We start from the raw sequence: 144,179 nt of genomic DNA, 5'->3' as shown, positions 1-144,179 counted from the left end.
ACACTATATTGTATAAAGCGGGGTATCTGCAATTGATTTAACCTATCTAAATTGCGTGGAAATTTATTTGATATGAAAAATCGCTATTTCCGAGATTTAGATTTAAATCTAAATAAAATGAAAATAAATTCCATACACCTAAGAAAGCAAGAATACTTGGTATTAAAATGTCGTAATAGAGCAGGAGAATCGAATGATATTAACAATAATTGCAGAAATAGCCAATACGAGTTTTAATTAATTTTTATGCTCAGCAATAACTAAATTTCAGACAGAAAAAAAAATGCAGATTTTGCCGATATTCACTATAATTTCAAAATACTTTAGAGACTCACCTTCAAACTCTCAGGACACTTTCTTTCAGGTCTATTCTTGCTTTTATTACGAATCTTATGCCGATATTTCGTTTCGTTTGACTTGTAGACATTTTCTCTAAGTTGGTGTTGATTTTCTTTTCAAAAGGGGGGGGGGGGGGTGTTTATTTTTTAAGCATTAGTTAGAGTGATGGTTGTAAATACCTCCACGACCTTTAGCTTGATTGTGACCTTTGGGTCAATGGGGTCAAAGGTCAAGGTCATTTTTCAAGGTCAAAGGTCAAGGTCATGAAAAGAGAGAGAGGTAAACTTGAGATTAACACTTGAAGCGGAATCTAGATAAAGGTAATGAATATTTCTTTATGACCTTTTGAGTAAGGGTCAAGGTCAGAGGTCAAGGTCAAAATCAATTTTCAAGGTCAAAGGTCAAGGTCATTTGAATTTTAAGCTTAAATTGACAATTTCTCTACTTTTCCAATGACCTTGACCTTTGACCTTGACCTATTTTCAAGGTCAACGGTCATAAGATCTCATGCACTTGGTCCTATATCTTTACCACTTGTCATTTAAAAGTTTTTAATTTTTCTTGTAAGCTTTAAAACTTTCAGGGGCAATAACTCATTGAAGGAGTCACCGTATACTTTTGCAATGAATAGATTCCAGGGTCCTCTCAATTAGTCGAAGACATTGGTGAAGCTTTCATACCTCTACGGTTTACGGTTTCAAAGGAGTAGCGATAACAAGCATTTCTTGCGAAAGGGGCAATAACTTTGAAAGGGGTCAAAGTTCAAACATGGGGGGTCGTTTTTCGGAATAACTTTTAATATCCAATATCATGAACTACAAAGTTTTTCGATAAGTCTTGCGGTTTCAAAAGTCCGGGAAGAAAAATAATAATAATAATAATAAACATAAGCATTTCAAGAGGTCTTTCCACAGAAAGGTGGAAAGCCCTAATAAGGAATGACCTTGACCTTTGACCTTGATCTAAATTTGAAGATCAACGTTTTTAAAGTAGTAGAAGACATTGTTTAAGGTTTCGCATCTCTACGATCAATGGTTTCGAAGGCATAGCGATACTCAAGTTTCAGGGGCCATGTATAGTCTACTTTTTGTTTAACACTAGGAGACTAATTGTTCTCTGAACAATTAACGGCTTTCCACCTTTTTTAAGTTTTCATGTCATTTGAATTAAAAAAAAAAAAAAAAAAAAAAAAACAAAAAAAAAAAAAAGTTTCTCCAGCTGGACTTGAACCTACAACCCTCAGTTTGTAAGTCGGACACGCTAACCATTGAGCCATCAAGTTGTACACAAGTAAGGGTATTTTGTAAACTAATTTATTTTTTGAAGGTGGAAGAGGATACCTGTAGTTTCGTAGGAAAGTACCGGTCAAATTTCTTAAAAAACTGAGATCTTGCCGGTTTGATGTGATATTGTATGAAGGAAAATGATTAGAATAATTATGGGACACATTTGCAGTGAAGCAATGACACGTAGCATATATAGAGTCGTAAAAGCGAAAGTAATACACGTGATCAGTTGCAGAGGAAATTCAAAATCCCGGAAAAAACAGTGAGTGAAACATGGACATTTTTTCTACACTATATTGTATAAAGCGGGGTATCTGCAATTGATTTAACCTATCTAAATTGCGTGGAAATTTATTTGATATGAAAAATCGCTATTTCCGAGATTTAGATTTAAATCTAAATAAAATGAAAATAAATTCCATACACCTAAGAAAGCAAGAATACTTGGTATTAAAATGTCGTAATAGAGCAGGAGAATCGAATGATATTAACAATAATTGCAGAAATAGCCAATACGAGTTTTAATTAATTTTTATGCTCAGCAATAACTAAATTTCAGACAGAAAAAAAAATGCAGATTTTGCCGATATTCACTATAATTTCAAAATACTTTAGAGACTCACCTTCAAACTCTCAGGACACTTTCTTTCAGGTCTATTCTTGCTTTTATTACGAATCTTATGCCGATATTTCGTTTCGTTTGACTTGTAGACATTTTCTCTAAGTTGGTGTTGATTTTCTTTTCAAAAGGGGGGGGGGGTGTTTATTTTTTAAGCATTAGTTAGAGTGATGGTTGTAAATACCTCCACGACCTTTAGCTTGATTGTGACCTTTGGGTCAATGGGGTCAAAGGTCAAGGTCATTTTTCAAGGTCAAAGGTCAAGGTCATGAAAAGAGAGAGAGGTAAACTTGAGATTAACACTTGAAGCGGAATCTAGATAAAGGTAATGAATATTTCTTTATGACCTTTTGAGTAAGGGTCAAGGTCAGAGGTCAAGGTCAAAATCAATTTTCAAGGTCAAAGGTCAAGGTCATTTGAATTTTAAGCTTAAATTGACAATTTCTCTACTTTTCCAATGACCTTGACCTTTGACCTTGACCTATTTTCAAGGTCAACGGTCATAAGATCTCATGCACTTGGTCCTATATCTTTACCACTTGTCATTTAAAAGTTTTTAATTTTTCTTGTAAGCTTTAAAACTTTCAGGGGCAATAACTCATTGAAGGAGTCACCGTATACTTTTGCAATGAATAGATTCCAGGGTCCTCTCAATTAGTCGAAGACATTGGTGAAGCTTTCATACCTCTACGGTTTACGGTTTCAAAGGAGTAGCGATAACAAGCATTTCTTGCGAAAGGGGCAATAACTTTGAAAGGGGTCAAAGTTCAAACATGGGGGGTCGTTTTTCGGAATAACTTTTAATATCCAATATCATGAACTACAAAGTTTTTCGATAAGTCTTGCGGTTTCAAAAGTCCGGGAAGAAAAATAATAATAATAATAATAAACATAAGCATTTCAAGAGGTCTTTCCACAGAAAGGTGGAAAGACGTAATAAACACTAGTAAACTAATTGTTCAGAGAACAATAAGACGTCTTTCCACCTTTTTAAGTGTTTCAATATCATTTGGGCTGAAAAAAGTAGGAAAAAAGCAAGAAAATAAATAAAACAGCAAAATTCTCATTTCTCTACTAGGAATTTAGATCGGGCTCGCAGTTGGTATAATTTTACCCTAAACAGACTTCCTAGATTGTTGTAGTCGACTCGACTCGGGGATAAGCACCAATTCATTGATCAGGCAAAGAGAGCACAGAAAAAACATTGTAACACGCTCCTAGGTGTATATATGAGCTTGAATGAAATTGTTTTCGTGTTAAGATGTAAGGGGTAAAGTCTGATTAAAATTATGATAAACCTATTAATATGAATAACATGTATTTGATCTGCGCATCAAGACGGAAGCGTAAGTGAAAACGTTGTGAAATGTCCCAATATGTACCTGCATCATATTTGCATTATACATGTATTAAAGAGATGTTTTAAAATATCCGATTTGAGTTGTTTTGTGTTTGAAATGGATGGCGATAAATTATTTAAGAGCATGTGAGAAACATAGCGAGAGATTCAAGGCAGTTTGTAATTATGGAAAAGGAATACAGAGAATCGGGTTCGGGTTTTAACATTCCTGACCGAAATAGGCATGAAATGCAATGTAAGTAGCATAAATAAAATTCAAAACATGAAATTCTAGATGGGAAACACAGGGAAGAAACGTGTAATTCTTTTTACTATGCTGAAAGTCGCTATTTCTTGGGATTGTGTTATTCTAGGGAGGGGGGGGGGGGAAATCAAATTTCAGATGAAATCAAGATTCATTCCATTAATATTAAATCCAAATAAAATTGAAATAAATTCCATACACTAAAGAACGCAAGAATACTTGGCATTAAAATGTCGTAATAGAGCAGGAGAATCGAATGATATTAACAACAGTTGCAGAAATAGCCAATACGGGCTTTAATTAATTTTTATGCTCAGCAATTAACTAAATTTCAGACAGAAAAAAAATGCAGATTTTGCCGATTTTCACTAGAATTTCATTATATTTTAGAGACTCACCTTAAAACTCTCAGGACACTTTCTTTAAGGTCTCTTCTTGCTTTTACTCCGAATCTTATGTCGATATATCGTGACTTTTGACTTGTAGACATTTTCTCTATGCTGCTTCTGTTTTTTTTTTTTTTTAAGGAAAGGGGGGGGGGGAGGTATAAGCATTTGTTAGAGTAAGAGTTGCAAATACCTCAACGACCTTAAGCTTGATTGAGACCTTTGGGTCAATAGGGGTCAAAGGTCAAGGTCATTTATCAAGGTCAAGGTCATCAAAAAAAAAAAACAACTTATGAACTTGAGTTTAAAACTTGAAGCTGAATCTAGGTAAAGGTAGTGAATATATCATTTAACTTTTGGGTCAAGGTCAAAGGTCAAGGTCAGATATGAAAGTCAAATGTCAAGGTCAAATTCCCACCAAAGCATATATAAGCAATTTTTAACATTTTTCCAATGACCTTGACCTTTGACCTTGACCTAATCTTCAAGGTCAAAGGTCAAAATATCTCATGCATTGTCCAAATGTCTTTACGGCTTGTCGTTGAAAAGTTTTCAGTTCTTCGTAAACATCAGAATCTGTAAGGGGCAATAACTACTTAAAATGGTTGACGAATCCTTTCGCAATGAATAGATTCAAGAGTGTACTAAATTAGTCGTAGACATTGCTGAAGGTTTTGTATCTCTGAGGTTTCCGGTTTCGGAGGAGTAGCGATAACAAGGGTTTACACTGGAAGGGGCACTAACTTTTAGAGGGGTCAATCTTAGGGGACAAGCATGAAATCCCTGAAATGGTTTTAAGAGTACATATTGAAGATGCAAAGATATTTAAAATTTGGTGAAGAACAAAAGAGCTATAAAAAATGCTTAATTTTACATATTTTGAATGACCTTGACCTTTGACCTTGACCTAAATTTCAAGGTCAAAGGTCAATGAATCTTTTGCAGTTGGCCCCATGTCTCTACGCCTTGTCGTTTGAGAAAAGATCTTGATAATCGTAAACATCGCAAACATTCAGGGGCAATAATTCATTGTAGGGGTTTACGAATCCTTTTGCAATGAATAGATTCAAGAGTCTCCTAAAGTAGTCGTAGACATTGTTGAAGGTTTTGTATCTCTACGGTTTATGGTTTCGGAGGAGTAGCGATAACAAGCTTTTATTGCGAAAGGGGTCGTAACTCCGAAAGGGGTCATAGGTCGTGCGCCTTGGGTAGTTTTTCGAAATAACTTTTGTTTTCCAGTGTCATGAAGCAAAAAGTTTTTCGATAAGTCTTTCAGTTCAAAAGTCGATAACGGAAAAATAATAATAACTAGGAGACTAATTGTTCTCTGAACAATTAACGGCTTTCCACCTTTTTTAAGTTTTCATGTCATTTGAATTAAAAAAAAAAAAAAAAAAAAAAAAAAGTTTCTTCAGCTGGGCTTGAACCTACAACCCTCAGTTTGTAAGTCGGACACGCTAACCATTGAACCATCAAGTTCTACACAAGTAAGCGTATTTTGTAAACTAATTTATTTTTTGATGGTGGAAGAGGATACCTGTAGTTTCGTAGGAAAGTACCGGTCAAATTTCTTTAAAAACTGAGATCTTGCCGGTTTGATGTGATATTGTATGTAGGAAAATGATTAGAATAATTATGGGACACATTTTCAGTGAAGCAATGACACTTAGCATATATAGAGTCGTAAAAGCGAAAGTAATACACGTGGTCAGTTGCAGAGGAAATTCAAAATCCCGGAAAAACAGTGAGTGGGTCATGGACATTTTTTCTACACTATATTGTATAAAGCGGGGTATCTGCAATTGATTTAACCTATCTAAATTGCGTGGAAATTTATTTGATATGAAAAATCGCTATTTCCGAGATTTAGATTTAAATCTGAATAAAATTAAAATAAATTCCATACACCTAAGAAAGCAAGAATACTTGGTATTAAAATGTCGTAATAGAGCAGGAGAATCGAATGATATTAACAATAATTGCAGAAATGGCCAATACGAGTTTTAATTAATTTTTATACTCAGCAATAACTAAATTTCAGACAGAAAAAAAATGCAGATTTTGCCGATATTCACTATAATTTCAAAATACTTTAGAGACTCACCTTCAAACTCTCAGGACACTTTCTTTCAGGTCTATTCTTGCTTTTATTACGAATCTTATGCCGATATTTCGTTTCGTTTGACTTGTAGACATTTTCTCTAAGTTGGTGTTGATTTTCTTTTTAAAGGGGGGGGGGGGTGTTAATTAGGTCTTTCCACCTTTCTGTGGAAAGACCTATTGATTTCCTTCTGTTTCTTTTTTTCCTTTTTCTTATTATTTTTTATTATTTTTCCGCCGTGTGATTTTGAGTTTCAAGATTTATCGAAAAGATTTTAAGTTCATAAGAATGTACTCCGTAAAAGATTTTCGCAGTTGACCCTGCGTATATGAACTATGACCCCTTTCGGAGTTATTACCCCTTTTGCAAAAAAGCTTGTTATCGCTACTCCTCCGAAACCGTAAACAGTAGAGAAATGAAACCTTCACTAATGTCTTCGACTACTTTAGTAGACACTTCATTGATTCATTGCGAAAGTATTCATTGACCCCTTCAGTGAGTTATTGCCCCTGAAACTTTTTGAATTTTACAAATAATTAAAAATTTTCAAAACAAGAAGTTGTAGAGACATGGAACTAACTGCATAAGATTTATTGACCTTTGACCTTAAAATTCATGTAAAGGTCAAAGGTCAAGGTCATTCCAAAAATGAGAAAATTAGCTCTTTTTGTATCTCTTTTTTCTTTCAACATATACTTAATGTCTATGCATCAGTGATATGTACTCTTAAAACTATTTCAAAGATTTCATTCTTGTCCCCTAAGATTAAACCTTTTAAAAGTTATTGCCCCTTGTGCGAAAAACCTTGTTATCGCTACTCCTCCGAAACTGTAGACCCTACAGACACCAAACCTTCACTAATGTCTTAAGGGTCTTTAGACCTAACTTCATTGTATAAGTGCAAAAGAATCTGATGACCCCTTATATGAGTTATTGCCCTTTAACTTCTTTGTACTTACTATTAAACCTTATAACTTGAAAACTATAAGTGGTAGAAGCATGGGGTCAATTGCATTGTGACCCTTGACCTTTGACCTTGAATATTTTTTCAAGGTCAAAGGTGAAGGTCATTCTTTTTTTTTTTTTAATTTTCATTTTTTCTATGCTTTAAGAGAGTTTTGGTTTCTTTCTCATGGAATTTAATTTTTAGGAGTCAGATATAAAACAGAGTTCAAAGAAGGTGGAAAGACCTTATTGTTCTGTGAACAATAAGTCTCCTAGTTTTATAAGCATTTGTTAGAGTGATGGTTGTAAATACCTCCACGACCTTTAGCTTGATTGTGACCTTTGGGTCAATGGGGTCAAAGGTCAAGGTCATTTATCAAGGTCAAAGGTCAAGGTCATGAAAAGAGAGAGAGAGAGAGAGAGAGAGAGAGAGAGAGAGAGAGAGAGAGAGAGAGAGAGAGGTAAACTTGAGATTAACACTTGAAGCTGAATCTAGATAAAGGTAATGAATATTTCTTTATGACCTTTTGAGTAAGGGTCAAGGTCAGAGGTCAAGGTCAAAATCAAATTTCAAGGTCAAAGGTCAAGGTCATTTGAATTTTAAGCTTAAATTGACAATTTCTCTACTTTTCCAATGACCTTGACCTTTGACCTTGACCTATTTTCAAGGTCAACGGTCATAAGATCTCATGCACTTGGTCCTATATCTTTACCACTTGTCATTTAAAAGTTTTTAATTTTTCTTGTAATCTTTAAAACATTCAGGGGCAATAACTCATTGAAGTAGTCACCGAATACTTTTGCAATGAATAGATTCCAGAGTCCTCTCTATTAGTTGAAGACATTGGTGAAGGTTTCATACCGCTACGGTTTACGGTTTCAAAGGAGTAGCGATAACAGGCATTTCTTGCCAAAGGGGCAATAACTTTGAAAGGGGTCAAAGTTCAAACATGGGGGGTCGTTTTTCGGAATAACTTTTAATATCCAATATCATGAACTACAAAGTTTTTCGATAAGTCTTGCGGTTTCAAAAGTCCGGGAAGAAAAATAATAATAATAATAATAATAATAAACATAAGCATTTCAAGAGGTCTTTCCACAGAAAGGTGGAAAGCCCTAATAAGAAACATAAGCATTTCAAGAAGTCTTTCCACAGAAAGGTGGAAAGACTTAATAAACAGAACAATTTCAATAGGTCTTTCCACAGAAAGGTGGAAAGACCTAATAATAAGAAACAGAGTAAAAACAATATGTTCCCAAACTCCGTTTGGGGAACATAATTACTAGTATGTAAGCTATGTCTAGCAAATTCAATTTTGTTTAATTCCAACATTATAGAAGAAAAATAAAATAATTGTATCATGAGTCTGGACCAGACCGCAAAGAAGCTCAGTAAAACAGTGCTGTTTCTTTACTTCTCATAGATTATTATTAGCAGTGAAAGAAAAATTTCAGCAATCCAAATAAATAGTGATATTAATCATATGTGGATTCATTATAACCTCTAAAGAACTTTTATAAAAAAAATTAAATAAAAAAAATTAAGCTAAAAAAATCAAAAACAAAGCAAAACAAAAAAAACACATGACTTTTCAACTCTCAAGTCTACATGTGGAATACATTACGTGGTTTTAATTTCACTATGTTCACGATTTAAGAATTTTCCGCGAACTTTAAACCATCGTTATTATTATTTCACTTTATTTCTACCTAAAAACAGACATAATACCGTGAAAGGTAACTTTCTATCAAACCTTGAAATTTTAGACACATGAAATTAAAGACGTCTACCGGATCTCAGTTGATTAGATACGCAAGAGCATGCTCTGCCTATGAACAATTTCTACAACGAGGTAAATTATTGAGTTTCAGCAGGCTCGTTTAAAGTCATCATTTCGTAAGTTCTATGGTCGATACAATGACCTTGTCAGCAAATACAATTTATCATTTGCTGACTGACGTTCTTCATACTAATTGTTAGTCCATTGTTTATACAGTGAATTGACGTCGGATTTTTCCGTTATTTCCCGATCATGACAAGGAGCACACGGCGGTTGTGACCGCTCGGCAGGGGATGCTCACTCCTACATGGCACCTGATCCCACCTCTGAAGTTTGGAGGTCTTTGTTTGCTCTGCTCCTATTTTGTATTGTTTTATGGACTTTTGAACTGGAGTACTGTTCATTATCTCCATATTTTTGATACACTTATCCCTGATTATAAATGCAATTGAAATATATGGAGATCACGGTTAGTTTTCAGGTTTAAAAGTCCAATTAAAAACAATAAAAAGAAAAGGGCAGACACAGACGTCTTATGCATCAGGTTATGTGCCATTGAGAAGCGAAATCCACCTGCCGACCGTTAAACCCGCTTTGCGCTTTTTAAGCTTTTCATGATCGGGAAAAATTATTGTGAAAATCCATCGAAAATTCAATGTGTAAATAGTGTATTAGCAATTAGTATAAAAAAATCAGTCATCATTTATTTTATTGGATGACAAAGCCATTGTATCGACCATAATGGTGACTTTGAACGAGACGGTCGACATTCAAGTTTCATCAATTTCTTTGTCACTGACTTTCCTTGTTTCAAAAATTGTTTATACGTAAAGCATGCTTTTGCATATCGCATCAACTGAGAGATATAAACTCCGTACGTGGGGATTGGTTTATACAGAGTTAAAAAGTCGTAAGTTTGGATGTTATTGACTTTGGCAATATTTGTAATTTCATATTTTCCAAAAGTCCATTGGAATTTTTATGAATCCACTTCTGATTTACACCACTTCTAAAATGTATTCATTTGTTGCACAGTTTTCTTGAAGTTTCTCCTTCACTGCTGTTAATATTTTAGTGAGGAGTAAAGAAAAAAGCGTGGTAGAACATTTACTGAGAAGTTTTTGAAAATTATGAAAGCCATGACATGTACCTCGGGTCATTCTGTTCGGATGAGAAAAACGTTTTATCTGCTTCTGGACTTCTGGGAGGCATACAGAGTACAAAGTTAAAATTAGCAAGAGAGATTATACCAGTTTTGGTGTAATATTTGACCAGTGGGTCAGGTGTTCAATTGTTGATCAGGGTTTTGTTGGTCAAGTAGAAAAATGTATGCTGTACCTTTGATAAACACATAGTAGTTAAATAGAATGATAAAAAATACCTTACATTTGTACATTAAATGTTTTTTAACGTTATCAATGGATAGGTCAAACTTTTGTATCACAACTCAGGTGAACTGTTATGGCCCTTGGGATTTTGGTTAAGTTAAATTCTAGTCATCCTAGAAATACATTCTTTTGTAAAAATACATATTCACACCATGATATATTTTGACCATTTTGCTGAATTAAAGATATCCTGTAAGTTGTTACTCAGTGATTTCCTTTATTTGGGCCAGTTCAGCTCCAAGTAAGAGTGTATTCATTTAGGGATCTTCTCGCTGTCAGAACACTAAACATGTTGACGATCCCTGCGATTGCTTCCCGGTGTTAGATCTCTCTACAAATAAACCTCTATCTCCCAGGACAAAACGATTGTTACTCGGATGATACAGATAAACCTCTATCACCCAGAACGAAGTGGTTGTTACTTGGCTGATATTGGCGAAATATTAGCAGGCATTAGTGGCAAACAGACGCAATGGTGCTTTATCATGAAGTCGATACATAATTCTACCCTACAGTGTTTCTATTTCATAAGAAAGCATTGGAAAATCCAAGATAGAAAAGCTAACATGCAATTGCTTTTGCAATGCAGGTTGTTAAGTTGAATAAAGTATATAGGATAAGCTAACGATTACGTGATATCAAAGGCTTTGAATGAATGACGAAGTTTTCATCCCTGTTTTTAAGGTGTGTAGAAAAGTAATAGTGTCTTCCTTTCATTATGTATAAACTCCTTACTTTTCAACCAGCCTTGTTGACTGAAGATGAAATTCAATTTACATTTAGTCATTGCCTTTGAGTTTTCGTGCCATTCAACATGTACACTGTTGTATTAGACACTACAGATAGAATGAGGTGATCAATCAAGAACTCGAAAAAAAAAAATTTGAATGGAATTTTGAAACTTTTAATTTCTCCTTATCTTGTGTACAGATATTTTTCATACTTTCACTGATTGAAATATTTAAAAAAAAATTGCACAATATAGAACAAGAACAATGGAAATTCAACGTCCATCAACTAATGTTATGCCGATAAGGTTGTATATAGGTTAAAAGATATTCTTTTAAATATTTGAAAGAATAGAATGTAATAGTTATCTGGGAACAAGGCTATGACCTACTCTTCGTTAAAATATGTTTTGATTAATAAGTAAGTTAGTATGTTTGTAAGCCGTAAGGTACAGAAAAAAGCCCGATCAATGTCCCGTCTCCTCCGATAAGCTTTCGATTGACAAAAATATCACAGACTGTGCGTACATGCAACAGGCAACGTTACATAACTCACGTCGACACACGACGAATGCGCAATACATAAATAAGAGGATACGAAAATGGCCATTACCAATTTAACTGGAAGCTAACTTTAGTGCATTTCTGTTGCAATTCACTCCGCAATTAATGCCACCCATCTTATGAAACCCTTAATTTTCTTGCACAGGTATTTCCCAAATTCACGTTCATTTATCGTTCATTTATCAAAAATAACATTGAACACTTGTTCATTGTAGTTTATTGAAATCTGTGGCATGAGCATATCCATGAGTTTTCAACATTGCATGTGGTCACTGCAAGGTGATTGTGCGTGTTTCATGTCACGTATCAGGGTTACATCATATCAAAGTCCCGAAGACTTCCGATTTAGATTAAGCACCAATCACAGACCACGATAGGACAAACCGGGAATATTAAGGCCAGATCCAAAGTTAAAGAGTGTGTAAAATTCCTGAATCCGAGGACGAATCTTTGTTTTAATCGTGAGTAATTTTTATTTTACAAAAGTACGCCTTTGCCTTAAGAAACTTCATTAACGTTATTAAATAGAAGCAGATAGAAGTAGAGAAGATAATTCCTTTGGAACTTTTCAAGTAAGAGCATTTACTTAAACTGCAGTTGTACATATTGTTTTGTGTGTTTGTTTGAATTTCTTCTTTTTGTTCCAACAACTGTGTTCAACTGGTTGTCCTTGATTGAAATAAATATCTAACTAAAATTATTAATCTTTGGTACATTTTTGTATGTCTTCTGTACCCTTACCAATAAATGACGTGAATTGTATCCTTTTAATTCAATTAAGTTAAGAATAATTTATGTTACAAATATATATATACCGTCAACATTCTGAGGCTCAGCATCTATGCGAGAAATGATCTGGTACAGCAACGCTTTACGAAAAATGCTTATTCACACAGACTCGTCTAAGGTAATAGAGCATCAGCTTGCAATGCATGCCACTTGCAGTTTTTGGAGGATAAATTTCGTTTCCTTACCATATCCGAATACTAGTATAAAAAAAATAAATATATTTGCAATTAATTCTTTTCGAAAGTCAAACAACCTTGGCACGTGGATCAATGACAAGCACGTGAATCAATGACAACTTAAGGGTTTCCCAATCCTATTAGTGTCAATTTATATTTATTTTGTAAACGTTGAATTGGAATAACTTCAGTCCTCCAAGTTTCTCTAAACACTGAAATCTTTACAGTGGCGTCAGCTTACACAATGAAAGTATTGTAGGAATAAAACCTAGAAAATGTGGAGTCAACAGATGTTTTAATTTATTTTTTTGCAGTAAATGCAACTTGGTAGATAAGTTGCATTCATTGAAAGATTAAACAACTTTGCACAAGAGGCATTGCCAATATTTACCTCTATTTTCTTATTTGATAGCAACTTCTTACAATTTATTTTGAATTGTAATAATATAATGATTTAATAAACTTCATGAGAATATTTTTTGCAATAAAAATGACTAGAAATATTTTCATAATTCAAGAATACAAGACATACAAATAATATTTAAGACTTTTATATTAACATCGCCTAATGTTAATCATCTGAATTCGCTTGTAGAGTCTACATCTTCGACCTGTACTCTAGCGTACGCACAATGCATTCACAGAATTATGTGGATGATTTCAAAGGCAACATGTGCATAACGTTAGTCTTTTTTTTGCAGAGAAAAAATGCAGCTGTATCGGAACACACATATTAACAAGTGATTTGTTATCCCCATAACTCAGACTTTATAATCCTCAAAACTGGTTCCTAATGGTCCGTTTAAAAGATTTACGCTTTTTATGAATGGTTTTTGTAATAAAATCTTTGTAATTTACTTTGAGGTATGAGAATTTCATTGATGGGGATTGCGATTCTATCTATTTTAAGTTTTTTTGGTCAATATGATAGGACTTGAAATAATTACTTATATGCATTTCTTAAAATTGAAACCATGCAAATTCGAATTCATTGCATTTTTTGTCTTTACATACTATGTATATACAGCTTGTTTAATAGTATTTGATTCAGTGCTGCTATGACTCATTGCTGATGCTAAATTAAACGTACGAATCTTGTATTTAAACTTTAATATCAATAATTATATTATATCAATCTTGATTCTTGAATATATTAAGTTATCTGAAACTAATAAATGTCAAATAAACAATTTTCAAGACAAAAAAAGAATCCCAGAAATAAATTTCAAAGCATTTCTTACTTACCAAAATGTCAATTCATTGAGTTCAATATACATCGTATGTATACACAAAATATTTGAAATATCTTTACCTAAATTACTTCCTGATATGACAAAAAACAATTTTGCCTCTTCATCACAAAAAAAAAAAAAAAAAGAAAAGAAAAAGAAAACGTTATTGATAAAAAAAAAAAAAAGCAAAGAAAAGTAATGTTTGCTTCTGAAAGAAAAGTAAACTTCATAAAAACAATTTTCTGTCTATGCAAAGTCATATATCTTTTTTAATGATTAAATGGATGTAGCATAGATGTTTGTTTCAAATGTTTGTTGTTTCTGCATGAATGTATGAGCTTTAATAAATCTTAAGGTTTTTTTAATTCAACTTCCCCACTTCGAAAGATTCTTGACTGACAGGTAGGATGCTTTTTTTTATATTAAAATGCGAAATATTTGTATAGATTCATTAGAGAAAAAAAAATTCTTTTCTAAAATTTGATAACCATGAAAAATGGAGAAAAACACATCGAGTGTCAACTACTTTTTATCAAAATAAAATAGACGTAAATACATGTTCGTTTTCAAGTTATTGTATACAAAATTATTGTCCTTTAACTTTTTTAATTCAATTTTTATATGACAATTTCTGACCTTGATCTGTCTTGACCTTCTGTCCTCTATCAAAGGTGGCTTTATTATATTTTCACACATTGTTATTTTGTCTGAATGATCTGGTGGCATTTTTTACAAGCACAAATATTATAAGGTCACAAATCTACTCATCAGCAATTCTATAATTACAATATCATATTTCAGTTGAAAACATATACTTTTGTATAACCTTTTGTTTTCCTTTTTCTGGTTCTTCAGTAGAAAGCTAGATTTCATTATTGCGTGTTTTCGTGGATACAGAATGAGGACTCAAAAGTAAAATCTGTTCTTTTTATAACCTAACATTTTGTTCGATCGTCTTTCCTACAATATAATCCTGAATATCCCTTTTTTCTTCATGATTGTGAAAATCTTCCAGGGCCGTAACTACCATTGAGGCAACGGAGGCAATTGCCTCCTCTAGATTTTCATTTTTTTTTTTTTTTTTTTTTTGGAAATAAGAAACACAACACAAGCAGGTGGATCAAGATTGATCATTTATTTGCTTGATTATAGCCACCTGAGCAATTTTTCAGCTATCCAGTGAGTGTCACCATTACCTATGCTCGGCGTTCAGGGCCTTTGAGCAGAGAGGGATCTTGATCGTGCCACAGCTTTGACACGGGGCTTCGGTTAACTTTATGCGGTCTCATCCGAAGGACCAGTCCCCATGTTCCATAGCGAAACTCCAACTACGGCGATCGATCATTTTAGAACTGCATTTAGTACAGTGAAAACTACCGGTATTCAGAATGAATCGACGGGTACGATCTTCCCAGATATCCCTATTGACTTAAATAATTTTAGCTTTTTCTTGGGAAAAGTCAGTTTCGTATTTAAGCTAGACGATCACCGTTAAGCCTTCAGACAATATTGAAAATGTGAATTACGATTGAAATTTATTTGATCATATCTATCCAAAATAGTACATAAATAGGTAATATAATAAAGTGGTAAGCTTTCTCAAAATTATGGAAATGGTCCAAAATTGAGCCGTTTGAAGCAATTTTTTTGCTTCTCACCCCCCGATCTTTGGGGGGCCTCAATCGGCGGCCTCCAAACCCCTGCCTCCTCTATCTTTTACCCCTAGTTACGGCCCTGTCTTCATAACTTATCGAACGTCTGATGGACAAACTGTTTTTATGATTTTAATCAGTGCTCAACATTTCATCAAAATTTGGAAATGTTAGTCATCAACTGAAAAGACTATTTAAAGGTGTCTTGAAATCTTATTCTTTTCTACAGGACATCTAGTTAGCACATTTACAAAATTTGTAGAATTAATTCCGTAGTCCCAGCGTTCAAGGCCCAGGTGGGTGAATTTTGTTATACAATGAACATAAATGACACCTGTAGCAATCTTTATTAATTCAATTTAATTGACATATATCAGACAACATGCAAAAAGCTATAGAATGAGGAGTACATCAGGGAATTTTTTGGCTTTGAGCAGTTTTATAAAACAAGAAGCCAATTTAAATGGTTTTAAATTGATTACTCAGCCCTTTAACAAAAGTGTGAATTTTTTTATACGGACCGAGGTTTAGGCTCAAGAATATGGCTAAGTTAAGTCATATATAATTTACTTTAGTGTTTACTTAATTATATTGAGTATTTACCATATTTATAAGATTGTTTCCTGTTGATAGGACTCGTAGGTTGTATATTAAAAATATGTTAAAAATTTCATTGAAATATAATTTACTTTATTGACTTCTTGCAGAAAAAATATATAACTGATCACAATACACAGATGCGTCCCAAAAAATTTAAATTCCTTCCCCATTGTTCATGTCCAAAGGTTGGTCTGTGTTGGACATAAACTTAAAGGAAACCATTTCTTTAATAAAGATCTTCATTACTAATGGACTTGTCGCAGGCAAATTGATTGCATGACTATTATGAACAGTAAGTCATTTACAAAAATTATAAAACTCATATTCCAAGGTTCAAATGGTGCGGCTTAACATATATTAAAATTCACGAAACAATGTGCATTATCTTCTTTCCTTATACATTTTTAAGAAATAAACTTTATGAATATGATATTGATTATTCAGTTTAAACAAAATGTAATTTCAAAACGGTTCAGGGTTGCTCCAAAGTGGTCGTAGCCATAGTCTGAAAAAATTCTGATGCTTAAAAGACCGCCTCGGCCTAGATCACGACAGTAAAAATATAAGAAGCCATGACGGGTGTTTTCATTAATGTAATGTTTTTGAAGAAAACGGTGAAGTTTTCCAGAATGAGGTGTAATGAGCAATTTGTTTATCGGCTATATTCTTTAAGTTTAACAAAAACAAAAAAATTATGCAATTTTCGTGTTTGGAAAGGAAAACATCAAAATAGATATCCAATTGAAAACGGAAATTAGAAATTATCTATTGAAATTAAAACAAATGAAAATAAACAGAAGAACATAGGCGGAAAAATAGCGGGACATAATTTAGTCTGATACTCAGACGAATACCATCCTTAGAGTGTTCTACAATTCTTAAGACACCCTGCTCCGTTTCATCGATAATCCCGATTTCTGAATTGTTTCTGTGGCAAAGTGAGTCAAACAATTATTGATAGTAGTCATCAAAACGCTGGTAGCGAAAGGGAGGACTCGTGGATGGGCAAAACCCACTGATAATAACACACTTCTTATCATTACAAAGTAGATGATTATTTCTCATTCATATCTTAAGAGAAAACTATATCTTTTTCCCCCAAAAAAAGTTTGAACAAAAGTTCAATGTATCATTTTTTTCTTCAGACAGCAGATTATATCCGTCTGGCTGAATTCTTTTCACCTCGCCCTAGTGTGTGGTCCACCACATGCAGTCACGGGTGGAAATACCGTTAGATATTCTTGCGTGCTAAAATAACTTATTTATTTGAACAGGATAGTAAAGAGAAATAAATTTGGTTAACGTTTTCATCGAGATTTATTTCGAGATTGTGTTTGCTCAAGTGAAATACATTAGTTTCTAAATGAACATAAATTGCCTTATCGTGCCCAGTGATAATACGAGGAGGTTGTCAATTTCAATCATTGGATCTCAAAGTAATACACGAAATCCCTAGAAAAATGATATGTGTAAAAAATCATATAAAGGTTATCGCATGCCGATTTAATGCTTTGTTATACATCTTTGGTTTTTTGACTTGTATGTTGCAGTGGTAGATTTTGCAATTTTATTTACTGAGTTTGGTAAATCGGATGTAATTTATTTCACCAAGGTGTCGTGTAGCGTAACATTTGATACCGTTACCAGGTAAAAGTTTCGCGTAAATCACTGCTTTTTACCAAAATAAACATTGTCTAAATATAATGTTTACGATTTGTTAAAGATACAGATGAATATGAATCGCTATAACGTTATTGTCCATACTTTGTTTAACAAAATATGCACAAAAGATAAGAAAAGATTACTTATCAGATATGCGGGGCTGTGCACAATATGAATTGTTGTACCTGTTATCAAGGTGAACTGCAACAGAACTATGAAATAGTGAAAGTTAAGAAAAAAGAATAATGCCATTTCCGGGGATTGGTCTAGAAGTTCACAGTGTTGCCTAGTTTCCATTCCACGTCCTTTTTTGGTCAATTAGTCTCATCCTTTTTAGCAATTGCATACACCTAAACTGCTAGAAAGATACGTCTTTTTGACACGTTTTTGGTATGTCTTATCTTTGTCACTTTATTTATTTCCTAGTACTATTTAAAGAACCTATCTAATGCAAACGGCTATTTTAATGAAATAACATTTTAATTATTCATTTATCTAAAGTTATATAATGCAAAACAGGAGTGTCATATTCCTTTTTCATTAAATGATGGGACTTTGAATGGAACTAGTCTATTTGAAAACAATTTTTTACTTAGCTTTCGTCTTCAATTCAATTTTTCAAAAAATAAAAAAAAATTCGATTAAAAAAATTGGAATTGAAGACGAAAGTTTGAAAGTAATCTAATTATTAACCAATCGACCTTCCTCAAAGGATAACCCAATCACTTGAGTGTTTAGTGGGCGAAGCTGTGCAGCGTTTCTACAGCGTAATAACGAAAGTCCAACATATATAAAGGTGGAGAGATATGATATGAAGTATTCTAATATTGAAAGCGGTGCACCATGTATATATGATCATATTCTTTTCATACTAGCCTAGGAGGATTTTTGTAATGGACTTAAGAAATATTATCTTAGGACATTTCGACTATTTTTTCCGTGACATTACGTATAATCTTTTAATTTGGTAATCATGGAAACCACTGGGTGCATCCAAAGTCTTAAGTTATATAGTATTGAGGATTAAATTGATTGTGTCACTCGTCGAATTAATAACGCTCTCTTAACCCGTGGTCTGTCTGTCAATGTCTGAATGCAACAAAAGGTGTCAGAATTTGAACCAAAGTGATAGACAGAAATGCACTTATTAGTAATATATTATGCAAATGATTTTTATCTCCCTTTAAGTACTTGTATGAAAATATTAAATCTGACATTTTGCGGTTTACTTTTCTTGTAGATCACTTGAAAATCTATAAACGATACAAGTACAAACGGAAGACATTAACTTTATTGGATTTGGTTTTACAAGTGAACACGTTAAGTGGAATTAACGACGTCTAAGAGCCAGAAAGTTGAAAAATAAATTTCTAAGGTAAAAAAGAAACACAAATTCTGGATATTTTAGCATTTGACATTGGCCTTTCGAGAGAGATTTGAAGATCACCTGTCATTGACAGTTGTGAAGTGTTTTATCGAGATACCAGGTTATTTCTCAGTGATTTTGGAGTACCTATATCATCGTCATGTAAAGCGATAACGTGTAACTCACCTTCAGTTTAAATAACTTGGACTAATACTGGGATAATTTAGAAGTTGGTGATGACATATTTCACACACTTTATGTAATGATGGATTGTTCAGAGGAGAATAGAAATAGGCCTTTACCCAACAAGTGGTCGCAAGCATCCCAACACCTTTATAGGTAAGTCTGTTTTTACTTCAAAGCAATAAAAGAGAAGAGACCGAAAATAATTTCCTGTATATCAAAAACTTAAATCGGCTTCTTTATTTACTTTAAAAAATACAAAAATTATGTCAATTATTACCAATTTCAAGTTAAAGTACTTTTGTTTTAATCATAGGATTAATGTGGCATGCATGAGATTGATATTTGAAAAAAAAGAAGAAAAATCAGCAGATTCCTTTTAAAGAATTTTCGTTACAAATCTGTAAAAAGTAAAGTTGGCCACTGTAACCAGTGACCGGATTGTGGTTACACTGCTATGTCTGTTTTCCGAAGTAATGCTATAACTTCCGTTTCCTTCAACTTATTTTTTCCTGTCTTATGGTATATCTACATACCAAGAAAATTACGGGGGACACTTTTTGTGTTTTTTTTAGGTATATTCGAGCATTATTGTTTAAAGTAAGAGTTTTAAGGTAAATTAAAGCAATATTGTCCAGAATGATGGTTCGGGGAAAAATCTTCACAAAACTTTTTCTAATGTTGAGGTCTGCAAGAAATATGTCTCGTTACTTTCAGTGACATATAGTTATACGATGTTTAAGCTTTAAAAGATTTGAAAGAGAGTAAGTATCTGAATATCTTAACAGAGGATGAACTAGAGGCAATTCTTTCTCAATCACTTGTTCATATCAATCATAGGATCATAGGATGGGGCTCCACCACTCAGTCAAATGAATGTTCACTGAAAGGTTTAGAAAGGTCACTGAATAGAAAGAGTCTGCAATTCATTGACCTTTTAGTAAAATTTCGGACAGCTTCTAGTTGATTGAATGGTACAGTTTCATCCGATGAATGTTACACTAAGCCGTATTTGAATCAAGGGTTAGAAAATACATTCATATCTAATCAAAGCTCAAAAGAGGTGTTCAAGACATCCCCGTCCCATTTTCGTAGCTTTACGTGTTTTCAATGATCAGCACCGTTTACTATCGCTTTAAAAAACGTCAAAGTTCATAAAATATTTTGACACACCAGTTAGATTATTCAATAGAAAAGGTAAAAGGTATTTTTTTGTTAATCTATTTGTGCACGTATATTTTAGTTTCTCAAAAATTATGGATTTAATCCATTTTGGTGGTTCAAATAGTTATTAATCTTTGAAGAAAAATCGACTGATAAAAATTCATACTGTGACAACATAAAAAGTGCTGTCTTTCTGCTTTGGTCTATATTTGTAGATAAACTCGGCTATTTAAAGAAGGAATTCGAAATAATAATGCAAGTGCTTATCATTTTAGCTTTAAATTGCTGAACAAGCTGGAATATGTATTTTGCTCTCATGCATTTCAGATTAATTAGACATCGCTTTCAATCAACTTATCTGCATCACTATCAACGGGGATGTAGACCTACATTTGTCGTTTAAACAAACCTTGCGCCCTAGACACTATTATGGTCCATCCATATCTTGACATTATAAGTCATATCAGTAAAATTACCTTAATGAGGTAAAAACTCAAGTGATATTATCTGAATTACATAATACCAGCACATTTTATAGATGACCTTCGTCGCCATACTAAATGTACACTCGAATTGACACAACGCAGGGGATTAAACAATGCTTCATTACCCCCTGCTGTTCTCGAGTGTCGTGTTGAGCAATAATTTCTACCCCTTTTCCTAAACGCATTTTGATACACCTTAGAACAGATATACCTTTATAAAATGTTTCTCAAGGATCTTTCGCTTCATTTGACCTCACCTAGTTTTACTCTAGTAAATCATGGCACATGTTCTGGCACACTATTGACTTCTTCATTATATTCTTTGTTCAATTTAAAGCTTTATATGCTTTGAATTTTTTCTCTGTTTTGCATTTATTATTTTTAAACTTTATAATTAAGATGAAACTTTGCCTATTGTGATGATATTATTTCGTCCCTTTTAGTAAATTCATTTGCTTTAATTGTCGTATCGGAGATGTTGTCTAACACGGCATATTAGCGGTGTACGGGTTAGACCAATTTCACACTGATTGAACAATATGTACTTTTTTAAAGTACATTGAATGCGCAAAGTTTCTTTGAGGTTTTTTAATGTGATAAATTTTGTTGATCAAATTTGATTCTAAGTTTTTCAGTTTTGGCTTTCTGATATACATTTTATCAGAAAGCACGTCAACAAATAAATGTATTACATATATTTGTACATGTATACATTCTGTTGGATTAATTGGTGTTTGATTTATGATAACATATGTAGTGAGAAAATGTGTATTAGGTTTGTACATTATGAACCAGACAAACAAATTTTCACACAATGATACTTGACAAGAAAAGTAGGGCCACTAAAACTGGCAACTTTTGCCCTCAGGTGTGCATTCCACCTTGCATCGAAAATGCTATCACATCATATATCTCTAGATTGTAGAGAGGATAGAATTAAATATCGCATTTGACACTTTCAACAGCTGCAGATATGCAAAATGTGTAATCAAATATTTTTCTTGAAGCTACAAAACAACTCAAGGCTGAAGACTATAATTTTAAAAACGAAGTGTTAACGTTGTGTACTTTTTTTCTCAAATAACGCTTTGACAGGATATTTCTGCCTGTTTTTATGGGTTTTTTTTACGCTTGAAAATGCATGTAAAATTATATTGCTTACATTGCAAGATTACATTTTTATCGGTTTCTAAAATTGTTACAAATATGATTCAAACTTGATGTGTAAAAATCATTTTGTATATCATTCTGTCATATTTGAATCATTTCAAATTGTGTGTAAAATGTAGCGTTTCCTTATTTTCATATTCGTTTTATTATTATATTATCCAGCTTACGAAACTTTCTTTTATCTTTGATAACATATATTGCAATGTGCTTAAATAGGACAAAAACCTTAATCGGAGAAAAGCATTAATTTTATTTCTATTTTAAATGACATATTCAAAATTAATGTATGATCAAGGCGAACAGTTTTAAATATCAAGGAAGTAACATATTCCTGACTCAATGATATCCCTGTAACATCAATATTTCATTGTCAATCAAGTTAAATGACATGGAAAAAATCTACGATACCTACAACATATCGATAAATGTAATTTGAAGGTCACCAATCATATGGTAATGCAACTAGTTCTCTCGTTCTTTGTATGTGGTAAAATTCTATCGTTGAAGTTTTCTATAATGATTATATCTTTACCTGTTAATGGTTTTGGATTAAATCAATAAAAGGGAAAATTCTTTCAAATAAAAAATCATTCTTCGGTGCTAAGGGTTAATAATGAGTTTATCTTTACACTGTTCTCATTCCAACGCACAATCACCCTGGCCGTAACTAGTTTTCTCCCAGACGGGGCAAGGGTAATGATGTCAGTGATGGGGGTTTCACGGGGGAGGGGGATTCTGAAACCTGGATATTAGAGAACAAAAGATTTAATCTTAGAAAGTATTTTGTCGCCCGCGTGGAACAGTGGTTATAGCGTATGCTGTAGAGTCGCATTTGAAATCGCGGATTCGATCCCACTACAGGATGTGGAAAATTCTTTTGTATGTCAAATAAAAAAAAGTTCTCTCATCTTCAATCATCTTCAATGCTAAGGGTTAATATGATGAGTGTTATCAAGCAATTTACAAAAACAAACGTTTCGAATTATATTTTACATGCGTTCTATGAACAATCAAATCAGAGAAATTGAAACAAAAGTTGAAAATATTTATTCATTATGAAGATACATAATTTTATGTTTCATATTAGTTCAATGAAAAACTTTTTCACTGTTTAGAAAACTGTAGAATTTTAGTGAGGCATTTGCCTCACTTGCCTCAACGGTAGTTACGGCCTTGAAAACGTTTCTAGTAACGAAGCGAGAGAAATGCATTATCTCTGCTCGTATTTGTTCTTTCTTCGAAAAGAACAAATACGAGCTTCGAAATGTGTTTACTTATACGCAGACCCGTATAATCCTTGCAAACCTCTTAACACCTGTACTAGGTACAGAGCATGTTATCCATGGCACAACATTATACAGTTTATGTTAGACCCGAACACAACAAATACAGGTGTCAAGTAATGAAGACCAAGATAAAAGGTATTTACATGTCTCACAGCTACAAAGAAGAGGAAAGTTATTACATTTCAATAATTCACAAAAAATATTGAGATCACAAACACATTGGTATAGTGTTTGTCTATAAATACAAAATGAGGAGAAAAGTGAGGTAATATAAGCCAATCCACAACCATTCCAAATATTTGCAATGGCATTGACAGAACAAACTGACATTACTTTGCAAAAAGAAAAAAAATATGCATGTCGGTCTTGAGACCTGTTGTGTAAATATGTTATTTTTAAAACATTCTGAATTCCATGCGTTTAATACCATTCCAAAATCAGAAAATTCTTTTAAACCTTTAAGGTTTCACAATGTAAACAATGTATGTCGTGTGAACATTTTTTGATATTCGTGTAAAAAACATATTATATCATATCACACTTACTGTAATTAAAGGGGCAAAAGAAAATGATAAATTTCTGTAAAATGTGCCAAAGAAAAGTATGCATTGTTCACATACAAAAAAGTTTATCTAGTCTCGTGTCAATAGACATTATTAAAATGCACCATAAGCTAGACGTAACTGTTCTTAGGTGATGTAGTTCTTGAGCCACCATATAATGGATCATTGAGTTCCCCTATCCGTACAGACTAAAAAATGAGATGTACCTTTTCCACACCAGATTATCTGGTGAGTTCCTATATCAGTCGTATAAGAGTACTTGTACGACTATATCACGGATAGTTGTCTACAACTGTTTTTTTATCAGAGATATGTTATACGCATCCAATTTTTCTACATTATTAACTTTAAGTGTGATAAGTATTGGTATTAATAGAAGAGTGTTGCTTCTTTTTTAAGCCGTTTGTATTTTTTGAAGAGGAGAGTAATATGCTGGTCGAAGGAAACCAAAAATCTAAGCTTGTGAATTAATGTTTGCAAATGTTATTTTACTCTGAAAAAAACTATAGTCTATATAAGTAACAAAATATGTCTACAAATATAATGGATCTGGCTTTTGTCGTTGAATTTCAATATTGATATAGTGTATGCTCAATGGAATTGTCTGCATATTATGGCATTTAGTCAATAATAAATTCTGTACATGATTCATTTGTATTTTTTCCTACTTGCCATAAAGAGCTGGAAAATCTTATGCATACATGTTGAGAAGGTTCAGACGATTTATGGACTTGGAAGGAGTAGAGTTTAACAGTTGTCACCAATAAATAATGCAGGAAATTTAGTCCAAATACAGAATACAGGTTAGTAAAGTAGGCTAAATTATCTCTTGTTCTCTGTCACCCTTGTTTCTTCTTCTTGAAGAAGTTTTTTTTTTTAAAAAGCATTGAAAAAAAAAGAAAGAGAGAAAATGAAAGAAAACAATTATAACAATACCAGTTCCATTTGGCGACATTTCGTGTAGCTAGGTGTCCTCCTCTTTACGGTTAATTTGGGTTGCGAGAGACCGTGATTTAACGTAATACGATTTGATCATGAACCTATGATTTTCTGACGTATTTGGTTGGAGCTGTCGAGATGTGACAGTTCCCTATTGCCATCGCTGGCTTGCACAGTTACCCCAGGTAAGCTCTTGATAACAACAGTACTATAGATCTCTTTAGTTCAGTTGCTTAGGCTGTTTGTTTTCCAAAGTTTTTGGTATTGAAACAACCAGTAAATGTCAAAAATTAGTTTCTTAATTTTTGATTTAAAATGTAAGCTTTAAAATTTTACGTGTATTAGATAACGAAGTTTAAAATACTTTAAAGGAAAAATAGTTTAGAGAAGTTCAATTTCGCTTTCTAGTTTGTAGACACTTTAAGAAAATGGTACCGTTTTTAATACTATTAGTTTTCATTATTTTTTTTCCTTTTTATAAATTTGAAGTTAATTAAAAAAAAAAAACGTTCGGAAAGTCCCGTTCATGTATGCGTTAAGTCCATCTGCAGTCAACTTAGCGCTCTATAGTAATCAACACACATGCAGCGTTGGCGCACTTAAGCCTTAGATAGTGTTGCTGGGATAAAGAGTTTCACACAATCTTGCTTTAAAAAGTACATTTATTTGTTTAGTAAACTATATTCAAACAACATTGCCTGGTGACCAATAACTATAATCATACATTATCCATAGTTTTGGGGAATTATGGTTGCTGTCTGATATCCGTTACTTGGAGTGCTACCTGCCTCGTAGTTTGATGCCTGCACCACCAAGTCAGAGAGATACGTGACAATGTACTGACGCGACAGTGAATTAGTACCAAATGATCTATTAAAAGCCGTGAAAAATTTTAACTACATTGACCTGTCTGCTGTCTAACATTATTTTTTTTATAAGTAGAAAATTTCATAGTGAATGAACTCTAAACACACAGTTACTATTTGATCTTTTAATAAGTAGTAAATAAACACTTCAGAAGTTGGGTGTGAAATAAATAATTGAAAGAACGTTTGAAGTAATCAAAAACGTCACTTTGTGTGTTAGTTTTGTTTGTCAAAACATCACCCACAACGCAATCTTTACATAATCTGACTGAATTATTAAGTGTCTGACCACAAGAAACACCCAAAAATCAATGAAGCTGTTTTAAAGAGGCGTTTCATGCACGTGCAGTTATGCATATCGAGTTTTATGTAATTTTTACTCTCAATTATGTAATCAAATCTCCAGAGTTTGAGATGAGGATATCAGAGCTTCATTCATATCTTTGATTTGTGAATAAGTAAACCATCTGTTGTCATACATATATCATTGATGGTTGATTAAAATCATAAAGAGGCCCTCAAAGATCACATATGATCAGGCCATGTACCAGAGATTATGGTTCTATCGTCTGCTCGTATCAGAAGAAAGCAGACGTGATCGAACGATATCGGGAATTATCATACGTGATGGAATTAGACTCAAATTCTATCGTAAAAATGGTTTGTGAAGCATGATAATTCGTCAACTGTTGCCCTCTCTTTGAAATAAAAAAAGTCTCTTGGAGAAATTATTTCATTTCTTTGATAGTTAGATAAAAGGTTCCTTTAAATTACTAAAATTTGAGACCTAATTCAGAAGTAGCATTCCTTCTCATTTATAATTAATGGACCTTTCAGAATTGTATGTCTTGCTCTCACTTGTACTTAATGAACTACGAAACATATTCTATGTGACATACAGCATATGAATGTAAGGGTTTTTTGCACTTTTTTGGTATATACTCTTTCCATGATAAATGTAGTTTTCAGGTTTTGTGACATTTTTCACAAACTGAATAGTACTGGATGAGTGGACATACTCTTTACGCATGCACATATATTTTTAGCTTTGTTCAGACAAATTGTATCTGCAGGACAAAGGAAGTGCATAAAATGAAAGTGTAATTAATCATTGATACAAATTTAATTTTCTTTCGCTGATTAAGTATCTTTTTTGGCGACAATTTGTGGTTATATAATGTCCGAGGACTTCCGGAAGGCTGATTCACTGAAATAACTTGAAATTATCCCATACTACGCATTGCTTGTAGACACGGTGATTCGCAAATTGCCTAGTTTTAGTTTGATGTAAATTAATTTATTCATGTTGTGAACGGAAATCATCGTTGTAAGGTTTTGCTACTTGGATGTTGCGGTTTAACTCAGTGTTGGTTAGTTGTTCATCATTATGGTATTAGGAAAATTCTTGAAAATATTTTTCTACAAAACTCTGAAATGTATAGATTAAATGTGGCTTAATTATTGTTTTGATATTGATATTGAAACATCCTCTTTATGTGAATAACTGCTTTGTTGTATTTCTTTTGTGGTTTGGTAACATGATAGCTGATGATACTTCATACTGAACAAGGACTTTAAATAACCCTGAATTCCTGTGTAAGATAATAATGTTTACAACATAAAACAGAATTTGATATTATTGTAAAATGAATGCAATGATCGGATATTTTTCAATTTAATTTGGTCAAATTAGGTCATTTGCATTTGACTTTTGTGCTCTAGACAAGTATATTTTCTGATGACCGTCACGATATATGTACTTTTAAATTTTCCCACGTCAAGAGCTGAACGCATTACACAGTTCAAGTAATCCATAAACAGGAACTATCCTTATAAATACTAACTATTACCTATAAGTTCCCTCATAGGTATGAGGTCAACTATATATGTTTACAAACATTTTGTATTACATAGATCTGACCTCATTTAATATTCCCGCCTTCCGTGTTTGATTCAGCTGATGTCTCTCTTCAGCTTATCTAATCTCAAATCTTTTATCACCATTCTTCCTCCATAGAACCCTGTAATTGTGGTGACGGCACGCCATTCTGTAGACAACCTTATCGATCTAAGGAATTTCTTTTTGTCCTTCCTGGTCTGTGTAATATGCAAAGATGATGCAACATCAGATTGCTTAATCTTATTCTCTAAGAGTACTTCCGCTCTCGTGCATGACCCTGACTCCAGGTTTCAACGTGCCATTCTTTCGACGGACACATTTTTTTAAACATACTTTTCCTGACCTTCAGGTTGATAAGACATCCATCAAATGTTTGCAATTATTAGTAGACCGAGTTTTTGGTCGTAATCTCATCTTGATACACAGTACATGTAGGTGGTTCAAGGTCAGTACAATTACGTCATCAGCGGAGATTAAAAATGCAATGTCCGGAAATGCAAATCGTCGTTTGTTGCCATTTACCACTTGGTGGTCCGAGATCCGAACCATCTGGATTTTGACTTTTTTCAACTGTTTTTATAACTTGCTTCTTTTTAATCAAGTAGCTGTGTTAGATATGATAAACTTCAGGGGTCGACATTTGTCGTCTGTTTCTTCCGCTATCTGTCTGAAGATTGTATATATTGTGGATATTATCCCTATAGGTTTTTTGATAGGCGAAAGAAAGTAAATCGGCATTCTTTATCATTTTTTGCAAGAATATGTTTTTAAACCAATGTTTATATTTTTTCCGTTGGCCTTGATCATATGTTGAACTATAAGCATGAAAATATTCATAACAGATATTACTTTTTCCCATCAAATAATAACTGCGAAAAAGAACTTTCATATATGAAACGTGAAAATACACGTACAGTTTACGAACAGTTTACTAGTATCAATAATTCATTTAAACACTACAAATCACGAGCAGAGCAAATAAAGGCTTTTTGAAAACAGAGGTTGAATCAGGTGTCAAGAAGGAATAACCATACCCTGTCGACCGATCTGATTCGTGATTCTTTTCATAACCGGGTAAATGGAAAAAGTCAATGACAATTCAGTGTGTAACAATGGCCTAACAATTTATATGAAAGAAATTAACGACAGAATGTATATTTGCACACGAGGTCATTGTTTATAGCCTACAGATTGCAAAATGATGAATTTACTTTAAGCATTAAAGATTATTGATATTCTTTTGTAATAAACTTGTTTTGGTTTCACTTTCTACTTTGTTGGGTATGTCAGGGCATCAACGATAGCCGTTATGCATAAATTATTGCACGTTTTCATCTATCGTTGAAGTCCCTAGCATACCTTAAACTAGACAGTGATTCCTTATAATTACATGTACTTTAATTGTGAAATAAAAATGGTAAAATATAGATTTTAATGATGTCTAATAGATTTAAATTACACGAGGCCTCCCATTTCAATTTCAATAGTCCCTGCCCACTGACATCAGAGAAAAAGACACGAGATTTACATGATATTAGGCGTTCTTAGTTCCTAACCTTTCGCTCGACGAAATTACATTCCGGTTGAATTATAAAGAAATCAACTCACCTTACTTTCAAAGAATTGTCACACTGAAAAAAGGTAGAAATACTTTGTATCGTTTTTGAAATTGTTTGTACATGTTCTTACTTATCAAATCAACTATGAGACATAATTTCCATCGGCAGGTGATTATGGTAATATATTTACATTCCCAAATATTTTCCCATAATATTCTTTGCAAAATAGAAAAAAAGTTCATGATCTCATGAACTACTGTAGGATGAGTAAGAATATTTCCATTGTGATGTAATTAAAGAAAAAACTGCATTTTTTTTTCAAAAATGATCGTTGAATGACAAAAATATGTGGCAAGTCATCAGAAAGATAATGAAAATATAAGAAATGAATTTAATTTATAAGAATTCATTTGGTACATAAACTACGTTGCTCACACGCCTGCATATTTATCAAGAAGCGTGCTTTAATGAAATATGCCTGTGTGAGGTGTCATAGTTCATGTGCTAATGAATTCTGAAAAGTTGAATTCATATCTTAAACTAAAGCTATGCTGATGATAGAAAAGTAATTTAAATCATAAGTTTTATTATAAAGTGTAGATATTAGTTTTCAATCAATGTCTTTAATTCGATTATATATATCGAATCAACTTCAGAATGTAACTGGATTTTTTTAATTGATAAAATTTCATTGATATCTAAATAAATTTTATGATCTCAAAGATTGTAAAAGTAAATTTGAGTTTCATTGGAATAGTGTTTCACGCTATAATTTGATTTTTATCTAAAACAATTACTACAAGAACTGGTTTCATTTAAAACATAATTATTGGATTAGGATATTTGTATTTATTATTTTGGAAATTTACATTGAAATGTTGTATGAGAGGAAGACTTTATGTTTCTGAGATTGTGTCTGGTCCTTTTGACTCTTTGCCAATAAAATATGCCCAATTCATAATTTTGCTGACATTAAACATTTTACTCTGGTAATGAAATAAAAGTGCGAGACAAATTTTGTCTAAATAATTTTTTTCAGTTATTATGACTTTTATATCTCATCTTTCATTTATTTTTAACAATCAAAGTGAGACCTCACAGCAATGTAAGACTTTACTGGTTTTAAATGACAAACATGATTATTATGACTTTTATATCTGTTGTTATTAGACACATTTTTCATTTATTTTTAACAAAAATTTCTCGCACGCGAATAAAAGTTGGTTTACAGAAAATTTCTCACAGTAATGTTTACAGCTGTAAACCAACTTTTACTGGTTTTAAATGACATCGCGAATTTCAACCGGTCCTTAAAGTGTATGTGTCTATTAAAAACAGATCAAAAAGGCTATATTAATCGTAGAATAGTTTATCCGTGGTAAATCGCGAAATAAAGTCGTCGCGAATAAAAGTTGGTTTACAGTATATTATCTAGAATGCACAAGACGATTAATATTTCATGCTTACTGGAAATAACTCTTACCCTGGATTCACACCAGACAATCTGGGAAATTAAGAGTATTTTAAACAAATCGGTGTATTAATAGTTCAAGAACTGTTAAACATTATTACTGCTGTGAAGCAGAATTGCTTGTCCTACATGTAAGTTAGAAAAGATATTCAACTTCAACAGACTAGGAGCCGCGTTTGATCTAGATTTGTTTATTATTTTAATTAAAGAGTTTTGTCGATAGAAATCGACATCTTTAAGAACATGTTCAAAATTCAGCATAGGTTTGTTGTTCGTCTCTGCGTAGAGTAATGAATGATATAATAGCAAAGGCTTTACAGAAATAAGTTCTAATAACTTGGGTTTACCTTGGTGTTCATTGCGTTTGTTTAATATCTTCTGATATCGCTGATCACAAAAATAGGCTGACATTTTTGATTTAATATATCGCATGGAAAGCGTGGGGATACATAACGATGGGGTGTAAATCCTGCAGTGCGTCTTTTCATACAGTACGTCTATTACATTCTAGTACTCCCTTTTTACCACATCTCTTACTAAATGGATAGGAAGAAAATGATGAAAAAGTGATCGATCTCATTAAAAAAATAAACGATACACATCTGTGAACAGACCATAAGCACGAACTGCTTAAAATCCATACGTTCATGGGATCGGGTCCCTTGGAGGAGTAAGCATCCCCTGTTGACCAAAACCACCCGCTGTGAGCACCCTGTATTGATCAGGTAGTCATTTTGCATCTTCCATTTTACATTTTGCACAGCAAATGATGGGCACTACAATTTTTCTATGACATTGACATATAGATATTCCTCGATATTCTCATTCTGGTTTCATATTCGATTTTAGGAAAAGCCTTCAAATTTCTACATCCTGATGTGATGGTTATACATTATATGTCTTCGTTTCTTTATAATTATATGTTATACCCGGTATATTATATGCCACTGGTATTTCATTTTATGAATGAAAAGGTTTTGCATTACATGCTCAAAGTACATGTATTTAATTATAATGAGCTAGTTTTTTCATTATATGATGTTTGGTGTCATTATTATGAATGACTGTTGCATTTTATGCTGTAGGTATGTTATTATGATGAGGTACATACTAGCAGGTTTCAAGAGCATATACTGAAGAACCATCTCATCATAACGAAATACCCAAATCATGTAATCAAAAATCCCCTTATGGTAAGGAAAAAACATCAATAACAATAAAATACACCTCTTTATAATGGAATACCCACAACTTATAATGAAAAATCCACCTTATCATATTAGAAAAAACAAAGAATATAATAATGGAGGGGGTGGTTATTATATGCTATATCCTTATCATAATGTAGTACCCCACAACATATAATAAAACACACCTCATCATAATTTAGTACCATCACATGTAAGGCTATGGAACGTTCTTAATTTTTTCATCCATAGCATATAATAACCACCCCCTCCATCATCAAAATAGAAAAAAAATACACCTTATCATAATAAAGTACGCACAGGATATAAGCAGGAGATATATAACGTACGCTCAACGAGGACCTAATGGAGCGTACGTTTCTGCAGCACATATGTTAAAACATAATGAATTCTCATCACATTAACCGGTAAGGCTGTCATGGCGTCCCATCTATAATTGTTTTTTAACTCAATGTACATCTTGATATGGATAATTATTAAACAATCCTTAAGAAAATTATCGAATAATATGCATGCATTATTGATATATTGTTGACTTCACCTGTATAGCATATGTAAATATTCAATTTTTTTTGTCATTTTACATGTCATGATGAGACTCTTTGGCTTATATTCTTTGCAGAGAAATTTCTTTACGGTCTGGTCTCGTAGTAAGGAGGTCATGGCTTTTATGAATAACAAAATGTTATAATTATTTGGTTCATTGTTTTCATTAACTGATGACCTGATGTGTAGCTTGGATGCCATGCGATTGCACTCCGTTTTTCTGTCGTAAACCCATTGCTAGGACTATTGTTTTGATATTGGATATGTTTCATCATTTGTTAATTGGGACAGATCTGTTCTGGAACAGAAATGATCATCTGAAGTTTGTCTGTCACATAGTATTTAATTGACATACTGGCAATTCACCAAATAAAATAGGTGTTTCAATTTTGAGCACCGGAAAAAAATAATGTGTAGAAAGTTTTGGATGTATATCATTATCACTATTTAATTCAGTAATGCGTCTATATATATACATTGTCTTCAACCCATCAACATTTTATTTAGCAACACTTCACTATTTTAATATTTTTTTCAGAAATTTTTATAATTAATAAACACCTTTCATCTTGAAATCATTCATGTTTATTGTTTTGCATATTCTCTTACTATCTAAATCGTTGAGTTTTAGACTTTTATGTGAATTTTTTTCTTTCTTTTTTTCATTTTCAATGAATGTTTTGAATATTTTTTGCACATTGTAATCACACATTTACAAGATACTACCAATTGACCTGTCTTATCATTATTCATTATATGCTTTGTTCGTTTTTCTGTGTCTTTAGGTTTGGTGTGCACTCCCTCTCTTCTTGATAACTGTCAAAGTCTGCACAATAAAGGGCCGTCATAAATCAATTTCGTTTTATTATAAAAAGCCTCGTAGTTTCCTTTTAAAGGACACCTTCAAATTCGCTTATCAGTGAAGGAAATTCACCATGATAATGCGCATTTAATAGATGAAATACACAATTTTTCACATGATTTTTAATGAATTTTCGTGAATGGAAATGGAATGTATGCGACACAGTTTGAACACCAGAAAACCATTACATTTTGGACTTTGGCTGAAAATGGTTGGATATTCCACAAAGTTTGACAAAGCTTTTAACACTAAGTATATATATTGCTTATGTATTTTCTAGGAGACGAGAATCGTTTAAAGGTTGACTTTGTGATTAGTCTAAGTAATTTATAAACAAGAACACTACTGAAATAGAAATTAAGTAAAATTACAAAGAAATGTCAACAAAAAATATTTGAGAGAAAGATTGTCTACTTTTAAAATAAATTTAATTAATCAATTAATTTAAAAGTGTTTGAGAGAGGGATTGTCCATCCTAAACATCAATCTACACTTTATTACTGAAATCAAAATTTCACTTCATTTTGTTAAACAAGTCTCCTTTTACTTACGTAGATTTTCGTAAGATTTTAATCTAGTACAGAGGCCGTCAATGAAACTAAAAAAAAATCGATTTTCTCAATCGATTTCTTGCATCCACAAAAGACACACCTCTTCCTTAAACTGCAAGAGACAGTCTTGTGTTACTTAATCAAAAACAGTTTTAGTAATAAACCTTTCTAAGGGTTTGTATTCTTGGAACGTGTGCATTTTTTTCAATTAGAAAACTGAAGCATGACACAAAAAAAGTACGGGTTCATTCATTCATTGTATTCATTCATTGTATTTAACTGTCTAAATGATTGCATCATAAGCTAAGTCTCATGTCTGCGCGAAGGACGTGTTCCTCAAACCGGGAGATTTCGCGGTAAGAATAAATTTTTTCATGTCATTTTTAAAGTTATCAGATTACATTTTAAACTCTTTAAGCTTCATTTGGTTGATTATTTAAATTTAGAGAAAAAAACAAACAAACAAAGGCAAATCACTATAAATCGTGTCATGAACAATTACAATATGTTGTGTTTGCACTAGATATTTGCTTTTTAAAAAAAATCTTGAATTATACGTAAAAGAGTTTTTTCTTTATCACAAAATTATTCTTTATTTTCTTTATTGATTTGCTTTTCATATACTTGCAGTCATGCAATAAAACACGCTTTAGCATATACCTATTATTGCATCATCATTGTATTTTTTGGTACTTGCATTATACATTTTCTATTTAAAGTTAACATTTGTAAACTATTCATCTCTCTTTATTGGTGTGGATAATTCCAAGAAACTTTTGGAAAATTTGAAATAAAAAATATCAATTATAACCAAAATCCAAAATATCAAAACTTCTCAACTCAATATACAACCATTTCCCATGACATATTAAAGCCAAGGCTTTTTGACATCATTGACATCCACTTTTTAAATATTAACAAAAATGGTACTCGTCAGTTTACGTATTTTGTCATTGACCATTTGCAAAATTATTGAGTCATAAAATATTTTGATTGAACACACTATGAAGTTTATGTAAAAAGATGCTTATTAAGAGAAGAAAGAAATGATACCACTGTTATTAGACATTTTTGATTTCATATGAAGACATCTATTTTATATTCGGATTTTTTTTACTAGAAAAAGGCATTAATGGTAACCTAACATACAAGCTTTATGATAAACGTGATGACCTCAATTTTTCAATCGTCAACATCTATTACTTATGTAGCAATATATCTTTAAGCTTATTATATCTCTCAGTTGGTTCGATACACAAGAGCATGCTCTACAAACAATTTTTAAAACGGGGCGAGTTATTTACAAACGAGTTCACACACAAGCATAACAAAAGTCTCGTTTTGAATCATCATTTCGCATGTTCTATTCAATAATGTTGTCAGCAAATGATATCTTATTAAATCAAATTCTTGCGGACGTTTTTCATACTTATTGTTAGGCCATTATTTACACTATGAATTCTCTACGGATATTTCCGTTATTTTTCTATCATGACATGGAGCAAACAGTGGGTGTGATCGGTCTACAGGGATGCTCACTCCTCCATACCACCTGATCCAACCTTTGAAGTTTTAGAGTTCCGTGTTTGCTCTGCTCCTCATTTGTATGGTTTGAATGGGCTTTTCAGATCGAACACCGTTCGTTATCCCCACATATTAAATTACTAGAATATTACTCATTTGGTCTCCAAAATTTGCGTGTTTTTAAGAGATCATTTGTATTAGGAAAATCTGTACTTTTCTTGTTTTGAAAGGATAAATATTTTTGAATTGCAAAGAAAAAGAAAATTATGTTAATAAATGAAAATGACAAGTCCTCGATAAACTGGTCAAACAAAATTCACTACTCATTTTTTCTCAGAATATCTGTTTCTTATTTTAAGAGTTTTACAGTGAGTTACAATTCGACAGGATATGCCTATTCCACTTATACACTTGATCCCTTTCCTACACTTCCAGAGGTCACTGTGAATTGTTGTTTATCGAGCTTTTATTATTAATTACTAAATTGTTCAAAAGATCTCTGCTTGTCATCGTCATCTTTTCAGATTAAAACTGTATCTCTTTACGGATTTTCAATTTTTTGCAAATAAAAAAAATCTACACATATACAAATGTATAATGTCAAATAGAAAAAAAATATTGCAGCAATTTTTCCATCAGCAACGTCTGGAAAATAATTGTAGAATTTGGGGTCAATATTGTTCTAAGTGCCATTAAAGCTAGTTAATTAATTTAGGTATATACTTTACCATACATTTTGCACATATGAATCCTAGATCCTTAAGGAGTAAGTGACTCTTAACAAGTCTAAAAAGTACAGACGTACTTTTTAAGTATACATATATATATTCTAAATCAGTTTATTATCTGTGGTAACATTACCAAATAACAATTATCTTACTCACAGCTGTTTTCAATGAATGAACTATTATTTCAATAGTACATTCATCGATCTCCCAACTAAATATTGATTTCGAGACCTAAGGTTGGTTCCCCGTGGCAATCAACCCCCCACCTTCTCTCTCTCTCTCTGATTACTGCACAACTACTTTTTCTCATGCCTATCATTTTATTCAAATCACTTTAGTTAAAAAAGTGGATGCTATTAGAATATTATTTCAAGTGACAAAAATCAGCGATAATATATCTAAATGGATTCGACAGCTCGTTAGCATAAATCCTTTTAAAAACTTCTTTTTTATTGCAGAAAAATCATAAATTAAAATGAAGACATCTCGAACAGCTTTTTTTCTGCCATATCAGTTGCATAATAAATCATTCGGGTTTTTTTTTATATTCTAGAGAAAAAAAGTTAAACTGACACAGCTATGAATAGACTTCTGGTCCCTATAATAGATTTACATATGTTTGCACTATGATACAAGACACACAATGAAGTACATCATTTGATTACTTACTCTGACATTATCCCTCCCGCATAGATAAGTTATAGTTCTATTGAGTGGTTCATACTACATTAGACCTTGTTAATACTACATGTTACAAATGTATATAATTCAGCATAGGAATGTTTGATTCCTACCAACTGAGATAATTCTTTTCCTATTTAAACTCCGTATACCCGCAAGTTCTATATAAAGTTTGTGCATACTAGTTTTATTATTGTCCACGACACCTTATGTCTTTCACTTTATTCTTGAAGCTCTTTCTAACTTTTAATCAGAATTCGAATAGTTTGTCTTTCGGGATGTGATTGATGGTGTCCTTTGCAATAAGGCTTCAGAATTTCATTTTCATCCTTTTTTTCATTTGGATATAGGAAAACTATGGTAGAAATTGAAACTTGGTTTCAGGAACCAATCTACATTTTACTCAGATCTTAGCTGAAAAATCTTTTGAAATATCATTGAATGTTAAGTAAGCTTTTGGAATTTTCACATGGATGGTCAGTTTGGGGTCAAGAATAAGACATGTTTCTACTAGAAGCACGTTTCCAGAACTGTAATTACATTCTAAAGAGCTTCCATATAGCTTCAAGAATATGATATTTGATGTTCTGTAAATATGAAATAATGTTTTTGAAATTCCATTTTCACTTATAAGATCAATTAGAAGATGACAATTTTATTGCTTCTTCACTCAAAACCTTTCTTTCCAAAACCCCCTTTTTAATAATATATTCTTTTCTTACTAATTGTAACGTTATTATTTAAATGCTGCATTGTCTGTGGATGGCAGATGTGACCGGACGGTGATTACTCCTTCATGGCACCTGATTCCACTTCTGATGTTTTGCTCTGCCTCTAATTCATATTATTTGAATGGACTTTAGAGCTTGGTTTGTTGTTTGATTTTTGGTTTTTTTTTTTATTTCTTTTTAGAATCTAAATCAATCTATTCTAAAAATTGTTAACTTTTTCCCCATATTTTTTTCTGGATATCACGTTTCTGCGATGTATGTTTAGCGTTTGATAAATATGCTATACTCCGCTGTGTTCCTGCATCCCGTATGGCTTTTGTAACCCTTGTAAAACAATACCGACTTCCTTTCTACATGTTCCCTTGCAATTATCTATGAAATCAACATACAGTCTTTGAAGTCTGTAGGAATAAAAAACTTCGCAAAAAACGAGAGTACACAAAAGATGGGCTTAATGATAGTAGCATTATTTTTAAAGAACTTTTTCGTAGTTATGAATGAAGTAAAGATGCGTAATGCGTCACGGCTCGGTGCAGTGTCTCTTACCTTGCTCACGTGTGCTGATTGACGGTTCTTCATTAATAAACAAGCATATTAATTGCTATATTGTTCAGGTAACAAAGTGAATCTTGACAGTATAGCTTTTTCTTCGGCTGGAGATGCCCACAGATGAAAAATTGTTCTTTCTAGCATGTTGGGGTCTCTTTTATACGCCATGCATGGGTAGAGATACATTTGTAAAATAACAAAGCTACTGCAGGCTGTCAGCTAAATAGAAACCCCACCGTACATCTCCTAACAAAAACTCATCAAATCCATTTCAACAAAAATAAGAAATAAGATATGCCGTCGATTGAGCGAAGCGTTGTCTAATTATAACTGCAACTTGTATTATTTTTTATTTCAGATCTGGTATTGAAAATCGTCAAAGTTTCCACAAAAATCTGCCGAAGTGTTCCCAAGACGATTCTATAGTTTCTTACGGACATTACGATACATTAGCTAGAAAACATAGATGTTTAAATTGTTGTGACAGAGAAAAAGAAAGGAGGAATTGGTCAGACCGATCTTATAATACTCAACAAAGTCATCATAAAACTAATAAATCGTGTATAGAAAAGTGGATTACATTTATACAAAGTTCTAAAATGGTTCGTCTAGGAGGAAGGATTCTTTTATTTGTTATTTTAGTGTCAGTGTTTGGAATTATATTCGGAGGTTCTTTTTCTTCAAGAATCAGTGACTCGGACAAAATTCATCTCGGGGAAGGAGCAGCAAAATTAGTAATGGTATGTATTTTAACGAATTTCTGCTAAAAGAAAATATATTTGAAGAAAATAATGAATTTTTTTAAAACTTACTTCCAAATGGATTCAATTTAAAAAAATGATTTTGACCTTTTAAGGATGTTTGTTTATAGAAAAAAAAAATAAACCAATCGTTAGAATCTAAATTATAAAAAACATTTTTATGAATTTGTTTGGAAAATTTGTTACAAATCAATTTATTTTCATGTACAAAAAAACTGCATTAATTAGCAATGTTTTGAAGAAGAAAATTTGAAAAATAAAAAAAATCATATAGCTTTTGCGTATCACTTCTTTGATAAACAGAACATCAAATTACACAATCTGAATGTTAAAGATACGCTTAGAGATCTACTTATATCTATATTTAAATAAAACTTAGAGACCACTATCTTGTTTTATTTTTTTATCATATGCAAAGCAGAGTATATGACTCAGCTGATGAATATTAGGTGCAATCTTTGCAGTTCCTGCTATGTCCATTGCAAGATTAAATTATTGCAATTATTTATGTAACAAAATTAAATATTTCCCGTTAAGATATGTGCAGACAGGTGCCATTTTCTGTGAATTGTCAAATATTTATGCTAAATGCTATCATAAATGTGACTAAGCTACAAAACTTTTCCAAGTTTGTGTTATTCTTGGGTGATGAAATTGTAACTTAGCCTGATTGCATAACGATGATCAAAGATTGAAAGGCAAAACATCAAATAAAAAAAGGAAAAATTTGGACAAACAGGTGCTTACATTGATTAAAGCGATATATTATTTACTTGATTTCAAATCAGTTTGATATTTTCTTTATTGTTTTCATATTCGTCTTTATTACATTTCCCTTTGTTTTATCCCTCTTCATTTTGCCCTTACTTCTATGTTGCTTTATTCTTGTAAATTCATTCTACTTTCTTTTAAACTAAACAGTTTCTTTAATAAATTATTAGCATTATCTCTACTACGAATGTTAATTCAATCACGCTAACAATGAAGCATATTCAATGAAGACGAATGGAAGTTGTCAAACCGTCAAAATTTAGTGCGGCATATAATGTTCATAAAACTAGGTCACTGTTTTTGCTTTATCAATCTATGCACTTTACCAACCGGATAAGCTTTGAATTTTGAGAGAATCATGAATGGTTTAATTGATAATATTTTTTTAACCTAAGTTCATGCAACTACTCATCTTTTGATAAAACTTAAAAGTGTTAATGTGATTTCTAAATATAATACATATCGATGTAATCTCTGGCTAATTCTGAAATAAGGCACGATTTCTAAAGCATCTATCTCATAAACAAGGGAAAAAATAATATTTTTGTCATCTTTTGCGAAAGCATTTAATTGTTATAAAAATGTTAAATATTTTGATACTAGTTAACCCTTATAAATTGGGTTGTTTTTCAGAACCTTCCACTGAACTGAACTTTATTTCACGACAGATAAAGTAACTGCTGATGTGCGTGATACAAGCATAAAAAGAAGAAAAAAATCTAAGCTTTTTCCAGGGGGATTTAAATGGAAGGCGAAGAAAAACACCCCGGTAATATTTTATATTAAAATAGCACTTTTCAATAAAGACAGAAATATCTTTAGTACGCACCGTGTTTGTCATCAACCAGGAGAGCTAAAAAAATCTTAAAACTCGAAACTTTTTTCAGAATTTTTACTCATATGCCACTAAGTACGTGATTTTAATATATAAATTGCTATTAGAACAAAAAGTTTGCATTTACTTTTATGTTTTTGTATTCATAGTATTTATATTGAGACTTTGGTGGTGTGATTGTACCACTCAAATGGAGAAGCCACCTCTTTTTTTTACGTACAAGTAGAACTTTTAGCGAGACGCAAATCTAGTTAACTAAAGTATTAAGGCAGAAAATTAAAAAAACTCGAATAACCCCGGCACGGGTTTGCTTAAATTTTACCAACACTCTTAGATGCCACCTAGCGTTATAATGCGGCACTAAATTCGGACAACTTGTATTCGTCTTCATTGAATATGCTTCATTGTTTGCGTGATTGAATTAGCGTTCGTTATAGTTATAATCATTTAAGAAACTGTATCAATTTAAAAGAAAATTAAATGAATTTACAAGAATAAAGCAAAATAGAAGTAAGGACAAAATGCTTGTAAAAAGATATAAAACAATAAAGTGACATATAATTTGATAACAAAGCATAAAGAAGTAGAAATTAATTTCAAAGATTAATATTAATTTCAAGCGGGAAGTAATTTTAGCGATTAATCGCGCAAAGAAAGATAAAGTAACCTTTAATTATAAGGAATAAAGTGATAATGATATCTTATTTTCGCGATCTCAATTACTTCGCGATAATGCCAAAATTGAATCCTCAGTAAAGTTTCTGCATATACATTATTCCTTGATAATGTACATTGTTTTGTGAAATATCATAAAGTTCTTGCATTGTTCTCTGTTTAATTTAGTTTTATGAAATCTTTTACAGCACAAAATTCAGCCAGTGGGATTAAGAGTTTTTCACGAGCACGTCAAAAATGTGTCGAAACACGGTATGCACAGTTACCGTGATATGTTAAGAATATTTTTCAAAAATCCAAGTGACCAAGAAATAGACTTGTTTCTTAAAAGAAAGACTTTAAAAGACATTCTACCTGAAGATGACTTCTCAAAACGAGATTACAACTACGTCAACGACGAACCTTATTACCCCTTCGATCCGTTAGACCGTAAGTACTTATAAATCGACCTAAGTTATGTAAACTGATTGTATGCATATTTCATTTCGTCAGCTCCAAAGTTAACTTAAATGCAGGACGAAAAATTCAAATGTAAGTAATGCTTCTTCTGAAAAGGTTCAATTTGTCTTTTCAGAATAGTGTTATAAACTACATCTTAGCATTTCAGAGAGAATGTTACGATCATAGCAAACAATCTATAGCAATTAATGCATGTGCATGTAGAATTAGATAAAAATCTTTGGTATGACATCTAGAAATATGATTTCCATGCACGTTTTTACCGTCTGACATTAAAAAAAGATACATTAATTCGATAAGTAGCAGGTCATGGATGTTAATTCCTTCAAGTAAATTGCAGTTTACTCATTTCTATTATTAATTTCTTGTCCTACATTATTCAGTTAGACCCTGTGTAAATGAGAAGAATGAAAAAGGTGTAGGTCAATAAATGGAACTCTTGTTGACCCCTAGGATAAAACTGAATGTTTCTTGCATTAATTTATTGATTTGTACTGTACCAAGTTTCGTTTATTTCAAGAAGATAATGGTTGCCCTCTTAAAGATCGTATCAAAATAGTTATCTTTTGGCAGAGATGTTTCTTAAAGTTCAAGGGCAAACAGCAATGGTTTTCCCCATGCGAATGCCATTAGTTATTGTGAGCAGAATTCGTACGGACATTGCATCATAAAAAACGAAGCCCCTCGTTGCGAAATAGGCTCGTTACAAACGAGCATACCAGACATCGCATATGTAATGTCATTGCACCATTAGCATGAATGACAAGGAACAGACGCGGCGTACATCATTCTCTTCTTATCAAATTTGGAACTTTTTGAAGTTTACAACTGTCACCTGTCACTCACGGGTGGTGGAATAAAAGGGAAAGGTTATATTTAAGACGAGATAGCATTGAAATTTAGCATATTCTTCAAAGCTTCTCGCGGGAGAAACTGTGATCCTTTTGACCTTTTGTCTGCCTCTGTCGGCTTACCAACTGAACCCGCCACCGCAACATTAAACTAAAGACTCTGATGAGCGCAATCTTTTTTCAAGCTGCGAATCCAAAAAAAATCAGATTTCCGTGATCCAAAAATCAATGTTTGCACTCATAATCAATATTTGATGTATGCTGTGATTGTAGCATTGCGTACGTTTAAATTGCATAACAAATGTTGTCAGAATTTGAAAGTATATATATTATTCATTCATTCAGATTAAGAATTCAACTTCATAAATTCGTTCTGGAAAGGCAGTTGATGATTCCAGGGAATATGTTTCTTCTTGGTCTCTTCGTAATAATACTATGTAAGGTATTGATGCTTACCATTACAAGACATTTGTTTTATTTTGCCTAATATTTTGAAACTCAATTATTTTAACAGTTGCTGACCAAGCTGAGCAGCATTATACACATGTATTAGACCACCCATATTCATCCTGTCATGAACCAAAACCGGAAGTGATATACATTCCACCGGAAGGACATAAGAAGTTCATTCCGGAATATACTATTCTTCATCGATGTAGAAATACCACCGGATGTTGTTGGGATAAATCTCAGACTTGTGCTGTCAAAAACCTGGAAATAGTCACACGAAGTTTTTTCGTAAGTAAATTCTCATCACCGGATCTTTGTTGTCATACTGTATGTTTTAGAATTATTCGAGGTCTGAATACAAGATTTGCAGTGAAAAAAGCATCGGAGCTACTCTTATAGCGCACATTCTCACGTCTAGCAAACTTACCTCAGATGTGATCAGGTTTAAACCATTTAAGTTGTAGCTTTTACATTCGCTTGATCTAATCCGAATTGCTAAAGAAATGATATTTCTTTGATTTTTAATATAAAATTCCTTCATGGTAAGTCCATTTCTATAAGTCTACTTACAAATACTTCGAACAGAGGGAACAGAGGGATATGATTAAAATAAATATTCATGGAGGTATGAAAAAGCTTGTTTTTGGCGGAAAAAATGCATCTAGTAGATGCGTACACCTCCACCAGTCGCATCCGATGTTTATATGGAGCGAAGCAGAGTCAATCGAGGGTTACCAGTGAAATATATATTGAGATAACGTAATCCGAGATTCCTCTGACTCTAACCCCCGCTTTTATATTGTGACTTGTGCGGGGGAGAGTCAGAGCGGACTCCATATTGAAAACTGGGAATCTGGCGAAACCACCTGGTATCGCTACTCTGCCTACCTTTTACAACTTTATTTCGCGGAGCTAACTCCCGAGACGCGAGAAATCAATAAAATAATTATTTTTCTACTTGTTAATTGTCATTAAAAGGATGCTCCCACCGTTTCAACAGCCCTATCACCGACAAATGAAGCATCACTTGAACTAGGTCGCCTCCTCGCCATTCGACTGCTTTGCGCATGACGTCAGCACACAAATACACAAAATTCCAGTCATTTGAAAGTAACACGTGCTCAAACCACGTGTGGGGCTTTCGGAAAAAATATGAAAGTGTTGTGAAAATACATATAAAATAACATAATGATGTTTTATTTATTTATTGATAAGGAAACCAACGGTCAAAAACGACTTTTATGCTCATATGAGGTTTAAAACACCACACATAATATTTTCACGTGATAGTTTGTTTGTGTATTTGTGTGTGACGTCATGCGCAAAGAAGTCGAATGTCGAGGAGGCGACCAAATTCAAGTGATGCTTCATTTTTCGGTGATAGGGTCGTTTAAACGGCGAAAGCATCATATTTATGACGATTAACAAGTAGGTGAATAATTGTTTTACTGATTTCTCGCGTCTCGGGAGTTGGCTCCGCGAAATAAAGTTGTAAAAGGTAGGCAGAGTTCCGACACTAGCTGGTATCGCTGAATTGCCACTTTTCAATATGGCCTCCGCTCTGACTCTCCCCTGCACAAGTCACAATATAAAAGCAGGGGTTAGAGTCAGAGGAATCTCGGATTAGAGATAACGGAGAGTATTCAAGCTCAAACGTCCATTAAACAATACAATTTTTGTAGCAGAGTAAACATGGACCTCTAAAAAATCAGACGTTGCATTGGGTGCAATTGAGGAGTAAGCATCCCATGCCGACATGACACCCCCCGCCTGTGCTCCTTGTCATGATCTTGAAATAAAGGAAAATCTATCGACAAGTCAGTGTATGAATAATGGTCTAACAATGAAAAACATCAATCAGCATTTGATTTGATAATAGATTGTATTCATTGACAATGTCATATTGTATCGACCATAAAAACTTAGGAAATGATGACTTTAAACGAGACAACTGATATTCTTGTTTCATCAACTTGTGTGTCGATAACCTATCGTTTTTGAAATTGTTCATACGTACAGCATACTCTTGTGTATGGAAGCAACTTGAGATATAAACCCCAGAAGTAGGTGATAAAAGTTTATTGCTGCATAAGTAAGAAGAGGTTGACGATTGAAAACTTAAAGTCATCATAAAGCTTTGTTGTTAGATTACCAGTAAGTTTTTTATTAAAATATGAAACAGATATGTCAGACTCTGTGAAATCTATTTCTTCAAGCTCACAGGGATATATCGCATCGACAAAAACATTGTTAATGGACAATATGTGGTCAAAATACAATGTACATGTATTTATATGTCGAGTTGAAGGCCACAGTGTTTTCTTCTTTTTACGTATAAGATTTTGAACAAATTCTGCTTCGCATGAATGCAAAAATAGGACTGCTAAATAACGGACGAAAATGCAAAATAATATAGAAATAATTATATAATATTTTATGAGCTTCAAAAGAGAAGATCAACATATACAATTTCGTAATTGTTATTTTTCAACTAAAAACATACTTAGCGTTCGGTTAATTGTTATCCAATTATTATGCAATTATATTGATTTATGAAGAACTTATTTTTTGTTTGATACAGTACCGTATAAGTGGAAATTTTAGCGAGACGCAAATTTAGCGATTTCTCCATAAAAATCGGTATTTTATTTTTAGCGATAAGTAATTTTAGCGATTATAAAATGCTCACTAAAGAAGCTATTACAAATAAAATGCAATTAAAATTAGCGATATTCAATTTTAGCGATCTTAGCACCCTCGCTAATAATGCCAAAATTAAATCCTCGCTAAAAATTCTACTTATACGGTATATATTTAAAATTAAAATGTTTGGGCTGACGGACTAGAAGTATATCGCAGTGAAGTCATTTAGAATTTTAACCCGCGTATAAGGTTTAGCATGCTCTAAGTATGAAGAATTTCTAGACCTATAATATCTACTGACAATCAAATTGGTGATAAAGGATATCAACGTTCACATTTAAATCACTATTTCAAAAAATTCAATGATCGATACCACGGCCTTGTTTACAAATATGTTAAATATTTTGTTAAACCCAATGCTATCTGGCATTCTTTCTGTAAATACACTGAAACTTTTTTTTCTTTATTTAATTAAGGTCTTCCGTCTTAACGGAAGACCTTATAGCGATTCTATTGTTTCTTATTATTATTATTATTATTATTATTTTTCTGACGCAATTTCTCAAAGACTACTGGATGGAATTACATGAAATTTTCAGGACAGATGTGTTGTTGAATGGATTTGATACATCTGAGAGATTTTTTGGAAAATCGCTTCCGGTGCCAAGTTACAGACCTTTTTCTGATTTTTAAAATGACATTTTGTCTACAGATTTTCTCAAAAACGGTTAAAGATATCAAGCTGAAACTTTCAGAGATTATAGATGATGATAAATACTATCCAGGACGCCACATGTCGTTCGTCGTCATTACTTCCGGTCGCTACCGGAAGACAATTTAAAAAGTCCAAATTTTCAACTTTTTTTGTTTTTCAATATTTTTCATTTCTTTTTGGTATGTTAATAGAAACCTTTTTTATAATGCTAACTATAGAATTTGTTTGAATATTGATAAAGCTTAACTGTAGATATTAGTATTTTAAAATCTGAAGCGGATCCAAGATGGCCGCTCTCTCTGTCAACTCCGACATTTCGCAATAGGGGTTTACTGAGGCAGCCGAGCGTTTGCTTGAACGAAAGTAACACAAGTAGAGCTTTTTAAAAAAGCTTACCGTCTTTAGCAACAATCTTAAACAATAAACTGATCTACACCTATCAGGCTGTTTAATTCTTTTGAATTTTGTATTTCTACGTTAGCTTTTTACTGGCATTATCCCTACCACGGTTGTCGCTCGGTCATCTCCGTAAACTTTGACTGGCCGAGAGCTTTCGGCAAACCTCGGCTGATTCCATTCCCTTCTTCAAACAAGAAAGAGGAAAAGAATAATAACAAATTGTAAAGCTTGCAAGCAATAAAGAGCAAATTTTATTTATGATGGAATTAGAGACCTTTTTATTTATTGCTATAAGAAATACCATGTTATTAAGAATTCAATACTGCTGATTTTGTTGTTCGTTTTGTCATTTTTTTAAGATTGAAAATCTTGCAAAATTGTTAAGTCGTACGAAAATTAGATCATCAGAAAGTTATCTCCCTTGCTTTGAACAGCATTTCAACCAATGAAATAATTGAAAATTTTTTCATCATGCAATTTCTACCAATCACAAAAGAGAGGAAGTGCATAGTCCGAAGACTGTAAAAAACTTCAACTATACAATACCGTCTTCCAAGGAAGACGGTAATAAGGAGAAATGAAATGTAAAGGAATACTTGGATTGTCACGTCGTAGTTACGTTGCAATTCTGTGTCAAACGAAGTTCTTCCTAAACGTATTCTATAATTGGTTTTGGCTGGTTCTCAAAGTAGAAAAAGAAAAGACTAAATGTGCAAATGAAATTCGATACCTAATATCTTCTAATTTGCACCACGGAAAAAACAGATTTTTAATAATCGTTATAGGTAAGTTTTTCAAGAAAGAATGTCAATGAATACAGTAAGTATAAAACTTACCCACTTTTTTCCCATGCACATTTGTGCCATATTAAACTAATAGAAAAGACAAAATAAGATAACCATTTCTTTTTTAAAGATTGCTTCATGGATTTTATATTAAGATTATTGTCTCAAAGATCTTATTCAAGTTTTTCAGCACAAATGGTATCCAATTCCTTGATCGTCGTAAGGGGAGCCATGTTTTTCGGCGATACGTTTCAATCTCATTATGAATGTTTAACTAATCGGGATAGTTTACTTTGGCGATAAACAGGAAATTTGAAAACAAAAAAAGAAGATAAAATTCATAGCCGTTTCACTGCTTTAGTGTTACTAGCTTACATACTATATGGCATTGTAAAATGTGTTAAATATGCTTTCTAATCGTCGAAGTTTAGGCTATATGAATGTTTTTTTTATTTCGTTGAAGCTATCACAATAGAACATTCCAAAAAAAGGCGCAAAGTTTAACTCGTGGCGTTTGGCGCAAAATTATGAATAGTGACTAGCCTTCCATAATTCTAAGACAAAAGCACTGTTATACAGAGATATATACAAAAAGATTAAGAGCAGAGGTCCGAATAGCGTAATATTTAGCGAATTGGATTTTCATGCTCGCCACTTGGATTCAATCCCCCTTGTGTGCAATATTTCTTTTCACTTTTAAACCTCGAATTTTCGTTTTTTTTTTTTGGGGGGGGGGGGGGAATACACTGAAGACCTCTCGTTGCTCGCAACGAGATCGTATCTAGTTTATTAATTTATTTTGCTGAAGGAGGTTAGGGTCCTCTTGATCTGTCTTGATAAAATATCTGTTTATTTACGTTTATACTTTTTTCACACTTTATGTTCTGACACCAATATGTGTCCATATTTTACTTTTTAATAAATACTAGCATAAGTAAAATTCTTGTCTTCGTTTTATTAATTTTGTTTACGCTCATATTGCATTATATAAGGTCTTTTTTTTTTGCTTGACCATCAGAAAGGTACACAATATTAATCTTTTGTCAAAAATGGGTGTACATATAATTTTTTTACTCGTAAGTAATGATATGTGCTATTTATTCAACATTAGTGCTTCATTATAGCACGAGGAGTAATTTTGTTGTAGAAGATAGGATGTTGTGTACTGGTTAAACTATATTTTTGATGAGAAATGACAAATTGGTATTTGATTTAGTTAATTTTACTTGCTGAGTAATCTTTACTTAAGCAGAAATTGCTCTTATAATTAACGAGTTAATTATCTTGGACAGGTGGTAGACATGCTCTCTGATGATACAATCGTACCAAATGAAGTAGAGCAACAGTTTCTCATTAACCATACATCGTGTCATTGTCAACTGATTAATCCACAACCAGGGTAAGGAAACTGAAAAAAATACTCCTTTCAAAGAACAAATTCTTTATAAAACAATATGACTAGGTGACATATCTGAACGTTTTACATTAAAGATGACATGAACTCTTTTTGTAGATGTGATCAACAATGTCCACATCCATTCCGAAAGGTTAGAGTAGGGGACACATGCACGTGTGAATGTCGACAAGACAGACTGCCGTGTCTCGAGATCAAATGGGGAATCGAACCCTTAAGCACGGAAAGTTTCAAGTAAGTATTTCTTTTACAAGTATTTTTTTTTTTATAAAAATGAGAGAAAATTTTGTTATATTATGAAAAGAAGGCCGGAATTTTTGGTAGAATGCATTGGTTAACCACAACACACTTCGGAAGGATTTTTTTTTTTGGTTGATATATTTTTGCTGAAGAATGTTGTATTAAAAGTAGTTGAGTTCAATATGCATGACTTGTATTTTTTGACTCGTGAAATGTGCCAAATGGTGATTTGTCAAACGGTGATAATAACTGAAATATCTAACATTGAAAGTTACTTAACACGACTTTGAAATCCTCGATATAAAACATTACTTTTTAATTATTTTTTAGTTGTGTTAAAGAAAAACGATGTATGCAACCAACATGCCAAGATGGACAGTTTGATATGAGGAAAGGGTTTTGTCCAGGTACAAATGAGCCATATCCGTATAGGAAACGGCGGAATGTCCAAAGGTAGACGATGACGTCACAGCGTGTTACTGCCTACCTCATCACAAGTCGTAGTCACGTGACTAAAAAATACCTTCATTCATCAAAATTGTGTTCCATAAACTATTTATTTATTATATTTCATTTTCATTAGCACAAACAACGCTGTGATGAGTCTAGTCAACAGACATGCGCGAAGTTACAAGTGCCAAAGTTTTCACGTGCCTCGACGCGCGGTGAAAGAAGCGGATCAAGTCCGTCAAAGCTACACAGGGTTCTAAAGCTGAAATCTGCATTTGTGTTTATCTAATCAAGATTTTTAATGGAGCTTTTCGTAATTATTTACTTAAACTTTATACACGTAAGACAAAGATCAGCTGATGGATGATATTCTGCCTGTTCTAGAAGAATCAACCCATGGACTGAATATTGAACCATACTGTCCCTCATAAACAGTCCCACAACCTCTAATGCGTCTAGGGAATAATATTTGGTTCATTCACTCAGACGTTGATTTGAAGGTCTGATCTCAGGATTAAAGAAAAGAAGGAAACACTGTAAGAATTCTCGTCATAGATATTACAGGACACTGTATTATTCCGAACAGAAACTTCACGAATTATTGAATCTCACGATACTTATTACTCTCGAAGAAATAGTCCACGATATATGTATACACTTTTACGTTTCGTATTGTAAATTTTGTCTTTGATGTCTATATCTTTTTATCTTAAGTGTAATTCGTTTAGTTTGTATATTTACGAACTGTAAATTAAAAGATAGCATAAATCATGAGATTATTCCATAAGTTTTGATCACGTGATTTTCTTTAAAATAAAAAAAATCAGATCTTTTGATACAATCATCATTAATTGAGGCAATTCATTATTTTTCAATTAGACAGGAACAGATTATACATCTTGTTATAATTCTAATTTTTTATGCCCCATAAGAAGATTCGGGTGTGTTTACATGTAGTATAGATCTGTCTGTCTGTTTATCTACAAGAACTTTTACATTGCCTATAACTTTTGATTGTTGGAGCTATCATGGCTCTCATATTTCAAATGTGTATCACTTGTGACAAGAGGTAGGAAACAAAATAATTGACCTCTTGACCTTGGAATTTTGCGAGAGTTTACTCAACTTTGACTTGCTTTTGAACAGATGGTGCTAGGACTTTCATACTAGTGCTTCAAATAATGTGCATTCATTTTAGACCTTTTCATGAATATTTTTTTGATATTTGATCTTGACCTTTGAGTTTGACACACTTTAAACAACTTTAAGCTTTGGACATAATTTTTAGAACTAGGGTCTTCATATTTCTCAGGTATATCCCATGTGAAAAGGTCTATCCTTTGGGTACCAGCAATTCTGACCTTGATCTTTGACTCTCCTCTGATAATTTAAATTAACATTGGTCATAATTTTTGAACAGTTGGTGTTGGGACTTAAATAATTCATATGTGTATTTCTTAATTGACAGGGTACCTTTTAACTTGACTCTCCGGCCTTTCAGTTTAAAACACATTTCAAAACTGTAACTTCGCCATAACCTTTTAATATTTAGTTCTTGGGCTTTCACATTTTTTTTCGTCCGTTTTTGACCTACAATTGAGAAAATTCAACCTTCGCCAAAAGCTGTCGATCAAAAGCGGGGGCATCAGTGCTTCACAACCACATCTTGTTTCTTTTTTTGAATTGACAACCTTTTTTAACAAGATAAAATAAATGATATACAGGAGAAAAATCATGAGTTGTTTCTTTCTAAGTAAATTTCCTTTAGAAAAAGGAAAGATCTTGAGAAGAAAATGTCTACTTAAAAGTTTTTTTTAAATTTAATATGTCTGTGTCAAAGAAAAGCGGAACCAGAGACGGGGTCCTGGATCCCCTGAAATTTTCAAAGTAAATGTAATTGAATTTGTATTCTGTCGTCTTAAAGAAACACAGATTTTTCAATTACAGACCTCATCTATCAGAAGAAAATTAACTTAGAAAAGTGTCATTCGTCACCTACCCCCCCCCCTCCCCACACAAACACGAAGTTAGGGCAAGTTGTCATTTTGAAAATCTGTATACTATTCAGTGAGAATAATAGCCTCCTTTAATTTTGTGATATAATAACAATTTTTATGAAAGGCGTCAGTTTAAAGAGTTTATATCTGCTAACAAGTTCATTATATCGACCAAAGAATTTGTAAAATGCTGACTTTAAATGATGCATCTTTCAATCATAAACTTATTTGTCAATAGCCTCCTCCTGCGTATCAAATCAACTTTGAGATAATACCATACGCAGGTACCCACATAAGGAAATGACGTTGACGATTTGAAAGTTGTAGATAAAACATATGCCATAAAACCCAGAGTTTTCAGAACTGTTTTCCTAGTAAATGATCCAAATTTATTAGAAATGTGTCAGAATTTTGTCAATTGATAAAAACGTCGTACATATATTTAAATGTCGAGTTGAAGACTCTAAGAAGAAGGATATGGAGATAACGAACAGTATTCAATCTCAAAGTCCATAAAACAATACAAAACAAGAAAACATTGATGTAACCATCAATTGTCGCCCGGGAAATATATAAAGTAAACAATGGAAATGACCTTTGATCATCAAACCGCTTCGATACGTGTGAAAAGGCATGCGTCTAATTGATGGAGACGATAGTCGCGAATATTTGGAAAACTTATAGTCGGATAAATGTCAAACAAAAACGATACCATTTTAAACTTCAATTCCTCGAGTAAATGTTGGCTGCATAAAATATAAATTGAAGGTAGACACATGCATCACCTATATTCAAAAATGTATTTAATTTTCAATTTTAGAATATAAAACACGAAGTGTGCATAGTACGTTTTTATGCGAGAAGTAAAATTCGATGATCTAAAAAAGGGGACCTGTCGTTTTTTCGATAGTAAATGATAAACAACTTTATATATTAAATGTGAAAAACATATCTATTTTTAGAGAATCACTTTATGGAAGTAAATATATTATGTATCTCGTAATTTATAAAGGGAAAGAACATTCTGATTAACAATCTTTTCAATGTTTAGAAAACCTTTAATTTTGAATAACTACTCCCACCCCAATCCCCATATACCAACACTTAAACTTATATGTATAGAGCAGCCCGGTCCTCCGGGCTGCAATAAGAGCAGAGCAAATACGGACCCCCGAAACATCAGAGGTGGGATCAGGTGCCATGGAGGAGTGAGCATCCCCTGCCGACCGGTCACACCCGCCGTGTGCTTCTTGTCATGATCAGGAATAACGGAAAAAATCCGTCGTCAATTCAGTGTATAAATAATGGACTAACAATTGGTATGAAAAACGTCAGTCAGCATTTGACTCAATCATAAATTGTATTTGCTGACAAGGTCATTGTATCGACCATAGAACTTACGAAATGATGACTTTAAACGAGACTGCTGATATTCTTGTTTCATCAACTTGCTTGTCAATAATTTACCTAGTTTTATAAATTGTTCATACGTAGAGCATGCTCTTGCGTATCGAATCAACTGAGATATATATACTCCGTATGCAGATGATGAAGGTATACTAATATTGCTGCATAAGTAAGGGAAGTTGACGATAGAAAAGTTAAAGTCATCACGTGTATCATATAGCTTGGTTGTTAGATTACCATTAGTGTCTTTAGAAGATACGTATAAGTTTTTTAAAAATAAATTCTGTTTTACTTTAATACATAAAAATTGTGAATAACGAGACAAAATTAGTATCCCGGAAAGTCAAACAGATTGTTGGCATATCTGGTCTCCTAAAACCACATATATGTATACGTTGTTAGCGAGAAACTCAAGCATCTACATTTAGACCAGAATGCATATTTTAAAAAAGATGCATTTTGTCTAAAATAAATTACAGGTTTGAAATTTTACTTAGTTCTTATTTATTGATCAAAATAGACGCTTGTTACTTTTTTTAATAAATGAAATATGGCGAAAACAAAGAGAATCCAAGCTCATAAATCTATTCAAATAACACATTTACAATGCAGAGAAAAAATGGTCCTGTAAAATATCAGAGATGGGACCAGATCCCAAGGAGGAATGACCATTCCCAGCCCGCTGGTCCAACAGTAGGGAAACAGGATAAATCCATAGATAATTTAGAGTGTTAATGATGTCACAACAATTTGTATGAAAAAAGGCAGTCAGAATATTTAACTCAATGATGGCATTTGCAACAGACTATAGAATTTGCAAAATCATGACCTTAAACGATACTGCTGATATTTATATCTCGTCAGCTTGTTTATCAGTAGCTAAGGCTTGCTCGTTTTAGAAATTGTTTTTCGTTAAAACTTTTGCTTTATTCTATCGAATCAACTGAGAGACATAACCCCAAATGCAGATGTTAAGGGTATATTGCTACATAAATAAAGGAATCTGACAAATGAAAAGTTGAATTCATTATGTTTATCATAAAGCTTTACTGTTAGGCTACCATTAACATCTTTTAGAATTAAATATCTAAATACCGGTATGACACAGATGTGTCAGACTCTGAAATATCTTTCATATCAAATTCACTGGGATATATCGAGTCGAAATATGAATGGAAGTTACTCTTGATCGTTGAGAATATGTTGTCTATACATCTAAGCCACAGCAACTATTTTCTTCTCAAGTATAAGAATTTGGTATAAATTTTGTATAAGATCTTCATTTAAATACAGAAATGGGTCTCAAAATGAACATTTAAAAATGAAAATAAATAAAATAACTTTCACCAGACTAAAATTCACTATATTATCTGAATATAGAGTCATCTAAATTATCTATAATGGTCAGAAGTAATCTTTGAGAATTTTAAAATCATAGTTTTTACTTTTTTTACGTATTTGATACAAAAGAAAACAACTGGACGAATAAACAGATCCTAGAAACAACATACAAACGTCCTTCTATGATCAGGAACAATACAATAATATACTTGGAGAGAATATTATTATAGTATTCTTTGGTATACCTTTCACGTATTTTCACTGCAAAAAAACTGTCTCAATGCGGAATCCGGAAATGTTTTATAAGTAGCTCTGCAAGGACATAAACGTCAGTTTTGCATAATTCATTATATAAATATAGTACAAAGTAAAGCAAATGACAGACCAAAAATGTATGGGCGGATTTTAGACATCAGCAAATAAGATTTATAAAGTATGAGCAATACTGTCTATTTGTGGATAGAAGTAAATTGCTCAACTCATTTACTTCGTCGCAGTAGTGTCGCTATGGAAATTAGATATTTCAAAGTTCCATCTTAATTTCTCAATAACTGCAGAAATATGACAGTGAGGAATCTCCATTCTGATCGAATGAACAGATACATAAAATAATTTCAATTAAGTTACATGCAATATTTTTGTCTCGCTACTCAATTTCAAATGACATGTATAAATTGATATGAGTAAATAGGGAGGACATAGATATTTACGAACCCATCAGAAACGTTCTGAGATCCTTGCAGAGATATCATAATAATCACTTTAATAGGGAGCATATTTACTTGGTTGAAATCTAAAAGACGCTTGCAAACAATAAGTTATTACCGAGTCGTAAACAATGAGAGGATTATTATTAAAGGGTCTGAAACTGCCTAGGACCTTTTTAATGCCCCTTTAAACTGTACAGTTAATTGTCAGTTTTGATCTCATTTAAACGCAATATTTAAGACAAGACCAGTTTATGCTCATGCACTATAATTAAAGTGATAAGCGGATATCACAACACTTTTTGCGAAAGAAAAATAGTGAAAAAAATAGAAAAACCAGTAATATTCATGCCATAACCAAAGAGAGCCAACTCTCTTAAATAAAGGTCCTTAAATATGTACAGTCTAATCAATTGATTCAAATACCTGTTATTACTTTAAAACCCTTTCTATGATAATATATGGATAACGTGCTAGTCTACAATGCTTTGTCTTTAAAATTAGCAAGCATCTGTAAAAATCGAGATGAGTGCTTGTTCCAAATTTGCACACTTTTAAAAATTTGGTGTAGAAAAATCTTTGCAAGAGAGGAATTTTTCCGATCAAGATAAATACTTAAAAATCGTTTTGTTATGTTATGTTATCAAGCAAATTATATCAAGTTGCTTGATATGAGAAAAATGAAAATAAAAGAAAAGGCAAATATATATGATCATGTACGACCTTGACGTTTGAGTTTGACAAAGTTTTCGAAAAACTTCTTCCTTTTTTAAAACGATAATAGCTACATGTATCGTAAAGGCTTTAATATTTCAATATTATTTAATATTTATACACAAGATTGCCACTTTAAGAATAGAATTAAAATTTGTGAAAGTGCGAGGCTATGTCAATCAAACCCGTCTAAAAATTTGAGGTTTTAATAACTTTTAGATGAAATAATATTTTTGTGTGAAATGCTATTAAAATATATAAGTCGTGATATTATACAGAAAATATTAACTTCAAATCTGTGTCCATGCACCTTTAAATCCAGCTTTAATGCACTTTTGACCTACGAGTTTTAGCACCTTTTAAACAATTTTAGGTTTGAGAATAACATTTCTATGTATGAGTAATTTTCAAAAATAAGTAAATTATTAACAAACGAGGTACTGAAACAAGACTATCAGCAGTCCCTTTTAATGTCATCATTTTGTAAGTTCTAGGGTCGTTACAATGGCCTTGTCAACAAATACAATTTATCATTGAGTCAAATGCTGACTGACGTTTTTCATACTTATTGTCGGGCCATCATTTACACACTGAATTTTGGACGGATTTTCCCGTATTTTTACAATCATGACAAGTAGCACACGACCGGTGTGACCGGTCAGCAGAGGATGCTCACTCTATGTATATCAAGTCTCGTTTAAAGTCATTATTTTGCAACTTTCTTGGTCGATACCCTGTCCGTGTCAGCAAATACAATCTATCATTAAGTCGAATACTGATACACACCAATTACATAAGACCAATATTAACTGATGTTTTAGAGGTCTGTATTCGCTCTGTTCTCGATTTATATGGTTTCAATGAAATTTTAACAGAATAATGTTTGTTCTCTTTATATTTAAGACAATAGCTGCATTTGTGTAAAAAGGAATATTTATGATAAATGCGCAATGGAATCCAAACCATATTTTTTTTTTATAAATTTACATGTATAGATATTGATATGTTTGTTAAGCTTTTATTTAAAAAGAGGTTCTTATCACTTAAAAAAAAATGGATTTGTGGACTTTGAGAAAATTGAATCATATAAAGGTATACATGTTGAGTAAAACGATTTCGCTATCGACATAGGGTACCTGTCATAATTCCCAGAGAAGAGTGTTCAAAGAATATGAAGTATCGTAAACCTTGCCATGGGCTGTTAAACAGGAGCATCAGAGTTTCAATTTAAAAATTTAAATTCATTTATTTTAATTTACGAAAAAAATTAAGATATCATCAAAGTTTACTCGGTTCTCTTTTCTTTCGTTCATTTATGTGTTGTGAAACTTAAATTATAGTATTTTTTGATTGTCTATAAGATGACAATCAAAAAATAGACTAGGCTAGGACATAAATTAATGTTAAATCATGTTTTTTTTTACAAGAAGCAGGTCAATTGCAGGTAAATATAGGTAAATCCTTTAATAGAGAACAGAATGTAATTGTTTTCAAAATACACTGATTCTTCTCTGTTTAATTATCAAGTGTATAAAACTGGAACACACTCATTGTGCATAGGTTATATTATATGTATAGTAAAATATATTTTATTTACAAGTAGACTATTATCTTTTCTTAATATAAAAGTTATATGTGAATGAAATGGTACAATTCTTTAGACACATATTTAATGAAATATGAATTGATTTTAGTACTAGTATATATTTTATGAATTAAATTATATATTTTTGGTGACACATTGTGTTCTTGTTATTTAGTTTTATTATTATTGATATTTTTATATTTTCAAAGCATCAGTTGTACTCATTTTGAATATATGAAAATTAATAATTAACATTTAATCCTTTTTGTTTTTATATTTTGTGTGTATATTTTTTGGTAACCAAATATTTTGATATATAGCTTTGATTTAAAATTATTTAAGAAATGAATTTCATTTTTGAAGATTCATAACGCGCTTCATGAAATATGCTGGCGTGAAGCATCGTAGTTCATAACCTCATGAATCTTCAAAAGTGAAAATCATTTCTTATATTTATTTTATTTTTCTGATGAATTGCCATAAATTTACGCCACTGAATTGTCATTTTTAAAGCAAAACAGCTTGCACTATATTTTTGATGTCGACTGCAGTATTATGACCCAACAATGGACATATTCATGCTCATTTATGGTAGTTCATGAGAAAATGAACTGTATTCTATTTTGTAAAGAATCATAGGGGAAAATTATTGGAAATGTAAATATAATACCCTAAAAACAGGAGCTATTTTTCTAAGACTCATTTGACAATCATCAAATATGCAGCAGAATATTTTTTTATATAAAATAAAAGCTTAATATGCAATCATAATGAAAGATGCTATCTTTTTTTCAAAAATATACGATATCAAAATAAACATTCAAAATATTAATGAAATACTTTAAATAATGTACACATTATTAGTTCTCTCATATATATGTATCAGTTTAATTATATAAAGAGAACAAATCTCTCATTTCATTATATGAACACAAATCACAAATTACAAATTTCTGCTTTTTTCTTAAAACATTATATAAAGGCATCTTCCGCTCATTAAAGAAAGTTTAGAATTCTCAATTCTCGAAACACAATGATTCATAAATGTACACATTATTAATTCTCTCATATATATCTATCAGTTTAATTATATAAAGAGAACAAATCTCTCATTTCATTATATGAACACAAATCACAAATTACAAATTTCTGCTTTTTTCTTAAAACATTATATAAAGGCATCTTCCGCTCATTAAAGAAAGTTTAGAATTCTCAATTCTCGAAACACAATGATTCATAAAAGCTATTATATAAATATTGCATGTAGTTCTGTGTAACATTGAAAATTTGGAGATCAAGTCTTCAAATAATCTCTTTGAATTTCCAGCTGTGATATAATGAGAAAAAAATACTTGCTGTGTGGCCTACAACGTAATATCAGTTAACAATTGTCGAATTGATATATCACAATGAGCTTGAAATTAAAGGTATTACAGAGTTTCATATTTTAATATTTTACTAGAAAAGGACAATTGTGGTAATCTAACAATAACATTTATGATAAAAATGATGATTTTATTTTTTTTTTCAATCGTCTTACTCTTACTCGTGAAGCAATATACCCTTTCACCCCCATGCATATGTGTGTATGTCTCAAGTTATATTGATACACAAGATCATGCTTTATGCGTGAACAATCCCTAAAACGAAGAAAGATGTTGACAAACATTTTGATGAAACAAATACATTGTATATCAAGTCTCGTTTAAAGTCATTATTTTGCAACTTCCTTGGTCGGTACCACGACCGTGTCAGCAAATACAATCTATCATTAAGTTGAATACTGATACATGTACACACCAATTATGTAAGGCCAATATTTACTCACTGAATTTTCTGCGTGATTTTTCTGTTTGCCTGAGCTTGACAAGGAGCAAAGGGAAGGTGTAACCGGTGGAAAGGGGGTGATTACTCCTTAATGCCACCCAATCCCACCTCTGATGTTTTAGAGGTATGTATTTGCTCTGTTCTCTCTCTATATGGTTTCAATGAATTTTTAACAGAATAATGGTTGTTCTCTTTATATTTAAGACAATAGATGTATTTGTGTATAAAGGAATATTTATGATTAATGCGCAATGGAATCCAAACCATAGTTTCTATAAATTTAAATGTATAGATATTAATATGTTTGTTAAGCTTTTATTTAAAAAAAAAGTTCTTAATACTTAAAAAAAATTCTGGATTTGCGGACTTTGAGAAAATCATATCATATAAAGGTTTACATGTTGAGGTTAACGATTTCGCTATCGACATAGGGTACCTGTCATAATTCCTAGAGAAAAGTGTTCAAAGACTATGAAGTATCGTAAACAGAAATAATTGTATTGTAAACAGAATACTTATTACATTGTATTACAATTATTACATTTTATATGAATAGTGTGTAATGAACTTGTTTTAAGAATACTTCGGAACCTATTGGTGATTCTTTTAGAAAAGATATAGGAACCAACATCAGAAAAGTTCCTGAATACATTTTTAACAAACTATAATTATATCAAAGATATTCCTGGAAAAGTTTACTAGGTACTATTTATTTTTAAATAAGTGGACCGTAAAATTATATTCTACAGTAGTGACTCATAGGAAAACTGTTTCAAGGGCGAGGTTAATGTTACTGCAGACTAGAATACCTGCAGTAAACCATTTTCGTTTACAGTTCGCAGCATATCTCCAAGAACATAAATCAAAACACCTAACTTAATCGTATGTTGTCAACGTTATGACCGACACACTTACTACAGAGTTGATGACAAAATACCAGAGTTTTTTAAAACTATATTGTGGTTTACTGCATTTTACTTTTTTATGTCTGAGACCATGATTAATTAGTCTTGCAGACATCATTTAATGCAATTGCCGTTTCTCCGAATTTTGCTACAGGTGTTAAATATCCATGTAATATATATATGCTTGCTCTGGACAGAAAAACAATTTTTCGGATTATTATGTGCATATTTACGTACGTGTATAGAATAGAATAAATATTTATAATATGAATCACATTTAATTCAAAACATTAGTATTTTTTCCCTAAGATATAGTTCATATTTCTCTCAGATACATAGACCAAATTTTGTGTCTTCTTTTATGAAACTCTAAGATGACCCGCACCCTTGTTGTCATAAATAGCGTAAATAAAATACCATTCAATATCGATCTACATGCATCTTCATAATGGCAAGGTTTTGTGATATCGTTCCCTTGACGAAAGTTACTATCAAAAATTCAGGCAAACAAGATGTTTTTATGAAACAATGAAGTTTCTCAAACGCAAGCGAAACTCCAAGGTCAAAATGTCAAACTTGTTGGTATCAAGAGGAAGTTAGCTTGTCACAAGGAATAAACATGTGAAATTTTAAATCTCTAGTACGTTTCCAAAGTTATGGTCAAGGTTAACTTAAAGTTTTTACAAAATGGGTCAAACTCTATGGTAAAGGTAAAAAATATTTTTACCAATTGAAAGGTCTTGTCATAACGAATACACATGTGAAATATGAAAGCCTTAAAAGCGCCAATTGTTCGAAAGTTATAATCAAGGTCAATTAATTTTTATTATCTTTTTTTGGAAAAGTGGGCCAAACTCCAAGGTCAAGAGGTCAAATTTGGTGGTACCCAAAGAAAAGTCTTGTCACAAGGAATACGCCTGTGAAATATGAAAGCAATGGCCCCATCTAATCAAAAGTTATGAAAAAGACTATAAATTAAGATTTTGCAGACACACAGACGAACAGACAAACAGTACAAAATTTATATATATCCCCGATTCTTCAAGTACGAGGCATAAAAAGTTACTTTATTTACATTTCTTGCTGGTTTAGGACTGGAACCAAACAGAAAACAGCCTTTATTGTGGGTAATCCGGAATTATGCAGCTTGCATATTCTCGGTTTCCTACATTCAATTATGTGGCGAAGAGTACTTCCTTGTAAACAAAGAACCAGGCCAGAGGGGGTGATTTTTTCTTTCAGACGTATTCCTCGCTTGTAGGCGTTAAGATATGGTCGATACAGTTTGATCAGGTAATAAAGAAGGATGAATGCAAGATGAACTAGAAAATCTGTACAGTGTATTAATATCAGAAAAGATTCTACTAAAAACACTGAAAAATTCTCTTAGCTATTGTACGAAAATTAAGAAATGCATTATATGATATCAATACATAAAATATCATCTTCTGAAACTTGCTTCAAAACCGTCTCAAATGCTGTCAATACCCACTTTCTTCCATTTCATGTAAACATTCATTTTACTGTGAAACCATGGTGTGACGTTACATCAACTGAGTAACAAAAGTTAATTTGGAGAAAAATTCTTTATATTGTATGTGCACTGTCTGAATTTTCTCCTTACCAAGGCATTGTTGTAAGAACTTGACAGTGCGATATTTTTATTGTGGCCCAATACTTGATATCGCGATTACTTAACTTAGCGGAACTCTGTTGGATGGGGGCAAATGTGCTTTTGAATACAATGCAAGATCAATCATTGTAGAATTTATAGGGACAGATAAGTAAAAAATCCTGGTGGAATACTTTGCTAAACAATCACTGAACCAGCCTAATCAATTTTTGAGAGGAGCTAATCCTAAAATGTTACATTTTTTTTAATGATATTTTTAACTAAGCAGACTCTTCTCATTAAATTTTCATTGAAAATTGTCATATTTTAAGGTAAGTCACTTGTCAGCTTTTTAGAAAAGTTCACGCAGAACCTCTAACTTCAAAAAATATTTATTAAAATTCAATTTTTATAAAATAATTGTATTCAACAATGTATATTTTTTAACAATCAAAGAAAAAAACTGCTCAAAAATCTTCAAAGAAAAGATTTATTAGGGACTATTTTGTGGTGGAAGGATATTTAAAAATTTTTTAAACAGGATTTTTTATATTTTATTGCTTCGCACTCGTGAAAATATCAAAAATCCTGTCCCACTCGTGAAATAAATTCCATATTCAACTACAAAACATTGAATATCCTCTATTTATTTTTCTAGTACCCAAAATATGTTATATTTTAGTGCAAAAAGGTCAAATAATTATTTACGCGCATTAATTTGCAAGATTTGATCAATGATAAATATTATTCAAACTTTATTACGTAAAGTCAAAAAATTTGTTGCCATGGTTACAGCTAAAAAATATAATAAGAGATAATTGTATAAAAGTAACAAACTAAAGGGTTAAAATTTAAGTGCAAATAGGTCTTGATTGTACCGTAGCTAAGAAAGACGCACACTGACGTCCTTTTTCCCTGCGATTTTGAGTCACACTTTATGAGTACTTATCCAAAATATACTTCTCAAAAAATCCTTGATATAAGAAATTTGAGGAGTGACTTACCTTAAAGCTAATAAAATATTCTAAACTTTTCTTTTTTGTCAATCTACTACATGTATTTTGAGTTCAATCCTTGGCAACACATTGTACTTTCGGCATAAAATTGTTCGAATCATTGCATTGGATTGTCACTAATGTCATGTGCCCAAGAGATTTAGAGCTTCCTTAGCGGTAGTAAGATAGATAACTGCGAGGTAATTGCAATATTACGTATTGCTCAACTGGTACAGCTTCTGTATGTACACTTTGTACATGTATAGTCTGTGGTGTTTAAGGAGGAAGGGATTTAAATCCTGGTCTGAACTGTTGCATTTTCATTCTTTCTTAGCACTGATATACATGTCCTTATAATTACTAATACATGTATATTATATAAATGTATGTAATATATTAAGCAATCTTTCCCTTGCATATCAAGGAATTTAATGGAATGGCAGAACCAGATGTCACACAGATAGGTCTGGACATTTTGAGTGAGTTTCTAGAGGTAGCCATCCACAGTATTCTGTATGACAGGGAGCTCTACCCTGCTGGTGTGTTTGAGAGAAGGAAGAAGTACAACGTCCCAGTACAAATCTGTGTTCATCCAGAGGTCAATCGTTACATTACTCAGGTACATGTACATGTGTATATTTTTTAATTTTGTTTTATTTATCTTCTGTTCTTCTAAAGAATTTTTTTGTCCTCTGAAATTCCACTCTTTGAATGATGAAATGTATTTTTCAAAAATGATATCCTTAGCAACTATTGTATAAATTACATTATGAAATATTTTAGAAATAATTTTGTCTTATCTATTGAAATATTAATACTGAATTTTAAAATTGTTTTAATGATTCAATCATACTTTTTTCATGTTTGTTTAGGTAGTTAATGGTTTATCAGAATTCAACACCAATGGTCAATTAGAAAAAGTTGCAATAGTGATTTGTAATAGTGATTCACAGCCAGTAGAAAAATTCATCCTGGAGATCAATAAGCCATCAGTATCTCAACAACAGGTAAATTAAACAAAACTAATTTAACTTAATTTGGAAATTAATTTCATTGCATAGCATCAACACCTAAGTTTTAATAGTGAAAACAATGTAAAATGTTATGACTGTCCTTGCTAATTGTTATTTCTTTATACAGGTGACATTTTTAATAAATATTTAAAGAAGTAGACATACATCACAAGTGGGAAATTGTGGGATATATATTTTCTCAAGAGACCAATACTTAATATACAAATTGCCAAATGTGTATGAGTTGATTTACCTGTCATTGCTTTTAACAGACAGACAGATATCTGTACCAGCTGGAACAGTCCTTGAGGTCATTCTTACTGAAGATCAACATGGCCGACTCTCTACTGAAATCCCTTCCTACCGACTGCACCTGGACGATCCACGCAACCACACAAGAGTCCGCAGCAGCCAGAATGTTCGATAAAAATGTGGAAGAAGATTTCCCTTGGTTAGAAGCCTCAGAAGAGGAAACTAGGATGGAAAGTCCTTCTATTTTGCCCCTTAAATCAACCACGTCCCCATACTTAAACATGCAGATGTATGTAGAGGAGGCAAAAGAGAGCAAAGGCAGCTGATGTTCATTATATAACATTGAAAAAGTGCTCAGTTTTGTGTTCAGTTAGAAGATGTGTTTGAAGTGCCTAACTTGTTTTTAATATTTGTTATCATGTTAGAATAATTCTCTGTATGAAAGTACATGCATGATTTCATCATAATTGAACTAAGTCAAGATATCAATTTTAAGCATTATGGCTATCAAACATAGTACATTTCTTTTTTCATCTTTTGTATGAAGCTCATTCCTGGTGTACAATGTATCTTAATTTATTTTAGAAAAAAATGTTTTTAGATAATAAAACAATTGTAAAAGGATCTTTCTTTTTAAATCAGTTAAAAGGGTTATTTCCCATAACAGAATCAATATCTAAGTCATTTCAGACTTGTTAAATTGTTCACAGATTTCCAGATTTTCTGTTTCATCATTGGGTTTAATGATATGTCCTTCAGAGTGAACTTGATGGGGTATGACATCCCATTGGCGGATATGAATCAGTGATCGGGAATTCCCAGTGGTGTCTTCAGACTTTTTACCAAGTCTGATTTTTAAATGACTGTGGCTATGTATGACATGTGAAATAGCATCACTGAAGATATCAGCTCCGTAACTGCAGTGACAACAGTAGAACTCGTATTTATCACTCCGCCTGGAAAAGAGAAAAAAATATGTTAATTTTTTAAATTTTTAAATAATGGATGCAATTGAAGATGTTGGGTTCATATCAGATTGATTCGGGGGAATTCTCTTTCACAATTTTCAAAAATCGTGCATTTTTGTACAATGAATATTTGTAAAATCAATATTCCTGATTGAAATACAAGTATGTAAGCCTCTAACTTTCTAATTGTTCGAGTTTAAAAAATGAAAATCTGTTTGCATCATTCTTTCAAAACTTTGACGCAACAACACTTCTAAGACCCCTATCCATGAAAACTGCTGTTCATTGCAAGTCTTATGCAAAGTTCAAGGAATGATTATGTACTATTTTTTTTTTATGGACAAAAGATATATTTTTTATAGAAAAGTTCAAGGTAAAAATCTTTGCCTGCAATATATCGATTCTCAAAAACCTCTGTTACAATTCTCAAAGTTCATAATCATAATGTATACATAATGTATAAAACTGCATGAATTCAATGTCAGCTACTGAGTTAAGTATGAGGAGTCTGAAGGAAAATGCGACTTTGAAAAATTATAAAAGAGATTTTAAAAAACTGATTCTGCTATTCTTTCAGTCAACTAGTTGGCATAAAACTTATTGGCAAATTCCTCAAAAAAAAAAAATAAAAAATAAAAAAATCGGCATAAAAGAATTAACGATTTGAACAAAATAAATCATTGGTACTCAAAACTTATCATGTCAAATTCTTCTACATTTTCCGTGTAGTGCTAATTAATTACATGTATCAATTCACTTTTCTTTCTGGTAACAAAAATTATTGATTTTCTTTGTACATGCAATTTTCTGCTAGTCTGTTAGAAATCTTCTCAAGAAAATCAAGACCATGATTTATCATATTAATGTCCAAGCGTTGTCATGTAAAGTTCAAATCATGGCCATAGAACAAAAGGTAATCAGTATAGGAAATATATTCGTGTATTGGGATTTAAAGAAACTTCTTTAAAACAGGATTGATATAAAAGCTCTTGCACATAGTGTACATGTACATTCATTTTTTTTCAAATCGTGATTTCGGCCCTAAACTACAAACATGCATGTTGGTTGGACCGTAATTTTTACGGAAATTTTATAGGTAAATGAAGTGGCGGATCCAAAAATCTTGAATGGGGGGTCGGGGTAGGGGCCCACAGCCACACCAAAACATTTGATGTGTTAAATCATGTATATTTTGCAATTGGACACAAAAGAGAGCCTTGGTCCTATCGCAATAATCCTTCTTTTTAAAGTCTATGTATCTTTTGCATTTAACCTACTTCTTTATGCTTTGTTATTATTGTAATTATATGTCACTTTATTGTTTTCATAAATCTTTATTACATTTCACTTTGACTTTTATCCTTCTTCATTTTGCCCTTACTTCTATGTTGCTTTATTCTTTTAAATTCATTTTACTTTCTTTTAAATTGATACAGTTTCTTAAATAATTATAACTATTACGAACGTTAACTCAATCACGCAAACAATGAAGCATATTCAATGAAGACGAATACAAGTTGTCTTAATTTAGTGCCGCATTATAACGCTAGGTGGCAGGGGTGTTCGCTAAGAATGTTGGTAAAATTAGGTAAGCAAACCCGGGCCATTATTCAGTTTTTTCAATTTTCTGTCTTAATACTTTATTAATCAAACTTAAATTTTTAAAAGACTGATGTTTGTTATTAGTTCAGGTATGTACCCGATACATGCCATTCCCTCGGAAGTCTCGCTAGATGGTAAGATTTCCCCTGGAAGACTGACTTCATAGTGATGCTTCCTGCGGAAGACTATACATTGGGACTCCCCCGGAGAAGTTTCAATATAGTCTTCCGTGGGAAATCTCGCTATATATAGCAATTCGTCCCCATTTCTAGCAACCCTTACCCCGAATAGTTTTTTTAAATCGTAAAACAATGTTTATATATACTAACGTTTTCAGTTTTTGAAGAAAAGTTATCCGTTCTATCATGGACCTATATACTAGTATATAGGTTCTATATGAATAAAATTAAAATAATATCATTTTAATAGTGTTTTTTAATTAAATCATTTTAACCATTTAGTTAAACATAGATAATCTTCACGAGTACATATGGATACTGACTCTCTCTCTCTCTCTCTCTTGGATGCAGTCGCCAGCGTGGCACTGTGGTTACGGCGTCTGCTCTTTATAGAGTCACGAAATACAGTAGTAATACGTCGTGGGTTCGAATCCGACTATAGGATGTGGAGTTCGGTCCTTCGGATGAGATCTAGACCGTATTATCCGAGGTCCCGTGTCGCAGTAGGTGCTGGCACGAAAAAAGATCTCTCACTGCTCGATGGCTATAAGTACCGAGTATATAGGACAAATTTGCAGCTCTCCACCGGCAAGAGGTGGTTTCTCCATTTGAGTGAAAAATTCTCGAAAAGGAAATTATACAATGCTATTTAAGTATAAAATATTAACGCACAAAAAAAGACCGGGGTGTTTCTAGTATGCCTGGGTGCATGTAGTCTGGCTCCGACTTAGCCTTCCATGCGCGGATCTAGATGGGGGGTGGGGGTGGGGGGTTAGGACCCCTTCGAATTAACAAGGTTACTAAAACAAGGAAAAAAGATACCCCCCCCCCCCCATGAAATAGAATTTTGACGTTTGAGCAAGTTTAGGTTTTTTTCTTCTCTTTATGCTTGTCAAGAAATTTCTGGGATTGGATTTTTTGTTTGACTGGGTTGCCCCCCCCCCCTCCCCCTGGAAAAAAATTCTGGATCCGCGCCTGCCTACCCATAACGCTCCTCAATCCTTTGCAAAGCCCTGTCCCTAGAATCACGCGCATAAGCAGTTACTATCTGTCGTGAAATAAAGTTCAGTTCAGTGGAAGGTTCTGAAAAACAACCCAATTTATCAGGGTTAACTAGTTTTAAAATCTGTAACATTTTTATAACAATTAAACTGTAATTCAAATATCCAACAAATAACTTTAGTAGAGTTATATTTTTCAGGCGAGAGAACAGTGACGTAGCATTGTTTTTGAAAGTCGGGAGGGGGGCAACAAGAGAATAAATATTCAAGCTACCCGGCTGAAAACATCTGACAAGCGCAAAATAAACCCCAGGAAATTGTCCAAACTTGAAAATACTTAGGCGTCGGAACCGGGGAAGGGGGGGGGGGGGCTTAACCCCCACTTCTTTCCAAAGATAGACTTAGTGTAGACATTGAACATTCCTGCGTAGCTTTAGCCCCCCCCCCCCCCCCCCCCCCTTTCCATGGACACGATGCAGTAAAGGTATAAAATGGGGAAAGTGGTGGTATTTGGGAAAAAAAATTGGCACTGGAGTTCGAACGTTCAACCCACCCCCACCCCACCCCTCCTCTCGAAATAGGATTTTTGTGTTTGGAAAATGGACCTCTTTTTTTCTTCTTTTTTTTTTGAAGGTCTAAAAAAATTCTTAAATACTTACCCCCCCCCCCCTAACTTTCAATTAGCTTCAGACGCCAATGAAATCCTATTTCGGGGGCGTGGTGGGTTTTGAGTTAGATTCAACTTCTTTAGAATCAAATTTAAATTTTCTTCCTACTATACGTACTACATTTACTTAATTGACCCATACTCTTACAAAAAGTGAGTCGACCTTTAAATGAACATAGTATAGTATAAAGCTATGTCTGAAAAAGAGGCCGCTATTCTTGTGTGCCCAGAGAAAATAATTATGGAGTTTCCATCATTGGATCAGGAGATCGGATCCGGCCTTCAGAAGTATTACTTAAGGCGTATTGAAGAATTTCAAATAACCCGACCCGGGTTTGCTTACCTAGTTTTACCAACACTCGTAGCGAACACCACGCCACCTAGCGTTATAATACCGCACTAAATTTTGACGGTTTGAGGTAGACAACTTCCATTCGTCTTCATTGAATATGCTTCATTGTTAGCGTGATTGAATTAACATTCGTAGTAGAGATAATGCTAATAATTTATTAAAGAAACTGTTTAAGTTTAAAAGAAAGAAGAATGAATTTACAAGAATAAAGCAACATAGAAGTAAAGACAAAATGAAGAATGATAAAAGTCAAAGTGAAATGTAATAAAGACGAATATGAAAACAATAAAGTGACATATAATAACAATATAATAACAAAGCATAAAGAAGTAGGCAGAATAAGAATAAAAGCAAGATACATAGACTTTTGGCGGTAATTCCCTTCCATATGGTCCCCCTCTAAATGTGTCAAAAATCAGAGAACATGAAGAAAGTGATGTCATAATAAAGGAAGTATTCTCAAGAACTGCAGATTCAAGTTTGTACAAATTGTACTCAGACGAACATACTAAGTATCTGAAAATCGGCATCCACGACCAGCAGTGAGATTAAACTCCGCTCCTCAATACGAAATCATGTGCCACGCGGGTGACAGATGCCACAAATTATATTTTTAAAAAATTACCTTTCTTATCACTTACCTCTTGATGACTCGTTGTCGTGGCTTTAATTGATGAATGTCCTGGCCTGATTTACATGAAGTACATGATGCCAGTGAAGCAAAAACAGATTCATGAAACAGGGGTCCAAATGCAGGCATACTTAACTCCTAAACACCCGGCGGGTTTCTGTTCTAAACTTGGTAATGCTGCACCAAAACAGAGAATCAGAAAAGAGACCAAAATTCATCACGTATTTAAAGGTTTCATCCGATTTGAGCCCCCAGTCAATGTAAGTACCAGTATTACATGCATTTATGGCGATTCGTGACTTCAGTGTATTAAGACAAAAAAAGTATGAAGGTAATCACTGTACATGATTTCGTGCAACATGGCAGAATCAAAGAGAAAAATCAAAATTTTTATCTGAAATATCTCACTCGTGATGCTAGGATAATTATTTTGAATTAAAACAAATTACGATTGGGAATTTTTTATCACTTCTATGACATCATACAAACAAGAGGACTTTTTAGGACAACATTTTGCTAAAAAGTTTTTGAATGAATTATGATTTATAGAAATTCGAATAGAATTATAAGTCGGATAATACAAGAGTGCAAATTATATACCCACCGAAATTCCAAGTAACTCTTCAAAAGCAAAAGATGGCTGTATTCAGGTATACTTATCTTTTTTAAATTCATTTAACAGACATGACCGTGTTTTACTTCTTACCTTAGAATGGACACATGATATTTATTAAAGATATATCTTAACTTTTACACAGAATATTAATGTACAGAAAGTAGTTTCAGAACTGTTTTTCTACGGTTGACAAATTCAGACAGATAAACCAGAAATCTACAGATCCAAGAATTGTTAAAAACCTCTGATTTACAGCCTTTCCATCATACACGTACGTATTCGTTAGATCTAAGTTATTGTGAGATGTTTTATTTATTCCAAGAGCTCAAGAAAACAATCAAAAGAAGACTTAATTACTTTTAGAAAAATCACTTTACATATCTATGCTTATTTACGGCAGCGTTTTCAAACAAGAACAAGATATGTTTATGAAACACCTATGTCCCCGTATGGCAGCTTATGGCAAGGGTTGAAGTTTTTCAAACACAAGTCAAACTCCAAACACAAAGGTCGAAATTGTTGGTATCCAAAAGAAAGTCTTGTCACAAGAAATACACCTGTGCATTATGAAAACCCTAGTGTTAACTGTTCAAAAGTTATAACCAAGATTTTTTTAAAAAGTGGATCAAACTTCAAAGTCAAGGCCAAACAGTCAAAAATATTTTAACTAATTGAAAGGTCTTTTCACAATGAATACACATTGAAGTATGAAAGCATTAGCACCAACTGTTCAAAAGTTATGGCCAAGGTTGATGTGTGGAAACTTTTGGTAAATGTGGGTCAGACTCCAAGGTCCTGAGTTCAATTTTGGTGGTACACAAAGAAAGGTCTTATCACATACAATATACTAGTGAAATATAAAAGCCCCACCATCTCAAAAATTATGGCCAAGGTCAAAGTTTCGCGTACAAACAAACAGTCAAACAGACAGAAGGACAGGGTAAAAATTATACTAAAGTTTACCCCTGAATCTTTGATTAAAGGGGCGTAAAAATAGCCCCAGGACCATTTTTTGGAGTTACTTTTTAGAAAGCTGCTGAAATTTCCCCAATGCAATGTTTACAATTTAACATAAAAACTGTACACACCGGACCTAATATCTATAGGAATAAACCTGTATATATAAAGGCAACATGTTTGGAGACGTCGACCTAGCTTTTCGTCTCAATAATAAGGCGACATTTTCGGGTTCCACTAAAAAGTAACCTATGTTTTGACAGCCATCAAATATATCATCTTTTTTAAAATTTATTCTTTGTAGATCATTATGCCCCCATAATCGAAGATTCGGGGATATATTGTTGTTGTCATGTCTGTTCCCCCGTTTGTCTTTCTGTTTGACTACAAAAACTTTATAACCTTGCCCATAACTATTGAGTGGATGGGGCTATATGGCTTTCATATTTCATAGGTGTAATCTTTGTGACAAGACCTTCCGATGGGTTTAATATCTTTTGACCTTGATCCACTTTAAAAAAAAAAAAAAACTTGAACTTTGGCCATAACTTTTAAACAGTTAGTACTAGGATTTTCATATTTTACTATTGTATTCCTCGTGACAAGACCTTCATTTGGATACCAAATTTTGACTTTTGACCTTGACTTCAGAGTTTGATTTGCATTAATTTTGAGACACTTCAACCCTCATTATAATTTAAGCTGCCATACAGGGGCATCAGTGTTTCACAAACATATCTAGTTGGCACATGTTTTCTCTTTTAAAAGTAATCGCAAGGAAATAATATTCTCATGTAATAAAAACATTTTAGATTTTTTTCCTTACAAATAAGAACTCAATAAAATCTTAGTATGATAATAAAATGTTTAGAGTCTTCGCAATTTCTCTCACTGTAAAAATGGAATTCAAAGATGCTTTGTTGCTCAAAACATTGACAATTTTAAGTATATCTATGCAGAATTTGATCTACCAGTTCGACTGGAATTTTTTGACAATCAAAAAAAAAAAAATATTTCTCAATCCATCTGAACACTGTTCAGCGTGAAACTCTTTTACATGGATATCAAAACCAAAGACCTTTTCAGTGATTTGGGTAGTGAAGCAGTTCTTTCCTAAATTTAATCTTGCCAATAGTAATTCCATTCCAACTTTATTCTTGTGAATTACAACTTCAATATTGGCTTTGTCAACTTAAACCTTGGATTTTCCTATTTTAAAAATGGAAATTCCAACTTTGAAAGTTGTTTATTCCAACTTTAATTTTGACTTTTACAACTTCAAAATTGGTAATTCCAACTTTAATCTTGGCTTTACCTATTTTTATCTGGGATATTCTAGCTTTTATCTTGGCATTTCCAACTTTAATCTTGACTTCTCCAACTTCAAGCCTGGCTTTTCCTATTCTAAAATTAGAAATTCCAACTTTAATTTGACTTAACTTTTCCAACTTTAATCTTGGCTTCACAATCTCTGTTCGTTTTTTTTTTTTTTTTTTTTTTGCATATATTCAGATACTTTTCAGTGTTATTCGGATTGCCGTTTTATACATGTAACTTCAATGGAAAGAACGATATTATAGTGATAAAAGAGGGGGGCGGTTATCGTGTTTTCATAAACAGAATTAATACATTTAGCTCGTGTCTTTCTAACAGAAAAATTAATATGGTGATGATACATCCTCCATGTATTTATCAAACACCTACAAAGAAATGTTATCATTACAGTCTCAAAAACAAAATAAAATTTTATGTCTGATCTCATGAGCAGACTTGGTTGAACTCCTTTCATCGGAGTTGGAATTATCTATAAAATTACATGATGGACCAAAAGAAATATAAGGTCTTTTTTTACTCGAAATATAATTGATACAGATTGCTAGTTATTGCTTACCAATTCGTTTCAGTGTATCAAGTTTGCATTTATAGGGTTGGCAATGATTTAAAATGTATGGAAAAAACGAAAAAGGCTAGAAAAGCTATTAAAAAAATGGAAAAATCATTACTTAAGTTGTAAAGTCAAGATTTCAATTAGAATGTCCACGTGCTTTGAAGTTGGGATTACCAACTTTGAAGTTGGAGAAGCCAATTTTTATGTTGGAAAAGTCCAGATAATAGTTAGAATTACATACTTTAAAGTTGGAAAAGCCAAGATAAAAGCTGGATTTACCAACTTTATAGTTCATTTGGGATTTCCATCTTTTAAGTTGGAATTCTCAACTTTGAGTGGACTTATATAGGTCATGCATGATGTCTAATTCAATTAGGTAATCTGACTTTACATATTAAAATATTGATTAAGTTAAATTAATTATCAACTTTAAAATATATTACGTTGCACCAAAAACGCTTCATGAGTAGCGACCATGCTTACTTTGAAATTGAATTCCCTTGCGACGCCTGCAGGAAAATGCAAACGGTTTTTGCAATTATGAGTTTTAGTGAAAAGTAAACTACGTCTTCATCTATTGTGATATATCGGATGTTGAAGGACTCACTGAACGATTTTCATTGCTACTGACAACTGAGACTGATACATGAAGAATATGGAGATAACGAACAGTATTCAATATCAAAGTCCATAAAACAATACAAAATAGGAGCAGAGCAAACACGGACCTCCGAAACATCAGAGGTGGGATCAGGTGCCATGGAGGAGTGAGCATCCCCTGCTGATCGGTCACACCCGCTGTGTGCTCATTGTCATGATCGTGAAATAACGGAAAAATCTTCGTCAATTTAGTGTATAAATAATGGACTAACAATTGGTATGAAAAACGTCAGTCAGCATTTGACTCAATGATAAATTGTATTTGCTGACAAGGTCATTGTATCGACCATGTAGCTATTCTTACTAACGCAAGCTCAATAACCTTGTAACGGGATCATGAACCAGGTATTCCGATCATCTATATGGTGTTTATTACCTGCATATTGAAGCTTAATTTGCAAACAAAAGCAGTTTTACTATGCGATGTTAAATAGGTTTTTTTTTAATTTTTCACTGTTTGTCTCATTTCTTTGTAAAATAAAATTTTTGGTTTCAGCTTAAGATGAACCTTCAACTTCCATATAAATGTCGAAAACATCTCGATTCTCACTTACTTAGAAACTTCATTAGTTTTACCCTTAAGAAAGTTCAAGTGCAATGCTGGTGCATTTAATTAGATTGCTAATACTTTTACATTCCATCCTGCTCTTTATGTGTTGAAAACAATCGTTGTAAATCAACGGACAAAATCTTGGAATCCAAAAGTTGTGAAAATTTCATTTAGAATTATAACTTTCTGGCTTGTAAACACGAGTTCCTAACTAATATTCTGGGCCTCTTATCGTACCAAGGCTGGTGGTTTATGCTCACTTGTTCAAGGGTTCACACTCGGGATGTATTCCTGTAAAAGCTATTATAAAAATTGTCTTTAAGCCCATCCTTTGGTTTATTTCCGTTTCAGAAAATACAATCGAAATGTTCTTTTTACTGAAATCAATTTAATTTTTCATCAAACTTGGTTCTTGACTTATAAAAGGTTAATAATTTCTCTTCCTTTTATTAAGGAAAAAATCACTTATATGTCAGGGTTTTTTCTTCATTAAAATACATATGCAGTTATAATACACCACCTTACGTTTGATTTAGGAAATTTATAATCTACCAATACTGAATACAAGTTATACTTTGTCACCGTGATTGTTTAAAAACAAATACAACTATACTTGAACATAATCAGGGTATGGTATACAGTGATTCAACATTTTACTGTTACTCTTTCCTTTAAAAATGAAACTAAAAGTTTAATTTCTTGTCTAGGTAGCGCTTTATCGATTTAAGCAAATGCACAGTGCATGCCAAAGGATTGCCAATACCAAGAAATTACTTGAAAATGCTCTTTCATCAGTGTTTCCCATGTTCTCGTCAATCCCATGTGATAACTGGGTGACAAGTTTTACTTTCCTTTGGGTAAAGATTTACTCTTTAATTGACAGATACATTTATGAAACAGGTTAAGACACATAACTATACAAATACAACACAAAAAGATTCGTGTAGAGACCATAGCAAGAGCAAATGGGGTCTTCAGGTCCACAAATGAGTTTTAGCAACACATTGGAAGGCCATTCTTAATTAAACACCAGCTTCCAAAATCAAGGCTAAACAATATATGAAATATTTAAAGAAAAATAACACAAGATTCTATTTTGTCAAGTGGGCGTGGTCTTGCAGTTCATTATTCTTTGGTCAGACTAATTTGTTCGCTGTCACTGTTAACTTTAACCTTGAATCCTTTGTCAGCCTCATCCCGCGGGATAATGTTCCACTGCTTGAAGTGTTGCTCAAAGTGTTGGTTATTCTCATTAAATGTCCTTTTCCTTATTTTGACTTCAGATTCTCCATGAAAATTGATCACGTGATGCACAGCGTCTTCAAAACAGTCAGAACCTACACTGCAGTAGCCGCAGAAATAGGTGTAGTCTTCGCTATGTCTGGAACGAGAACCAAGTACCTGGTTAACAATATAAGAATATCGTTTGCAGGTAAAAATAGTATCATGAATAAAAATCCACAATTCAAATATAAATTCTATTGCAGATATTAAGGATAAATAAAAAAAATTTAAAAGTTGATTTAAACTATATGACAAACGTTTGTCTTTCCATTTGTGATTAGTTAACAATACATTATGCCCCCAATTATCAACTAAAAAATGAGTTGCGTCCTTATCCAATAAAAGTCCACAACTTATTACATGCTCTAAGATAGGATTGCAATGTATCATATTGCAAAAATTTTCCAACATACTGTCCCTTATATTAGTTTAGTGCTTCAGTATTGAATTGAATTTACAGGGAGATAAGGCTCACATTGTAAAGCTATTTAAGTACACGAGTTTTTACTTTCGTAGTTTCCTTGAAGAACAATAGCCTTTTTTATTTACAATTCTGCGACAGCTGAGGATTACAGATGGGTCTTGTTTGAATTAAATGTCGTTAGATTGGCGACATTTAGGTGGAGCAAATAATACTAATGCAAGGAAAGAAGCCACAAAAGCTAGTGAGTCCTTTATCTTAACTGCGTGGATAATATACTTTATCAACAGGACTCTGCTGCATTCTTTTATTTCTCCTTTACAATTTAACTGTACAATAAATCCTCTGTAACGTCTGCGTCATAGTACATATGCATATTATCGAAATGTCAGTGTCTATAGTTTTTTAATTACATTTAAGTAATTCCACTACACTCGATTGATATCATCCCACCCATGCTATAAAGAGATATTCAAAGAGGGGAATAAAATATGGCGATAAAGAACAATATTAAAGCTCCAAAGGCCATCGACACAATGCAAATCGGGAGTAGAGCAAGCACGGACCTCTATAACCTTGGTAGTGGGATCAGGTGCCATGGAGAAGTGAGCACCCCCTGTCAACTGGTCACACCCGCCGTGTGCTCCTTGTCATGATTAAACAAACGGGAAAATCAATAGACAATTTAGTGTTTAACTAATGGCCAAACAATTAAAATGAAAAAGAGAGATCCGACTCCATGACAGATTGTATTTGTTGACAATCGTACGGTAATAATATATTTATGGCTGTCTTCCTTCAACTCATAGTTAGAGGGAGAACAGCTCTTTGAACAATAAAGATAAAATGTTCATTTATTGAATATAAATGACAATAAACAAATAGAAATACAATATTTATATGTAATAAATTAATCTGTGATAGAGCTGAAATAGAAAACAGTAACATTTTTACTTCATTTGACTTCTTTAGAGCTGATAATCAATAAGAACGAAAACAGTAGTGAACGTACGTTGGTTATTGGAAGCACACGTGTAAACATGGAATCTGTTCATGTAGCCGATACTCACTGCTAATCCAGTGAGCTTTTACCATTTTATCATGTTACTTTTTCTAATCAGATTTGTCAGTTTTCCGTCTCCAGTAAATTCAAATTATTTTGATCATCGCAAGAATTTAAAAATGTTACTTAAATAAACAAATATATCAGCAGCCATTTTCATACAATTTAACGGATGTGATTTAACAGATTTTGGCGAGAATTAATTCATCTTTCTTTTCATACATAATTATAAAATGGCCTGCAATACCCTGTAGGATAAAGTGAGAGGTAAACAACAAGACTTTTGTAAATGTTACTGTAGAAACTATGTAGATAACAAGAAACAATTACGTCGTGAATAAATATTTATTGGCAAACCTCTAAAGCAGACAATAAACTTTCTTGGAGTATACAACAGGTGTACGGTAGCAAATTACATTAAATAAAGCATCCGAGAGTTTACAAGAGACAGGCAGACAACGATAACAAGATTCGCATAAAATTAGCCAGGAATGCCTCTCTAAATGCATTAAAAAATCTTAAGTATCTAACTAGCCTTGTTTATTTATAAGAGCTACTTACTTTCGTATCACTTTTTGTCTCTCCAACTTCTTCTTATGGGAAGACATGCTTCATGGCGCCTTCATGTCGATTTCTATATTCCCAATCTTACGAAATTAAACACACAAATTAAAAAAAAAACAAGGGAACCTAAATCCGCGGCTTGCTTGAAGCATGCAGCTGCGTCATGACGATGAAAAGGAGCGTGCAACTCTCGTCTGCTGTTGTTCATTCAGAAGTGCGCATAAGAGCGGATATCCTGCGGCTTGAGCCAAAATGTCAAAAGATCATATTTAGGAAATTCCATATACACATGTAATATCTCAATTCATCTTTATAATAGCAAATTATTTTTTAATAAGTACACCGAAATTATCTTGTCCTGTGAATTGATTTTCTAGGAAATGTGTTCTTCCTGGGTAATTAGATTTTTCCTGCGTATTATGTATAAATATAGGTCGGCTATTTATGATTGCTTTTGAAGATAGAACTAGAGATTAAAATATTTTGAGATCTACAGCATCACCAATTGACTTAAGGAAGTATATTTCAAATAAAGAAAATATTAAATACTTTTAAACACAACAATAAAACTCTACAAATTTTGACATTTAAAGACGAGATTGACATTGTAAGCTTACTGTAGATCATGACACCTTATATTCACGAGGTACTAGTAGACATTAACTCCTTATTAGCGAGACAAAATTTTCACGAATATAGGTTACTGTTTTTAGAACTTATTTTTAGGTATGTCCCTTAGTATACTGGAAAATGGCAGATACCTATGGTTTCCTGGACTTGTTTCTTCCTTCTGATAGATGTAAAAACAAGTCAAAAGTCGACAGATCTGGCGAATTTTTGTTAATGTGAAAAAACATTAATTCTCTGTTTATCCCGAAAACCCCTTTACTCTTCAGAACGTGCGGGTTTGGACGCTGTCATGGAGAAATTTAATGTAGTGGATTCCTGATTCTGGGTCCCTCCTCTAACAAACCTTTCGATTTTTTTGCAAAAATATTGCTTTCTAGACTCCTCCAGAAATTGGGTACCTGTAAAGTGCGAAACGAAATAGAAACGAAACGAAACGAAATCTGCCGAAACGAAACGAAATCTGCCGAAACGAAACGAAATCTACCGAAACGAAACGAAACCTACCGAAACGAAACGAAATCACGACGAAACGAAACGAAACCTGCCGAAACGAAACGAAACAAAACTATGAAAATGTTTGGGTTTTTTTTTTTCAAATCAAGGTACACGTATATAATTATATATGTGTAACTGCATGTGAACTTTTTTTTTAATCAAATAAAATTTATATACACATGTATATATATATATATAGTTCAAGCACTTGTTAATATAAAATTTTAGATTATTGATAAATTATGCTCCCTTCTCAGTCTAATGATGTATTTACATGTTTACCAGCTGCAAATATGCACGAGCGTACTATGCATGTATAATTTCAATATGTGCAGTATTTTCCAATTTTTATATCTTACTCTTATTTTCAGTCCTTATTTATCTAGATACAATATATCTATCAAAATTGATGTTGTTATATGTAAAGGTTCGTTTATGTACGGGTCGAAATAAAGTCACTGTACTGTTGTATTGCGAATGTCTTAAAACATAGGATAAACCAGCGACTTAGAGTATTTAGTAATCGATTCCGAGGTGTCTGGTTTTATTGTTCAGTTATACATGTAACTACAACCGGAATCTTGTGTATCCTTTCTACGTACATACAATCCTATTTTTATCGAGGTATTTTTCGAAAAAGAAATGAGTGGTTTGCAATAAAATACATCATTAGACTGAGAAGGGAGCATAATTTATCAGTAATCTAAAATTTTATATCAACAAGTGCTTGAACTATATATAATTTTATATATATACATGTGTATATAAATTTTATTTGATTTTAAAAAAAAGTTCACATGCAGTTACACATATATAATTATATACATGTACCTTGATTTGAAAAAACCCCAAACATTTTCATAGTTTTGTTTCGTTTCGTTTCGGCAGGTTTCGTTTCGTTTCGTCGTGATTTCGTTTCGTTTCGGTAGATTTCGTTTCGTTTCGGCAGATTTCGTTTCGTTTCGTTTCTATTTCGTTTCGCACTTTACAGGTACCCCCAGAAATTAAACTGTCTCATCGAATACGACTTTGAACAACAATACCACTAATATTTAAGAAAATTGCATATAAATCTGGGTTTGTGATCTTGCATATCTTTGCTCTTGTCAGACCTTCGCTGTTTTTTATCAAGTACATCTTGTGGTAAATTTTGTTTTGAGGTTTTTAAGCAATAGATTCATGTTCCATTATCTGTTTGAATATCAAACAAACGTGGATAACTACAATTACTAATATTTTAAAAGAATTGTTAAGACATTCGTACACGCTGTCGTTTTCACTCATTTTTCAAAATATAGGGTGACCTTTGAGTACTAAGCTTTTTTACTTTCAAACGTTTCTTAAAAACAGTGTAAACTACTCCCGATATATTATTTGTTGAAATTTGGCAAACAGTACTTATAATTTTTGTTGGCAAGGACGGTACCCATTTTTGATGCCCATTATATAATTTTTTATCATTGAAATCCACCTGCTCATTTGTCTATAAAACAGGCATTGGTTGCTGTAAATGTCACATATTTCAGTGAATATTTCTTTGGAATTTTTAACAGGTTTTACAGCAGCTTTAATGAAGCTTTTATTTTCACTATAGTTTACTGATTTTTTACCATTCATTTATGATGCAGTGTCTCGAATAGCCTTTGTTTCCAAGCTTCTCACGATGAAACTAAGTGATGAAAAGTGGTCACATAAACTTATTAATTCATTAAAGATTCAATAATGAGAGAAAGTCATGTTTAATGTCATATGATATCTGTATAGTATGTCATACAGTTCAGGAAATTATTTATTGAACAACCCTCGTACGTCGTCTATATATCTAAATGTCGAATTGAAGGCCTAATCTATACGAGAATGATACTTTCGTGAGCACACTTTCTAGCGTATTTACACGAAAATTAAGTTCTGACGAGTAAAAACTGGTTTACAGTATTCATTGGTTCATTGTGGGGAGATTTAAGGATTACTTCCTTTTTCTTTAAAAACAATCTACTGAGAAAATACAAATAATTTTAACTTTTTTTTGAATGAAAAGAAAGAAAAATAATTTCTTTTTATACTTATTTATTTATCTATTTTTTTGGGGGGGCACATATATTTGCAACAGATGTCAACTAGTTTACAAATACATATACGAGGATAAAATGAAGAACTCCAAACCACAATCAAGTTTAGTGATGTCCGTACCTATACACCCATTCCCCCAACTCCCTCCTCATCCCGAAAAAAATCTACAGTTTTTTTTTATCTATTCGGTGCTGATTTAAATTTTCAGCTCAACAAATGGCTAACTTTTATTAATATCAAGTATTGAAATTGTTTTTAAAATTCTGGCAGTTACTCTTTTCATGCTTCCCTTGTCAGGTGGGACTTGCAAAAAATGAAATGAGGAAGTAGAGCCCTGATATGCACTTAATTATTTACAGGCTATTTATAATTAGATAACAGGTGTTTACTTTCAACCATTTAAAAATAAAATCTGTTAGAAACTAAAAGGACTGTTGCAAAGTCAAGACCACTATGTTTCCTTTCGCTAGACACATTCTTTAGGTCAAAAGTCAAGGGACTTGTACAGAAATTTTCTGTGGAGACGAATGTCTTTTTATGATGACTAAAACCAATACAACGATTCGTAGAGACTTTTAATTGTTAAATTCTAGAATGTAAAAAGAAACTTCACCAAAATTTTATCCCCTTAGGCTACCATTATGTTTCTTTTCGCTAGACACATTCTTTAGGTCAAAAGTCAAAGGACTTGTACAGAAATTTTCTGTGGAGACGAATGTCTTTTTATGATGACTAAAACCAATACAACGATTCGTAGAGACTTTTAGTTGTTAATATCTAGAATGTAAAAAGAAACTTCACCAAAATTTTTACCCCTGAGGCTACCGAGGACAAAATGCAATAATTCTTCAGAATAATAAACGAAAAGTGATTTTTGTTAAAATCTATGCTTACTTTGTTCGAAAAACCTTATTCTTCCCTCTCATCGTTGTGTCAAACACTTGCATAACTTAAAAGATGAAAGGTAGAACTTATTTTAATTTTTTTAAGAATAATATATCTACTAGCCTTCTTACTGTCTCTTGCCTCCAAGTCCCTCGTACAAAGTAAACTGCTTTCCCGAACTGGAACATGATTCAAAATTCTTAAGATCAAAGGGTTATGATTCCAATCCCCACATATTTCTATTCAGAAAAAACTGCAAACAGGAAAGAATAAAACTCTTCAGCTGGCAAATATAAAATTTAATACTTCCATGTGAGATAAATATGCACATAAATGTAAATATTCCTTCCTGCTCGGCGTTTATGAATGTGAACTCTTGAGAAATTAAAGAACACAAGAAAATTAATTTAATTACATGTAGCATCATTTCCACACACGCATGCACACTCAAAAGCTTCTCATTCAATTAAATTGGAATTCAGAAATATTTTTTAAGGACAATAGTACAAAAATACTACTTTTTAGTTTACATACATGTATATAGAGTACAACTAAATAGAACAATCTTTTAAATCTTTCTAGAATAGATATAAACAGGAGTAATGAATGCATGAAGATTGATGGCAATTTTTAATGACAAATTTAGTAGTATATCTTGATGTTTAACATACTGTGATACTATAGTATTGTTGACAACGGTTCTGAAAAGAGTGTACTTTATGTTTTGGGCTAAATATAACTAGAGACTTCATTCCTCGAATTAATTTTTAAGAAGATAATTGTAAATCATGCACGTAAGTGATTTAGCTCTTAAATATTAAGTTAAAAGAAACATATCCATACATTGTATATCAATGTCTTAAACATGTTCTTTGCACAATTCGATCGATCTTGTTTAATCATCAAACCCATTTCAAATAGATGATCAGGGAAAGACATAAATTTTGATCTACCTACCTTAAAATGACATCGGTCGCTTTGAGAGACTTTTTTTTCTTGTCAATTAAATCGTTCAGACATCTCTGGTCGAGCCTCTTTATTGTAAATCACTCCTTTATTCCTCGAAAATTACGCTGATAACAAAATAAGACCGTGGATGCGATACATCAGTATCCGGTTGGGGTTATACACTTATGTAGGATAAAACCAGAGACCTCGGAATGGAAATCTTGGAAGTCTCTGGTTTTACTGTACTGTACCCCCAACCGAAAGTTGTAAAACATATAAAGTCTGTAAATGTATTGACGTAATTTCCATTTAATTGACAAGAAAAAAAGTCTCTCAAAGTGTCCGATGTCATTTTAAAATAGGTTAATGATTAATATATATCAACAAAATACGAGCTTGAAGCGGGGATACCTAAAATTAAGTTAGGTACCTTCTTCTAAAAAATAAGTAGGGGTCCCCTATTAAGAAACTGCCTCCACGACATCAATATTTTATTTTCAAAGAGTAATAAAATTCTAACGGATTAATTTTATTTTTACCAGAAACGATCTAAGATTTTTTTTTTTAATACCTGTATACCAAACAAAATCTTACACTTCAAATTTGATGTACCCCCCTCCCTCCCCCGGTTTATGCAAATTAAAGCACTTGAAGAAGAAGACTGAAAGTTTGATTAAATTTATCCTGTACATGTTAAAGTACAACTTATTAAAACTTTTTGTCTTTTAGTTGTCGCCCGCGTGGTGCAGTGGTTAGAGCGTCTGCTCTTGAGTCGCGAAGTAAGGAGTTGATTCTTACATCGCGGGTTCAAATCCCACAGTGGGACGTGGAGACCGTCCTTCGGATAAGACCGAATAAACCGAGGTCCCGTGTCGCAGTAGGTGCTGGCACGTAAAAGATCCCTCCCTGCTCAATGGCCCTAAGTTTCGATTATAGGACAAAATTTGCAGCTCTCCACCGGCAAGAGTTGGCGTCTCCATATGAGTGAAAAATTCTCGAGAGAGACGGTAAACAAAATACAATCAATCAATCAATCAATCTGTCTACTAGTTAAGTGTTTTAACATTGCTGATCCATCGTTATTATTTGATGGTACGCTGCTATTTTGATTATATATAAAATGATATTATATCTCATTTCCTAATCACACACATCGTCGGAAACCAAGTTTTTAACTCTTCGTTCCTCTTTCCGTGCCTCGTGGGTCCATCCCTCTTTCTTATGAAAAATAATTTAATTCTGGTTGTAACGCTGTATTTGATTGGATAAAAGATTTACTTTATATGATATTAAATGGGTTGCCTACGTCACAATGACTTTTGTCAAACACGTATTAATACGCCTGACGTACATTCAAATTTTGTAAAATTGAAGTCATTTTGTTAGAACAATCATCTTTTTTTCTTACATCAAATGAGTGAAAATTAAATTATAAGGAATGAATTTAATAGCTACCCATTTTATACGGTATAAACTGGGTTGGAACAATTAACGTTTTTTTATAAACCGCTTCGCGGTTTATAAAGCGTAAACTGCCCCAACCCAGTTTATACCGTATAAAATGGGTAGCTATTAAATTCATTTCTTAAATGTTTACGAAAGACAAGACATAATGATTTTGAAATCATGTTTATTTTTTTGTTCAGAGCCACAAAATACGATATTTTGCGTAGTGATGTTGTAAGCTCTTACAATTTATTAATTAGATAGTCCTAATCTCATCTATGATTTCCATTGTAAACTAATATAAATATAATTGGACGGATGACGTAGTTGCTGCGTTTTTTATAATGTCTATTGCGCTTCTTCCTCTCCTTCTTCCTCCTCGAATTCGCCTTCCTCTTCCGCTGTTGCATCCTGGTACTGTTGGTATTCAGACACTAGATCGTTCATGTTGGACTCCGCCTCAGTAAACTCCATCTCGTCCATACCCTCACCGGTGTACCAGTGCAAGAAAGCCTTACGACGGAACATGGCTGAAAAGGGAAAAATTCTCATTAACAAATGAATCAAAATGCGTAATGCATTCTTAACTTGGTTTCCAATTGAAAAAACCCTACAATGTTTTCAAAAATTTAACAAGCTTACCAGTGAATTGTTCAGACACACGCTTGAAGAGCTCCTGAATGGCAGTTGTGTTTCCAACAAATGTCGCTGACATCTTGAGACCGCGTGGTGGGATGTCGCAGACGGCGGTCTTGACGTTGTTGGGGATCCATTCTACGAAGTAGCTGCTGTTCTTGTTCTGGACGTTCAACATCTGCTCGTCAACCTCTGGAAATTTGAATGAAGCATTTTAATGACGAGTGAAATTTACTTTTTCGAAAGGAAGAGAGTAATTTTGTATCTTTAAAGTTATTTTTAATTTAGTTACTTGTTGATATTAATACCTTTCATTGACATGCGACCACGGAATAGGGCGCTGACTGTCAGATATCTTCCGTGACGTGGGTCGCAGGCGGCCATCATGTTCTTGGCGTCGAAAATCTGTTGGGTAAGCTCAGGGACTGTCAGAGCTCTGTACTGCTGGCTACCACGTGATGTCAATGGAGCAAACCCGGGCATGAAGAAGTGAAGACGGGGGAATGGAACCATGTTGACAGCGATCTTTCTTAAATCAGCGTTCAGTTGACCTAAGTATCAAAGATTTGATGCTAGGATGCAGAGTTATGTGACATTGTTATTGCATTATAAACATTTGAAAATAACCTCTTTAAATGATTACTTTTCACTGTGTCAAACAATTTGATTATTTACCAGGGAAACGAAGACATGTTGTGACGCCGGACATGGTGGCTGAGATGAGATGGTTGAGGTCACCGTATGTTGGAGTGGTGAGTTTGAGGGTACGGAAACAGATGTCGTAGAGAGCCTCGTTATCAATACAGTATGTTTCGTCGGTGTTCTCGACCAGTTGGTGAACGGAGAGGGTAGCGTTGTAGGGTTCCACGACGGTGTCAGATACTTTTGGAGATGGGACAACGGAGAAAGTGTTCATGATTCTGTCTGGGTATTCTTCACGGATCTTGGAGATGAGGAGTGTTCCCATACCGGCTCCGGTACCCCCTCCCAGTGAATGTGTGAGTTGAAATCCCTGAATACAGTCGCAACTTTCCGCTTCCTTTCTGACAACGTCCAAAGCTGAGTCGATCAATTCAGCTCCTTCTGTGTAATGACCCTTAGCCCAGTTGTTCCCGGCACCGCTCTGTCCTGCAATGGAAAGTTTATCATGAAAAAGAATGCTTTATAAAATATATGAAACATTTGTATTTTACAGAACACCGTAGAGGGCTGGTGGAAGTAACTGTTGACGACTTACCGAACACAAAGTTGTCTGGTCTGAAGATTTGTCCAAATGGGCCTGATCGGACGGAGTCCATTGTTCCTGGCTCAAGATCGATAAGAATGCTACGAGGTACATATTTTCCACCTAGCAAAAAGTTTAGAATGTTTGATATCACAGAACTAAAAATATTTCGAACTAGTATATTCGTATTAAGTCATTTTTGGTTTTCTAAGTTGTATCAGGACTCTTATATACATGTATCAGTGCAGATATAGAACTGTTAGGGTCGCTGTACCTGTTGCTTCGTTGTAGTAGACGTTGATTCTTTCTAGCTGCAGGTCTGAATCTCCATGGTAGGTTCCTGTGGGGTCAATTCCATGTTCATCTGATATTACTTCCCAGAACTACAATAAGAACGAAAGACCATTCTTATAAGTTAAAGCTAAAAGAAAGAGACTGGGGTATTTTGTGATAATTTAAAATTGTCTTTGTTAATTTTTTTTATCAATTTACTGGCAAATTCAAATCAGTCCTTGTGTTGCTATAAAGGTATTAAAAATTATGAATTTATTAGCAACACAGATATTCATTAATAAAAAAATATATTCATAGCTTTAATCTAGAACCCCTTCAGACTGTTTAAGAAAAATTATTTATAAATTCCCTTGATCAGTTTTATGCTAAATATTTTTTTAAAATTAAATTAATTATGATGTTTAAATTTAAGACAAAATGTCAATAAGTTTTACTGACTTTGGAGGAGTACGAAGAATAAACTCTAGAATTATTTGTTTGGTGTAAGTGTTAAATTCGAAGGATAAGCGTTACCAAGGACCACAACTATTAAACAATCTTTAAATCAGAATATCATTGTTTCATTCAAATCCTCGCATCCGTTATAAAAGCTTATCACCGGTTATCGTTCTTCCATCAAGTAAGCAGGCACAATAGTTGGCCAATCAGAGAACAAATCTGTGATCATCACCAAATCGCCAGTGTATTTGCGATTCTTTGAGAGAAAAAAAGATTCTTTGATACGGGATTTTAAATTTTTGGTTCGAAGATAAAGAGTGCGAGGTGGTCTAAACAATGAAGAAGTTAAGGAACAAGCCTTTGACAGGTTGCCGCCTCTTACATTGTCTTCAGAGATGTCGTGAATGAACTTGTGTCGTTAACATCACCCAATATCAAACAGCAGCTTGTTTCAATTAAAACCCAAATAACATCTCATATTTTAAAGGCCCGACTTCAAAATGTGTTAAACTTAAATATTTAATGTTTTAAATTTTAAAAGATGTTTACACGTGTATTGTGTTTAGGTACATAAAACTACGGGACTGTTATATAAACTGTCAAGCTACACATCCTACTTTACTTTGATAAACAGCAAAGTTTTTCGCATTTAAATTCAATATTTGTCTCTTTTTTGATAAACGTGAAAGTGTAATTTTATCTCCTTAAATCTGTTGAAAGAGCTGTCGAAACCCTTGTTAAATGGAGAAAATTAAAGTTTCAAACCAGATGAATTATTATCATTATGAGTTGTCACTGGTTTGTTATCTCTATTTCGAACACGTCACTGAGAGGCGAAATCTCGTTGATTTCTCGCGGTCAAATATCTTGTATTTGCTTTCACTATTTAAACGGTATCACATTTTTTTCTGTTCTACTTGACACTTTCCATCTTCCGACGTATAGCATTTTTTTTTCTTATTAAGTACGCCTAATTTAGCAAAAAGTTTTCTTTTTTGCGTGGTGGAAGATTTTATTTTCAATGAGTACCGAAATCCCTTTTCGTCTCCTTGGTGACAAATTTTATTCAGTGATACAAAGATAACGACAGATCAGGACTGAGGTCTCGCACGCAATGTCAGCATATCTAGATCTAATTGTCAGAACTAACGTAAGGGTCTCTTCGATTGAGTAAGTTACAATAGAAAGAGCAACCGTCTTTTGTTATGTTGTATCAAATGTATCTAAATTTATTAAAGGTATTTGCTATATATTGTTGTTCGTTATTGGTGCACTTGTTCAAAATGTTTGCGGGGTAATATTGGAATTTGCGAAGTAAATTATTATTTTCGGTAACTGCAACAAACTTTTAAAATTAAAGATCGCCCACAGTTTTTCTAGTAATTGTATTTTTGTGCTTATTTCAAAATATCCAAATTATGATTAATTGAACAACCTTAAACATAATTGAGTGTAAAATGTAAGTCAATGATTTCACCTGCCCTGCAAAAGCATGGTTGATTAAACAATTATATATTTATTTCTCGTGTACATTAACCTTTGATTCCAATATAAGTGCTACTCTATTTGGATAATATTATTTTTTGACATTAGAACATCATTGTTAAGTGGTTCCTAACAATAAGACGGATTAGGTATTTGCCTTGATCATTTATAACTTAAGACAATATTTACTAAAGAATTGAGGTTTCTGACTATCTTTGCTAGAGAACGTATAACAATTTTCTCAGGGTTGACACAAACTTTAGTCCTAATTTCAATTAAGAAGTCTGAACCTGTAGATACTTTTGTTTGTCGTTTATTTTGCAAACACGATTTCAATATAATACCAGATAATTGTTTGAGGGTCTTTTGAAGAACTTCCTTTAGAATGCTTGATTTAACTCCCTTTTTACCGAACTCATAATATAAAATATAGGCAAAAACTTATCCTTTAGATAAATCTACAAAAAAGTTTTAAACCTTATATTATTTTTGTAGAAGTCTAGATTTGGGATATCGATTGATATTGGTATTTGTCTATTTTTTGAAACTGAACTATGCCCTGCCATATTTTCAGCGCTTATCACGTAATCCCTGGTAAATTGTTCCCAGGATTAGAGCAGGAAGACACTGGAATTGAATGGAATGACATTGATTTAAAAGCCCAGGAGCGGGGATTGTGCACCGGCGATTCAGGTCAGGATGCCGGCAAGTTATTGTGTCGCATCATTGTCCTAAAATCACACATGCTTGAAATCATTTGAAACATAAGAGTATTACAAAGAATTCTCATAAAATCAGATTTCCATTGGCTAATCAGCACCCTTCTAGATTACCGTTATTGCTCAGTTTACACAAAATATGCTTAGTTGTTTCTCGCGGCAAGCTTTTATCTACCCTTTCTTTTACAATCCCCTCTAATTCTTGTACAAACTTATATTATCTACCCGAATATATCACTTGATAATTGATCCAACTTTTTTTCTGTGCATTTATCAATGTCAGGTTTCCGCGTTTGTTCAGTTTTGTTGTTTATAGCGTCGTGAATGACGGCATCTGAATCCAAACGACAATCAGTTCAGAGTCGGATGTGTGAAACGTTTGATAAAAGATAAGAAATAATCAGAAATGTTACATAGGGGGGATTTAAAGCCCCTGGCCTGACTGTTGGTATCAGTACCCCGTTACAACTGATTATCTACTACCTGTTTGTTCCTGAACCCATTAGCAACACATACATTACACCCTGTTTTGTGTATTGTCAAAGTTGCCTTCTAAACACATCGTTCATTAAAAGGCAATAATTAAATGCTAACACACCAACAACAACTTGTATACATATGTACAATTATAACTACTGTGAATTAGTTCTTCGAGCAATCAAAAGAGCATGGATATTTTTAGACATTATATTGTCAGTTAATCTGAAATGTATGCCATGTTTATTTTTTCATTGAATCATTCATAAATAAAAATTGAAAATCGTACTTTTTATCACCAGATATTGATGGAAACAATTGAAAGTTTTATGCAATTGGTCCTCATTCTTTAATGTAAATGATATTATCATTACTGACTGATACTTCTGTTTATGATTTTGTATAATATTAATCTCTAAATTTTGAGGAAGATACATAAATAATATGAGATTTTTGAGCATATTCAAATTTTTAGGGAAATAATTCCTCTTTCTCATACTTATAATGAATTAGCAAGTTGAACATCAAAAAATATCTCTTGTCTCTTTGATTTTTTGATTTAATACACAACAAAACTTATTAAATGCAGAGTATAAGAACTCACTTTAAAAATAGTTTTTGCAAAAAAAGTGTCTTTTTCAATTTAAAAAAGAATTTATTTAAACAACCAACCTTAGCACCAATCTGGTTTCCACACTGACCAGCTTGCATATGAACAATTTCCCTCATTTTGTTGATTTGTGTTTAGCAAATTCACGAATCAGGCCCTAGCCCTCCTTTTATTTAATAAATTAAGATAACTACACGTGAAATAAATTGTCCGGATACTTATACCCTAGCCTCTTTACGCATTCCTTACGCCCTTTAAAAATAGTCCCAACATTTTTTTCTGAAATGTCTTGCTTTACGGATTTAAACTTCAATAAAAAATTTAAATCTCCAATGCATATGGAGATTTGTTTGAACTTATATTTAAATTTGTTTGAATTCTTAAAAATAAGCATATAGTGGAAAAACTTTAACATGAAATGCGTATGAATTTGCATGAAAGATGAACAGAGGACAAGACTACGCAAGAACAAGGACCAGTGATCAACCCTAGATACAGAGGAGTAAACATAAATAGAGAAATGTAACACATTTATTTGTAAATATTTGGTAGCTAAGTTTTTGTCATAATTACAATATACCTTATTAATTTTTAAAGAATCTAATCACATCTTTATTTAGTGTTAAGAAAACAAGGCTTTGACTTTAACATTACTATTTAATGGCATCAAAAATTAAATGGCATCATCCCTCTAGAGTCTCGAGTTTAGCGTTGTTCCTAATAACCCTCCTTCATGTGTGACCATTTCTTGTCATCGGTTTTGGCAGCATGTAAGGTGATGAAATAATCTTCGGTCTTATCATTTATATGAGTATGATATTCTCCAAAACAGTCAACCGTTACAGGAAATTATGAATTTGTTCCGATGTCTTTTGAATAGACTTTGATATATGCGTTTTACGTAATAAAGATGCATTTCATTTTGTCTACGTTTGCATAATCTTTTAAGGTTATTTAAAGAGAATTATGTACGAAAGAAAATTGATCTTAATGATAAATAAGATTTAGATTTTTATTTACAACAAATTCAAAAAACATATGCCATGTCTTTTAGTTCATCAGTTCAGATAACGTATCCTTTATGTGTGTTATGTATCTCTTTAAACAATTTCTCTTAATTTTAAACATTTGATTATTCTATAATTATCTTATCTATATGTAACAAGAATGGCCTAGACATTAAGTAGCCATGTTTGTAATGGAGTTGTAGTCAGAGACATACCTGGTACCCAGCAATTTCTATTTTCCAATGTACATAAATTTTCAAACGAAAATCCTTTCAATTTTGTGATTGCTTAAGACAATTTTTATGACAACATTAAATAGGATATCCAGATATGGCACGACTCAACACTTTCTACAGCTTTACAGTTCTGAATGCTTAAATGCATGGTTGAGACTTCTTGAAGACTTTTTCAACAAATTAACAATGCAAATCGCAGCTTCGTGCATAAAACGAGATGACACAAAGTAGTTTCTTTCATTTTTATTGCCACAGAATGCAAACTGTTTTCTTTTCATTAAAAGTTGGTGGGTATATTAGAAGGCAACGTTTGTATAGAGAACCCTAAGATATAGAATTCAGAAGGATGGTAAAGATTGGCTTTATTGAAGATAACATTTTCCATTGACCACTTTTTAAGGTAAGTGCAATCGAATGCACCTGAAGCTAAATCCAAGGGAAAATTGAAATGTGAATTTATTAAGCATATGATTATGACTAAAATGAAAATGAAAATGAAGGGCAAGTAGAAAAGATGTTCATCCATAAAGGTTCTAGGATAAACATGTTTTCATTCATTTGTTGTTACTTTACATGGATTGTACAGTATCTGAATACTGGTATTCTGCAATGAGACAACCTGCTGTAAAAATTTAATTTGTTGTGAACACTAAAAAACGAGAGAAGTTTTATTTATTCAGTTCTCCTCGGTGTATATAAATTACCTGAAGAAATTTTGATTTTATATGAGGATTCAATTGTTTTTGGACAAAGTTTAATCTATAGACGTACTTAACTTCGTGATGTCGACAATTACAAGTATCAACTAAGTTGGATTTTCGTTAAAGTGTGTTTTAAACACAAATATTAAAGAAATCCATTTTGCATACTTTTTCCTGCTTTGAGTTGACTTTATTGTATACTTACAAAATAGGGGCAAATATTTATCTTATCTATTACGATATATTCCAATTAAACATATATATCTTTAGTTGACATTATTTCATATTTGCAATAAGAAATAAATATTTGATTTATCATTAACACTTAATGTCTTCTAAAATATATCAAAGGGTTTCCCCTTCGGTCCATTTAATTAACGCCAAAAATCACCGACGGCATGTAAATATCTGGCATGATTAATAAAATGAGATTGCAATTGCAAACACCGATGGTATATAGAATTCTCCGGGGAAAATATGAAGATTTTGTAAATTGCTTATATATCCTGTGAAAAGAGATAATCTCAAACATAAAACACTAAGGAATATGCCACTTGAATCCCAAGACCTTAGAGTTGAAAAAAGAAAAGTTAACACCATAGACAATAAGTGACAACTTGAATTTGAAAAAAAAGTTTTGCAACAATTTGTTCATCACAGTTAAAACAACACACTTTTATGTGATGTGAACTACTTTTTTCTGACATTTTTAGATACTTGTGTCTGTCCGTTATAATGGATTCTACCGTGATTTTCTATAGTAAAGAAACAAAAAGACAATAACGGTGTCGAGCCGTTATCTGTTCCCACATTGAGACTTTGTATCCAACGCCAGCACTTGAACGGTTTCAAATAACGAATTATCGCAAAATCCCATCATTTGCGAGATCTTGAAAATGGAGATAGCAAGAGAACAATCAACATGGCTATCTCTGTTGTTTACACCCTTTGTTTTAAGAGAATGTGACTGGGGCATAGTGCTTTTATAAATGTTGCAAAACCTATTGGGACAAGTTCCAGCCAAACTCAGACGAAGCGCGAGCTGTCAGAATTTGGACTACAATCAAGAAATCATTAATGATCGTCTCTAATATTTATGTTAAGGTTATGAATTTCGGAATATATAGGTTATATTTAGATTTATATCAAATAATCATGAAGGAACTGTATGTGCGTAGTATTCAAATGAGTAATTCCACACAATGTAACATTTTCAAATGATGTTTCCTGTACTAAGAATTGGAAAGAGTAATTTAAGTTACACATATTGTTATAGTGCGCTTGTTGCTTATAGAAACAACTTTGCAATACATGTATACACACATGTATATGGACAATGCAGTTTTTATCTTTAAATATTTTTATTATAAAAAAATTACTGGATTCATGATTTTCCACCAACCCCCTTACCCATGCAATAAAAACTTATATATATTTTTTTGTTTTTTTTTTAATTTATGCTAAAGAAATCCTACGCGAGGAGAACGATACTAGTATTTGAAAGGAAACAAAACATTTCTATCGATAATTTGAATGATGAATCAGTGATATATAAAGTAATATAAAAATGTAAGAAAACTTAAGTAGTATTTAGTAAAAATCTTGTCTTCCCTTTAATTGTTGCTGGTTTTCAGCTCTTGATGTTCTCTGCTAGGATTAGACTGTTTAATGTACCCTAAACAAGAAAAAGTAAATGCCATCTTGTCGCTTGGGTAAACACTCATATTTCACTGCATCGAGTAATCCTCCCAAAAAAGATTATCAACTGTCATCCAAAGATTGAACTCCTCTTAAAATTTCACCCATGAAAAGTGAGGGATATGAAAAAGATAAACGGGATTACAGGATTAAGAGATTTAAAGCCATGGAATACTTCCTCCCAGATCATTGCGCTAGCTAAAAGGTACCTATGGTGTTTGAAACTGTTGTCCAAGTAACCAATATTGTTATCAATATTTAGCCCAGAGCTTAAATGAAATATGAAATGTTTCATATCTTTTCTTTTGACAAGTTTTTCAACGGATGAATTTATCAAATATGTGGTGCTATGCCCTTTACTTTGAAGAAAGATAAGGTGAATATTCATTACATATGTATAATGAAAAATAGGAAAATTCTTGAATGGATGAATTTTAAATATTACTGAAATAGCGATTTCTTTTTTATGTCCACGTGTTGCTGATCTTGCTCTGGCCATGGTAATCTTTTATATCATTAATCATAATTGAAAAGAGGTAATTGAAAAGAGGTCAGTTTGGTAATATTGAAAAAATATTGTTTTTAAAAAAACAAAGGACAATCAAGTGACAGAAGAACATTCTTTTTATACCACATCCCAGGCCCAAATTGTTCTTGGGTATTGATTAACCCAGGTAAGAGGTTTGCACAGACTTAAGTGAGCATTTCAGAGATTTGAAATATGAAGTTCACTGCAAACAGCTTTGACAGGGCGATTTCGATACCGTGTTTCTCAGTGGCCCCGCTGTCAAATCTACCAATTCATCAATACAATCTGGCTTGACAGACATAAAAAGAAAGAGTTTTACATTTTCTTGTTGTTGAATTATGTGTCAGGTGTCCATGGATACCTGAAATAAATAATTCTTATTTTCATTATAAATGTGTTTGTTATTATCGTATGGTTACCGTAAACAAATTGTAATTCCAAGTAGAATCAGACCAATCTTGTGCGTTATCTAACTGAGTGAAAATATTGCAGTTTAATTGATAGTCCAGGAAACCTTTGAAGTTCTTAAGCATTGAAAGTGGGATCATCTTCGTCAAAGTATGGCAATGAGAGTCTTATAATGGCCGATTGACCATGGTCTTATCTGTGTAACAATGTTTACATACCATCCAAAGTGTGGACAATGGGATTTCTGATTCTGACATTGACATGTATGCAGGCCCTTTCCTCAGTTCTTGAGTCCATCTTATCCTTTTGTCATCCTTTAAGCAATAATATTTGTCATCTAATCTAGATATTAGAATTTGTAATAAATTTTGAAATTTACTGAATCACTTAACATCTGTATATCAAAGAATGAGCCAGGTATGCCAAGTATTTTTCGCTTTTTACTGGTCAGTTATTTTCTCTGGTTTTAATTAATTATATGAGTATCTTTTGGAGCATTGCTCTCTGCATTCTCGACGTGATAGGGTCATGAAAAGTGGAGAAAGATCCTTGCAATTACTTAAGAAGACCTTGATATAGAGCCAGTTATTTTAATTATTTATGAATATGGCAACGTGCGTAATGAATATGATTCAATATGTTTATAGCTTTTGATGTGACCATGTCTTTGAACTCCATTATTGGTAAGTCAAAATCTGCATTTTTCCTGCCTTCTTATGCTGCTTGAATTACATGTAATTCCAGGGTTTGTTTCTTGTAGACACTGCTTCATATTGTTCTTCATTTTGGAAAGCTATTTAAATAATGGTTCTTCTTACTTTGTAACTAGTTTTCAATTTTTTCTTACTTTGAAGCTGTTTTTCATGGTTTTCCTGTTATATGTTCTCTGGGACTACTTATTACTCTGAATCAAATATTCAATATTGTTCGAGAATTTCAAGAGCGAACATGCCTATCACGAAAAAAAATTCCAATCTCATAGACTGGTATCTGAGACAAATCACCACAGAGATCTGTTGTGTTACTGGGGCCGGATAGGGTTTTAGTCACCTACCTCGCTACTTTACAACTATTTTGTGTAGTGTTTAGTAACAAGATTTTATCGAAATGATAAACAAAAGGTTTGTTTATTGAAACAAAAGATGAGTTGATTACAGAAAGATCACAACTCGACACGACAGAATCTACTGGGCTTTAACTTGACACTGCTCTGCGGACATTGTAGTGTTTCAATCAACGACCAAACCGCTAATCTCGCAGCACTCTACAACTATTCATCAGTTGGAGATGATTGTGATAATATTTATGCAAATTTAGTTATTAAAGATTTTAAATTATTGGTTCCTACAGTGTATATAAAGACAAATATTTAAAAAAAAGGTAAAAAAGAAAACACAAAAATTTTTTTAATTTCATTTTTCCTTCAGAAGCTTACAATAGTAGATACTATTGTAAGCTTCTGAAGATTGAAAAATGAAAGCGCTAAAGCTTAACTGAGGATTTTTGTGTTTTCTTTTTTACCTTTTTTTTAAATATTGTTATCCGATTACTGAGACATTATTTAAATTTTGGATAAAGACAAATATTTATTTTTCAATTATCCGTTCATAACACAATTTTCTGATGTTTAAGGGGATAACGGCACATGGTCGAGTGAATCTCTGTTTATATATATGCTACATATAAACAGAGAACAACAAAATACGATAAAAGAAAAAAGTTTAATATTTGTGCCATCTGGTGGTTAAAATATCTGTGAAGTTTAATAATTCTTTCACCTTTTCTTAAACAGACAAAGGAAGATATTTCACCAAGTTGCAGAAGGAGGAGCTAAACAAGAAAGAGAATAGACTTAATGTTTGCACGATTATCCCCTTAAACACGTTTTATTACAGCAAATATTAAGATATGGTTAATCTTATTCTAAACTTTCTTTTGTACGTATCGGTATCCTCAGTTCATATAAGGACACTTTATCATTAAAACAAATACTAGGAAAGAAGGTGTCATTTATCTCCACGTCTTCAAATTAGCGGTCGCGGTGGGTATCAGTGTTTGCTCACCAAAACGAAACCAACAGCAAATAATAAAACAGAAAGTGGGGATGTCGAAGACAAATAAACCCTTCAAGTTAAATTAACCCTCGCCTTATAGAGATCTTAGTATTATCAGCGGCAGATTTACAGATAATTGTAGATACACTAGCAACCAGACGTCCTGAAAAACGTTTTGAGGGTCTATGGTGCATTTCCACGTATTGGGAATTACAAAAAAACCTAGTTGGGGGTATTTTTCTGCTGATATAAATTACTGATGGTTTTTGTTAAATTGGCCCAAAATATTTTTGAAAGAGAACTGTTATTGATGAATTTAATATCACTTTTGCTAGAGGAATTGTAAATACACGTTTATTTGATTTCCAAAATAGTTACAAACATTTCTACAATCTTAATGTAATCTCACCCTTAAGAATCCTACTAAAAAGAAAATTTGAAAATCCCATGTGACGAGATTTTAGGTATAATCTTTTGCACACATTGGAACAGTGACATGATTTTTCAATTGAGATTTTGAAAAAATGAAGAGGGCATTCTCCCACAAGCAGCCATATTTCATTATTTGGACAAAGTAAACTTTCCATTAAATTAACTGCTCTAAACCTGCAAAATGTTCATGATGACCCTACATAAAAAGTAAATTGTTATCCCTTTTTAAATCTTGACATATGCAGACAGTGCACTAGTTAGCCTTAAGGAATTGTTTTAGAGTGGTATATTTTACGAAACTAGAAATTCAACCACTTCATTGCATTTTTAAGAAATAAACAGAACACCTGTAAATCTTATCTACGGATTAAATTAAATGGAGCTCAGAGAGATTTGTCTGACTACAGCAAAACATTTGGATCAAAAATGGACATCTGTAGAGTTTTCTAGCGAGAACCTCAATCTACAAAATAGTTTTAATAAAAATAATTCTAAAGCATTCTAAAGCCATATCAATTACCGGATTTAGTGGTCAATATTATGATTGCTAAGTTTGACAGAAGTGCTCGTTACTGAATTAAGGTCAATAGAAGGAACAACATGTTTTCCTAAGAGATTCCTTCTCCTTTCTTCGAGATAAATTAATTTTATTTAAACGTTTTCCCTTTTCGTTAGATGTTCATTTTGGTTTTCTGAAGGTGTGAAACACGCCGTTAATTCCTCGTGAATAGATTCACACAAATGGGGTTCTTTAAACACTTTATTTCTGAAGTGTTCCTTATAGAATAATAAGACACGTTTGAATCTGAACATATGTGTATATGATTATCCTTAATACTAGGGACATTTTGTAACAAAGTCAAAACATTACCATGTCCAGAGAATAAATGCCACAGACACGCATCTCACAATAAGAATATAGACATGGATCACACAAAATAATATACATTTATACATTTTAAATGAAAACAAGATCTGTTTGTGAATCACTGATTCCTCCTTATGACATCTTTTGGCAAAGTTAAAGTTTTTCTGATGTAAGTCAAACACTAATGTAAAGGGATAAAAAAAATGTTGTAACCCAAAATAGGACTTTGTGCTCAATAAATTTATTGTGAAATATTAAATTCCAAGCATTACCCATTTAAAAGTTATGGCTAAAGTTAATTTCTTTTGAAAAATGGGTATATATCCAAGGTCAAGGGTTTTAATTAAAGGTACCCAGGAAAAAGACGTCATTAGAAATGCACTTTTGAAATATGAAAACCATAGCACCAACTGTTAAGAATTTATGTCCAAGTTTAAAGTTTTCTCAAAAGTAGGTTAAATTCCAGGGTCAAACAATATTGTAAGCTTCCTCAGCACCCTGTCAAATGCCAATCAGCTTACAATGTTTCCATCCCGTGTAAATTCAATAAATTATAAAATTATATTTTTATTAGGACTACTCATGACATCCGTCCACATATAAAAAAAGGGGGGGCATCCTCAGCCCGTCACATGTATTTAAACACCCTTGATAATTTACTTCACATCCTTGTAAATCATAACCAAGTTCCATTTTTCGTTTCAAATATTTCATTTAATAAAGACTTCAAAGTTCAATGAAATATAACAAAACAGTCAGTACATCTATGAGTATATAAAGTCCTAGCTTAACATCTCTGGCCTAATAAAACACAGTGGATTGCGGTGTCCGTGCGGTGGAGAAATTATACACTACTTAATTTGTATTAGTTTACATTATTTTCTTTTACCTAAGTCACTAGTAATTTACAGTCAGTGATGTTGATGACGTAATATGATCCGATCGTTACGATCGTCGTGATGAAACTGGCGTTCGCTGCTCATATATATAACCTTCTATAAATGGTCACGTGATCACAACAACCAATGAATAATTGTCCTTTCTGGAGCCTCTCAGAACTACTTTACATACATTTTGTGTAAAACAAGGAAAATAACATCGCTCAAAATGTCCTTTCTACATGTAAAGTGGGAGCTATAAATTCTATTCGATATACATTAGAAAACAAGTTCAACAAACAATCTGTAATAAAACGGACACACACAATCCATGGCGTAGTAATACCGAACAATAATGCAAACACATAAGTATTACGCTACACATTCAAGTTCCAAAACATTTCGTCAAATACAGCATAATTAAATGACAATACTGCAATAAAATAACATTTAAGTATCAATTATGAATATTTGAGGACACGGACAGTGTTATTTCGATCTTATCAATTGTAAAACAACAATGTTTATGTCACATGACTAATTTCTTCGTAAGAAAGATGGCAGGCGCCCAATTTACAACACATGTGATAATGCTGAAATAAGTAAGTAAATTACAGTCGTAATATGGTAGATAATGCTGAAAAACTGACATATAACATCTCAGTATCACTGTCCCTTACTGCTTGTTCAACAATATCTCGCTAGATCGTCTAGTAACACAAAAACAGCATTTGTTTACATTACAAAGTCGAAGTGCAATGTGTATTGCATCAATAATTCAAGTAAACAATAAGATAATGAAATAACATCAACAATAAAACATTTCTTATAGATTTACAACTGGATGCTACTTTACTTCACTTACAAACACTCCACCATCAGCCTGTGATTAATTAATATGCAATATTCTAAAGTCCAACCCCCATGCATATTACACTTCCCCCCACTTAAAAAGTCAAATTCTCCTGAATTTACAGTCTTAATCAAAATCGTCTGGTTCTGCTAGTTTCTTACTTCCATCATCAATGAAATCTTTATTCTTCCTGCATTCAACCGCTTCTTTCGGTAAATTCTCACACATCTGCCTGCTCGTCTGATACCATTTCATCTACTTCTTTCTCCATCTCTTCATCTCGTCTCTCTGCTACTTCTGTCTCCATCTCTCCATCTCTCTCTGCTACTTCTCTCTCTCTCCACTTCTCTCTGTCTCCATCTCTTCATCTCGTCTCTCTGCTACTTCTTTCTCCATCTCTTCGTCTCCACCATGAAAATCCACCATCCATCCCATGTATAAAGTTTACAGCTCCCTGTGCATAAGCTAGTACAAGATTGGAAATTCTTGTTAGAATTGGATGTAGTTGATAAAGGTAGGTTCCTATGGGAATCAGTCAGTCAATCAGTCGGGTCTTATTCTTCATTGTTTTTGTAGATTCCTCCCAGGATCAGGAAGTGACATCAATTATCCATTTATAATTTTATTCCAGTAGTAGATTGAAATCAACAAAAGTATCAGTCCGGCACAGCCCTAGACAACTGTTTTCCCATCAGTCCCGTCTAATCCTAGACAACTGATGTCCACCTACAGTCCGGCCCAGCCCTAGACAACTGAGGTCCTAATGTGCACTAATAGTAATGGCCAGTCACTATCTACACATTCACCTAGTGTGGTGCACCACCTAGGACAACATCCATCTTAGACATGTGTCAATATAATAAAACAAAAAAAATCTGGTATCATCAAACTACTGTCCGACATCATTTAGTTTTGTGGTATGAACTTCCTGAACCAGGGTTGCAAGTTGATGCCTCGATATATCATCAACCTATCCTATAAATTAAGTCAAGTCATCTAGTTGTCCTGTTACAAGGTCCTTTTCATTTTGAAGTTAATACAGCAAACCCATCCTTTGGCAATTTATCTTTGTGATGTAGTTAAGAAGAAAGTCCTTTCCAAGGATCCTATCTTGTGAAATTTTGCAAATTACAAATTCGTGTGGCAATGCTTCTTTCCCAAAAGATACATCCAGTACAATGGTCCTGATGTTCTCTATTAAATTCCCATTTACATCCTGAATGTCAGAGGTTGCAGGCCGTATGTTAGAGCTAGTTTCCTTTGAGAGTTTAGTAAAATTTTTAACTAAATAATCCATGCAGTCGATCCACTATCCTAGAAAATATATTATTTTGTCAAATATGTTTCCTTTTGTATAAAATCCATTGTCCCGTAAGAGAGTTATATCCCCTGTGTGGCCATTCCTAGTATGTTCATTTCCAACAGAAAGACATTCCTCTTGTGCCGACTCCTGACTTAATGATATTTGTTATCTCTCATGTTTCCACTGCCATGTCTTTTATTCAGGTTAGAGGTCGGGGTCATCTGTTGTCCTCTTGTCCATCGGTCTGGGCAGTCCTTCATGAGATGATCTGGTGAATTGCAGATGAAGCAAGTCCAAGAGTTATTGCCCTTCCGAGGTTCCATTCTCTGTGCACTTTCCAGTTTCTCTAATCTATTGATTAGTGACTTGATTGTATCCTCTAAGTTATTTGATTTTTGCTCTCCAGTGGGCTGTTTGACTGCTTGTTCTTGATCCACATGTCTAACATTTATTTTCTTTTTATCCCCATCCCCCATTATTGACTCGTATCTCTCAATGACGTCTACCGCTTCTGCAACAGTGCTACACTCCTTGTCAATACAACGGCATTTCATTTCAACGGGAATAATTTTGTAAAGGTGGTTCAGGGCCAGTGATTCCTGAGCGTCAATGTCCAAGTTACTGTAAGCTTTTTGTGATAATTGCCGTATATCGTCTCCAACATCTGCAATATTTTCTCCAGGCATCCGCCTACGCATTTCCAGTTTTGAAAGCCACCTATTTTTGTGCTTTGAACTACCAAATCTCTGGTCCATACGCTGAACAAGAATTTTAAACGTGCGTCTTTCCTCAAGTGTTAGGCTCATGTAGAAAGTCCTGGCTTGTCCACGTAAGCTAGCGGCTAAGAAAAGAAGTTTAGTCCTGTCGTCCCAGTGGCTAAGTTCAGCGCAGTCTTGAAAGTGAGAAAAGTATTCCTCCCAACTTTCTTTTTCCATCGTAGGGTTCGGGTTTGATCATAAGTGTAGAAATGCGATTGTGATCACTTTGTGCGTCGTCAGCTAACTGATAATCAGATCGCCGACGGAAATTATGTCCTCCTTCGTCGTCATTGTCATCACTGTCATCTCTTTCCAAAGGATTTTCATTTGCCATTAAATATTCGTCATCAGTGTTCCTCCCACAGACATCTGTTTCGTCCCCTTGGCCTAACTGAACATTTTCCTTATGTTCATTTATAAATACTTCAGGATCCGGCGAAGTAGCATCCTCCATTTTTAACTATAAAAACAGTAACAAGAACATATGTACATCGTTATTTTAAAAATAGATTTTTTTTCCTCCACCACACGACAGTCCGCAATCCACTCTATTTCAGTACTTGACAGGTATTAAAGTACGGGTTCGTATCCTAGATGTCCTCGTATATGGTAGGACATCCCACTTCTGACACCAAAAATTGTAAGCTTCCTCAGCACCCTGTCAAATGCCAATCAGCTTACAATGTTTCCATCCCGTGTAAATTCAATAAATTATAAAATTATATTTTTATTAGGACTACTCATGACATCCGTCCACATATAAAAAAAGGGGGGGCATCCTCAGCCCGTCACATGTATTTAAACACCCTTGATAATTTACTTCACATCCTTGTAAATCATAACCAAGTTCCATTTTTCGTTTCAAATATTTCATTTAATAAAGACTTCAAAGTTCAATGAAATATAACAAAACAGTCAGTACATCTATGAGTATATAAAGTCCTAGCTTAACATCTCTGGCCTAATAAAACACAGTGGATTGCGGTGTCCGTGCGGTGGAGAAATTATACACTACTTAATTTGTATTAGTTTACATTATTTTCTTTTACCTAAGTCACTAGTAATTTACAGTCAGTGATGTTGATGACGTAATATGATCCGATCGTTACGATCGTCGTGATGAAACTGGCGTTCGCTGCTCATATATATAACTTTCTATAAATGGTCACGTGATCACAACAACCAATGAATAATTGTCCTTTCTGGAGCCTCTCAGAACTACTTTACATATATATTGTGTAAAACAAGGAAAATAACATCGCTCAAAATGTCCTTTCTACATGTAAAGTGGGAGCTATAAATTCTATTCGATATACATTAGAAAACAAGTTCAACAAACAATCTGTAATAAAACGGACACACACAATCCATGGCGTAGTAATACCGAACAATAATGCAAACACATAAGTATTACGCTACACATTCAAGTTCCAAAACATTTCGTCAAATACAGCATAATTAAATGACAATACTGCAATAAAATAACATTTAAGTATCAATTATGAATATTTGAGGACACGGACAGTGTTATTTCGATCTTATCAATTGTAAAACAACAATGTTTATGTCACATGACTAATTTCTTCGTAAGAAAGATGGCAGGCGCCCAATTTACAACACATGTGATAATGCTGAAATAAGTAAGTAAATTACAGTCGTAATATGGTAGATAATGATGAAAAACTGACATACAACATCTCAGTATCACTGTCCCTTACTGTCTGTTCAACAATATCTCGCTAGATCGTCTAGTAACACAAAAACAGCATTTGTTTACATTAATACAATGTCGAAGTGCAATGTGTATTGCATCAATAATTCAAGTAAACAATAAGATAATGAAATAACATCAACAATAAAACATTTCTTATAGATTTACAACTGGATGCTACTTTACTTCACTTACAAACACTCCACCATCAGCCTGTGATTAATTAATATGCAATATTCTAAAGTCCAACCCCCATGCATATTACAATATCTTTGGAATCCAAAAGAAGTTCTTGTCACATGAAATACAACTGTGAAATATGAAGATGAAAGTACTAACTTTTTAAAGTGATGTACAAGGTTAAAGTGTATAAAAAGTCGGTCAAACTCAAAGGTCAAGGTGAAAAGATTTATCATATTTATGTTCATGGAAAGGTCTTATCACAATGAATAATGATGTGAAGTATGAGAGGCTTAGCACCAACTGTTCAAAAGTTATGACCAAGGTTAAAGTTTGTATAAATTTCTAGAAAGAATAGTACGAACAAAATTCCAAATATGTTGGTACCCAAAGGAAGGCCCTGTTACAAGAAATTCACACATGTAAAATATGAGAACTATTGCTCCAAACAATCAAAAGTTATGAACAATGTTAAGAAGCTTGCTCCTTTTTTGTGAGAACCAGCTACACCACCTCATTCTACAAGCATATTTTCATGTAACATACTAACAAGGTAAAAACTATATACCCCCGAGTCTTCGATTTTGGGGGAATAAATATTAAAGCCATTGGTGGTTAATATCAATACTTTTATAACAAAAACGCGTTCAGTGGTTTCTCAAGATATTCAAGTAATTTATTTCTATTATACTGTATGCATTTTGGTTACAAAAGTTATGAACTTTCAGCCAATCCTGTCAAGCAAACTGCCTTATATGTAATTTTAATTTTAACAATATAGCTATAATGTAAAGATAACAATGTGTTTTAATGGTGGAATTTTTCAGCAACTCTTTTTGTCAATATGCTTTTGGCTTTAACTTCCTTTTCAAATGATTTACGTGTAGATCAAATGGAAAATTTCTTTTGGGAAAAGCTAAAGCCAAATTAAAACCCATTTTCAGTTCTCTGAGGGAATTGGGCACATTCTTCACTTTTATAACTTTTATCCAGTGATTTGTGGCTTTAAGCCTATGGCTTGAAATTCTAAAGTGCCGCTGATAAATGTGTGGATTTTGAAAGCAGTTGGGTCATACTTATATTATTAATGCATGTTCTAGTTCATAAATATCATAATTATTAATTTCTTTACACTAATAGATCTGTTTTCACTTTGATTTTTTTTTTACATTTTGAAGCTTTCACGAAAGATGATTAAAGAAAATTAAATTTTCGTATGAACCCATAACCGAACACATTAAAATTAAATTTTCTTTTAAAAATGGATTGATACACATCACTCTCTCTTTAACATCATTTGATATTAAGAAATAGTTTTTCTTTCAAAAATCAATTAAAGATAATGAAAAAGATGCTTAAGCGCTTTTGAAAATGAATTCATAGAACCTTTGAAAATGGTATTCACAAAGAAAGATATTTGGGGTATCCACGGTATGTAGTTGACAAGGTACTTTTAAGACAGAAAGAGTTAATCATCTTTATTTTGTACATATTGTAAGCTTCCTCAGCACCCTGTCAAATGCCAATCAGCTTACAATGTTTCCATCCCGTGTAAATTCAATAAATTATAAAATTATATTTTTATCAGGACTACTCATGACATCCGTCCACATATAAAAAAAGGGGGGGGCATCCTCAGCCCGTCACATGTATTTAAACACCCTTGATACCAAGTTCCATTTTTCGTTTCAAATATTTCATTTAATAAAGACTTCAAAGTTCAATGAAATATAACAAAACAGTCAGTACATCTATGAGTATATAAAGTCCTAGCTTAACATCTCTGGCCTAATAAAACACAGTGGATTGCGGTGTCCGTGCGGTGGAGAAATTATACACTACTTAATTTGTATTAGTTTACATTATTTTCTTTTACCTAAGTCACTAGTAATTTACAGTCAGTGATGTTGATGATGTAATATGATCTGATCGTTACGATCGTCGTGATGAAACTGGCGTTCGCTGCTCATATATATAACCTTCCATAAATGGTCACGTGATCACAACAACCAATGAATAATTGTCCTTTCTGGAGCAACTCGGAACTACTTTACATACATTTTGTGTAATACAAAGAAAATAACATTGCTCAAAATGTCCTTTCTACATGTAAAGTGGGAGCTATAAATTCTATTCGATATACATTAGAAAACAAGTTCAACAAACAATCTGTAATAAAACGGACACACACAATCCATGGCGTAGTAATACCGAACAATAATGCAAACACATAAGTATTACGCTACACATTCAAGTTCCAAAACATTTCGTCAAATACAGCATAATTAAATGACAATACTGCAATAAAATAACATTTAAGTATCAATTATGAATATTTGAGGACACGGACAGTGTTATTTCGATCTTATCAATTGTAAAACAACAATGTTTATGTCACATGACTAATTTCTTCGTAAGAAAGATGGCAGGCGCCCAATTTACAACACATGTGATAAATGCTGAAATAAGTAAGTAAATTACAGTCGTAATATGGTAGATAATGATGAAAAACTGACATACAACATCTCAGTATCACTGTCCCTTACTGTCTGTTCAACAATATCTCGCTAGATCGTCTAGTAACACAAAAACAGCATTTGTTTACATTACAAAGTCGAAGTGCAATGTGTATTGCATCAATAATTCAGGTAAACAATAAGATAATGAAATAACATCAACAATAAAACATTTCTTATAGATTTACAACTGGATGCTACTTTACTTCACTTACAAACACTCCACCATCAGCCTGTGACTAATTAATATGCAATATTCTAAAGTCCAACCCCCATGCATATTACACTTCCCCCACTTAAAAAGTCAAATTCTCCTGAATTTACAGTCTTAATCAAAATCGTCTGGTTCTGCTAGTTTCTTACTTCCATCATCAATGAAATCTTTATTCTTCCTGCATTCAACCGCTTCTTTCGGAAATTCTCACACATCTGCCTGCTCGTCTGATACCATTTCATCTACTTCTTTCTCCATCTCTTCATCTCGTCTCTCTGCTACTTCTGTCTCCATCTCTCCATCTCACCTCTCTGCTACTTCTGTCTCCATCTCTTCATCTCTCTGTTACTTCTTTCTCCATCTCTTCGTCTCCACCATGAAAATCCACCATCCATCCCATGTATAAAGTTTACAGCTCCCTGTGCATAAGCTAGTACAAGATTGGAAATTCTTGTTAGAATTGGATGTAGTTGATAAAGGTAGGTTCCTATGGGAATCAGTCAGTCAATCAGTCGGGTCTTATTCTTCATTGTTTTTGTAGATTCCTCCCAGGATCAGGAAGTGACATCAATTATCCATTTATAATTTTATTCCAGTAGTAGATTGAAATCAACAAAAGTATCAGTCCGGCCCAGCCCTAGACAACTGTTTCCCATCAGTCCCGTCTAATCCTAAACAACTGATGTCCATGCACCTACAGTCCGGCCCAGCCCTAGACAACTGAGGTCCACCTGCAGTCCGGCCCAGCCCTAGACAACTGAGGTCCTAATGTGCACTAATAGTAATGGCCAGTCACTATCTACACATTCACCTAGTTTGGTGCACCACCTAGGACAACATCCATCTTAGACATGTGTCAATATAATAAAACAAAAAAAATCTGGTATCATCAAACTACTGTCCGACATCATTTAGTTTTGTGGTATGAACTTCCTGAACCAGGGTTGCAAGTTGATGCCTCGATATATCATCAACCTATCCTATAAATTAAGTCAAGTCATCTAGTTGTCCTGTTACAAGGTCCTTTTCATTTTGAAGTTAATACAGCAAACCCATCCTTTGGCAATTTATCTTTGTGATGTAGTTAAGAAGAAAGTCCTTTCTAAGGATCCTATCTTGTGAAATTTTGCAAATTACAAATTCGTGTGGCAATGCTTCTTTCCCAAAAGATACATCCAGTACAATGGTCCTGATGTTCTCTATTAAATTCCCATTTACATCCTGAATGTCAGAGGTTGCAGGCCGTATGTTAGAGCTAGTTTCCTTTGAGAGTTTAGTAAAATTTTTAACTAAATAATCCATGCAGTCGATCCACTATCCTAGAAAATATATTATTTTGTCAAATATGTTTCCTTTTGTATAAAATCCATTGTCCCGTAAGAGAGTTATATCCCCTGTGTGGCCATTCCTAGTATGTTCATTTCCAACAGAAAGACATTCCTCTTGTGCCGACTCCTGACTTAATGATATCTGTTATCTCTCATGTTTCCACTGCCATGTCTTTTATTCAGGTTAGAGGTCGGGGTCATCTGTTGTCCTCTTGTCCATCGGTCTGGGCAGTCCTTCATGAGATGATCTGGTGAATTGCAGATGAAGCAAGTCCAAGAGTTATTGCCCTTCCCAGGTTCCATTCTCTGTGCACTTTCCAGTTTCTCTAATCTATTGATTAGTGACTTGATTGTATCCTCTAAGTTATTTGATTTTTGCTCTCCAGTGGGCTGTTTGACTGCTTGTTCTTGATCCACATGTCTAACATTTATTTTCTTTTTATCCCCATCCCCCATTATTGACTCGTATCTCTCAATGACGTCTACCGCTTCTGCAACAGTGCTACACTCCTTGTCAATACAACGGCATTTCATTTCAACGGGAATAATTTTGTAAAGGTGGTTCAGGGCCAGTGATTCCTGAGCGTCAATGTCCAAGTTACTGTAAGCTTTTTGTGATAATTGCCGTATATCGTCTCCAACATCTGCAATATTTTCTCCAGGCATCCGCCTACGCATTTCCAGTTTTGAAAGCCACCTATTTTTGTGCTTTGAACTACCAAATCTCTGGTCCATACGCTGAACAAGAATTTTAAACGTGCGTCTTTCCTCAAGTGTTAGGCTCATGTAGAAAGTCCTGGCTTGTCCACGTAAGCTAGCGGCTAAGAAAAGAAGTTTAGTCCTGTCTTCCCAGTGGCTAAGTTCAGCGCAGTCTTGAAAGTGAGAAAAGTATTCCTCCCAACTTTCTTTTCCATCGTAGGGTTCGGGTTTGATCATAAGTGTAGAAATGCGATTGTGATCACTTTGTGCGTCGTCAGCTAACTGATAATCAGATCGCCGACGGAAATTATGTCCTCCTTCGTCGTCATTGTCATCACTGTCATCTCTTTCCAAAGGATTTTCATTTGCCATTAAATATTCGTCATCAGTGTTCCTCCCACAGACATCTGTTTCGTCCCTTTGGCCTAACTGAACATTTTCCTTATGTTCATTTATAAATACTTCAGGATCCGGCGAAGTAGCATCCTCCATTTTTAACTATAAAAACAGTAACAAGAACATATGTACATCGTTATTTTAAAAATAGATTTTTTTTCCTCCACCACACGACAGTCCGCAATCCACTCTATTTCAGTACTTGACAGGTATTAAAGTACGGGTTCGTATCCTAGATGTCCTCGTATATGGTAGGACATCCCACTTCTGACACCAAAAATTGTAAGCTTCCTCAGCACCCTGTCAAATGCCAATCAGCTTACAATGTTTCCATCCCGTGTAAATTCAATAAATTATAAAATTATATTTTTATCAGGACTACTCATGACATCCGTCCACATATAAAAAAAAGGGGGGGGGCATCCTCAGCCCGTCACATGTATTTAAACACCCTTGATACCAAGTTCCATTTTTCGTTTCAAATATTTCATTTAATAAAGACTTCAAAGTTCAATGAAATATAACAAAACAGTCAGTACATCTATGAGTATATAAAGTCCTAGCTTAACATCTCTGGCCTAATAAAACACAGTGGATTGCGGTGTCCGTGCGGTGGAGAAATTATACACTACTTAATTTGTATTAGTTTACATTATTTTCTTTTACCTAAGTCACTAGTAATTTACAGTCAGTGATGTTGATGATGTAATATGATCTGATCGTTACGATCGTCGTGATGAAACTGGCGTTCGCTGCTCATATATATAACCTTCCATAAATGGTCACGTGATCACAACAACCAATGAATAATTGTCCTTTCTGGAGCAACTCGGAACTACTTTACATACATTTTGTGTAATACAAAGAAAATAACATTGCTCAAAATGTCCTTTCTACATGTAAAGTGGGAGCTATAAATTCTATTCGATATACATTAGAAAACAAGTTCAACAAACAATCTGTAATAAAACGGACACACACAATCCATGGCGTAGTAATACCGAACAATAATGCAAACACATAAGTATTACGCTACACATTCAAGTTCCAAAACATTTCGTCAAATACAGCATAATTAAATGACAATACTGCAATAAAATAACATTTAAGTATCAATTATGAATATTTGAGGACACGGACAGTGTTATTTCGATCTTATCAATTGTAAAACAACAATGTTTATGTCACATGACTAATTTCTTCGTAAGAAAGATGGCAGGCGCCCAATTTACAACACATGTGATAAATGCTGAAATAAGTAAGTAAATTACAGTCGTAATATGGTAGATAATGATGAAAAACTGACATACAACATCTCAGTATCACTGTCCCTTACTGTCTGTTCAACAATATCTCGCTAGATCGTCTAGTAACACAAAAACAGCATTTGTTTACATTACAATGTCGAAGTGCAATGTGTATTGCATCAATAATTCAGGTAAACAATAAGATAATGAAATAACATCAACAATAAAACATTTCTTATAGATTTACAACTGGATGCTACTTTACTTCACTTACAAACACTCCACCATCAGCCTGTGATTAATTAATATGCAATATTCTAAAGTCCAACCCCCATGCATATTACAATATCTTAATAAAGTAAGTCACTTGAAGTGGGAAATTTGAGTCTTAAAAATATATTCGCTCAAAATAAAATTAAAACATCCAAACTACTGTTCTGTTTATATTTAAAAATCCGACCAAATTCAGGGTATTATTGTATTTCATATTTTTTTTTATCCAAGTATTCATTTTTTTAAAGAAGTTTTTTTTTCATGTTCTTCAAACAAGGCTTTACCACCGAAAATTATGTTAAGATCTTTCAATTTAATGATGCTTAAACTTGTATCAACACCTAGTAGATCTACATGTACATGTATCTAGCTGTAGAACAATAACATATACTAAATAATACTGAGTATTGTGTAGAAATAATCTTTATGGCCATTTTTAAAATTGATATTGAGGAGAATGTCACTATGATATAAGTGTAGACTTTGAGATTTCCTTCGCTTAAATACATGTTTGAAGAACTTTTCATAGTTTAAACCTTTCCGAAAGTTCCGTGAAAAAGAGCAATGATGAAATACAGAATATCCTGTAATTTTTTGTATCATTTTTATTTTAAAGTATTAAGTTTTTAGCATTACTGAAATTGGTTTAATCTTTACAGAATTGCCTAGTTAAATCCACATGATGGCTAGTTGTTTTCCCGTTATTCTGTGTTAACCTTGAATTTGCTCTACTAGTATACCGTAGATTGGCAAATAATGACGGTGGTTTTGTAATTATTTTGTAAGATTTTTTTTGCATTTTATCTTTTTATCAAAAAAAAAATTGCAAATACGACTCGGTAGGATTTTTAAGTTTTATATTAATATATGCCCTATATATCATATGTAATAATAATATCAAGAAATTAAAAGTCAGATACCTTTTTATTTTTATTTGGATTACTTATGAAAATAATGAACACAATTGTAAAAATTTTAAAACAAAAAAAAAATTAAAATTTATGGCAGTTATTAAGAATATCCATTCATTTTTCAACAAAAAAAGTGAAATAGCAAAATTTAAAAGAAAAAAAATTATTTTAAAATTTAACGAACAATCACGATTGCACTAAAACTGTTCCCGGGGAAAATCTTTACAAAATAAATAAAATGACAATTTACAGTATTTCATGGTGCATTTGCCACTGAAGGTGTCTAGTTCAATTGCTTTGTAAACCATCTTATACTCAAGCAACCATAAAAAAATATTTCGTGAAATTGTATTTCCTTTTTTTTTTCTTTCTTTTTTTTTTTTTTTTTTTTTACAAATCTGAGCTTATACATGTATCAGTCTTTTAATTCTGAATCATTAGATTAATAGACGTCTTAATGCTCCATCAAATAAAAATTTAATAAAGCATACCCCGTTAAAAGAAATGCAAAAGAACGACAACTCTCAATTCATAAAAGGTGAATGAAATGTCTATGAATAGAAATAATCAATTTAAAAAAAAAATATTAATCATTTATGCATGAATGCTAGGCAATTAAAGCATTCCTTTAAGCCCTGAATTGGCTCCCCAGATGATAATGACATTTCAAAAACCTTATTGCGCATAAATAGAACATATTTTCAAAAGATAATAGAGATTCTGTCAAAAATGTAAGAGGAGTTCTTAAAACAAGATTTGTGAGTAAAAAAAACTTTTTTCATAGAAAAACTTCGTTTCTCGACGCCCAAAGGAAATGAAGATTCTAAAAACTTATTTACCAACTTCAGGAAAATAATATTCCAAAAGATGATTTAGTTACTGTGTAAAATGTAAGAGTGATTATGGAACTAAATGTTTATAGAAGCCTGTTAATTACATGTAAGAAGTACTGTTGGTGTATTTCATTACTTAAATTAACCTTTCCGAAAGCTTATGTGAAAAAGAAAGCAATAATGAAATGATGAAATACTAAATACAGTGTATCCTGTAATTTTTTATAGCACCTTACGAGATTTTTATAAGTTTTTTTATGTGTTTCTTTATTGTTCGTTTTTTATTGTGATATTCAGTGATTGGTATTATGTTTTTAGCATTACAGAATTCGGTTTAATCTTTACAGAATTGCTTTGTTAAATCCACATATGGCTAGTTGTTTCCCTGTTACTCTGTCTTGCTACCATAGTGCATGTAACTCTGTCTTGCTACCATAGTGCATGTAACTTTGACGATGAAGAATTCCTATTTAATTTTTTTAGGAGGTATAGATCATTTTTATTTGATAGACATATGGATCTATTTTGAAAATTAGGTTTCAGCCATAAAATAATAATTTTAACTTTTAATTAAGATTTCTTACATTTTGATTTCATAAAAAAAATAAAATTGTTTTATTTGCAAAATAAGATGCATAAGAATTTAAAATGTCATATTAATAAAAGCTTTATGTGAATATCTTATAATATCTAATTAGATATGGATAACCCAAGTATGAATATTTCTCTAAACCTACGGAAGAAAAAAAGAGAAAAATATGGCAGCAATTTAGGATCATATATTAGACAATCATATTTAAAAAGAAATTCAAGTGAAATTCTGAAATCGTAGAGAAAAAATTATTTTGAAATTGAACGACAAATCAAGATTTCCATTAAACTGGTTCAGGTCAAAATCTTTCCAAAATAAATGAAAATTAAGACAATTAGCAGTCTTTTTATGACGCACTTGCCGCCGAAGATGTCTGGTTAAATTGCTTCATAAACCATCTTACACCCAAGCAACCTTAAAAAGTTTTTTTGGGGGGGAAATTGTATTTTATTTCCTTTTTTATAAATCTGAGCTTATATCAGTCTTTTAATTCTGAAGAATTAGATATCATATAGATGTCTTAATGATCTATCAAAAAATTGGTATAACATACGGTATACCCGATAAAAGAAATGAAAGAGAAAGAAAACTCCTTTTTTTCCTTTTTATTAATTTTGAGCAAACTATCAATCTTTTAATGCTGAATCATTAGATTAATGGATGACTTATTGATCCATCAAATAAAAATTTGGTATTAAAAGCATACCCGAAATGCAAAAGAAAGACAACTCTCATTGAATAAAAGATGAGTGCATTGACTTGAAATAAAAAAAATAATCAATGTGTGCATGAATCCTAGTCATTTAAAGAATTCCTTTTAAAAAGAAGATGAAAATTCGATTATTCTTTCAAAATGCAAACAATTAATGAAAATATCGATGCTGAAATCCTTCAAGTTAGAATCTATATGCTGTCTTAAGACATTAATACCAGACATTGAGTCTTGGCTTCTCAAAACTTAAGGAGCTTAACGAGGCAAATCAATAGATATTCCATATTTTGAGATAATTTCATATCATACACATGTATAAAATTGATATAAAATCTTCAGTTGAGTTTGAAACAAAGTTGAAAATTCCTTTTTATGCTGTCTTTTTGGGTTACAAGACAGTTTGGTCAAAATGACTTGTGCATACAGTTATGTGCTGTGGAAAGAGTTTTTTCAAGTTAGTTGTATTTTGAGATGAATAAATACCCAGTTCAGACCGGAAAATATATCAAGAAACAGCGTTTCTATGTGCAGTAAATATACCTTTTTTCAATGTGTGAAAATGTAAGTCTCTAGCTGTTCATCCCAATATTTTCAGACTTATATATCTGCAGTTAGAGTCATTGACAGTTGATAAAAATACTTTAACGATACTCTCCTTACAACAAAATCTTTTCGTCTCTTTTACAAGTGGATTCTTCGACTTGCGATGCCTTTAAATAACGGAAATGCTTTTAAAGTTATGAAATAAATAGGATTTTAGACTTCAACTTTTTGAATTATAAATGCTTATAGTTTGTTTTCTTTTACACACCGTAACTAATAAAAATATCTGAATGCAGGCATAGCTAATGATGTTTCAAGCCAAACATTATATTTTGAACACATATGGCATTCAATTCAAATCCCATTTACTGAAGAAATTAAAATTAAATTGCATTTATGTTTCTTTTGTAAAAAGTAAGGTGATTTTTTCATTAATATTTTTAATGTAATAAGTATATGTTATTTTGTCGAATCGATACTGCAGTTTAAATCTAAATATACATTCCTGTCTTTCAAGTTCATTAAACTGAATGAATTACGACACATTGACTTCCGTTAAATGGTCCATTATAGACACTAGTGATTTTAAAGACCCATTGTAATATATTCAAAATTTAAATTAAAAAATATGTGCAATGGAAGAACAAGATCCTCGATAGACTTCATGGGGGTTTGATTTGGACAGATGTCTCTCTATGTGTGTATCTGAGGAGCTCTCATGTAGTGTTACACTTGACAACCTCATCTAAACATAAACCAAATCAGTAGATACATTTAATGAGATTCCCACACAAAAGAGGATCAATTAATTAATGAAATGATTTCTCTATCAGCTCCTAGTGGTTGTGATCTATAATCCGCGAGGTGAGTATTGAATCTGATATTGACATTTTTACGAGATACGCCAGATTAGTTTACAGTGAAGCAGGTAATTGTTTATTTTTGCTTTTGATATATATGGTGGATTTTTTTTTTTTGCAGACATGGCGTTTCCTAAGCTTAGGGAGTTTATGGGGGAGGTTAAGAAATTCCTGGACACAGGAGTAAAACCTTTCCAAATGTCGTCCATCCTCCCACGCGGGGCTAAGAGGGAGCTAGACAGCGCAGTGCCAATGCTTTCAGGCTTCAGACCCTCCAAGGTAAAGATGATAGTGAGGTTTAATATCTGGGGATTTACATTAATGAAATATTGAATAATCCATTTGATAGATTGCTTATATCAAAGCTACATTTCAAACAATTATTCATGAGTAAAGCATTACCTGTATGCAGTTCAAAAAGGAATTAAATTGGTAGGTTTCGAATTGAATTCGGGATTCATATTGCAGGTATGAAAAACAATACAACGTCATGTTATTTTGATTTAATGCATGCATGACCCTGTTATACCTGTTTTAATGGTTTTCCTTCTCTTTATTTGATTTTATCTTTTGTTTCAGGTGTACTACATGTTTGCTGTTCTGAGTTTCGCTGATCTTGGGAGTTGGGATGAAGTGAAAACACATGGTCCTAAGGCTCTTGAGGAGTTTCGTGACTTCATGGAGGAACTACCTACAGACGAACGGGTATGTTACATGTGCCAAAAAATAGACAAAAAATATGCGACAAAATTAGTATTCGAATTTCTTTCGTTGATGATTGAGAATTATTTTTAGAATACAGCACCCGTCTCGCTACCACCAAAAGAAACAATCATTACCCAGGACTATCCACAGAAGAGTTCAGCTAGATTTCGTACCTCAAATGAAAACATGCAATACTACTCACCTAGACGTCCCGAACAAAATACTCGAGCACCCTCTATACCGTCTCAGAGACGGTCACACGATGGTTGTGGTAGCAATGGGAGCCATCATGTTTCCTCAAGACCTTCCCCATCGAACCCCTCTCAGAGAATGTCATACGAGAACAGCAAACAGGGATCTTATGGACAAATCCAAGAAAATGGCCAGGATAACGACGGACTGAAGAATGACATTGCGAACTCTATCAGTAAACTCAGGCAAGAAATAGGCAGTCTGAAAGATAGGTATGCATCATTATATTAATAATTAATTATAAGACTTTATTTATATGATTATTATTTGAAAAATTTAAAATTATCTCAAAAGAAAAATATGTATCAGAGACTATTACAACTTTGCATTCTGTTTAATATTATGTTTGTTTATAAAAGTACCAGAATATCCATGCACATATGACTGAAAAATTTTCTTTTTGATTAATTTTAGAAAATGGTTTGTTTTTAAGACTTTCAGAAGAACTCAGTCAGCCAGACGTCGTTAATACCCCGACAGCAAATATCCCTCCACTGAACACAAAATCCCCTCGAAGCTCGCGAACTGATGACGTCACAGACAAGTTAGCGGAAGCTTTTTCTGGTCTTCTTCACGACCAGTGGCTGGGCGCTCTGAAAGAAAGAAATAATGGCCAAGGTCATTCGGAAAAGAACTTAATTTATTTGGCAGATATCACTAAGGTCCATTAAAATTTCACAACATTTGTACTTTTCATTTTTAGACTTTTACAGTTATCAAAAATGATATTATAATGATTTTTATTTCAGAAATGTCAACATTATTTGGATGATGTTTGTGAAAGAGAATTCACTCATCTATGTGAAATTATACTCAAACCCATGGGTGAAAAGGATTCACAGTATGTGAGTAGTCAAAAATGAATGCTTGTAAAATTACTACAGTAGTTTAGTTATTGCAATGCACAATGATCGAAATACATCTAAAATATGTATAACTTCATACGCAATTAAATTTTATAATCAAAATACTTGTTCCATTTATGTTCTCTTTTTCATGGTGTCAAATAATCGAAATTTTGGTGATAGGTCCATATATCAGAGGATTTAAGAGCCCTGGCTAGAACTAGATGTAGACAGATACAAAGAGACACGATGCCAATTTCACTTCCTGTCATCAAAGAGGTAAAACAATTCAATATAATGATTAATAATCAATAATATGGATATTTTATTACATATATTTATTGTATTTTTGTGCCCCCGTAATCAAAGATTTGGAGGTATAATAGTTTTTGACATGTCCATCTGTCTACCTTGCTGTTTTTTTTTTTTTTTTTTTGGAAAAAACTTTAACCTTGCCCATAACTTTTGATTGGTTGGAGCTGTGGCATTTATGTATGAGATATCCAGTCCTTGTGACAAGACCTTTCTTTTGGGTATCAACATGTTTGGCCTCCTGACCTTAGAGCATGACCCACTTTTGAAAAAAAGTTTGACCTACTTTGGAAAAAAAAATTCACCGCGGCATATACATGTACTGGTACTTTTGAAAAGTTTTTGGAGTTTTTAATGTTCTAGTGACAAGATCTTCCTGGGTACTTCTAGTACTAATTTTGATCCTTTGACCTTGACTTTTTAATTTGACAACATTTTTTTTTTAAAATCAACTCTGGGTATATTTTTTGAACGGTTGGTGCTTAGGCTTCTGCATTCCATATGTATATTCATTGAGACAATTTTTTTCTTTAGGTAACGACATATATCACCTCTTGATCTTGTAGGTTGACTTGCATTTGAGAAACTTCAATCTTTGCCATAAACTGCCATATTGGGATAACAGTGTTTCACAAACACTTGTTATTTTACATGAAATATGTAACTATGATATCTTTTTTTGTAGGGGTGTAGTCAGTTAATTTTAAAATATAATTATTACATCATTTATTTAGGTTGTGATTCGAGATAAAATCTCCGAGGCACAGAAAAACCCAGCATTAAAGAGATTCGTGGATAGGTGTGTAGAACTGTTGTGGATGTTCGCAATTCATGATCCGCCCCTAGAGTTAGAATGGGCCCGGGCGGGAGATACGATGGGCAGTCATCTTCAGTCTTACTCTGACACGGGGAATAGGGTGGGTTTTAATGTATGGCCGACATTACGGCAGTTTAGAAATGGACCTGTATTGTGTAAAGGCGTTGTTCAAATGGTGTATTAATGATTTGTTTTCTCTTATACTCTCTTACTTTAATTCATGTTATAGTTTTATAATTTAATAAAATATTAGATTCTGCATGACTTTTATTGTTAAAACTTTTAAAGTGTAACTTAAAATGATCTGTCTTACATACATGTATAAAACCACATACATACATCAAGGGTTTGGGCATGCTTCATGCTTTTCTTTTCTCATTTAGGGGGAGGGTTTCATAGCATTCTTATTTGCAAGATACAATGAATATGGACTGACTTCACTTGAGTGCAACTTGTTCAAAATCATTTCAACAGATTTGACAGATTTCCTTACTGTGTGCGAACATACATCAAGTGTTTTAGCATGCTGTGTTCTGAGATGATACGGGAAAGAAATGAAACGTCTCCATGCAGTAATTTCAATGAACATAATTTTAATTTTGAATTGCATATTTAAGCACTTGTATAACTTAATTCTGATTCATCTCAGTGCAAAAGTTGAACCATCTCATACTTGCTATGTTACCCTTTTTTTTAACCATTTATACTGGTAACCATATCAAAAACCTTATCAAGCTGTCTATGTGTCACAAGCAAAATGACAATAAAACTCGTTTAAAAGTTTTATTTGAAAACAAATATTTGTAGACCGAACAAAAATTTCTTTAAAAATTTCCATGAGGATGAATGTCTTTAATGATGTCTTTCACGAGGATGAACTTCAATGTGCACTATCTGCAAAATTTAAATAATGAAACAATCAATGTAGGCATATGCATGCAAAACTCTTGAATACAGGGTGTATTACTGTATAGTTTTCAGTGATGAAATTTTGAATTATATAAACCTACTCTTATGTACCTTCTTTATGAACTGTAGAAAGTTATTTGCATGTTTTGCAGGTACATCTTGAAGCGCACTTGCATTCTGGTCCGCATTTGCATTCACTTTCTGTGCATCCGCATGTTACGTTGCATGTTGTGCACGTGCATTCAGTTGTGCTGCACTGGCAGGTTGCTCCGCATTCGCATGTTCCGTTAGCACAATTGCACTTCATTCTGTGAATAATAAAAGGAAGATGAAAGAATTGCCTTTACCCCCAATTTAATCAAAGAATACTTTTTTTATTTTAACTGTTCAATTCTTTTTCTATTAAGCAAACATAAGACCTTTTACTTTTGTAAAACAAAGGAAAATTATGCCATGTTTCTTATCAACTTTAAAACCTTTGTTATTCTTCAATTATTAAGGATATATAACACAAACTAAAATTTGAGGCATGGATTGTTATACATTTTCGACTGGTCTTAAATGGAAATGACACAAGTAATCAATCCCTGAACTATAAATAAATCTTAAGTTTTCTTTGATGCTTAAACATGCGACTTTGTATCATTTTCTATGTAATTCTACTCAAATAATTTGCGCATGATTATGACATTGTGACAAAATCTTACAAAAATTCTCCAGCTTTAGTCTGCTTTACCCATAAAATATCATTTAGATTATCTATTTGAAAATTAATCTATGAGAAATATTGCGATCCCTCCCCCTCCAAATGTTTTTTTATTTGTTATTTATCCTCAAATACTATTTATATAATAATAATTTTATCAAGTTAAAAACATAACCTTAGTCTGTTATACGCTAAAGCTTATTGAAATGTAATCATAATAACTATATGATTAAATTAAAAAAGATAGGATAAAAACAATTCCTACTTACTTTCTGATATAAAGAATGTCTTCCAAGATCCAAGTTACCGGGATTTTCAAAGTTTGAATTGGACAACCGAGATTGGTGCATATTATACTAAAGATGTTTAGATGTCGTGTGCAAAAGAGATGAAGAGACGTTCGCAAAATTCTGAAGACAATATCCTTAGGTAATAGGTTGACGAGATATTGTATAACAGGACGTGTTGACAGCTGTCGCGGGACAAACAATTAACTCTCCCATTATATAGATATATATCTACAATGTTTTCGTAATATATTAATTACAATTAAGAGGGCATCAATTTATCAGCAACGGGTTTATCAGCGCAGTGCTTCTCAAGTTTGTTAAGTTTAATTAAGGGATAGTAACACAAACGAAAATTTGATGAATGGATTGATATATATTTTATACATGTAACCAATTAAAATAGAGTGTATTGCTGATTTCTGGGAAAAGAAAGTTTGTTTATTTAGCGTTAAACGCATTTAATCTATATCATTCATAAAAAATCGATGAGAAAGATATCTCATTTCATTAAAAGAAATCATGTTTGTAGTATATCAAACTAGATTTGAGAAAATGTTTAAAAATCAGTAAATTACTACTTAAATACTCGACGAATGTAAAAACTCCTCAAACATTATAAAGATATGCAGGAAGTATATGATTACATTATTTTGGAGAAAAGGCAAAAAATAAGAATGGATTGCAAGGAGAAAAATGATGACAAAAATGTCCCATAGCAATGGTAAAACCTGCGCCAACTCTATTTTAAGAAAAAAAATCAGAATTCTCAAAATTATTTCTATTTATTAAAATATGCTTAGTTCAATGAATGCATGAAGACTAATTTGTGTAAAGCAATTTTTGATCAAAATACAAAAATGTGCTTGAGAACAGAACAGTCCACGCCACCGTCTTCCCGGGCTTTTCTATTATTTTTTGTTTAAACATACAGATATACTACTACATATAAGCGTTGTATACTAGTAATGGAGATCTTATTTCGCGTATAGAACAAAAAGAACACTATTTTCCTCAACAATTCAAATATCTTTGCCAAAACATGTGCCTCTCTAATTAATTTTGTGAACAGTTTATTTGTGAAAGTGAAATAATACTTTTTTCACTGTAAAATATCTTGGACAATTCTTCCGTTTGGAAGATAGGAAATTAGAGTACTGTACTACACTAATCTATAAAAGCATCATTCTGGAAAACCCTTGTAAACACATTTTGTCTTCTCGAGTTACATTTTAGTACTGTAAGTTATTTTTCTGTACATATGAAACCTCACGTCTCCAAGTACCTGAATTCTTGGTCCTTTAATTCTAATGCCAAAGAGACAACATTTTTTCTCATAATCATAATTGTAAAGAATAATTAAATTTTGGATAAAATTTAAAATTCATTTATCAGTACTAGATATGTTACATGTAGGATATTTTCTTCATCTTGGAAAGTTAATGTTCTGAATGTGTGAACTTAAATGATTTTTTAGTACGTTCATAACGCTTATTCGCCGAGAGTTTCAAAATTATTATTATTTCAAACATACTCTGGGGACAGAAAATACATGACCAACGCTGACCTTTGAAAGACAATTACAGTACATGTATGTTACAGGACAAGACCATTAATTTGTTGTTTTGTTGTTTTTCCCTGCAGGACTAGGATCATACAATTAAGCCAGTACATTGAAGATCATCTTGTTTCGAAAACAAGTCCACTGAAAATATTTTTTAAAAACTGAATTATATTAGTAAGTTGTTTCAGTTTTATTAAATATCTCTCTCTGTGTCTGTCTGTCTCTCTCTCTCTCTCTCTCTCTCTCTCTCTCTCGCTTGATGCAGAGAAGCTTTAATCGCAGAACAATAATTAAATGAAAGAATGTAAAGATATATTATAAACATCTCTCTCTATCTGTATCTCTCAAAGCATTATTATATCCATAACTTTCAATTTATATGTATAAGGCAAGACTTAATCTTAAAAATACTTTTCAGGCCAAAAATTTCAAAATTCAATGCTATGGCAGTTTTTGAACGTTTTTTTATGTCAGTTTATCAACAAAAAAATGGCATCAACTGATTCTTGCTGTTTTGTTTTCTTCTGTTACAGAAATGATATGTTTTCAACTTTATATAATGTTAATTCAAAAATTGTATCAATTTCTTTCATAAAATACTGTAAGTAAGTAAGTAAATTGTTAATTATAGTGACGTAAGTTATACAATACAATGAAAAACATTTAATACGATTAATATCAAATCACCCGGCCTATCGGACCTATATGTCACTTTTAACAAAAATAAATGAAAAAAATATACACAAATATTACGCAAAGCGTTTTTTCTACAACAGAGATTCCCTGTGCATGTATGAAAGGTACAAATATTTAGAGGTCTGTCTAGGAAAATTTGTTAAAAGAAAAATTACACTATCTAGATCAGACATAGAAAAAGTTGGGTTGCATTTAATACTAGTAAATAAATCTGTAATTCGAGTATTCTGTTCAATGTAACAAAAAGTGGCACTCGTCTTCTACTTCATCTTTAAAACAAAAATTACATAACCTACCGGTATCTTCTAATGATTCTCCTTTATATCTTCCAATTTCAACTCTAATTGGTAAAATTTCACATCTAAATTGGCAAGAATAGATCTTTGAAATTTTGGAATATTCATTTCTAGGTAGTTTTCAGTATTAAAATGTGTTTTGAAATCTTTATACATACGTAATTTAGGTAGTTGTTTTATCTTTACTAGCCATTCAGTCTCATAATTTGAAAGTAATCTTCGTTCAAATTCATGTATGTCAAACAGGAATAACCTATGATAAACATGTTCAGAATTCACCGATTCAAATAGAAATTTAATTTGCCAAGTCCAGCTATATTTATTACATTGATTTAATTCCCACAAGAAAACAAGTTTTGTTATGCGGTTGTCCTCCATTGTCAGCAAACGATTCCAGTATCGTAGAATGTTAATGCAGTGTCTATGGAGTGTCTATGGAAAGGCTGTATTAACATGAAATGCATCGTATATTTTTATTGGCAGTATGAGAAATGGAAAAACTCTATTTTCTTTTTCACCTTCTAAAAAGAGAACTACGTGTTATTATTTCTAATTTCAACAAGTCAATAATATTTATCAATATTTTTGTCATTTTGTCTGTTTGTCTGTTGGAGGAGATGGGACACATTTCACTGAAGAGAGTTGTGCATATACTAGCCTTTCAATATTATCTACATACACACACTGTATACTCAGTATGTAGTCTAACCTTAGATTAAGGATCTTCTATCTAGCATAATACAACATTAAAAAAATCCAGCAGTTCCTATTTCTTACTTATACCACAAAAGTGACAAAGATTCAACAATTTCTATTTAAATCTAAAAAATTATCTTTTTCACAAAACACAATTGATAGAAACAATGTATACACACAAGATTTATGCAAAAACAAATGAGGGTAGTGTAGTTTAAAATAAAATACATGTAAATACTAGTAGTAAGATAATTATATGATTCCTTCTTTGAAAATACAGAGATTCTGGACGGACAAAAAAATGACGGAAAATAAACCCTTTTTTTCCAGTCCAAACAATTGCTGTATATACTAGTTTTTGCCCTGTTGTTTTGCTGTGCTGTTTCTTTGCAAAAACTTTTAACATTGCCCACGGATTTTGATTGGTTTACATGTATATTCATTGAGACAAGTCCTTTTTTAGGTAAAAACATTTTTTCATCTCTTGAATTTAGAGTTTGCCTTACATTTGAGAAACTTCAATCTTTGCCATAAGCTGCCATACGGGGGCAACAGTGTTTCACAATTTTTATTTTATATAAAATCTGTAACTGAAGATATTGTTTGTTTGGGTTGTAGTCAGTTAATTTTAAAATGTAATTATGGAATTTAATTAAATTAAATTTGATTCATTATTGATGATGGTCAAATAAATCAATATGAATTTCAACAACATTCATGTAGTTTACATGTCGTAATCGAGTTGGATGTGGCCGGTAGAGCATGGGGCCTCCAAACTGAATAGATTATAATGGACATAGATATTTGTAATATTAAGAGTAAACTATAATTCAAGTCTGACACTGAGTTAATTGATAACCAGATGTGATACATCTTTGTTGGAATAGACATGAAAGAAATTACTGAATAATTATACAAAAAAAATTAAATATCAGGGATTATGAGACCCTAATACATTTACACCGAGTATCAATTCATTTGAAGGAGACACTGAGTGTCAATTAGAATGTCTTCATCCTGCATCAAAGGGGATAAGATAAAGACGCAATTAGTTAAAGATAAGATAAAAACAGATAAAGAAAATCACTGATAAAAGACCAAATTTAGAATAATATATCAAAAAATTATTTTAATTCAAAAATGTCAATTTTGCTCAGTGATACATGAACATAACCACTATGTACGTACATAAATTAACGAGGTTGGATTTTGAAATTTAAAGCTTTACACTTTTTTGTCATTTATCTTTAGTTTCTATACAAATAGCTTAATTCAAAATCAAAACCAAAAATGGGGTCGATATGCTTCTTTTGGCGATACAGTGCCTTTTTTGCACTGGAATTTTTGTCTTAATCAAAAAATCACATCTTTGACGGTTTTCCTCCAATGTTTTTAATCTAAAAAAAATGGAACAAAAGATTAACTATAATTATTATAGATATTTTCAAAAGACATTTAAATTGTGCCTAAGAAAAGTTTCAAATAGTTCCCATAATCAATTATTTGACCTTTCTGCACTAAAAAAATGTGATTTTTCTAGCATTGAAAATTTACATGTAAGAGGCAAGGTTTTTTTTTAAGTCTTAAATTTTTGTTGAATTTAAGCATATTGATCAAAGTTTTCTTATATATTCTGAAAAGAAAAACAAAAGTGGGGGTTTGTGTCGTAAATTTTTAGATATTACTAATACGGTGTGAATTTATGATTAAAATTTGCTCAATTTTTTCCAGGATTTTCAGAATATATTATATATACAATGTACTATATTTGTCAAAACATAATGAAAGAATTCATAAGAAATAATTTAATAGACATTTCAGAACCAGCATAAAACATTTCACTGCAAAAAAAGCTCTGTGTGCAACCAGAATGGAAAAATAGAAATCTAAACTCAACAGAACTGTAAATATTTCCAAAGGGATAAATTTATGATTTTCATCGAAAAAAGATTCCGCCACAAAATACAGTTCCTGGTTTAATCCTATTTGAATGGAATTTAATCACTTTTTTCATTGGAAATAGTTAAATTTGCATTGTAGAATTCATATTTAAGATAAGAACTTAAAAACTATGCAGAATTGCAAAAAATAAAGGTCCAGACCAAAATCTACTTAAAAGCTCAAGATCAAACCTCCTTATTTAAGGATTTGAGCATGCTACATGCTCTGAAGCTTAAATTTTCTCCTTTTCGGGGTATTTGCAAGATATATGGGATATTTGCAATTTGCTTTTAACCTCTGTCCTTAGTGCAACTTTAAACATGAATCATACTCTTTCAAAATCATTTTGACACAATTGGCAGATTTCTATACTATGTAGTACATGTATAGATCAAGGGTTTTAGCATGTTATTTACATTGTTTTTCCCGTTTTGTTGGAGGGGATGACAATATTTGCAAGATATTTGCATCTGAGAAGGTAAGGAAAACAAATGAAACAATATCTCCATGCAATGGTTTCAATGAATATGATTTTCAATTCATTCGGCATTTGCATTTTTATTGAATAACCTAATTCTGACTCGACTCAATGCAAAACTATGAGCCAAATATGGCACATTTCGTATTTGTGACGTTTCCATATTATTTTTTTTTACACCGTTTGTATTACTGATGGCCATAATAGAGACCTTATCCAACTGTCCAGATGTTTCAAAGTGACAATAAAACTCATGTTTAAAATCTTTATTTGAAACAAATATTTGTAGACCGAACAAAAATGTCTTTAATGATTTCCATGAGGATGAATGCCTTGAATGATGTCTTTCATGAGGATGAACTTCAATGTGTACCATCTGCAAAATTTAAATAAAGAAATAATCAATGCACGCATATACAAAACTCTTGAATATCGGGGGTTTTACTGTATAGTTTTCAGTCGAAATTTTAAATTACATAAACATACTCTTACCTTCTTTATAAACTGTAAAAAGTTATTATTTGCATGTTTTGCAGCTACATCTTGAAGCGCACTTGCATTCTGGTCCGCATTTGCATTCACATTCTGTGCATTCGCATGTTACGTTGCATGTTTTGCAGCTGCATCCTGAAGCGCACTTGCATTCTGCTCCGCATTTGCATTCACTCTCTGTACATCCGCATGTTACGTTGCATGTTTTGCAGCTACATCCTGAAGCGCACTTGCATTCTGCTCCGCATTTGCATTCACTTTCTGTGCATCCGCATGTTACGTTGCATGTTTTGCATGTGCATTCAGTTGTACTGCACTGGCAGGTTGTTCCGCATTCGCAGGCTCCGTTAGCACACTTGCACTTCATTCTGTCAAGAATAAACGGAAGATGAAAGAATAGCATTTACCCCCAAATCGTAAGGATATGTGAAGTTACTAACTTGTTCGAAGATTTATTCTGTTAAACACATAGGGTCTACGAAATAAAACGAGCAACAGGGACTGTGCATCAATTTCAAAACTTATTCTTTTCATCATGTATATAATGCAAAAACTTATCAATTTCAAAACGGAAATACATTAAAAAATCCAACCCTAGTAAACTATTCTTTTCTTTTGTGCTTAATATAATTATGGAAACATTTTTTACGCAAAATTTTGACAAAAATTTGATGCAAAATTTTATTTTGGTTACCTATTTGAATAATTAATATTATTTCGATTTCAATTTTAAAAGGAATTAACAAAAAATCAAACCTTAGTAAACTATAAAGAAATCGAAAGTTTTCCAAACGTTTTCTTTAACCATCGGTGAACTTGTCTTGATTTTTCTAAATAATACTTATATTAAATGTTATTAATTTGGTCCATTTTGTTGGAAATAAATATTAGCATTTTTCATGAAATTCTGTACAAAATTTTGCTCATAATTTCGACATGGTGACAAAATCTTACAAAATTTCTCCCACTTCACCTGGAAAATTTCATTTTTATGAAGTTAAAATATAACCTCTCTGATTTGATATAACAATGTTAAATAAACAGTAACAATTTTATGAGTCATTAATATTGTCAACATGATTATCTAATTAAATATAGTTGTTTAAAATGTATTAAAATATGTAGAATGTTATCCTTACGAAAATTCAAAATGGTATCTGTTTTGGATCACCTGGTAATTAATGATTTTATAAAGTTAAAAACACAACCTCCTTAAGCTTATTGAATGTAATCAAACTAAAATAATTATAAAAAGATAGGATAAAAACAATTCCTACTTACTTTCTGATATGAAGAATGTCTTCGAACTGATCCAGATTACCAGGATTTTCAAAGTTTGAATTGGACAACCGAGATTGGTGCCTATTATACTAAAGATGGTTAGATGCCGTGTGCAAAAGAGATGAAGAGACGTTTGCAAAATTCTCAAGACGATATCCTTAGGTAATAGGTTGACGAGATATTGTATAACAGGACATGTTGACAGTTTTCACGGGTCAACAAATTAACCCTCCCATTATATAGATATATATCTACAATGTTTTCGTAATAAATTAATACATGTAACAACAGCTGTACAAGGGGGGCATCAATTTATTTGAAACGGGTTTTTCGGCACGTGTGCAAAATATCAAATTTGTTTAGTTTAAGGGTATTTTTTACAAACGAAAATTTGATGAATAGATTGATATATATTTTGACTAGTTTTGATTTGAAATGACATAGATTATAAATCGCTAAAATATAAAGATAATTGTTAGTTTTCTTTGGTACTTAGATATGAGACTTTGTGGTGCTTTCTTTAAATATTTACACAACTTAATAAAACCTTAAAATCTTCAATTAAATATTAAAAATATATAAAAATATATGGGAAATATTGCTAATTTCGGAAAACAGTTTGTGTTGTTTATCCTTAAATGCATTTAAGCTATACTAGTAGTTTATTTTTATACATACATTGTATGTTACCTTTTGTCTCCAATCACCTGATTTCTTGGTCTCCTAATTCTGTTGCTGAAGAGACAATCTTTTCCTATATTTGTAAGTGTAAAGAATATTCAAATATTACATCAAATTTATTTTTCATTACTAGATATGTTACTTGAAGGTATTTTCAAATCTATATCTTGGAGAATCAATATTCTGAATGTGTGAACATTTATGATTTTTAGTGCCAGCATAATGCTTATTTGCCTAGAATTTCAAAAGTATGTGTACGGTGTACATAAAATTATCTCTAGATATTGTAATATTCACAATAATTTTGAGGAGTTCCAGCACAATTATTTCAAATATACTCTAAGGACAGAAAGTACCAAGTTAAATGCTGACCTTTAAATTGAAAGACAATTACATGCATTTAACAGGACAAAACCATTTCTTTGTTGTTTTTCCCTGGGCAAGGATCATACATGTACATTCAAGCATTTACATCAAAGAACATCTTGTTTTGAAAACAAGTCCACTGAAAATATTTTTTTTTAAAAACTAAAGTATACTAGTAAGTCGATTCAGTTTTATTAAATCTCTCTCTCTTTCTCTCTCTCTCTCTGGAAATTTACACACTGATTGAAATTTGAAAAGACTTTTACTGTATTTTATTAGCTTTGTTAACTTTGAAACAAACATGTACAGAGTACAAAAACATGACTTTAGTCAAGCCCTCTTCATCCTATTTATAAAAACAGCTGATAACAAGTATACATAAATAGTATTACATTACTGTGTGAAAAATTCATAGGCTTAATTACAGAACAATAATCAAATGACAGAATATAAAAACATATTATTAACATAACCACCACTAAGTTAGAGATAATTTCAAAGTTAAATACATGCATTAGTTCAATCTACCCAGTTTTTGTTTCAAAGTATATTTCAAAGCATTATTGTATGTTTAACTTTCATATGTACAATTAGCAAAAAAAATCATCATAAATTTTCAGGCCAAAAATTTGAAAATTCAATGCTTATGGCAGTTTGTTTAACTCTCTTTTTTCATGTCAGTTGATAACAAAATAATGGCATCAACTGATTTTTACTCTTTTGTTTACTTCTCTTAATATGTTAATTCAATCTAATGTTTTCAACTTTAAATAATGTTAGTTCAAACAAATGAATCAAAGTTTTTTCCCCTACATTATTGTATTAACATGAAAATGTAGTGTATTTAATTACAAACTAAGTTTATTGGCTGCAATGTTTGAAAGGGGAAATAACTTTTTAATTTCCTAAAAACTTTTAATAACAATTTCCAATTTCAACAAGTCAATTAAATTGATAAATGCAGTAGTGTGTGGTCTACAGATCCATTATCATTATCATTAAATTTTGGATTTTGCATGTATAATTTTTATCATTTTTCTGTTTGTCTGTTGAAGCAGATGGGAACAGAAGAAGCTTGTGCAAAATGCATTAAAATCTCCCAGTATTATCTCAATATCTACACTGTATATGTTGCGTTACATACTTATGAAGGGTCTTTTAGCTAGCATAAAAATCTTAATATAAACAACAGTTCCTATTCATTACATATGCTACAAAGGGACAAAGATTCAATAATTCCTATTTAAATCTGGAAAAAATTATCTCTTTCCAAAAACACATTGATTGAGACAATGTAAATACACAAGATTTATGCAAAAACAAAAGAGGATAGTGTAATTTGTTATACAAAATACATGTATAAATAGTAAGATACAGAAGTTTCCTTCTTTAAAAATACACAGACTATGGACGGACAAAAAAAATAAAAGAAGAAAAATAAAACTTTTTCTTTTCCAGACCAATTAAACAACATACAATTGCTGTATCTAAGTGAAATCTACAATAAACTTAAATATTTGGCACTAAGCTGCATTCTTTTAAAATAGCACTCTACACAATATAAAACATAAATCATCTACCTTTCACTCTCGCTAGATTTGTTCAATTTTACATAAAAATAAAATTCTGTGATCATTAAGAATAAAATGTATCATTTTTAACAAAAGACACACAGGACCACAACGCTCATCTTAGTCACTGTCACTTAGTCCTCAAAATCCCCCTCCCCCTTTCTATATTCAATTTATTCATATGAAAATGTTTACCCCAATTTTGTGTTTCCATCAAAACCTTTCAAGACATGCTTTGACAATACAAAATAGGTATTCATTGTTGTCTTTTTTCCTCAATTATCTCCCCTTGAGAGATTGAATGGTCTTCCCTTGAATAAACTTTGATTACCTTTACCCAAACATACTCTGTGCTTAGTTTTTTTTTTTATTGACAGAGTTGTTCTGGAGAATATTAAAGCTGACAGACAATATACATGTATAAATTTTGATCAGAAAAGCTCACTTCTGTGTTTTTGTACAGGTGAGCTGAACAACATCAGTGTTTTCCCTAAGAACCGGCTACCGGCAAAATTGACCACTTCAATTGACAAAAATGCCGCTTTGAAATAAAAATTTGCTGTAAGGTCCATTTTTTTAAACCTCTGCCCCTAGTCTGTTACAACTGATCTCTAACCCTTTACTTTGAAATAAAGGGAAAACACTGCAACAGGTATTTTTTTTAACATATAAAAAATAAAATCATAGCCATGATTGTTTTTATGGTAGCTTAATTTCAGAGCAAAATGTTTTCCCATATGATTCTACTATGTGGAAGCACAAACTAAAAATAATAAAACACCATGTTTTATTCATCCCAAACAATACACATGATATAGAATGTATTCTAGCCAACTATTAGACATAGTATTAATTCTTAAAAAGGAAATGCATATGTCAGACCCTTATAAATAATGATGATGATCATGTCAATGACTAAATGTTTGACTAGTTCTAAAATAATCATTTTCTTGCCCTACATACTTTTAAATCTACCTACGTGGGTAGAATATGAACAATGTACAAATACCATAACAGTTTTATTTATATAGCAATTGCCTCATGTGCACAGCAATCACTCTAACTAAAAAGTACGTAAGGGTTGCCCGCAACCCTGTGTCTCGCCTGCTGTCGCTGTGGTTAGTAAGAAATGATTGTCTGATAAACTGAAGCATTTATTGACATTTCAGAAGGAATAACTCAAAAATACAATAATAAAGAAATGGAACAGCTGACTTAATATCTAATCCCTTGGCGATTATATTGGCATTTATATATATATACATATACCCTGTAAATTCACAAATTATTGTGATGTTTTTATTATTGCGAATATTGCAACGTGTTATGAGTCGCAATAATTTGAACTTGCATTTTGAAATCAAATCCACTGTATATGTATCAAGTCATTCATGCAGAAAATGTAGGTGAAGATTACCTAATTATGGTACTGATATTGTTGGTTACCCATGATGTGTAGACTGACAAATTATCATGCCACTATAAGTTATAGTTGCTGAGATATGGACCTCCACCATAAATTTATGCAAAGTCACTCATGCGGAAAAATGTAGGTCAAGATGACCTAATTCTGGTACAGGCGTTTGTGGTTACCCATGATGTATCCACTGACAAATTATCATTATAAGTTAAGTTGCTGAGATATGGACCTCCACCATAAATTTATGCAAAGTCACTCATGCGGAAAAATGTAGGTCAAGATGACCTAATTCTGGTACAGGCGTTTGTGGTTACCCATGATGTATCCACTGACTAACTATCATGCCACTATAAGTTATAGTTGCTGAAATATGAACCTCCATTATCAATTTAACCAAAGTTTCATATGTAGGTCAAAATGACCTAATTCTGGTACATGTTGTTGGTTACTTATAACCTGTACAATGACAAATCATCATGCCATTATAAGTTATAGATGCATATTCCACCAAAAATTTAACCAAAGTCACTCATGCAGAAAAATGTAGGTCAAGATGACCTAATTCTGGTACTGACGTTTGTGGTTACCCATGATGTATCCACTGAAATTATCATATCCCTATAACTTATAGTTGCTGGAATATAGGTCTTCACCATAAATTATCATGAAAAAACTAAGTCCAACTTAAGGAAAAAATACGGAAAAATTTGAATTTTTTTTTTCAAAATCATACTTGGGATATAAATTTTTATCCATACTGAATATTTTGTACAAATTTCAAGAAGACTGAATAAAATTTGAGAAAGTTATTGCAGTTTATAAAACTTTGACATTTGGGTTAACCAAAAGTTGGACGCCGACGACGACGACGACGACGACGGAATCTATGGTCGCTATGTCTCGCTTCGCGACATTCGTCGCAGGCGAGACAAAAATTAGCTAAAAGCTTTAAAACGTTGAAATCACACTTCATTAAAATTACAATTCTGTTATTAAGAACCCCAATTAATTTATTTGAAAATATATGTACATTGTACATTGTATTCGATTTCTCTTTTTTAAACTTTTTGGTATCCATATAAATGGCAGGACATTTTTATATGCAATAATCAAATACAAACATGTGTATTGCACATGGATTTGCATTTGTACTTGTAATACTAATTCAACAAATATTAATGCTTGTAACAAAAATTGCATTCTTAATAGCTTCTACTTGTAGAAAACATTGCATTCTTATTGACATTTTGTTATTTTTTCTACTAAAATGCCATTTTATACATCCACTGTATCTCGAAAAATTTAATACCTGAAGTTTTCAAAAAGAAACTCTCACCAATCTCTGTAATACACACTGATGTAAAAATTTAAAGATTATTTCATGCCCTAAAGATTTTGATAAACAAACTTTCAGGTTGTATTTTTTGGGGTGATATTAACCTCTTCCTTGACACAGACATTTCCTGTTCAACATTTCCTTCAGCTTGGTCCTAACAGGAATCAAGAGAAGCTGCCTTCTAGCTGAACCAACTACAAATCTTTTTATCAGGCATCCAGTCTTCTTTCCAATGCAGTCTGCTCTTGAGTCTTATTTATTTGAGTTTTAAAATTGGGTTATCTCCCTTTCTACATTTTCTCATTGTATGGCACACACTGTACTGTTTTTCTGGTTTTTGGCTTTATGTTCTAAATTTATGTCCCACTTCTTGTTAGCCTCCAAATAAACATCTCTGTCAAAGTGACCAGCTGCCATTGGAATACTGCAAAAGAAAAGTGTTCCTTTTAGTTCCAATTCATTAAGGCCATGTAAAAAAGAAATCTTGATTTTCTCATCTCATTGTTTCAGTCACAGTAGCATTTTTCTAAAACTCTTACCAAAGAGAACTAAATACTCTAGACTAGTTAAACCTGATAATAATTTCCTTTTTTAAAATTTTACCTAGATATTCTTTAAAAATTGTATTGTATGGGTCACTGATGAATGTCAAACTTTTAAATGCATTCTAAAGAAAATCATGGACATTTATGTTATACTCAGCATTTTTGTGACTTACTTGTCTCTGCCAGGTTTGATCATTGCTTCATAAAGACCATAAACTGGACGATGGTCTGATAATCTCAGGTTCATAACAGCATCATAATGGAGACATCTTATGGAATTCTTCTTACGAGGTTTAAATAATATTCTATCCTACAATCACAAATAACACGAACAACTAAGACTGAAAACAGATTTCTTTATATCAAATATGAATCAAAATATATTTACTCAATGGAAACTGTACGTACTGTGTAGGATGGAATCCGTAGCTTACTAGATGTATCATATCTATCTTCATCTACATGTAAATCAAATTTATAGGTAGGTTTAAAGTTTATGCGTCCCTCTAAGAATCCATGGAAAACTTGATCTGCAAACAATGCACAAAATATGTAATCAAATTCAAGTAAAACAATCTACATACCTCAGAAACCTTGCATTATTTTTGAGAAATTAAAACAGCTTTACACCAGATATGTTAAATATTCTCTGCTATCATTTGTAAGTAAATCTTAATTAAACAACGTTCACCAGACCTGATTCCAATCCAACAAAGAACTTACCTTTATTTATACAGTCATTAAGTTCATCCCCCTCTAGTAGAAATTCAAAGTTAGGATGTTCCTGCTCAACGATAGATTTAACTAAGTCCTCTACAGTATTACGTCCCTTGTCTATCCGAAAATTAAGGTCCCCAAACCAAAACACATGGTCATATTTATTGAGAGCATCACCTGGTTAAATATAAATATATGTGCATATGATTCTAATTTAATATACTGAGGAATCACCATTGTTTGTGGATAACCAAAAATTTACTGATTTGTGGGGGCATAATTACACAGGTAAGGTGTATGTTAGCAAAATAAATAAATCTGCTGTGTGTATCAATATTTGTTTGAATATCCATAAACACTAATTACTCATAAACAATGATGATTCCACAGTACATTTTACATGTACCGTATAAATTATTGAAATCTTAATCAAACAAAATTATCACAAGTGTAAAGTACTCTAGCATTTTAATGTACATGTAGTTCAAAATTTTCCAGATTCCCTAACCAAGCTGCTTGACATTTGACATCATTTACAACCTTTTCTTTTCTTTATGGCAATTTTAGATCAATAAAATACAGTACTGAAGTACTTGAGTGCACTATATAGGTAATTGAATGAAACTTATACTTCAGTTAACTACACATAGGTCTATGCATGTTTACCTTGAACACTTTTCTGGTCTTTATGAGAGTATTTCGGCATCTTTAGACTGGAACTGATTTTATGATAATCTGTTATCCTATCCTTGAGACGACCATCATCAGCTGTGTAACATAAAGTGATCTTTACAGTCAAAATTTCTTATAATTTTCTACCTCTTAAAGAGAAAAGTAGTTTTGGAACCAGAATTTTGAAAATAATGGGATCTTACATAAGACTTTTTATTTAAGAAAATATATATAAAGAGGTAAAGCCAGACAAGTGTTTTTAATCTTATATCTATATAAACATAACATTCAATGTGTCTAATGTAATGTTCTTTTGAGAGTTTTGATAAATACTGACTTACATTAACAGCTGAATTAATACTTACAAGTTAGATGACAATTGACAAAAAGAAATGAGGTTCCAAAAAAATAAAATGAGATTGCTACCGCTCCTTTAGTTTTCACCATTGTAACAGCCCTAGTGGATATTTGTTCATCATCCGGTACTAAAAAGGAAATAAGTTCATAAAATTTCAAAACCTCCCAAAAACTGATAATTTAAATGATGCCATCATACTATATGTATCTAACTTCTTTTAATAGACTGCTGAATACAACAACTATTAATATTGTTGATCAATGTTCCATGAAGCCGAATGAAGTCTTGAAGTATGACTCTCCACATTCAGGAGATGGCCTGAGTATTAAATTCCGCTTTACCTGAACAAAACCAGATAAGATCCCTGCGTAAAAATATGGCAAGATGTAGGGATCCGTGGGATGCTGAGTGATAAAGCACGTGCGTAGGTCCCAGCGTGGCCTGTAACAGCACCTCCCAATCTTTTCTGTCATAAAACAAAATAAACTAGAACTGTCCGAACGGTACAAATTACCCCCCGCTGGGTTTTTTTCAGAAGTAAGTTTATCCCCAATCGAAATGAGAACACCAAGTCTTTTCCTTGTCACACCCTTGGGTCATAAAACAAAATAAATTAAATACAAAAACAATTCAAATTTTGTTATCTTAATAAAAAAAAAGGTCCAAGAAAAATAACTTTAAATCTTTCCATTGCCAAATCTCAGAATCCACATTTTAAGTACATGTATAATTAAATGATAGTAGTCTATTGAAAATTTTCTGACCTGATAGTTTCTCTTAATCTAACATATGTGTAGAACATATCAATTTACTGTGTTTAAATATAAGAAAATTCATGCTTTCAGTATACATGTCATTATGGACTGTGATCATGTCCACTGAAGGTGCTTTTAGTATAAATTATTTACAATTAAAAATTTGAAGACATTTTCTATAAATATCAATGTAATGTTTCACATGTATTTATTTTTTATGTGCTAAATTTGTAATGTCTAAGTTGAAGTTAAAAACAGTTAATGTATACTTTTGCTCAAGTCAGACCATACTAAAATAATATTCATGAAATCATCAGTGATTGATTAAATGTACACATACAAGAAACATTAGTTGTCATGGGGAAAAAAGTCAAATAGCCTGACTAAATATACTACAAAAGAATTCTGCTTGGAAATGATTATTGGCTTGTCTTCTGGATTCTAAATTCACATGCAAATAATCCAAGCTGCAAAATAAAACAAAGTATTTATCATTCTTTATGCTGGCCTTTCTTACTTGATAATATTGTTTTCCTGAGTTCCAACAGCATACACGTCTTGCATAATTTCACTCTCTACTGGCAGGATAAAGTCCTGCAGTGAGTCCTTACACTCCTACAAAGAAGGATTCATAACTAAGTTACACTATAGTGCTATACGGATTAGTTCTATCAGTCTCACTTATCTTATATATTCACCCTAGGACTTAAAAGAGGCTTAAAATGTAATCAATTTATTGTACATGTTTTGTTTATTAAATTTTACATTACAACAAAGCATACAGACAAATACAAGAGTATTAATTTTTATTAAAACTTGAATGTCATTAATATAGAGGATATCATTTACCTGGAATGAACCATGGACTCACCTTCTTGTCCCCCATGTTCCAGATTCCTACCCAGATTCGGAGTTGGTGGTCAGGGAAGTACCTCTCCAGTTCTGGGGCCCCTACGAGGGAGGAGGTGATACTGATATCTCCCCTCGAGCCGGTCCTACAGATTGGAATTGGATATAGAATAGACATTGTTAACAGCTGATTTCTGTATCCAACGCTCAATGTCACATGTTTCACAGAACAAACATGGGAAAAAGTTGCCCATTAATTAAACTGTCAAGATAAGGAAAACTGAAAGTGTTGATGTGTATTCCAGTGTTAATTTGTTGTCAATAGCAGTGGCTTCCGTCAAAACAAATCAATAAAATGAAAGTGGCCAAAATTGTCTATTTTACAAGACAAATATCATTCAATTTCCTACACATTAAAGGCCTGGACGTGCACTATATAACAGGAATTTAAATGTCACGACTAGTATAGATCGAACTGTGTGTTTTGGTTACAGTTGATCAATAGCCCCTTAATCTTCTTACCCCTATAGTAAAGGTCATTGTTACAATTCCATAAATCATCATCTGGACAAAACCTTGTCATAAAGTGCTTAATGGACATATATTGTCCCCTGCTGTTAAATATTAATTGACTTAATTTTCGAGTTACATATTTTAGCCCCCATGTTTTCTGAGCTAATCAAGTCTGAACAAGAATTGTCCATAATGTGACTGTGTGGCAAAGATGGCTCTTTTCCTATTGATATTTGATTAGTATTACCGCTGTCAATATTGACTTTTTCCAGTGATACATGGGGGAAGATTAGATCTTTTCAGTGTAGAGGAAACCAGAAAGTGATAAATACATGTATCTTGGCATTTAGAATTGTTGTGAAGTTCTAATATCAAACTTTCAAAGAAAATCATGGTCATAATTTGCAAAACTTTCTGATTAATTAAAATAAAAAAAGATTCAAATTGGGCCAAAATATGTCTTAAAGTTATGCACAAAATCTAGAATTTCAGAAATAAATATTAAAGAGAAAAGGGTAAATTTTTGTCAATATTGCATAATATATTTACGTGATGCAACTCTTTGTATTATATTTTTTCCACCTTTCTTTCCTTCTGTTTTTGGCATTCTTTGAATCATTTCTACTAAATAATATACATGTACCATATAAATCATATGTACTAATCCCTAGTACATGTACCAGTATACCTATACAATAAGACCTGCACATTATGTTTGTCTGCACAAAATTCATTTTTGTTCCCTAAAATTTGACACCAATTCCAATTTTCAGAAAAATAATTCTGTACCTCTTTTTTAAAATTTTTTTATTTATTCATTTATTTATTTATTTATTTATTTTTTTGCTTTTTAGGCATGATAGTAAAATATACCAACAATTCAATGGATGCATGTGCATAACCGGCCATCATTCATGGAGAAAGATATTTAAACTGATTGCAATGAATATGCACAATTCTTAACTAATATTACTCAATGACTCCTTTGTATTGCAGTATTTAATACTATAGATTGTTTAAAAACTTATTATATACTACCAGTATTCTCTATCCTTGCACATCCATTTACATCACAAACCGTAATTAGGAAAAAATGTTCAACATTTCCTCTTTTTCCTTTGTCTTGAATTTACATATATGTATTTGCATAAAGCAATTATATATTCTGTAAATGTATATTTGGCATGTACAATATTTGGTGGAAGTTATTTTTTCAAGAAGTTAGCATAAATTGGATTTAGCTTTAACTGAATGTGCTAGACATAATATATGATATACAAGACATTTAGCGATGTACTTGATTTACTGGATGCTTCTTTCCACCAAAATTTCTAAATAGAATACACTGCTAAATGTAATACTTTTGCAGTATTACACATATAGTAGCATACATTCAGTGTTTTTTTTTTCTATGAAATCCATTGAAAATCTGCATTTAATTTATCAGCATTCAACTCCCTATGCCTTCTTGTCAATGCATGGTGGATTGCACAATTAGAACAACACATATTTTCAATTCACTTGGAACACCAAATGTATTTTGTTTTGCCTTAACTCAAATAACCAGAAGTCTCTGTTGAGACTGAAGCTCTACTGGTTTGTACTTATAGCAAAGGAAAAGAAAAGTAATTTTAAGCAGTTGGGAATTGAAACTTTTCAACAGCAATAAATAGAATAATGATCCTTGATTAAGTCTCTTTACGTTCTTAGTGTAGTCTACTTGCATGCCACATTATTTGGAGAGTATTTAACAAAAATTTATATTTTTAGTATTCAGGGCAACACCGTTCATTGAAGTGAAAAACTGATACACAGAATTATGTATCTTAGTGTAGTCTACTTGTGTGCCAAGTTATACTAAAATCAGACCAAAACTCTAAGACGAGAAGCATTTTGAAAGAATTTCACAAATATTTCTATTTTAAGTAACCACGGCAACACCGTTCATCGAAATCAAAAACCGATAAATAGAATTATGTATCTTAGTGTAGTCTACTTGTGTGCCAAGTTATATTGAAATCAGACCAAAACTGTAGGGGAGGAGCATTTTGAAAGAATTTCAGAGAAATTTCTATTTTTAGTAACCACGGCAACAGCATTCATCGAAATCAAAAACCGATACAAAGAATTATGTATCTTAGTGTATTCTACTTGTGTGCCAAGTTATATTGAAATCTGACCAAAACTGTAGGAGGAGTAGCATTTTGAAAGAATTTCACAGAAATTTCTATTTTTAGTTACCACTGCAACACCATTCATCGAAATCAAAAACCGATACAGAGAATTATGTATCTTAGTATAGTATACTTGTGTGCCAAGTTATATTGAAATCTGACCAAAACTGTATGAGGAGTAGCATTTTGAAAGAATTTCACAGAAATTTCTATTTTTAGTAACCACGGCAACACCGTACATCGAAATCAGAATTATGTATCTTAGTGTAGTCTACTTGTGTGCCAAGTTATACTGAAATCAGACCAAAACTGTAGGCGGAGTAGCATTTTGAAAGAATTTCACAGAAATTTCTATTTTTAGTAACCACGGCAACACCGTACATCGAAATCAAAATTATGTATCTTAGTGTAGTCTACTTGTGTGCCAAGTTATACTGAAATCAGACCAAAACTGTAGGCGGAGTAGCATTTTGAAAGAATTTCACAGAAATTTCTATTTTTAGTAACCACGGCAACACCGTTCATCGAAATCAAAAACCGATACACAGAATGATGTATCTTAGTGTAGTCTACTTGTGTGCCAAGTTATATTGAAATCTGAACAAAACTATAGGAGGAGTAGCATTTTGAAAGAATTTCACAGAAATTTCTATTTTTAGTAACCACTGCAACACCGTTCATCGAAATCAAAAACCGATACAGAGAATTATGTATCTTAGTATAGTATACTTGTGTGCCAAGTTATATTGAAATCTGACCAAAACTGTATGAGGAGTAGCATTTTGAAAGAATTTCACAGAAATTTCTATTTTTAGTAACCACGGCAACACCGTACATCGAAATCAGAATTATGTATCTTAGTGTAGTCTACATGTGTGCCAAGTTATACTGAAATCAGACCAAAACTGTAGGCGGAGTAGCATTTTGAAAGAATTTCACAGAAATTTCTATTTTTAGTAACCACGGCAACACCGTTCATAAATCAAAAACCGATACACAGAATTATGTATCTTAGTGTAGTCTACTTGTGTGCCAAGTTATATTGAAATCTGAACAAAACTATAGGAGGAGTAGCATTTTGAAAGAATTTCACAGAAATTTCTATTTTTAGTAACCACTGCAACACCGTTCATCGAAATCAAAAACCGATATAGAGAATTATGTATCTTAGTGTAGTCTACTTGTGTGCCAACTTATATTGAAATCTGACAAAAACTGTAGGAGGAGTAGCATTTTGAAAGAATTTCATAGAAATTTCTATTTTTAGTAACCATGGCAACACCGTTCATCGAAATCAAAAACCGATGCACTGAATTATGTATCTTAGTGTAGTCTACTTCTGTGCCAAGTTATACTGAAATCTGACCAAAACTGTAGGAGGAGAAGCATTTTGAAAAATTGTTTACAGACAGACAGACGGACAGACAGACCAGACAGACAGCTAGACAGACGGACGGACGACGGACGCATTACTATCGCATAAGCTCTTCTGGTCTCTGACCAGTAGAGCTAAAAACAAATACCTTACAATTGTTGTAAAATATAACAAGTGTATGTTTAGAATTAAGTAGTTTATTTCCCCACACTATATTCATTTAGGCTATTTAATTTTCTATGTTACCCCCCGTTCACACATAGACGCCGCTTCTACTACAATCAAAGCGTGGCTGACAGCGTGGCCGATCGTGAAAAATCGCAGGAGAAACGTCGTGCTGTCGTCATAAGCGTAGTATGATCGCAGTAGGGTCTTCATGATTGGAGAGCTCTACGCTCTCACCACGCTTATTTTGAACATGTTCAAAACAAGCGTAGCGGGATCGTGGCCAACAAGAATCGGGGTTAAGTCGTAAGAAGAGCGTAGTAGAAGCGCCGTAATCGAACAAGCAGCGCGGAAGCATCGTAGAGAGATCTTCGTGATCATAGTAAAAGCGCCGTAAGAGCGTAGGAACTTATCAAGTACGCTCATACAATGCTGCCTCTACGTTCGTATTACGTTCTCACTACGATCTCTCTACGTTCCTGAAGATCCTATGAAGACCTTCAAGGACCTTACACCGATCATATCACGACCTATCAAACAGGAGTTTGTTCTTATAGCGCTAATATTTGACCAATCATCATCTGTAAACTACATATAAAGGGTGACAATATACTTGACGATCATTTGCAATTGAGAATTTTCACATCTTGTTACAGTTAAAATTGAAAATGCCCCTAAACCATATGGTAAAGACCGCAAAAAAAAAAAGAAAAATGCGGTCGCAAGCTTTGTATCATCGCTAAAATCGTAGTACAAAAATCTGCGGTTGCAAGATATATAGATTCACATCATCGTCAAAATCGTACTAGAAGTGTAATGCAATCGTAATTTGATCGGCACCACCGTAGCGACATCGCCGTACAGTCATCTAGGTCTGCATAGCGTCGTAGTATGGTCTTTAATGTCCTAGTGGCAGCGTAGCGTAAACGCAGTAAACACGGCCGTTTGTCGGCAACGGTCTGCGTAACATCGTACTAGAAGCGTGTTAGCATCACGTTTGACGTAGCCACATCGTAGTACGGTCGTTGCGAAGACCATAATTTGCGTGAATTGCTCTATTTAGACGCCGATCGGCTGCGATCTGCCCCGATCCAAAAAAAATTCAGATTGTGGCTTGATCAGGATGATCGCCGTAGAGTCGCAGCTCTGTGTGAACGGGGGGTTAGAAGGGCCCTTGCATCTAAAAATCACACCAGTTTTGAAAGGTGCTTAAAGATGTATGCAATTAACATTTATGAAGAAAAAAAAAATAAGATAATGTAAATACATGAGAAACGGAAAAGGAGAAAATGTATGACTGGACCTGGAATCCCCTGGCGTGGCCTGGACCCCTGCATCACTTATAAGGTGCTCTACCTACTGTGCTAGCTAGCTATAGGCTGATATTTTCAGCCCAAACCATTACATTTAGAAGTTTGGGCCTTGGATATCGGCTTGGGTAGCTCAGTTGGTAGAGCACCTGTCTAGTGATGCAGGGGTCTTGGGTTCGATTCTCTGTTTAGCCACACATTTTCTCCCTTCCTATTACCGTAAACATGTATTGATCAGCATTGACTTCTTATTTTTGAAAGCTGTTTGTTGTAAAACAGCATCTTGCCATGCTGACAAATTATCATACTATGCTGACACATCATATTCCACCTGTCTGCAAGGTCAGGTGCTTTTATAAGATTTATCACATCAAAAAATAAGATTTCAAAGCTTAATTATTGCACAGAAAAACAAGAGGCCCATGGGCCACATCGCTCACCTGAGTAACTTGGGTGATGCAGATCATTACCAGATTCCCCCTCTTGCTATACCTATCATGCCCTACCCCCAGGGGTCATGATTTTAACAATTTAATATTTACACTACCCAAGGATGCTTCCAAATAAGTTTCAGCTTTCCTGGCCCAGTGGTTCTTGAGAAGAAGATTTATAAAGATTTGTTTTATATATTTCTATGTAAAACTTGGGATTCCCTATTGTGGCCCCGCCCTACCCCCGGGGGTCATGATTTTAACAATTTAATATCTACACTACCCAAGGATGCTTCCACATAAGTTTCAGCTTTCCTGGCCCAGTGGTTCTTGAGAAGAAGATTTTTAAAGATTTGTTCTATATATTTCTATGTAAAACTTGGATTCCCTATTGTGGCCCCGCCCTACCCCCCCGGGTCATGATTTTAACAATTTAATATCTACACTACCCAAGGATGCTTCCACATAAGTTTCAGCCTCCCTGGCCCAGTGGTTTCTAAGAAGAAGATTTTTAAAGATTTGTTCTATATATTTCTATGTAAAACTTGGGATTCCCTATTGTGGCCCCGCCCTACCCCCGTGGTCATGATTTTAACAATTTAATATCTACACTACCCAAGGATGCTTCCACATAAGTTTCAGCTTTCCTGGCCCAGTGGTTCTTGAGAAGAAGATTTTTAAAGATTTGTTCAATATATTTCTATGTAAAACTTGGATTTCCTATTGTGGCCCCGCCCTACCCCCGGGGGTCATGATTTTAAGAATTTGATATCTACACTACCCAAGGATGCTCCCACATAAGTTTCAGCTTTCCTGGCCCAGTGGTTCTTGAGAAGAAGATTTTTAAAGATTTGTTCTATATATTTCTATGTAAAACTTGGATTCCCTATTGTGACCCCGCCCTACCCCTGGGGGTCATGATTTTAACAAAATTCAAAGCTTAATCATTGGCCCAGTGGTTCTTGAGAAAAAAAAGATTTGGGATATATTTCTGGATTCCCTAGTAACCTCTATGGCAATGGAAAGATATTTTTTAGCTTTTTTGTCTTTTCTTGAAGATTTGGATGCTTTGTAAAGTTTGGTTAAAATTGGCTCTCTGTGAAAAGTTTACATAGCAAAAATGTGATCTTAAGGTGATAATCTGATATATTGAAGCAGCATCTTTGGAAATGGAAGACATAAGACAATTTGCTATTCAACAACAAATGGTAAACATATCAATTGTAAACATATAAAATATTACCTTGCCCTGGCTTCTCTGATGGTGATGGGTAACATGGCACAAGATGCTGACAGAGACCTCTGAGAAATATTGTCTAATGTCCGCGAATCTTCAAACTTCTGATGAGGGTAAGAGGGGTCGGTTTTCATGGTCATCTTGAGCGAGGTTGAGGTGATGTCCCCAAGGGGAGGGAGGTGAGTTTTAGAGGAAAGAGGAGGGAGGAGTCCTCTGGAGGTACTGGCACTACCAGGACTGGCCATTTGAACACTGTCACTTTGTAGGATTTCATTGTACTTTTTGTTTATCTCTAACACATCAGCATTGGAACCTATAGTTTTGTTAGGGTTATCTTTCATGAACACATCGTCATCTGATTTTTCTCTGCCGTACTTCTCTGTTTCTGTTTTAATGTTTATGTAGGAGGAGGACTGTTTCTTTGACTTGGTTTCGACCTCTATCTCCTCCCCAGAGGAACCAGCCTCTCGGTTTCTTTTTTCCCCTTTAGAATTTCCTTTCCCCTTCACTTTCCTATCAGATTTTGGTGTCTGAGGTGGTTTTGGCTGAAAAGGAAGACTCTTTAGGGACTCTAATGACCCCTTTGGATCATTAGCCATTTTCAGGGCCCGGAATCTGTGTATAGTGGCATCAGATGGTGCTTTTGTTCCATTGCTTCCATTGTCGTCTGCATCAAGAGGGGGAGGGGGGTCCCAATCACATTTCTCGGGATCAGGCTTCTTCAGTCTGGGTGCTGGTTTGGGATTTTTTTTCACATTTGTGTTGGACACCCTCTTCCCACGCTGTAATCCTGGCTTTGTGTAGTTTGCATTATTAGATAAATTCTCTGCCTGGTTGTTGTTAGAATTTTCCAGGACTTCATCTGAAGTTTGGGTGCTGTCGAGTTTTACCTCCATCTCTTCCTTGGCGTCTGATTCTGGTTTCTCCTTGGTGATGTCT

The 144,179-nt window shown here is 32.8% G+C and overlaps 8 protein-coding genes across 11 annotated transcripts in view; 2 read left to right on the top strand and 6 right to left on the bottom strand.

Moving 5' to 3' along the window:
* Window positions 1-33,544: 33,544 nt before the first annotated feature.
* Window positions 33,545-64,609, top strand: LOC134237335 (uncharacterized). The gene is made up of 11 exons (XM_062719441.1): window positions 33,545-33,672; window positions 38,543-38,924; window positions 41,415-41,655; window positions 43,051-43,274; window positions 48,821-48,927; window positions 49,042-49,176; window positions 49,513-49,636; window positions 61,319-61,408; window positions 63,147-63,341; window positions 63,595-63,729; window positions 64,008-64,609. Exons 1-11 carry the CDS (start codon window positions 33,560-33,562, stop codon window positions 64,311-64,313), a joined length of 2,052 nt encoding a protein of 683 aa, XP_062575425.1. The 5' UTR covers window positions 33,545-33,559; the 3' UTR covers window positions 64,314-64,609.
* Window positions 64,594-69,659, bottom strand: LOC134237327 (uncharacterized). The gene is made up of 2 exons (XM_062719433.1): window positions 69,398-69,659; window positions 64,594-64,943 (listed from the first exon to the last, which is right to left on the bottom strand). The coding sequence occupies exons 1-2, from the start codon at window positions 69,514-69,516 to the stop codon at window positions 64,664-64,666; spliced, it is 399 nt and encodes a 132-aa protein (XP_062575417.1). The 5' UTR covers window positions 69,517-69,659; the 3' UTR covers window positions 64,594-64,663.
* Window positions 69,660-74,929: 5,270 nt separating this feature from the next.
* On the bottom strand, window positions 74,930-77,605 carry LOC134237326 (uncharacterized). Its single transcript, XM_062719432.1, has 2 exons — window positions 77,388-77,605; window positions 74,930-75,439 (listed from the first exon to the last, which is right to left on the bottom strand). Exons 1-2 carry the CDS (start codon window positions 77,432-77,434, stop codon window positions 75,184-75,186), a joined length of 303 nt encoding a protein of 100 aa, XP_062575416.1. The 5' UTR covers window positions 77,435-77,605; the 3' UTR covers window positions 74,930-75,183.
* A 6,426-nt stretch (window positions 77,606-84,031) lies between these two features.
* Window positions 84,032-89,944, bottom strand: LOC134237325 (tubulin beta chain-like). Its single transcript, XM_062719431.1, has 7 exons — window positions 89,811-89,944; window positions 86,000-86,108; window positions 85,738-85,848; window positions 85,176-85,628; window positions 84,809-85,051; window positions 84,507-84,692; window positions 84,032-84,394 (listed from the first exon to the last, which is right to left on the bottom strand). Exons 1-7 carry the CDS (start codon window positions 89,865-89,867, stop codon window positions 84,213-84,215), a joined length of 1,341 nt encoding a protein of 446 aa, XP_062575415.1. The 5' UTR covers window positions 89,868-89,944; the 3' UTR covers window positions 84,032-84,212.
* A 1,079-nt stretch (window positions 89,945-91,023) lies between these two features.
* LOC134237332 (uncharacterized) lies at window positions 91,024-117,684 on the top strand. Of its 4 annotated transcripts, none has more exons than XM_062719438.1 (8): window positions 91,024-91,391; window positions 114,610-114,767; window positions 115,068-115,193; window positions 115,284-115,657; window positions 115,879-116,107; window positions 116,195-116,290; window positions 116,474-116,569; window positions 117,337-117,684. In XM_062719438.1, the coding sequence occupies exons 2-8, from the start codon at window positions 114,612-114,614 to the stop codon at window positions 117,601-117,603; spliced, it is 1,344 nt and encodes a 447-aa protein (XP_062575422.1). In that variant the 5' UTR covers window positions 91,024-91,391; window positions 114,610-114,611; the 3' UTR covers window positions 117,604-117,684. The 4 variants fall into 4 exon arrangements, 3 of the variants coding, with proteins under 3 accessions (XP_062575422.1, XP_062575420.1, XP_062575421.1); XR_009985811.1 differs by lacking the exon at window positions 91,024-91,391 and adding an exon at window positions 94,974-95,010 and having other exon boundaries at window positions 116,195-116,286; window positions 117,337-117,442; XM_062719436.1 differs by lacking the exon at window positions 91,024-91,391 and adding an exon at window positions 94,974-95,010.
* On the bottom strand, window positions 99,238-101,639 carry LOC134237324 (uncharacterized). Its single transcript, XM_062719430.1, has 2 exons — window positions 99,757-101,639; window positions 99,238-99,667 (listed from the first exon to the last, which is right to left on the bottom strand). Exon 1 carries the CDS (start codon window positions 101,519-101,521, stop codon window positions 100,868-100,870), a length of 654 nt encoding a protein of 217 aa, XP_062575414.1. The 5' UTR covers window positions 101,522-101,639; the 3' UTR covers window positions 99,238-99,667; window positions 99,757-100,867.
* Window positions 106,176-108,532, bottom strand: LOC134237331 (uncharacterized). The gene is made up of 2 exons (XM_062719435.1): window positions 106,402-108,532; window positions 106,176-106,365 (listed from the first exon to the last, which is right to left on the bottom strand). The coding sequence occupies exon 1, from the start codon at window positions 108,491-108,493 to the stop codon at window positions 107,555-107,557; it is 939 nt and encodes a 312-aa protein (XP_062575419.1). The 5' UTR covers window positions 108,494-108,532; the 3' UTR covers window positions 106,176-106,365; window positions 106,402-107,554.
* Window positions 117,685-131,739: 14,055 nt separating the features above from the next.
* Window positions 131,740-144,179, bottom strand: part of LOC134237323 (phosphatidylinositol polyphosphate 5-phosphatase type IV-like) — a 14,670-nt gene continuing 2,230 nt past the window's right edge. The window contains exons 2-11 of the mRNA XM_062719429.1: window positions 143,247-144,179; window positions 136,058-136,181; window positions 135,704-135,801; window positions 134,773-134,897; window positions 134,439-134,558; window positions 134,068-134,169; window positions 133,408-133,578; window positions 133,093-133,214; window positions 132,858-132,994; window positions 131,740-132,563 (exon numbers count right to left, since the gene is read on the bottom strand). The exon at window positions 143,247-144,179 is cut by the window's right edge and continues 207 nt beyond it. Coding sequence (XP_062575413.1) covers window positions 132,440-132,563; window positions 132,858-132,994; window positions 133,093-133,214; window positions 133,408-133,578; window positions 134,068-134,169; window positions 134,439-134,558; window positions 134,773-134,897; window positions 135,704-135,801; window positions 136,058-136,181; window positions 143,247-144,179 — 2,056 coding nt within the window. The 3' untranslated portion in view covers window positions 131,740-132,439. The remainder of the gene's footprint in view (window positions 132,564-132,857; window positions 132,995-133,092; window positions 133,215-133,407; window positions 133,579-134,067; window positions 134,170-134,438; window positions 134,559-134,772; window positions 134,898-135,703; window positions 135,802-136,057; window positions 136,182-143,246) is intronic.

The sequence above is a fragment of the Saccostrea cucullata genome, unplaced genomic scaffold (assembly GCF_032062105.1).
Source record: "Saccostrea cucullata isolate Sc308-1 unplaced genomic scaffold, CSIRO_AGI_Scuc_v1 ctg16, whole genome shotgun sequence".
Taxonomy (NCBI): domain Eukaryota; kingdom Metazoa; phylum Mollusca; class Bivalvia; order Ostreida; family Ostreidae; genus Saccostrea; species Saccostrea cuccullata.
Note: the sequence above shows the minus strand (reverse complement) of the source record. Positions and strands in the feature narration are given on the sequence as shown.

Excerpts from the sequence above, each read along its gene's own strand:
- LOC134237326 (XM_062719432.1), bottom strand. The coding sequence starts at position 77,434 with ATGTCTTCCCATAAGAAGAAGTTGGAGAGACAAAAAGTGATACGAAA. Across the intron at positions 75,440-77,387 it reads AGACAAAAAGTGATACGAAA|ACATAGCGAAGACTACACCT; the intron begins GTAAGTAGCTCT and ends TTCTCGTTCCAG.
- LOC134237324 (XM_062719430.1), bottom strand. The coding sequence starts at position 101,521 with ATGAGCCTAACACTTGAGGAAAGACGCACGTTTAAAATTCTTGTTCAG.
- LOC134237327 (XM_062719433.1), bottom strand. The coding sequence starts at position 69,516 with ATGCCTGCATTTGGACCCCTGTTTCATGAATCTGTTTTTGCTTCACTG. Across the intron at positions 64,944-69,397 it reads CGACAACGAGTCATCAAGAG|GCGGAGTGATAAATACGAGT; the intron begins GTAAGTGATAAG and ends TCTCTTTTCCAG.
- LOC134237331 (XM_062719435.1), bottom strand. The coding sequence starts at position 108,493 with ATGGCAAATGAAAATCCTTTGGAAAGAGATGACAGTGATGACAATGAC.
- LOC134237325 (XM_062719431.1), bottom strand. The coding sequence starts at position 89,867 with ATGAGGGAAATTGTTCATATGCAAGCTGGTCAGTGTGGAAACCAGATT. Across the intron at positions 85,849-85,999 it reads CTACTACAACGAAGCAACAG|GTGGAAAATATGTACCTCGT; the intron begins GTACAGCGACCC and ends ACTTTTTGCTAG. Across the intron at positions 85,629-85,737 it reads ACCAGACAACTTTGTGTTCG|GACAGAGCGGTGCCGGGAAC; the intron begins GTAAGTCGTCAA and ends TTTCCATTGCAG.
- LOC134237335 (XM_062719441.1), top strand. The coding sequence starts at position 33,560 with ATGGAAATGGAATGTATGCGACACAGTTTGAACACCAGAAAACCATTA. Across the intron at positions 41,656-43,050 it reads CCCCTTCGATCCGTTAGACC|TTGCTGACCAAGCTGAGCAG; the intron begins GTAAGTACTTAT and ends TTATTTTAACAG. Across the intron at positions 61,409-63,146 it reads GGTCGATACAGTTTGATCAG|GAATTTAATGGAATGGCAGA; the intron begins GTAATAAAGAAG and ends TTGCATATCAAG.
- LOC134237332 (XM_062719436.1), top strand. The coding sequence starts at position 94,989 with ATGTCTTTGAACTCCATTATTG. Across the intron at positions 115,194-115,283 it reads AACTACCTACAGACGAACGG|AATACAGCACCCGTCTCGCT; the intron begins GTATGTTACATG and ends AATTATTTTTAG. Across the intron at positions 116,108-116,194 it reads ATTTGGCAGATATCACTAAG|AAATGTCAACATTATTTGGA; the intron begins GTCCATTAAAAT and ends TTTTTATTTCAG.